The 101,150-nt window shown below is 41.9% G+C and overlaps 1 protein-coding gene, 1 non-coding gene and 2 pseudogenes across 2 annotated transcripts; 1 reads left to right on the top strand and 3 right to left on the bottom strand.

Moving 5' to 3' along the window:
- Positions 1-40,547: 40,547 nt before the first annotated feature.
- On the bottom strand, positions 40,548-41,513 carry LOC134371917 (olfactory receptor 6E1-like; annotated as a pseudogene).
- A 28,829-nt stretch (positions 41,514-70,342) lies between these two features.
- LOC134374181 (U6 spliceosomal RNA) lies at positions 70,343-70,445 on the top strand. Its single transcript, XR_010023056.1, has one exon. It is a non-coding gene; the product is annotated as a U6 spliceosomal RNA (small nuclear RNA).
- A 16,679-nt stretch (positions 70,446-87,124) lies between these two features.
- Positions 87,125-97,072, bottom strand: DPRX (divergent-paired related homeobox). Its single transcript, XM_063088750.1, has 3 exons — positions 97,045-97,072; positions 88,374-88,528; positions 87,125-87,442 (listed from the first exon to the last, which is right to left on the bottom strand). The coding sequence occupies exons 1-3, from the start codon at positions 97,070-97,072 to the stop codon at positions 87,125-87,127; spliced, it is 501 nt and encodes a 166-aa protein (XP_062944820.1).
- A 1,554-nt stretch (positions 97,073-98,626) lies between these two features.
- On the bottom strand, positions 98,627-100,797 carry LOC134371916 (large ribosomal subunit protein uL30-like; annotated as a pseudogene).
- Positions 100,798-101,150: the final 353 nt, after the last annotated feature.

Raw genomic sequence — 101,150 nt, 5'->3', positions numbered from 1 at the left:
ATATATATTTGCTAAAAATAGCAAAAAAAAAAAAAAAAAGAGGGCTGGCTGGGTAGCTCAGTTGGTTGGAGCACAGCCTTGTAACACCAAGGTCAAGGGTTCACCTGCCCTTACCGGCCAGCCGCCAAAAAAGCAATAAAAATGATAACAAAAATTTTATTTACTTTATTTATTTTTTACGATGACCGGTAAGGGGATCTTAACCCTTGACTTGGTGTTGTCAGCACCACGTTCACCCAGTGAGCAACCGGCCATCCCTATATAGGATCCGAACCCGGGGCCTTAGGTATTATCAGCACCGCACTCTCCCGAGTGAGCCACGGGCCAGCCCAAAATTTTATTTACTTTAGAAGCCCTAGGGATGGGAGTGGGAGGAATGGGACGTATTCCCATTCCCTGGATTTCCAAGGATGTACCAAGACAAACCTGTTTTTTTTTTTTAAATAAAATTTTTATTTTAAAATAGTTTCATTGGGCCGGCCCGTGGCTCACTCGGGAGAGTGCGGTGCTGATAACACCAAGGCCCCGGGTTCGGATCCCATATACGGATGGCCGGTTCGCTCACTGGCTGAGCGTGGTGCTCACAACACCAAGTCAAGGGTTAAGATCCCCTTACCGGTCATCTTTTAAAAAAAAAAAAAAAAAATAGTTTCATTTATTTATTTACTTATTTAGTGGCTGGCCAGTACAGGGATCCAAATCCTTGACCTTGTTGTTGTAACACTGTGCTGTAATCAGCTGAGCTAACCAGCCAGCCCTAACAACAGCTTTAGATCTACAGAAAAACTGCAAAGACAGTACAGAGAGTTCCCATATAAACTGCACCGGGTTCTCCTATTATTAACATCTTACATTAGTATGGTACCTGTGTTATGATCAATGAAGCAATACTGATACATTATTATTAGCTACAGTCCACAGTTTATTCCCATTTCTTTAGTTTTTATCTAATACTTCCTGTTCCCAGATCCTATTCAGGAATCCCACATTATATTTAATCATCATGCCTCCTTAAGCTCCACTTTGCTGTGAGTTTCTTAGTCTTTCCTTAGTTTTGATGATCTTGACAGTTTTTATTTTTATTTTATTTTTTTTTTAAAGATGACCGGTCAGGGGATCTTAACCCTTGACTTGGTGGTGTCAGCACCACGTTCAGCCAGTGAGCAAACCGGCCATCCCTATATGGGATCCGAACCTGCGGCCTTGGCGTTATCAGCACCGCACTCTCCCGAGTGAGCCACGGGCCGGCCCTGATCTTGACAGTTTTGAAGAGTACTGGTCAGGTATTGTGTAGGATATGAGAATGTGCCTCATTTGGGATTTGTTTAATGTTTTTCTTTTCTTTTCTTTCTTATGGGCAGCTGGCCGGTACAGGGATGAGACCCTGGACCTTGGTGTTGGCAGCTCCACACTAACCCACTAGGCTCACCGGCCAGCCCTCATGTCTCTCTGAGGACTACTCTGGGGTGTGGGTTTCTGGGAGGAGGACCACAGAGGTAAAGTGCCATTTTCTTCACAGCATTTTAAGGGCACCTACTGACAGAGACTCACTCCGTGACCACAGTTCAGTCCTCTCAGCCCATTTGACTAGTCCTTGACCTTGGGTCTCACCTTGTCTTTGGCCTGCCCAGCCCAGTTTTAACAAAATCATTATTACATCATCCCTCACCCTCTCGCTATCTGATCATCCTTGATATCTGATAAAGTTCATCTTCCACCTTTGATGGCCCTGCCTTCAGCAAGAATCCCATTAAGCCAGTAAAGCAAAACTCCCCTGGCCCTTGACATCTCCTCTGAGCAATTTTCCATCCAGTGACCATGTCTCTGATTGTTGGCTATGAATCCCCAGCGGTCTTGGCTGTATTTGGAACTGAGCACAATTTCTAGCTCCTATTGCAATAGTTATGACTAATCTCCCTTAACATTCTAACAAGTGCTGGAACAATTTTCTTTAATGGTACTATCTACATGACTTAGGACTGTTGAAAGGATGTGTGACTAGCCAAGGTACTGTTTGTCAGGTTTTTCCACTGTGAAGTCACTCTTTTTTTCCTCTTTTCCACCCTGTACTCTTTGGAAGGAGTAGGCACACAGCCCACACTTAAGTACTGGGGAGATCTATTCCACCTCCTACATAAGTCATTTGCAATTCTTTTCCTTTATATATTTTTTTTTTTTGATAGCTGGCTGGTACAGGGATCCAAAACCTTGACCTTTGTAATTCTTTTGCCTCCCAAATTTGTCTATTCTCCCCCATCCATTTATTCATTCAACAATTCATTCATTTATTTATTTATTTTTAAAGATGACCGGTAAGGGGATCTTAACCCTTGGCCTTGGTGTTGTCAGCACCACGCTCAGCCAGTGAGCGAACCGGCCATCCATATATGGGATCCGAACCCGGGGCCTTGGTGTTCTCAGCACCGCACTCTCCTGAGTGAGCCACGGGCCGGCCCCCAACAATTCATTTATATCAGAATGGATTCATGCACATTTATTTTATACTTTGGATTATAATCCAACTCTACTTTATCTCGTAGCTCAAATTGCTCCAAAGTTGGCCACTGGGAGCTCTTCCAGTTGCCGCTTGTGTCCCTTAGATTTACCCCCACAACTGTGGTTTTCTGTTTTTGTATTTTGAGCACTTCTTGCTTCCTGGCACTAGCAGATGCTGCAGGCTTATCTTTTATATTTTCTGTCCAATTCTAGAATCAACTATTTCTTCCAGGAGTCCCGATTCTTTTTATTGGAGAAGGGTATTAGAAAACAACATTGGGGGCCGGTCCGTGGCTCACTCGGGAGAGGGCGGTGCTGATAACACCAAGGCCACGGGTTCGGATCCCATATAGGGATGGCCGGTTAGCTCATTGGATGAGCGTGGTGCTGACAACACCAAATCAAGGATTAACATCCCCTTACCGAGGGCCGACCCTGTGGCACACTCGGGAGAGTGCGGCGCTGGGAGCTCAGCAGTGCTCCCGCCGCGGGTTTGGATCCTATATAGGGATGGTCGGTTCGCTCGCTGGCTGAGCGCGGTGCGGCTGGCCACAAAAAAAAAAAAAAAAAAAAAAAGATCCCCTTACCGGTCATCTTTTAAAAAAAAAAAAAAAGAAAGAAAAGATGATGTTTTTTTTTTTTTCCCTAAGCCAGTCAAATTTAGCAGTGGGGAGTTGTATATCAACTTTAGAGACACTTTGTTTAATAAGTTCTGATGACCCACGACCCTCAGACCAGCCACACTCATTTTTCCCCTTAGGGTTTCTACAGCATTTAGAAGAATTCACTATTGTTAACTGCTCTTTTGTCATTAAAAATCTTCCTTATACCAAAGTCATCAGAGCTTATTCTTTGGAATAAACACGCAACTGAAATTTATGTATGGATCTATATTTTTCTATGTGTAGATATAGATACATAACATTCGTGTATAAAATTTGTCTATATGTGGTCTGGCTGGTTAGCTCAGTTGGTTAGAGCGCGGCCTTATAACTCCAAGGTCAAGGGTTTGGATCCCCATACCAGCCAGCTGCCAAAAAAAAAAAAAAAAAAAAGAATGCCCACAAATAAGAAAAAGTCAAATATTCCTATCCAAAAAATGGGCAGGACACTCGAATAGAAACTTCCCAAAAGGTGACAGCAAAGCCAACAACCATAAGGAAAGGTGCTTACTCTTAGAGCAGGGTTTCTCTACCTTGGCATGATTGAGATCTGGGGCTGGATCATTCTTCGTTGTGGGCACTATGTATTATAGGATGTTTTGCAGCCTCCCTGGCCTCTATTCACTAGATTCCCCCTCCTACTTGTGACACCCCCAAATATCTCCAGATATTGCCAAATTGTCCCATGGAGGATAAATTGTCCCTGGTTTGGGACCACATTATTGGATTTTTCCTCTCGCCTTTCCCGTTAAATTCTCACCATCCAAGCCCCAGCCTCCCCATAGACGATTAAACCCTGCTTATAATTTAAAGCTCTGCCTGGTAAATGCTAAGTGCTCAAGAAATGTTAGCCATTTTACCCTCAATAAACAGCATAGATAAAAATAGTAACTAGCCTCTACTGAGAGTTTAATTTTCTAGGTCCTTCACATTAGATACTATATTTTTATTCAATGACTTCTCACACAAACTACCTATTAGCACTAGAGAGATTGATTGCCACAGAGGTTAAGAGGCAGATTCTTATAGCTATTTTGTTCTAGAGACTGCCTTGTCAAAAACTCAGAGACCTACGATTTATCTTAGGATTCCATGCTCAAAAGTGTTCTACTTATGGGGTGCCTATTATAAAAATTAGACAGCATGTGCCAAAGCAATGAAGGGATTGAAACAAGCAGAGGGAGAAGATGGGCCATTACGGGCTTTTCTTGTCTGCATTGGGAAACTAGTGTTGGAGTGAGCAGGACTGAAGCCATGTTGGGACCTGAAACCAAACCACATGGGCTGTAGGCAATCTTTTTTTGGGGGGGGGGGGTATGACTGTGTTCCAATGAAACTTTATTTTTTTAAAAAGGTGGCAGGCTAGATGGCTAGATATGGCCTTTGGGCCGTAGTCTGCTGACCCTTTTTTTTTTTTTTAATTGGAACATAGCTGATTGTACATATCTGTGGGTGTAGGCAAATTTTTTTTTTTTTTTAAAGATGACCGGTAAGGGGATCTTAACCCTTGACTTGGTGTTGTCAGCACCACGCTCACCCAGTGAGCGAACCAGTCATCCCTATATGGGATCCGAACCTGTGGCCTTAGTGTTATCAGCACCACACTCTCCCGAGTGAGCCACGGGCCGGCCTGCAAATTTTTAAGAGACATGGTTTTTTTCCTTGGTGTGCAATTTTCTGAGTTCCCTCTTTTCCCGTGGTGATTTAATATTTCAAACCATGGTTATGGGGCAAGATGACATTACTTACATGAATGTAAAGTTATTTTCCAGCCAGCCTGGAGCTGCAGACTTGCACGTACTATCCAGACACTGGGGAACTAAGAAGACATCAATAAAGCTGTGCTGATTCCACCCTCCAGCAGGACCCTGAGATAAGAGCAAAGACAGGAGCAAACACCAGACGGAGTCTTGGCAAGACTTTGCACCTGGCCCCTTCCATGTCCCCCTCCCTCCTGCTTTTCATTTCCCCACATTCCACTCCCTCAGCCCCCCTCTTTAAAACCCCTCAGTAAACCTGAGTCTTTGAGATGGCTTCAGCCTGGCCACTCTCCTTCAGGTTTACCAGAGAGATGGGTGAGCCTGACATCTCTCCTTGGGTCACTGGTATTCCTGAATAAAAGCTGACTTCCATTTTCACCAACATTTGACTTTTGTTTGTTTGTTTGTCTGAAGGCAGGCATCTGGACCTGTGAGTTTGGTAACAATTTTGGCAAGCCAAGCCAGGAGCTGAGTGTGCCCTGTAACACCAGGAGCTGGGTCACCTGGTATCACCAACATCTGAGTGATCTGAGTCATGTCGTATCCACTCTCATTTTTACTGTCTACACTGCACTGTCCACTATGGCAGCCACTAGCCACAGGGAGCACTTTAAACTCAAGTTATTTAAAATTAAATAAAATTAAGAATTCAGCAGCCTGGCTGGTTAGCTCATTTGTTTAGAGTGTGGTGTTGGTAACATCAAGGTCAAGAGTTTGGATCCACATACAAGCCCACTGCCAAATCCCCCCCCCCCATAATGAAAAATTCAGCCCCTCAATCTAGGGTAGCCAGGCGAAAGAGAGGATACCCAGTAAAATTTGAATTTCAGGTGAACAATGAATGAGTTTTTAGGTAAAAGCATGTCCCAAAGCGTGCGTATGCTGGGCTAGCCAGTTACTTCAGTTGGTTAGATACTTTTTATTTATTTATTTTTTTTAAAGATGACCGGTAAGGGGATCTTAACCCTTGGCTTGGTGTTGTGAGCACCACGCTCACCCAGTGAACGAACCGGCCATCCGTATATGGGATCCGAACCCGTGGCCTTGGTGTTCTCAGCACCACACTCTCCCGAGTGAGCCACGGGCCGGCCCTAGATACTTTTTATTTTTTGGCAACTGGCCGGCATGGGAAACTGAACCCTTCACCTTGGTGTTGCAAGGCTGTGCTTTAACCAGCTGAGCTAAGCAGCCAGGCAACCCGTTCAGATTGCTCGAGTGCAGTGTTGGTAACACCTAAGTGGGCGTGTATATGTGAAATTCACATTTAACTGGGTATTTTCTATTTTCATGCCCTAAATCTGGCAGATCTCTCTCAGCTGCAGGAGCTTCATTTCAAGTACTCGGTAGGCACCTGTGGCTAGTGGCTACCATATTAGACAGCACAGGTCTAGACATCTGTGTCCTCAGAGAAACTTCTACTGAACAGTGCCCATCTGGAAAATGGTCTCAATGAGAAGGCTGAGTCTGGGAGGGGTGTCACTGAAGGAACGAAAACTGAAGTGAGGGAAAGTTGTAGGGAAAAGGTCTAGAAAGTGTGACTAGATTCTAAGGTATGACCCACACAATTTGTAACTTCCAGAAAGTAGATTTCAGGGGGGTTTTTTGTTTGTTTGTTTTTTAAAAAGATGACAGGTAAGGGGACCTTAACCTTTGACTTAGTGTTGTCAGCACCACGCTCTCCCAAGTGAGCCACAGGCCGGCCCAGATTTCAGTTTTGATGAGCTTGACGCAAGAAATATTTTTTAAAAGATGACATTGTGCAGTCATAGATCTGTTAACAACAGGGCAATTCTTCCTCTAATTGCTGCAGAAACCCTAAGAAGGAAAGAGGTGGGGCATAATCACATTTTCTTTATCTGTTGAGGGGTTACAAGGTAGAACTTTTTTTTTTTCTTGGTGGCTGGCCTGTACAGGGATCGAAGGCCCTGGACCTCGGTGTTATCAGCACCACACCAACCGATTGAGCTAACCTGCCAGCTCAGCAGAACTATTGATTAGTTTCCAGAGCAGTCCTCTTTTAGTGGGCAATACTAAAGATCTTTGTGTAGAATTTAGGTGTTCAACAAGTATTCTTTAAAATCTACTATTGTCTGGGTCCTATCCCAGCCGTAAGGAAGGGAGATAGAATTCCTTACTTAGTGTTTGGAGACGATAGTCAGGAGAGCGAACTGGAAACAGGTAAGAACTATGGCGGGTGGGTGGAGGGGTCATAAACAACAGGACTTGAGATGACAGGAAAGACATTCTGAAGAACGCGTTGGGAGCAACTCTTTCTGCTTCCAACCCGAGTCCTCTAGTTGCCTGCAAATTGACTGACAAAAGACAAACAAAAGACAAGGTTTATTTCCAGGTGCCTGAGGGAGTTCTCATTACCTGAAAACTCCAGTGACAGCCTGAAGTAAAGGTTTATATGCATCAACTTAACAAAAGGGAGGGCTTGGTGGCTTCTTTTGGAAAGTTGGGAAGGGGAGCTTTTTGATGCTAATGGTGGGTGGTCTGTGTTCTTGGCAGCCGAATTCCTAGGAAACTCCCTGGAAGGAACTAATGCGAGCTGCGTTTTGGAGAGGCTCAGCTTTAGTCAAAGGAGGGAAATTCAAGTAAGATTTCTTTCTGTATCTTCTGTGGCTGGAATGTTATCACTTTCAAATAGTTTTATACCAACCCTGGGGGTCCAAGGGGGTTCCACAAAAGGGAACTCATGTCTGCCAGAGGCCAAAATAATGGGAAGAAGACAGCCAGGATTAGTGGGGGTGGGGGAGTGCATTGAAGATGCTGAGAGCACTTGAATTAGCAGGATAAAGGACTTGAGCTGAAAGGCTCTTGAATGCTTTTGAGAGGAGACCTTAATGGGGCTGAAGGATGGAATAGTTGGGCCTTTGAGTAGAGTTGAAGCTTGGAAGTCAGGAATCTGATCACTGAAATAAAAGCTCACGTCCTTTTTATCACTGGTGTCTTAAGTAATCATCTGTCTGGACGGTTACATTTGTGCTCAGTATTTGGTGAATTGGGCTGGATGGTTAGCTCATTTGGGGGACAGCATGGTGCTGATAACACCAAGGTCGAGAGTTCAGATCTCCATACAGGTCAGTTGCCAAAATAAAAATAAAATTTTTTATGAATCAATAAATGAGTAGTATCTTATTAACAGACTTGATTTTTTTTAATCTTGGCCAGTTGGGAGTCAATTAAGTATTTTAGGTTGGAGAGTGACCACAAAGTCTATCACTGTTCCCATTTCACAGATTGGCACAGGAGATACAGAGGGGACACGATCTTCTCAGCCGTCTGGAGACCCAGCTCTCAGTTCAACTGACTGGAAGGAGGAGGGTGTTTTGGGTGAATGTGGAGAAGGAAAAAAAGGGATTGAATACACTAGAAATGAGCTAGGAGAAAAAGGTGTAAATCCCCAGGAAGACAAATGTCTGCAATTACTCTGGAGTATCTTTTGGAGTGAGAAATTAATTAGTAGCTGAGATTTGCAACTCTACACAGAAGTTCCAGTGCTCAGACCACCCTGGGTCATGGCTGCTTTCCCCCTTGGACTGGGAGCTCCTCAAGGGCAAAGCATGAGCCAGACACATCTCTGGCCTCCTTTAGCTTAGGTGTTGGCCTGCAGAAGGCTTGTCGAGTGGACGGATGAACGGTTCAGTGAGCCCTAACACAGCAGAACCAGGGGAGAAGCAATGAGCCTTAAGATCTGCCAGGTAGTGCAATTAGCTATGGTTTATGTTTATTGAGCACTGACTGTTTACTAAACAGCATGCCAAGTGCTTAATGAGCATCCTTTTATTTATTTATCTCAGTAGTGAGGAAGTGCCATAGTTTCTGCTGTTTTCCTTATCGTGCATTTGAGAACTCAGAGTTGCCAAGCCATTTTCTCAAGGTCAAGGAGCTGGTACAAGCCAGGATCCTCACTCAGGCAGTCTGAGTTCCAGCTGTTATCTCATCCGTATTCTTAGACCCACCCTATGGAGGCCTCCTGTAATTCAGTCATGGACATCTTAAAGCATGGGGTCAAATAAAATCCAGGCAAAGCTCTATTTCTGCCAAGATCAGAACCAACGTCAATAGAGTGTTTGGGGGATTCTCCCTCAGAGAGAAAAGGGTGGCAGGGTAGGCCAGTGGTTATAGCAGAGGCTTCGAAGCTGGGAGTTCAAATAATTAGTACTTATTGTAAATAATAACAAAAGTAGGGGCCAGCCCGTGGCTCACCTGGGAGAGTGTGGTGCTGATAACACCAAGGGTTTGGATCCTATATAGGGATGGCCAGTTAGCTCACTGGGATAGCGTGGTGCTGACAACACCAAGTCAAGGGTTAAGATCCCCTTACCAGTCATCTTAAAAAACAAAAATAAATAAAAAAAATAATAATAATAACAAAAGTAAAAGTGATAAAAACAGTAAGACTTATTAGAAGTAATAGCTGTACTTATAAATAATAATATTAGTGGTAACTAATATTTATTACAATAATAATAGTAATAATTATATTATCTCCCAATTAATGAGAGCTTATAACAAGTAAGAAACCATGCCAATCACACTTCACATAAATGAGTTTTCCCCTGCTAAAATGGGATGTTAAAAATCCCTACTCCAAGGTGCATTGGGTTTGGATCCCTGTACTAGCCAGCCATCAAAAATTTAAAAAAATAAATCTCTACTTCCCTACTTCTTGGTGTCACAGTAAAGGTGAACAAGAGTGACATAAAATAAGTCAGCGTGTTTCAAATCAGTGTCCTGAGAACAGATATGACTGGGGTGCACCCAATATCTTTGGGAATCCATGTCCCCAAATGGGCAAAGAAAATGAACAAATATTTCATGGGAATAAAATTACAAATAGCCTTTCAATACACGAAAGGTCGCTCAACTTCATGATAAGATTAATGCAAAGATAAGACTTCTCTGAGATATCACTTGTTACCTACCAAAGCAAAAACATGCAACATTGTGAAAGCTCACCTTGGTGAAAAACCGGTGGAGAAACAGGCATGCTCAGACATCGGGAGAGTGCAAATTGGTAAGACAGTGGCCATGAATTGATAATCAAAATCACAAAAGCATAAACCATTTCTTGCTATTTATCCTACACATATAGTTGCAGTTGGGCAGAATTAAATGGTTTATTATTTGTAGCAGCAACATATTGGAAACAGCCATCAATAAGGTACTAAAATAATTTGAACGCATACACACACATTGGAATGGTATGCAACCCTACAAACAAAATGAGGAAGCTCTTTCTGATTCAGAAAGGTCTTCAGGATATGCTGTTGAATGAAAAAAAAAATTAAGGTGCAGGACAGTGCATACAAGTAGAAGATAATTTATGTGCATATGGGTGGTTTGTATGGGTGTATGGGTGTATTGGGGATGAAAAAGACAGGAGTGGGAGTGAACTTGGTCAATTTCTTTCTTTCTTTTTGGTGACTGGACAGTATGGGGATCCCAACCCTTGACTTTGGTGCTTGTTGTTATTGGTGCTTGTTGTTATGAGCAGGGCGCTGTAACTAAGCGAGTTAACTGGACAGCCCTAAAATTGTCAATTTCTACCTTTTAAAAATTATTTGGGGCCGGCCCGTGGCTCACTCGCGAGAGTGTGGGGCTGATAACACCAAGGCCACGGGTTCGGATCCCATATAGGGATGGCCGGTTCACTCACTGGCTGAGCGTGGTGCTGACAACACCAAGTCAAGGGTTAAGATCCCCTTACCAGTCATTTTTTAAAAAATAAATAAATAAAAATAAAAAATATATTTGGAAATTTTGAAACCAGGTGAATTTGATCAAACCTATCCACTTATTATTAAAAAGGAGGATACAAGAAAATAAATTAGGAAATGCTGGATCCTACACTGTCCTTAGAAATTCGCTGTGTGTCCTAAAGGGTCTGAGGGGAAGAAAAAAAAAATAATAATCAAACCGGTGTGACTCTGCATTTTCCAAATTTGGGGGAACTTTTGTTTTTGTCTTCCTGAAGGTCATTCCTCCTCCTACAGACATCAGTTTGGGGAGAGCAGCTTCATTAGCACAGGTCATCTGGTCGCCCTGGAGCCAGGACATGGGGCTATTTTAAGGTCATTGATGTTATAACAAAATGCTAATATTTACCCAACAGTTTTATTGGCTTCATTTTATAAAAGGAGAAAATGAAGCATAGAGATAGAATAGTAAAGACGTCCTGTAGCTGGCAAACGGGGGGCCGGGTTTTGAATCTGGGAATCTGTCACTGGAAGCTTTCTCATCTGCCACAAGGCACGGCCAGTGCAACCCTGGCTTTGTTCACCCGGGTCCCCCTACTGGCCAGGAAAGGAAATGTTTGCTGGAACAGCCTCCGCTTTGTCTGAGATGGCCTCTCTCCGAGCGCCACCTTGTGGCCTCCATAGAAAAGTGCGCCTCGTTAATGATATTTGAGTTTGGGAAGCTGCTCCCAGCGCTTGGGAGAGAACAATTTGGCTTACTGGTCTGCGTCTACATCTTTTCCATACACACCCTCTTCCATCTCTCCTACCATCTCAAGTCCGTTTAAACTCAGAGTCTTTGTGATTCCACCCTCCAAAATAATCCACAGTGCAAACATTTTGTATCTATACCCTCTCGCCTCTCCTTTGGTGACCGACATGTCTCCCGCAGATACCTAATCGTGCATGTGCTCATCCTATCTCCACTCTGGCCTCTTGGGGTACGTTCTGGACTGTTCTTCTCAAAACACAGGTAATTATCCTGACACGAACCCCAGTTAAGAAGAACTTAATTATAGCCGGTGTCCTTTATTTTCACCAGGGTTTGCAGGAGCCTACATGACCTTATTCCTATTTTTTAATCTTCATTCATTCATTCACTCATTCATTCATTCCTCCTTCCTTCCACCCTCCCTCAATTACATTTCAGCCACGACAGCACCGTCTTTCTGTTCAAATTGTAGGGGAGGAAAAACTTCCTACTACCTTCTTAGGTTCCATGGCTGGGCCTAAGACAGATTAACAGGAGAAAAACATACAAATTTTATTTAATACTTTTACGTGTACGTGGGAGTCTATAAAGGAAAATGTAGACCCGAGAAAGTTAGGCATAAAAGCTTGTATACCTTTTTACACAAAGAATGAATTGTGGAGATGTGACAAGACAAGGGGGACTGAGCTAGGGGCAGTAAATTGTGGGACCATAACTAGGGAATATAGGGGGGAAACTACAGGTCCGTTTGGCATCTACTCCCAGTCTCTGGAGATAAAAATCTTTTCTTGCTGCTGCAGGGAAGGCACCTATCTCATGAGAAATTTTATAACCTTCTTGAAGGTGGAAAGGGTCACACAGCCCTGCATCAGCTGTTTCTCAAGCGCCTTTAGCTCAAAAATAATCAATATGCCAAAGCAGTCAATTTTGGGGAGGCATGTTCTGAACCCCTTCAAAATATACCAATCCTTTCTGAGTGAGGGTAGTGAATGTACCTTTCTCTTTGCCTGTAATGCTTTGTTAGCCAAACCATCTGGCCAACTCCTGTGAATCCTTGTAAATTCAAATGCCACTTCCTCAGAAGAATTGTTCCCCACAAGACCAAATTCCCCTATTCTTTTGAATTTTTTTTTTCTTTTCGAAAAAGATGACCAGTAAGGGGATCTTAACCCTTGACTTGGTGTTGTCAGCACCATGCTCTCCTATTGAGCTAACCGGCCATCCCTATATTAGGATCTGAACCCGTGGCCTTGGTGTTATCAGCACTGAACTCTCCCAAGTGAGCCATGGGCCGGCTCGTTCTTCTGATTTTTTCTTTTGCAGCTGGCCGGTAAAGGGTTCAGAACCCTTGGCCTTGGTGTTATGTTGTGCTCTAACCAACTGGGTTAACTGGCCAACCACCCTATTCTATTTCACAACAGATCACAGATTATATTTTTATACTCAGAAGATTCCATTATGGGCCGAGCCCGTGGCGCACTCAGGAGAGTGCTGCACTGAGAGCGCGGCACCAAGCTCCCGCCGCGGGTTCGGATCCTTAGGAATGGCCGGTGCACTCACTGGCTGAGTGCCGGTCATGAAAAAGACCAAAAAAAAAAAGAAGATTCCATTATAGTTATGCTTTTTTATAGGGAATCAAATGTCACAAAATTAACAAGAATGTGCTGGGTATACTGAGTCCGGTCCAGTCCTGGATCCAGCTTCCAAATAGCAAGAAATACAGAAGACAGAGGAACAAGAAACGATTAGATGCACCATGAATGTACAACCAGCAAAATCCAGACTTTGGGACTCAAGTTCAAGAACACAGATCATAATGAAAATATTTAGGAGTCAGGGAGATGGAGAAGCATTGAAAGAGATGGGAATGTTATACCTGAATCACTTCTGTACTAGGTGTATATTCATCTCTATGTGATTATTTTATTCTTTGATGGGCAGCCCCTGTTCTGTGTCCTACTAGGTAGGATCCTAAGATCCTTGATCCTGGAGGGCAGGTGTCATTTCGTATCCCCCACCCACAGTGTAAAACAGCATTTGGCTCAGACTCTTACTCAACATTTTTCTCAATCAGGTCACTACAGAATGAAGAATCAACACCATCTGGCTACTCAGTTGGCCGGCAGCCAGTTCTGCCAGACAAGGGCACTCACAAACCACTTGGCAGCCAGCACTGGATTGCCATAGAAAATATAGGACACCAAATTAACTTTGAAATTCAGATAATCTTATGAGTGTCGCATTTATTATAAATAGTCCACTCAAAGTAACAAATCACTTTGTGTATTATGTCCCACATGCAATGTATGGGACACACTTATGCTAAATATTTCCATTGTATATCTAAAATGTAAATTTAACCAGGTGTCTTGTATTTTGCTGGCTCCAGGTGGTGGCCCTACCCTAGGAAGTCCCCTTTGGCAATTAGTCAAGTGTCTCCCCAGAAAGACTGCAACTTTTTTGGTTTTGGTGACTGACCGAAGATTGCAGTTTTATGAGTAACCAGAAATCTGAAAATTTCAGGAAAAGGGCTAGACTGCCAGGGACTTCCATGGACTTTCAGATCCCCTGCCCGATCTCCAACTTCTCACGATCCAGAGTCCAGGCGGGAATTTTCGTCATCAGATTCTTCAGCTGAGGGAAAATAGCAGGGAGGACAAAGGAGAAATCCCAGGAGGCCCGTTCTCCCGGAAAAGACAACCCCAAACTGACTTTAGAGGCATCTCCCCCAGTGCATCTGAGTGCAATGTCCTGATGGTTCCAGGCAGGATGGTTTGACACCTTTCACTGCCCCAGAAGGCCACCTGACTGTTCTGTTGGGAAAAGGGGATTAGTCACTCATCAGGGCCCCTCCCTTCCCAGGGGGCATATTCTACCCTACTCTCCTGGCTTCATGGTTCTCAATTCACACCAGTTACACAGTAAAACAGAACAAACCCATTATACTAAGTTAAAGTGGTCACAAGAGACCTGTTTAACAATTTATATGAAATGTCCAGAAGAAAATTCAAGGGCCAGCCCGTGGTGCTGACAACACCAAGTCAAGGGTTAAGATCCCCTTACCTGTCATCTTAAAAAAAAAAGCTGGGTGTGTTGAGCCCTCTATCGCATGACAGTTCCTGCACATTACACCTGTCACTAGGCTCCCCTTCTGGGGTCCAGAAAGTCCTTTGAGGAAATATATAAGGGCCCATCCATGGTACATGTTACCTTATCACTGGGTCTGAGATTCCTTTTATCACAAATTCGTTTCTGAATTTTTTTTTTTTTTTTTGATGACCATTAAGGGGATCTTAACCCTTGACCTGGTGTTGTCAGCAACACACTCTCCCAAGTGAGCCACGGGCTGGCCCTCGTTTCTGAATTCTTACACGTATTACTAGCAAGCCAACATTTGAGATCCTGCCAAGTACCTTGCAGTTTTACTTTTTGCCCATTTGATCTCCACCCTCAGTATGCACATATTTACCCATAGAAATGAGATTGGTATGAGTGGTAGAAGGGTTTGAATCAACTACACCCTTCTTGGGTGATGAAGCAGGTGTATTCCAAGATATGGTTGCAAGCTGTTGAAGAGGAAAAAATGTCACATGACAGGGAGGTCTGCATATTAAACTAACAAACGACAGATAATAAAGCACATAACTTTTATTATTTATACGCATTGGGATTAGAATTGAAGGTTAGATTCGGGGCATCTTAAGGAAAAATGATTTCGGTTGTTTAAGTTTACAGGAGTCCATTATTTTTAGACTAAGCAAATCAGAATTCAAACCAGAAGAGTTACTTGAGCTAGATGCCATGTAATCAGATTAGCAATGGGCCAGGTTTCCAAAACATCAGGGGAGTCACAGAAACACCTGAGCCAACACAGGGAAATCTCCTGTGTGTTAACCCTGAAAGGAAATAAACTTTGAAACACCAATTAAATCTTTAAATCTTGTCCATTTGTGTTTGAACAAACTTCACGTGACTAAGTAGGAAGTATGGAAATGCCTGGGAGAAGTAATAAGGGTTCCCGGTTCGCTCCGCTGGTTAGAGCAGAGCCTTTTCACACCAAGGTCACCTATTCAGAGAGAAGGGCTACCTTATTAAGGTATGATAACGCTTGCTTATCTTGCTGCTGGCACAGTCTTCAACGAGATCAGTGGCTCTTCTTTCCCTGGTATGAAGGGGGCATCTTCTTCAAAGGGCAATAGAGGGTGTAAAACTTTTCCCATCTGTTCAGTCTCTTTTTTTTTTTTTTTTTTTTTTAAAGATGACCGGTAAGGGGATCTTAACCCTTGACTTGGTGTTGTGAGCACCACGCTCAGCCAGTGAGCGAACCGGCCATCCGTATATGGGATCCGAACCCGGGGCCTTGATGTTCTCAGCACCGCACTCTCCCGAGTGAGCCACGGGCCGGCCCAAGTCTCAGTAGCTTTTAGCTCAAATTAACCCCTATGCCAACATAGCATATTTTGGAGTAGCACACTCTGATCCCTTTTGGAGCAAGCTCAGATAGGTGATAGAAGCAATGAATCTCAAACAATCAACAAGTTTGCTAATACACAAGTGTGATGAATACTATAAATATACTCTGGAAGTTTACTGTCGATATCAGCAGTGACTTAACGGTTGCTTTCTTCAAACAGTGACACTCAAGAAAGGAAGCACTTTCCCCCTTGTAGAAAACAGAAAATGCTTCCCACTTGAGGGTCACGGCAAGAGCAAATCTTGCTGCTGCAGTTCCAAGCTGGAAATTTCCTTGGATTCCACAAGCTTAAAGATAAAAGATTAAAAAGACAAAAATGCAGTCAAGCATTCATTAGACCACTTTGATGATTTTCTGAATTCAGAAATAAACTCATGACAGGAGGTCTTTTCAGAATCCCATAACCTTGTTACCCAAAAGGCAAAACTGCTGGTTTCACCCCATGAGTGAGAAAAAGCAATGTCATACTTTTTTTTAACCAAGAAAACTGGGCTGGTTTCTAGATAACAGTAGTAGATATTGCACTGATTCCAGTACATCATCTGTAGTTCAGGTGGGAGCATCCAAAATGGAATGTAAGATCTTAAAAAATATACATTCAAGTACACATTGAACATATTCTCCAGGATAGACCATATAATGGGCCAAAATGCTTCAATAAAATCGAAAGAAATGTGAAAGCATGTTTTCCAACAATGGAATGTAATTAGTAATCAATTTTACACACTCCTAAAAAACCTTCCATGAAGAGACATGACCAGGATGTGCATTTACTTTAAAAGATAACTGACTAGATGTATCGTCTTAGGTTAACAGCTAGAGTCAAGATGTAAACCTAAGAGTTTTCAGTCACCTGTGACTTTGATAAAACATTGCCAACTCCCCTGGATGGTTTGTCTCAAGTTGTGAAGTTCAAGCCTTGGAGGTGCTTTCCATTCAAAAGTTACAAAAAGCACCCCCCAGCTTGAAATCACAGCCTGAGTCACACTTGGTTACTTGAGGCAACCATATGCCTTTCCTCCAAAGGAACAGGAGAGTTTGTACTGTTCCCCTGAGGTTGCAGAACCATCCATGTGAAATCATAGAACATAAGATATCCCACAATAAAACCTAAGATATCCCACCTTCAATAATGCATAGAATTAGGCAGAAGAAATAAAAACCTGGAATAAGATTGTAAATCAACTACACTTATTGGACATCTATCTATTGAACATGACCAAACAGTCTTCAAGTACACATATAGCAGGGTACTCCAGGACAGACCATAAGCCATACAAACCTCAATTTTTTTTTTTTTTTTCAAAAGATGACCGGTAAGGGGATCTTAACCCTTGACTTGGTGTTGTCAGCACCACGCTCACCCAGTGAGCTAACCGGCCATCCCTATATGGGATCCGAACCCAGGGCCTTGGTGTTATCAGCACCACACTCTCCCGAGTGAGCCACGGGCCAGCCCCCAAACCTCAAATTTAAAACAATTTTGTTAACATTGAACTTCATAACTGCCATGGAATGAAATTAAAAATAAAAAACTGGAAAATTAACAATGGAAATTGAAATAACTCTTAAATCAATGGGTCAAATCAAAGGAAATCAGAAAATTTTGAGATGAAAATGATATAACATACCAAAAGTTATAGGATGCAGCAAAAGTTATGCCTAGAGAAATCAATCTCACCTCGACTTAACACACTAGAAAAGGGCCATACTAAAAGGAAAGCAACCAGATAGTAAAGAGTAAAGATTAGAGTGGAATGAAATAGAAAGTTAGAGGGGAAAAAAAAAAAAAAATTAAACCAAAAGCTAGTTATTTTGGGGGGTGGGGGCAACTGGTTGTTCCAGTGATCTGAACCCTTGACCCTTGACCTTGATGTTACAAAGTGGTGCTCTAACCAACTGAGCTAACCAGCCAGCCCAAAGTAAACTGGTTATTTCTGAAGAGCAAAATTGGTACAGTATATTGGTGAGAAGATCAAATTTACTAAAATAAGGATATCTCTACAAACCATACAGAAATAGAAATTAGGGTCGGCCCGTGGCTCACTTGGGAGAGCGTGGTGCTGACAACACCAAGTCAAGGGTTAAGATCCCCTTACCGGTCATCTTTTTAAAAAAAAAGAAATAGAAATTAGACGATGCCTGTGAAGATTCTAGCCTGCATAATTAAAAGTGTTTAGAAGAAATTAAAGCTCTCTGCTCTGCCATTTTCACAATGTGATACCCTGCTGTGACTGAAGATACCACCAAAGAAAGCCTGCATCAGATGCGTTCCCTGGACTTTGGACTTTTTACTCTGAATTTGTAAGCAATGAATTGTTTTTCTTTATTAAAAAAAAAAAAAAAAGGAAATGAATGATCTAAATTAATAAAATCCCATGTTCATGGATGAGAAGACTTTAGTGTTAATACTGAAGCTGTGCTATAGATTTAATGAAATTCCTACAAAATCCCATTTGGTTTCTTCGTAAAAAAAATAATTTCTAGGCTGATTCTAAGATATATGGAACTGCAAGGTTCTCAGAATATGCAAAACAATCTTGAAATACAAAGAGTTAACACTTCCCACTTTCAAAACAAAGTTATCAACCAGATTAAACTGGCTAAAGAAACAGAAATTAGAATCAATGAAACAGAATTTAGAATCTAGAAAAACCCATGTGTATATATAACCAGCTGATTTTTTTTACCAAGATGCCAACAAGATCCAATGGAGAGTTTCTAGAGCATAAGCCTTAGGAAATATGGAAGGTAATCTTAATTTGCAATTTGGTTATGGCTACAAAAACACAAGCACAAGATCAGACTAGTGCTTCAAAGAACACTATCGAGAATGTTCGGGCAACCCCCAGAAAAGATATTTGAATGCTATCTGTTAAGGAACTTGCACCTAGAATGTAAAGAATTCTTGCAACCCAAAAGACAACCCAATTAAAAATGGATAATCAAAATGTATTGGATGTGGAGCAATCTGAACCCTCATACACTGCTGGTAGGAATGTAAAATTGTGCAACCATTGGATAACAGTCTGGTATTCTCAGTTGCCAGGACACAGCAATTGCCCCATTTCTAGATATAAAACTTGTTCATGTAAAACCTTGTTTATCCTAGAGTATTTTCAATAGCAAAATGGCTATTAACAAAATGGGGCATCTCCACAATGCAATTCTTTCTTTCATCAATAAAATGTAATCAAGTATTAGTACATGATATGACATTATCTAAGTGAAAGCCAGTCACAAAATAGAATGTAGTTAAATTACATTTTTATGAAATGCCTGGCAACTTTAGACAAGATTAGTGACTCTTCAGGAGTTTGGCAAGGGTTGGTTGGGTTGATAGCTAACATGTAGGGGTGTTTCCTGTTAGTGGTAATGACATGTTCACAAGTTGTGATGGTTACACAATTTTTCATACACTAAAAACCATTGAATTGTACAATGTGAAATTACATGATGTGAATTCCCAAAGAAGCCAAGAAATTAAATATTTTTTAAAAAGCAAAGATATTCCAGTTTACTGCCTTGTCCAAAGGTCTAATTCTTCAGGTAAGCTATTTATATAGCTTGGATAAGCAACTCCTGTTCCAGAATTTTCTGATTTCCTAACTGGGATTTTGTGGATCTCATAAATGAGGATTACGTCAATGCCTACTTTAAGAATATCATTAAAATGTCCATCCTGGTTTGACCATCACATATTGTACACAATCACTGATAGTCAACTTTGTGCACCAGACATGTATAATCAGTTGTTAAAAAGCCCATCCAAATTGCAAAATTTGGTTTAAAGACTTGTGGTAGGGCCAGCCAGTGGCTCACTCAGGAGAGTGTGGTGCTGATAACACCAAGGCCACGGGTTCGGATCCCATATAGGGATGGCCGGTTAGCTCAATGGTGAGCGTGGTGCTGACAACACCAAGTCAAGGGTTAAGATCCCCTTTCTGGTCATCTTTTAAAAAAAAAAAAAACAAAAAAAAAGACTTGTGGTAGCTACCTGCAGGGAGACCTCCTATACTTTAGTGTCCATATCTCTAAAAGCCTATCCTATGCTATTCTGGTACATCCATAGAATAAAAATAAGTCTACCAGGCAAGAAATTTTCTAATGTCAAACCTATTTTTCTAGCAAAACATACACAAATGTAAAACATTTATAATTATTAAATTGTATCAATTATTAGTTTATCTCCTTTATATTTGATGTTGAATTTTTCTTTTTTTTAAAAGAGGACCGGTAAGGGGATCTTAACCCTTGACTTGGTGTTGTCAGCACCACGCTCACCAGTGAGCTAACTGGCCATCCCTATATGGGATCCGAACCCGTGGCCTTGGTGTTATCAGCACCACACTCTCCCAAGTGAGCCACGGGCCAGCCCCTGATGTTGAACTTTTCAATGTGAAAAGTTCTTTCAGGGGATTTGGGGTTAAGTAGACCTCAAGGTTTCTCCTTATAAATATACCATTTGTTGTTGTTGGTTTTTTTTTTTTTTTTTTGGTTTTTTTCGTGACCGGCACTCTGCCAGTGAGTGCACCGGCCATTGCTATATAGGATCCGAACCCGCGGCAGGAGCGTCGCTGCGCTCCCAGTGCCGCACTCTCCCAAGTGCGCCACGGGCTCGGCCCTAAATATACCATTTGTGATCTTCTGTCTGGGGCATGGAAGTTTGTGAATTAACTTTTTATCTACTATGTCATGGGTTCTTGAGGTAGAATCACACATATACAGATCCTATTGGCCTGTTCTTATGTATAGTATCCACAACAAACCGAAGTGCTAGAGCTCAGTTTTCCAGAAAAGTTGGGGTTCAGAGGAAGTTCACCTGGCCAGTTAAGACTTTCTCTTCACTTGACTTGCCTTTAAAAAAGGACATTCTCTTAAGCTGGCTGGTTAGCTAACTTGGTTAGAGCACCAGTGCTGATAACACTAAGGTCAAATGGTTCATATCGCCCTTACCAGCCAGCCGCCAAAGATATTCTCATCAGAAAATCTGTGGGTGGGTCACAACAATCTGCTTTACCAAGACTTCCAGATTTCTGTTTCAAGTTCGAGAACTCCTGGTACGTGATATCCTGGAGGATAACTTGTAGAAAAACTCGGGCATCTGCAAAATAGATGGACTGGGGGTGAGGAGGGAAGGTGTGAGAGCAAACATCTTCACAGAATGCATATACATTAATGTGCCAAATTACCAGGAATTCCTGGTGTCTGAGCAGTGTAACAAGAAAGAGGTTTTTACTCTAGATAGGGAATGACTCTAGGAAAGATCTTAGAAAAGGGTTAGTTGAGGCCAAGCCCGATATCTACATGCATGAAATGCAATGGGCTAGTGGATTTAAGGAAGGCGTTAGGAGTTTGCAAATTTCCCAATCATCTAGACATACTCCTGTATCGTGAGTTTTTCTCAAAACTGAGATACTCAAAATTTGGAGCACTTTCCGACCAGACCAGGGAGAATGCTATTTTAAGAAGCCCAGTCTGAGCATTCTTCCAATTTCAAGAAAACTCTACCTGTGTTTAGATTAGGGTTTGCCATTTTTCATCTTCTGCGTGGAGTATTCACATAAGCAGTCATGTCAGAATAAATGTTCAAGCCAGATCTTGAATAAAAAAAATTAACAAGATACTGTTACCTCAGTAGCAGAAATTTGGTTTATATGAAATCAGTTACAGGACTGATAGATTTATATAAAAGCGTAGACAAAGATTTATATAAAACGTATACAAAGATTTATATAATACTTATATAGATTTATATCAACTTAAATAGATTTATACACATGTAGAAGCTTTTGCAAGTTCTACCAGAATCAACCAAGGGCTGTAATTATAAATTTCTTAACAGCTCTCTGTTGTCAAAATAATAATTTGAGTGTCTTAAGTGTCACCTGCTGGTTTAGTTAACATAGGAACTGATGGCTCAATTTCATTTGCAATTGCTTAGCTTCCCGCAATCAATAGGAAAACAGCTACAGGATAAGTTACCCCAATAATTTTTTTCACACATCTAAGAATTGTCAATGTGATCTGGAAGGTAAGACCCATTGCATCCTGGGAAGGATCCACTTTCCAGAAATGGTTTTGTCTGGTTTACACAGACCTGTCTCCTTAATAATTTGTATTAGATAAGAGAACCACCCTTTATGTAGACTTCATAATCTCTATTCAGAATTCGTTTTGAGGTGTTTTACCAAATTTACTCAAATTTAAGCATAGTTATGAACAAGTGCCAAATCTTGGACAAAACATCAAACGGTTTGAAAAAGACTGCAGCAGAGGTTTAACTCAGTTGGTTAGAGCGCAGCCTTATACCCACGTCACAGGTTCGGATCCCTGTATCAGCCATCTGCCAAAACAAAACAAAACTGCACCGTCCAAATGTATAGTCACAGGTGGTCAGAGCACCAGTAAAGTAGTTCATAAGACTCATGATTAGGGCTAAAGTGTCAAAAACCTGGGAGCCAGAGGGTTACCTCAGTTGTTAGAGCTTGTGCCAGCCAGCCCACCAAAAGTAAGAAAGCCTACTTGGGCTGCATGGGATATAACGGGTTAACACTATTAATTTCACTTGTTTATATTTACTTACTAATAGGGCTACTTCCATTGGACAATGAGGCATCTTCAAAAAAGTTCATGCAAAATACATATTACCTTTTAATTCCATTTTTTCACAAACTTTTTTAAGTACCCTCTTATGTACAAGTCTAAAAGCTGTCTCCATGACTGGCTAGTTTCTTGTTCAACGAAGACATAACTTGTGGTTAGTCACACCAGACAACCTGGGAAACACATCCAAATTGCAGTTTTACTGAGAGCATAGTCTGGCCTGGCCTATGCCCTAGTGGCAGGATCATAGCTTCTGTGGAACCTGGACTCACTACCCAGATGGGTTATCTCCTTAACCGTGGAGTTCGTGTCCTAGCCCCGCTAGGGCAGTTGTACTAGTTGTTACCTGCAGCGACCACTGGGGAATGCTCCTTGGTGGTTTTCATCCGCTTGCCTCAGCCAATGGAACTCAATATGGCAGCACTTCCTGACTGACACCAGAAAGTGCCCCCAGGGCTGAGTTACACGGACTGAGGTTTTCCTTCATTGTATGCCTCCAGTATCTGGAAACTGCAAGCACATTTCTGATGTTTAAAGTTGCCTTGTAGGGTTTGGGTCTGGCGCAGGAAACTGCCTTCTAAATTTTGGCCATTACTGAATGATAGATCGGGGGCACAGAGAGGGTATTCTCTGCCATTTTCCCCAATAATGCAAATCGTAGTGACCCTAGGAGCACCCACTCTGGTTTTGCCATGGACTTGCTCCTCCACCCCTGCAGCACCTCCTCTCCACAACCTGTTAGGTTAATTTTTTTTTTTTTTTTTTTTTTTAAAGATGACCGGTAAGGGGATCTTAACCCTTGACTTGGTGTTGTCAGCACCACGCTCACCCAATGAGCCAACCGGCCATCCCTATATGGGATCCGAACCCGTGGCCTTGGTGTTATCAGCACCACACTCTCCCGAGTGAGCCACGGGCTGGCCCCCTGTTAGGTTAATTTAAACCTTTATCTGTTCCCCTGTACCCATCTCTTTAGAAAGTCCAACTTTCCTCTGGCCATTTATCTCGGTTAGAGCATGGTTGTGTTCTAACACCAAGGTCAAGGATTCAGATCCCCGGTGCTGGCCAGCCTCCAGCCCCCTTTCCCAAAGAGTAATTTTCCTAATAGTGTCTGTACAATTCCCTGCTGTATATAGGAGCATGAGCTTAATTTTTTTCAACGCATGAATTTAAAGGCTTGCTGTCTATGATATAATAGGAACACCTTTTAGATTACATAGATATCCACATATTCACACACTTGGGTTTGTAGATTATGTTACGCATATTGAGGAAATAAGAACTGATTGGACTGGACAGTATAGTAGAAAGAAGGAAAAAATAATGAGATAGTATCATCCTAAAGGAATTTTCATAATGGAGCCAATAATAGGAAAATATAATAATAAGACGTCAGAAAAAACCTAATAGAGGCTCTTTCATTACTCACTAGATAAAAAGCCCCACGTCAGGTTGTTGTGAAGATCACACCACAATCATATTAACCATATGGGGAAAATTATTTCTCCCCAGTAATCCCATACTGCTGTCCATTACTGCCTCTCATCCATCTACCTGCCCGAGTTTATTTCCCATGAATTTATCTGGAACCCCTAATATATGTAATCTAGTATCAGAGAACATTTTCATAAAGCATAGCCTGAGGTAGCTCTTTCCAAAGCCAGTACAAGAGCCGGCAAGAAGTAATTACAGCTCAGAGGAGATGCAGGGAATGCAGGGGCCTTCCCCAAGCATAGGTAAGAGGAAATAAAGTAAGCCCATGGCCGTAGTTGATCAATATTGGATGTCAGAATAACAAACCTAATTTAAGAGAATAAGGGCAATTTGGGACCCAGGAAAAGTCAAAGTAATTCAGTGAATCTTCAGTCACATAACCAGACCAGGCTACAGTTTGCAACCTGTGGGTGCCTGATGTCTGAGACCAGGAGAACAGACAGGTGGTGAAGGACAGTGGTAGCCTCACGGACAAGAGTTTGCAAGAGTTAGGGGCAGGAAATCATTGCTGAAGTTCAAGGCCAGAGAGAAAGAAGAACTACAAGTGTGAGAAAATATTTTAGATTTTAGAAGAGGAGAGATAGTTCTAAGCCCAAAGTTGAACTGAGAAAGGTTTCGATGGAATGAGGGAAGACCGAAGGAAAAGAAACACTTACTAGTGGATGAAGGGCCGCCCTCTCATCCTCAGGCAGAGAGAAAGGGGACGTGGCTGCTGAGCACTTATATATCCCCAAGGACCAGTCAGCGTTGCAAACGGTGAAAAGACTGAAGCGGGCCCCACCCGCTCCTTGCTCTCCGGCCTCTGCCTCTCTCTGAATTTCATTTTCCTGTGCTTCTGGGCCAGAAACACCTTCGCCTTTTCCACCTTCAGGTTTAAGTTCAAATTTGTCAGAGCAGTAGATCAGGAATTATGTAGACACCTTGATAAATACAGAAAAATGCAGGGAAGACAATGATGATCCCACCTCCTGGGATAATTGGTCCCATTCAACAAATACGCATGTGTGCAGGATGTACCAGGTGTGTTGACAGGAGGTTAGGAATATGAGGTGAACTACAAAGACTGTGTCCTCATCAAGTTTACAGTCTACAGGGTAGCTGGGGGGAAAAGACAAGAAACATGCATACAAATAAATAGCTAAACATGGTTCACATTTCCGCTTTACCTAATTTCTCAATCTTCTGTACAACTACATATGAACTGCACATATGCAGGCCTAGGAGATGACGCACTTAAAGCAACTAACTAAGGCTATATATAGGAAAATAGCAAAGAATGTGTTAGTGTCAGTTGATTTCCTAACATTGGGCTGGCTGATTAGCTCAATTGGTTGAAGTATGATGTTATAACACCGAGGTCAGTGGTTCAAGATCCCCTAACCAGCCAGCGGCCACAAAAACACAAACAAAAATAATAATTTTTAACATTCTCTAATGAAATGATGGCTCTTTCTTTGGAATCCCCACTTCCTTTTTTGTCTTCCTATTCCCCAGGCTTTCCATTCTTAACTGCCCTGGCCCATGGTCAGCCTCTCTGGAGAAAAAAAGTGATTTATATACATACTCTTCAGGATTTCCAGTCTTAGGGCCTGCAGATCCCTTAGGGGCTCATAAAGATGTTTAAATTCCTTTTAAAATCAGGAGAAAAAAATATTAACTTTTAGGTCAAAGGAAATGAGTTAATATTAGTACCATCAAAAAACATAATTTGGGGCTGACCCCGTGGCTCACTCGGGAGAGTGTGACGCTGGGAACGCAGCGGCGCTCCTGCCGCGGGTTCGGATCCTACATAGGGATGGCCGGTGCGCTCACTGGCTGAGCGCGGTCACAAAAAAAAAAAGGGCAACCCCCCCCCCATAATTTTTAGTTATATTTTTATGAAGGGGGTCAGGGGGGCAAAAATTCCTAGGGCCCACAAAAATCAAATTATAGCCTTCATGAAGCTCCTTCTTAATGCTCCTTAATCTAATGTGCATTTTATCTCTGATTAATTTAAACCAGTGGTCAGAAACTCAGATGCCTATAGTGCCCAAAGGAGATACCAAAGTAGTGCTGCAAGATGGATGCATGTTTTCCCCCCCCTGCAGCTGGCCAGTATGAAGATCCAAAACCTTGACCTTGGTGTTACAAGGTCACATTCTAACCAACTGAGCTAGCCAACCGGCCCTCATGGGTGTATTTCATTTAATTAAATAATTAATTAATTTGGGGGGTTGCCTGGCACTATGGGGAACCGAACCCTTGACCTTGGGGTTATAACATTTTGCTCTAATGGATGCATTTTAAAGTAATATTTAATTTTTTTTAAAAAAGATTCTTTAGGGCCGGCCCGTGGCTCACTCGGGTGAGTGTGGGACTGATAACGCCAAGGCCACAGGTTCGGATCCCATACAGGGATGGCCGGTTAGCTCTCTGGGTGAGCGTGGTGCTGACAACACCATGTCAAGGGTATACCCTTACCAGTCATCTTTAAAAAAAAAAAAAAAAAAAAGATTATTTACTAAGTAAAGCTTTGCTTTTTAATTAAAAAGAAAAAGCTTAAAGGTATAGCTGCTCCTTAGCATCCTTAGTAATTATGGGTGATGAAGTTTTGCTCTTAAAATTATGTGCATGTATTAGCTTTATCTTAACTCTTGCCCCAAACAAAGGGGAAGGCACACACCTAAGGGGTGTAATTAATTATTTATCACCTAAAGCTTTTCTTTTTAAAAAAAAAACCAACTTTTTTTGTTTGTTTGTTTGGCAGCTGGCTAGTAAAAGGGATTAAACTCTTGACCTTGGTGCCATCAACACCATGCATGCTCTAAACAACTGATCTTTAACCAGCCAGACAAAAGCTTTGCTTTTTAATTTCAAGAAATAAAAACTTAAAGGTAAAAAAAAATGCTGGTGTGATTTTATAAATTGATTTTCTTTTTTTTTTTTTTTGTCTTTTTGTGACCGGTGTACCCGGCTCAGCCAGTGAGTGCACTGGCCATCCCTATATAGGATCTGAACCCGCGGCAGGAGCACCGCTGTGCTCCCAGCGCCACACTCCCGAGTGCACCACGGGGTCGGCCCATAAATTGATTTTCTTTCTTTTTTTTTTTTTTTAAAAGATGACCGGTAAGGGGATCTTAACCCTTGACTTGGTGTGGTCAGCACCACGCTCACCCAGTGAGCGAACCGGCCATCCGTATATGGGATCCGAACCCGGGGCCTTGGTGTTATCAGCACCACACTCTCCCGAGTGAGCCACGGGCCGGCCCCATAAATTGATTTTCTGATCCACTAATAGCTCAAAGTGCTGTTTGAAAAAAATAACTGGGCCAGATGGGGCAGGATAGAATGAAATAGAACGGAATGGGATGGAAGAGACTAGACTAGACTAGAATTTCTCACTGACAAGGCTAAGTATTGTTAAAGGAAATGATGTTTAGGTATATTTGTTGGATATTATAATATTATCCGAATTCCAGACGGAATTCTGATTTCACCGGTTTTTCTTTTATGTCCTCTCTCTGTTCCAGGATGTAATAATACAGGACCTCACACTGCATTTTGTTGTCATGCCTACGGCCACCTACCTCATCCCTGTTGCCTTCTTTTATTTTATTAATACCAGCAGAAGGTGCTATTCGCAGTTATTTTAGGTGTTCACTCGTTTATTTTCTCGCTCCTGCCGGTCTGTAAGCTTCACACAGGCAGAGACTTGCTCAGTCTCCTGCAGATTTTGAGCTCCTCAGTTCCCAGAGCAGAGCTTGGCTTTTAACAAGGAATGTAGTGGGTCTGAAAATGCACACAAGTCAGCAAGACTTCAGGCCTAGGCTATAATTTCCAGAAGGGCAGAGACCCGGTCTCTCTTGCTCACCTCTGTATCCCCGATATTGACACACCAAACCTACCTTTGGAGCCAAGTAAATACTGTACACGAACAGTGTTCAGACCCTTTCACTAATAATTGTCTAGTTTCTTCTAATTACCAATCCCATTTGACACATGAGGAAACAGGCTCAGAGGGGTGGCCTGACTTGCTCCCAAGAAAACATGGTCTCTGAAGCATAGCTTAATTCCAACCACAAATCAGAGAGCTGTGTCTAGCCTCAGCTGGGGACACTTTCTACCTGTCTTACTTCATGCCAGATGTGCAGGTCCTTTGTTAATTACTATAATAGTCAATGTCATTTCCACTCTCAAATTTCTGTGTGTAGTATCCTCTCAACCACAAATACCCTTCCCCCTCTGCTCAAACTTCAGCTGGTCAGCTCGTTTATACTTCCAGTTGCAATTCTAAAAGCCACTTCTTCAGGAGGAAGCTGGTGTCCCCTTAACCAAGTGAAGATGCCATCACTGTATCCCGTAAATGTGCACACAGCAAGACTGATGGAGTCATCGTTTGTGAAAATTATTTGTATACTTCTTTGTTTAGTATTCGTCTCTCAAGATACAATGATGTATTAACACCCAAGCGCATCTGAAGGGCAATGATTTTGTCAGTCTGGCTGTGGTCTGGAACTTTGCCTGGCACAAGGTGAGTGTTCACAATTAACATTAATTGAAATATGGAAAGACAAGTAGATTAGGAAATCAGAATTGTTCCATTGCAGACTTGAGAGCTGGCGGAAGGTTGGGGAGACCGAAGACTAAAGGGGCCTTGAGTTATCAGGGATATTTCCTCAAGGAATCAGGGCCCTAATTTGCAAGTCACTGGACTTTACCTTTTTCTACTGTTGCCACACCCAAAGCTTGACCCACCCACTACAGTCACTCCTAAGTGCATGTGACTGCTCTCTGAACAGATTTCTTTGTGAGATCCTACTTAGTGTTTTAGAACCTTTCATATGCATTATTCACTTCCTAATCTCTCATCTTTTGGAGAGAGGTAGTGCTGATGATTGCAAAACAATGTGACTGTACTTACTACCACTGAATTGCACACTTAATAATGGTTAAAATAGTCAATTTTATGCTCTCTATATACCTTACCACAATTTTAAAAAATGAAAAACCAAATTTCTTTTTAACCTAAAAATTCCTGGCATGGAGATAGAAGGGGCGAGATTGCTGGGAGAGGCCCTTGGTAGTGTAGGGCAGCCAGTCTACCCCTTCCTAGCCAAAATGACGTGGAACTCCCAAGCTATTGAAGGGCCTGAACTGGACCACTTAAGAAGATCCAAGTGCAGTTGCAATGTGAAAAGACTAAGGAAACTTTTTTTTTTTTTTTGTCTTTTTCGTGACCGGCACTCAGCCAGTGAGTGCACCAGCCAGTCCTATATAGGATCCGAACCGGCGGCGGGAGCGTTGCTGCGCTCCCAGCCCCGCACTCTCCCGAGTGCGCCACAGGCTGGGCCCAGACTAAGGAAACTTTAACCAAGGAATCAAATGTGCAAAAGGCTAATTGTGATATTATCGTTTGTGGAGATGTTCATGGTGAATTCCATAATTTTAGGAACTCTAGATCTGTAGGAAAGTCATGAGATACAAATGTTATACTTAGGGGTACTACGTAGACAGAGGTTATGAGGCATCTTCAAAAAGTTCATGGAAAGATTCTACTATTTTTTATTCTGTTTCCAGAAACTTTTACAAGTGCCCTCCTATTATTCAGTAGCAACTGTGACTCTTGTTGAATTAAATGTGGGTTACTGTCCCGACCCGCGGGATATTCAACGCAGACCCTGGAGGGGGGAGTGGGAATTGGATGGGACAAGAGACGCGAGAAATGGAGACAAGATAGTATTCTGATCGTTTATTAGCCAGAAGGTCACAGCTTATATAGACAGCAGGAGGGAATCAGCAGATAAGGAAGTATGCAGATGTTTTCTGGGAGAAATCACAGGGCAAATCTTCCCAGGAAATGAAACATTTCTCAGCTATCTAAAGCAAAGCAGCGGTGATCTACGCCTAGGGCTGTGCAAGCAGTAAGAAGGAGAAAAAGGAGGAACGGTCACAGCATTTATAACTTTAGTGCCAGAGGGCTATTGGCAGGGCTTCATGACCCTGGGAAGGCTATGACCGGACTCTTTGGCCCCGGACAGGTCCCTTTTTTATTTTTTCAAGCCAAGAGAACCTCTCGGGAACTGTGCCTGTCTTAGGTTGGGGTAACCCATCCCGAGCACGGTACCCGTCATAGAAACGGGTTGCCATTAATGGCAGCCTTTTGTTTAGGGTGGTGCGGGGGACTTACCCTCTTACCCGTCTTTGGCTATCCAGTTCAGCTCACAGAGGCAGCATTTGTTGAGGTGAATGTGGTGGTATATAGGCACCACTTTGTTCTTGCATCTCAAGGCGTTGATAATGGACCTGTATAGGCCTTGCCTGAATAGCCTCAATTTGTTGTTTCACAAAGGCTGTGACTTTATTAAGTAAAAAGGGCCCCAGAGAAAGCAAAAGAAGCAAGCCCACAAGCGGCCCTAAAAAGGGTAAGAGATAAGGCAGGAATCCATTAAGCCCAGTCCAAAGGGGGTTTTCTGCCAGTTGTTTTCTTCTCTTTTCTAAGTCGTCTTGCAGTTGTTTGATACGGTCTCGAACTATCCCAGATTTGTTGGCATAGAAGCAGCATCTTTCCTTTAGGGCTAAACAAACACCTCCTTGTTCTGCAGTTAGTAAATCGAGACCTCTTCTGTTTTGTAAGACTACTTCTGCCTGGGAATCTAATTGGTCTTGGAGGTCCTGTATAGTTTGGGAAAGGGCTTGTACATCCGAAATCAGCTGGGTAGACAGTTTTGTATATTGAGATAGAGAATGGGTGAGACCGGCAGTTCCAGTAGCAACTGCTGCAGAAATTCCCAAACCAGCAAGTAAAGGAATAAGCTGTACAGCCCTTTTAGATCTTCCAGCTATATGCTCAAAAGTAGGGACAGGGACGGGTTCGCTCCCAGATATAACATCTACATCAGGCAGTAGGAGAGCCAAACACATAACCCTGTCCAATTAGTGGGTAATTGGGTATAAGCTTTATTGCTACCGCAGACAAAGACTGAACTGTTATGGGAACACAAGGAAGTAGAAATGTTGATAAACGACTGACAGTTTGCAAATGTAGCAAACCCAGCATCGACCTAAAAACTATTATTAACTGAGGGGGAAATGAAACAAGTAGCATTATAAAACTGTAAAGTTGTACCTGCAAAGGGAAAGTTAATGAACACTGATGACCATCAGAATAATTAAAAGACAAAGCGGGAAAAGCAACAGGGACAGGCTGTCCTACTATCAGACAGAGCCAACAATTTTGAGCAAGATCAGGATTGGTGGCATTAAGCAACTTATGAGTTGCATAAAGAATGTTGGAGGTCTGAGGATCAAGCCGTAAATCACCCCTGTTCTTGGGCAGGGCCAGGGGGTGATAGGTGAGTTGAGGAAACAAAATGTCATGCATTTCTTGAATTTTTGTTTCCACTTTAAGAATTCTAGTTTGGTCTTGAGGGCCTCCTCCATCAGATATGTGAACGAGGGGAGTGGTGGACCAACAAACAGGTTGACCTACTGAACCTGTACAAGAGGCTTGGGCATACTTATTCGAGGCAAGCCCAACAGCAGAAGGAGGACCTGAAAGATCCCCTCCAAAAGTCCCCACATAATTTTTAATCAGGGTGGCTGTGAAGTATGTTTGGTTTCCAGAAGTGCACAATTGGTATGAAGAATAACAAGTGCTATGCATAGATTCAGCAAACGTGCTGCAAGGACATGGCTTAAGGCTAACACCACTGCTAGCTATGAACTTAGGTTTTTCAACACAACTATAAGCAGGAGATGATGAGGACAAATAAGCTGAATGGGTGTCACAATCTACAACAGATATGTATGATGTAGGAGGACTAGAAACGGTCCCACCCTTGCAGTCACATGGTTTTCCATACTGTTTTTTCACCAATTGGCGAGCGAGTCCAGGATCTCCAAAGCCAGACTGGACCTTGGGCAGTTGATCAGACAAACCAACAATCAGGAAGAAAATGCTGACCCCTGTGGAAAAGAAAAGAAAAAGGCATTCTCAGGGATCTACTGAATCCCTGGCTGAGAGGTTATGATCAACTTGTTTAACCAGCCATTCTGGAAGCCATCTGGCCGAGTTATGAGTGCGAGAAAAAACACAGACTGAACCTCTACCCAAGATCAAAACTGGATCTGGGCCATTCCAGGAGTTATCTAGGGGGTCCTTCCATTTGACCATGGCAAATTGTGATTGGGACTTGGAATGCCAAAAACGGTCAGCTGCTGATTTGCTGTTGACATCAAGATTTAAAAAATTAAGGATGAAAAGGGCATGACTTAGTAAATTCCTGGGGGAGCCTCTTGTGGGGTACCATTCCTCCTTTTTTATTTTTTCAAGGCAAGTTTTTAGAGATAAGTGGGCTCTTTCGACAATTCCTTGGCCTTGAGGGTTATAGGGAAAATGCCTGTAATATGTTGAATCTGTAATCTAGCACAAAAATCTTGGAAAGCCTTGGAGGTATAGCCAGGGCCATTGTCCATTTTAATCTGTTTTGGGATTCCCAGGATTGAAAAACAATGTAGGAAATGAGCAATAACATGTTTGGTTGCTTCTCCTGTCTGTAAAGTGGCGAGCAAAAACCCACTGTAGGTGTCTATGGACACGTGAACATATTTTATTTTATTTTATTTTATTTTTTTTTATTATTTTTTTTTTTTTGTCTTTTTCGTGACCGGCACTCAGTCAGTGAGTGCACCGGCCATATATAGGATCCGAACCTGCGGCGGGAGCGTCGCCGCGCTGCTAGCGCAGCACGCTACCGAGTGCGCCACCGGCTCGGCCCATGAACATATTTTAGATTACCAAATTCTGATAAATGAGTAACATCCATTTGCCAAAGCATATTTGGGACAAGTCCTCGAGGATTAACTCCCAAATGCGGGACAGGCAAGAGTGTAACACAGGAAGGACACTGTTTAACTATCTGTCTAGCTTGTTCTCTAGTGATTTGAAACATTAACCTAAGTGTGTGAGCATTAATACGATGAAGGGAGTGAGTAGTTTGTGCCTGTGTAACAGGATCAGCGGTAATGGTGGCCACTGTTTTCGTGGCCGCACCAGCCAATTTGTTTCCCATGGCGAGAGGGCCTGGGAGGTTGGAATGTGCTCTAACATGACCTATAAAAAAGGGCAAATGTCTTTGTTGAATCAGTTTTTGGCATTGCAAAAAAAGCTCAGTGGCAGTGGAGGTATGTTTGATTTGGGGAACTGTTTCTAAGAGGGGGATAGAATTGGCTAAATAGGCACTATCAGTATAAAGATTGAGGGCCTGATTTGGGAAGGTTAAAAAAACCTGAATAACAGCTTGTAACTCCCCAAGTTGGGCAGAAGTATAACAAGTAGTAAAGCGGACTGTGTGATTATTTTTAAAAATTTTTTTTTAAAGATGACCAGTAAGGGGATCTCAACGCTTTACTTGGTGTTGTCAGCACCACGATCAACCAGTGAGCTAACCGGCCATCCCTATATAGGATCCGAACCGGTGGCCTTGGTGTTATCAGCACCGCACTCTGCTGAGTGATCCACAGGCCAGCCCTGGACTGTGTGATTATTAATGGTATAAGCTGCAGTCCCTGTGGATGAACCATCAGTAAAAACCAAAAGGGCATTAGTTACCGGCGAGTTACAAGTAACTCGGGGAAAAACAAAAATTTGTAAGTTACAAAACTGAATAAGTTTATTGGATGGATAATGATTGTCTATTGTGCCTTCATAAGAGGCACAAGCCACTACCCAAGTATCAGAATTTTGTAAAAGCCAGTGGACCTGTTGTTGGGTGTAGGGCTGGATTAATTTGTGTGGTTCGAGCCCAAAGTACTTTCTACTATTTTCTTGACCTAATATAATTAAATCTGCAACAGCATCAAAGTAAGGAAGCAAGGTTTTTTTTGGTGATGAGGGTAAGTGAACCCACATAATAGGGTTGTTCTGCCAAAATAGCCCAGTAGGGAAAGAGCCGTATTGAATATAATAAACGTTAAGGGTTGGGTAGAATCCAAGTAAGAGACAAATTGAGCTGCAACAGCATTTTCTACCTTTTGTAATGTAGTCAGTGCTTCTGGAGAGAGAGATCTGGAAGATTTAGGGTCAGGATTTCCTTTTAAAATATCAAATAAGGGCTTTAGGTCTCCAGTAGTAAGTTTTAAATATGGATGGAGCCAATTTATATTGCCTAAAAGTCTTTGAAAATCATTAAGAGTTTGTAATTGATCTGTGCGGATGGAAGCCTTCTGGTTAGTAATTTTGTGTCCCGTCATATGAAAACCCAAAAAGGTGTAGGGATCATGAAACTGTATCTTTTCTGGAGCTATTTGTAAACCTGGTAAAGCTAACTGCTTTTCAAGCTGGATAAAACATTGTAAAACCCTGTCTTTTGAATCGCCGGCAAGTAAAATGTCATCCATATAGTGGATAATGTACATATCTTTCCACAGATCTCTGATTGGTTGGATGACTGCAGCCACAAATTTTTGGCATAAGGTAGGACTATTGGCCATTCCCTGGGGCAGGACCCGCCATTGATATCGTTTCATGGGTTCCTTAAAATTTATGGAAGGGAGACTAAAAGCAAAACGTTTTTGGTCACTAGCATGTAGGGGAATTGTGAAAAAGCAATCTTTGAGATCTATAACAATTTTAAAAGAGCCTGAAGGAATTGCCACTGGGGATGGCAAACCTTGTTGTAAAGCACCCATAACCACCATTGTGGCATAAACAGCTCTTAGGTCCTGAAGCAGTCTCCATTTTCCAGATTTTTTTCTAATAACAAATATAGGAGTATTCCAGGGGGAGTTACTCTCAACAATGTGTCCTGCCAGTAAGAACAGGGCGACACATAATTTTTCCAAGGTTAATGGCCACTGATCAACCCAAATGGGCTCGCTTGACTTCCAAGTTATGGGGTCAGCATGCCTTTGGGGTACAGGCTTGTCAATGGCCGAAATCAAAAATTTCCAAAGCCCTGTTTATTAAGCTGGCCTGTTCCCTGAATGGGTTGGAAAATACCTTGTTCCTGTTTTCCTAAACCTTTGCCTGGACTAAATCCTTGAGCCAGCATTTGTGCTGTAACTATTTCATTAGGACTGCACATTATTATTTTCATTTGTGAGAGCAGATCCCTGCCCCAAAGATTGACAGGCAAGTAAGGGATGACATACGGTTGAATAAGACCTGAATTATTTTCCTTATCTGTCCATGTAAGAAATTTAGAACTCTGTTTAGGACTGCGGCTTTGTCCAATTCCCTTTAGATTGGTTAAGGTATCACAAAGGGGCCAAGTGGTGGGCCAGTCCTCTTGTCTAATGATTGTAACATCAGCCCCAGTATCTATTAGGCCAGTGAATTGTTTACCATCCAACCATAAGGTAAGAGAGGGTTTTTGATGTGAAATCTGTTGGATCCAGTAAGCATCTGAGGATCCAAAATTGCCTGCACCTCTCACAATATTGTGGGCTTTATTATTTGTTTTAACTAGGGGAAGTAGGATAAGCTGGGCTACTCTTTCTCCTTGTGGAATCGTGACAATGTCAGTAGTTGCTTTGGCCAGGAGCTTAATTTCTCCAGTAAAATCATTATCAATTACTTGAGGAAAAATTTGTAGCCCTTTGAATACTGAACAGCCGCGACCTAGGACAAGTCCAAAAGTACCAGGGGGCAATGGACCAAAGACCCCTGTATTTAAAATTTGAGGTCCCATTTCAGAAGTTAATACTGTATGGGATGTGGAACAGAGGTCCAGTCCTGCACTCTCTGGGGTTGCTCTAGTGAGGTTTGAAATGGATTGTTGTTGGCTGGGACAAACTTGATAGCCCCACTTTGGTTCAGGGCTTGGGGCTGGCCCCTTTTCCCATTTCCCTGAGGGGGTGGTAAGGGATTTCCCTGAGCATCAGTTTGGATCTACATTCATTTGCCCAATGTTTTCCTCTTTTACATTGTGGGCAAAGTCCAGGAGGCTTGGTGACTACGGCTTTTGTCTGGTTTTCCTGACAGTTTTTAGCAAAATGCCCAGGCTTGCCACATTTAAAGCAACCTTTATTATTTTGGCCTTTATTAGCTAAAAAATCCTTTACTGTTTGTCCACTGAGGGCTATGGCCATGGCTAGACCTTGCTGACAAGAGGAGCCAATGTCTGAGCAAAGACGAATATATCCTTGGAGGTCAGTTTTATTTTTGCAGGGCCTAATGGCCGCCTGGCATGCAGGATTAGCATTTTCAAAAGCCAATTGTTTTATATAATCAAGATTGGCATCCGCATTGCCTAATAACCTATCTGCTGTTGTCATTAGCCGGTTAACAAAACCTGAAAAAGGCTCTTCAGGCCCTTGTTTTACTCCTGTAAGCGAAGCGCTTGAATCCCCCTTAGCTGGGAGCCTTCTCCAAGCCTTTAAAGTGGCTGTTTGAATTTGGGTAAACAGACCTGGGTCATAGTTTTTTTGTTCCTCAATACTAGAATAGTCACCGGAGCCGGTCAACGTATCAAGACCCCAATCTTTATCAGCCTGAAGGTTTTTTCTAGCAATGTCTTTGCAGTTTTCAAAAAATTCGGACTTCCAGAAGACGTGATCACCCCCGAGAGTGTGGCTCTGACAAGGGTGTTCCAATCTATAGGAGTGAGCCAGCTTTCAGCCACAGATTCTAATATAGCAAGGGTATAAGGCGCTGTGGGCCCATATTGGGAAATGGCGCCTTTTAGCTCTTTGATAACATTAAATCCCAGCCTGTCATGTTTGCGGGTAATTCGTCCCACATTATCCACAGATTTGGATACTGGGAAGGCCTCAAGTTGGTCAAAAAGACTTTGATCTACATGAATGGGAGCTCTTTCTGGGGGGGGCTAACTTGTTGTTTAATGGAGGGCAATACCCAGTCGCTTTAGTTTGACATGTTGTATTCTTACGTTTTGTTTGTAATTCTTGCAGTTTGGTTGTTAAGACCTGGAGCTTTTCCTCTAAGAGAATTTGTTTTTCTAATTGTTGAACTTTTGACTCTAATTGTTTTTTAAAGGATCTGATACCGTCACCACCGCAGGAGCGGAGGGCAAATTGTAAGGGGGAGGGTGCGACAAGGGCTGAGCCAAGAATGCATCATCTGACGCGCCTCTGTGTCCAGATCGCCCCAATCCACCTCGGAGGGATCAGAATTTAGAGGTTTCTCTTTATTTTGAAATCTTAATACCGGATGTTTTTTGGGCATTTGGGTTTAACAGCAGGTGTCACGGCCTGTTCTGAATCGTCCTCCAGAGATATGAGATCTATGTTTTCCTCAGGAGCTGGGGAGGAAACTCGGACATCTGTTTTGGAACCTGCCTTTAATATTTGTTCAGTCTGGACCATAGTTTCAGAAACTTTGGGGAATTTATCTTTATCTTGGATCATATCTTTAATTAAATTCCAAAAAGAAAAGGCAGTTATAGGAACTTTTTCTGGCCCAAAAGTTTCAAAATATCTTGCAAGGCATCACCTACTCTAACCCAGTTTTTTATAATTAATAGTTCCTTCCTCCGAAAACCAGGGACAAAGGTCCTTCACAAAATCAAATGCAAATTATCTATATAGAATACTGTAAGGAAACATAACAGCATGTAAAGGTAATGTTCAAGTTGTCAGACAGAGATGATTTAGTTTTCTTCTTTTGAGTTTCAATTTACAAGACATAAAAGAACCTGGGAAATCTCAACATTCCCCACCTGATAAATAGTGAGCAAATATCAGCTATGTACTATATTCATTAAGACTATGATTCTTATAGGTATTATTTATTTTCACCCTTTTCTTCTTCCCTGCCAGTACAGTTAAGTGCTCTTAAAGAGCCAATATAGGGGCCGGCCCGTGGCTCACTTGGGAGAGTGTGGTGCTGATAACACCAAGGTCATGGGTTCGGATCCCTATGTAGGGATGGCTGGTTAGCTCACTTGGGAGAGTGTGGTGCTGACAACACCAAGTCAAGGGTTAAGATCCCCTTAATTATCCCAAAATAGTTATCCCCAAAATAACAACAACAAAAAAACAGGTCATTGGTTGGGATACTGGCCCACTGCCAAAAAAAAAAAAAATGTGATCTCTGTGTCCCCCAAAGCTTCCCACCTTTAACAGTTTAAAAGTTTTATTTGGACCTCCAGCTGAGATTTGGCCACAGGAAATTCAGTCCCATTCAAATTAATTGAGAAACTCGTGGGGTGGGGAAAGGTGCTTCTCTCTCCTGGTTATGACTTGTCAGCTCTTACAATTTCTTTTATCTGTCACATCATATCTCTAAGCTGCTCCATTTCTCTCTAGCCTATTGTCCTCCAAAAAGTATTACAGTCGGATACTAAGTTAATTGGTAAATAAAGCTTTGCCTAAGACAGGTGCAGGGAAACAGAGGATTACAGCAGAGAACAAGAGACAACTTAAGCCTGAATATCACACGTCATTGTTCATAAAACACATTGGAATTATCCCATTCCTTGGAGTCGCTCAATGGTTGCTGTCTCTCACCTTATACTCTCACCTGATACTTACTATGATGTTAGGGCCCATTTTTTTCCTGATCAAATCTGATCTCCTGTCTCCCGTCCTCAAGTTTCAGGATAACCAAACAACTGCTATCTCTGGGTTCCAGTCCATGTTGCAATGGAACAACCTTTCCACCCCAGAGAAGAACCTTATCACATTATTTTGCACAGGAGTAATGCTTCCTTTTGGGGGGGGGGGGGACATGGCTGGTAGGTATGGAGATCTGAACACTTGACCTTGGTGTTACAAGGCCCTGTAATGCTTCCTTTATCTCGACTTCCCCATTTCAAGCTATGCTGTGGACATTTTCTTTTATAGATATATTAGTGGAGAAAGTGATGCTAAGCTGCTGTAACAAAGAAACCTAAAGAAATAAAATAAAAAAAAATACAAAAATCACAGTGGCTAAATAAGATCAATCTTTCTTTTACCTCTCATGTAAGAAAAAGCACAAGAAGTGAAAAGCACATGGGTGGTCCAAGGCAAGCAGGGTCTCTATTCCACAAACATCCAGGGATCCAGGCTGACAGGATGTCACAGTCACCCTCAATAGGTTACTTCCACACCTTGTCCTAAGTTGGTTGGCACAGCTGTCACCATACTGCAGGCAGCAGGCAAATGAAATTTTAAAAATGAAGAGCAAGAAATTTTCTTATAGAACTATGATCCATAAATTACATAAATCATTCTATTTACACCCACATCCAAAACTTAGTTACATGACAAAGGTAGGTGCAAGGCAGGATGGGAAATTCCTCTCTAACTGGACCATCATGCCCAGATAAATTTCACAACATTCTATTATTAAAGTTCTCCATGCCCATGGCAAAAAAAAAAAAAAATAAATGAATAAATAAATAACAAAGTAAAGATTAGATAAGAAGAATGATTAACGAGCCTCCATCATTACTATCAACAGGTCATGCTTTCTTTCACAAAAGAGCAATTCACAGCATTTTCTATTCTAGGAGGCAGAAATAATCACAATTGTGGGGCAAACACACAGAGGAATCCAAGACCAGCGTCAGTGTTGTAGTTTTATAGCTCTTTATTTTAGTGTTGCAGCTCTTTGTTCATTGTTACAGCACCTCTTTTTGCTTGCAAGCAAGGAGAGCACTGGGGAGGAAGAACTCCTAAACCAGTAGCTCCCAGAACAAAGGAAAAGACCCCCTTATATAGCCTAAATTCCTGCCCTTTTCCCTCCCAGGTTCCCATTCAGGTCCTCTCATGTAAATGAGGGATGCTGGGCTGGCCCAGCCGGTGGCTCACCCGGGAGTGTGTGTCATGCATGTCAGCTTAATTTAAATAAGTTATTGATATTGATCATACCTAGACAATATGTTCGTGTCTCTAATTTGAGTTTTTGTATTGAAGCTAGATAGCAAAATAATAAGAAAAGGATCCTTACTGGCCAGCCACCAAAAAAAGAAAAAGAAAACAAAATAATGCTCTCAGCTTAACTAGGAGACAGAAAATGCTTAAACTTCAAATTACATGTTGGGCCGGTCCATGGCTCACTTGGGAGAGCGTGGGGCTGACAACACCAAGTCAAGGGTTAAGATCCCCTTACCCGTCATCTATTTAAAATAAATAAATAAATAAATAAATGAGGGATGCTGTCCTGCTAGTTTGGATTGGCTGATTGTGGGACACAGTCCCGTTGGTCACTTTAGGAGACTAATTTGCCTCTGGCCCATGCTGGGGGGCGAGGGTGGGGGGCGGTGTGAGGCTGCTGTTATCTCATAGAGGGCGGGCCCAAGAAGCAAGCAGGGCAAATGGCAGGGGCCAGAGTTTGCCGTGGAGCATAGAGTTTCTAAAACAGTTTCTCAAGTGGAAAAGGGAAAGGCTCAACAATTAAAAATGCTTAGGGTTCCCTGCAACACAGTCAGCTATTTTTTTTTAATAATGTCTTTTATTTGTTTGTTTTGTTTTTGGCCACGGGCCAGTACAGGAAACCCTGGACCTTGGTGTTCTCAGCACTCTACTCTAACCAGGTGAGCTAACCAGCAGGCCCACACAAACAGCTTTCAAACTAGCATCCCCCACCCCCTTTCTACTGAAGTGGAAAAAAATTGCATTCATTGAAAAACAAGCAAACAAATGAAATGAATAACAAGAAGCCTGCTCTAAGGCTTACACCCCCGATTTCTCAGAAGAAAGCCCTCTCCCCTTGCCCACTTTGTGGACCAGCTCGTTCCTAAGGCAGTAGACGACGGGGTTCAGCAGGGGCGACACGGTGGTTTTGAAGAAAGCCACGCCTTTGTTGAGGTGCAGCCGCCCGGCCTGCGTGGGGCTGAAGGACATGAGGACGCAGCTCCCGTAGCTGAGCGAGGCCACCAGGATGCGGGAGGAGCAGGTAGACAGGGCCTTGCGGCGGCCCCAGGGAGGGCAGGCGCAGCACAGCGCAGATGATGCAGCCGTAGGACAGGGCGGTCACCAGCACGGCGCTGACCCACGTGCACACGGCCACCAGGAAGGAGACCAGCGGCGGCAGCCCGGTGTCCGCACACGCCAGCTCCAGCCAGGGGGCGCTGTCGCAGAAGCAGTGATCGAGGACGCGGGGGCCGCAGAAAGGAAGTGAGGACGTGCAGACGCAGCGCCCGCCGAGCAAGAGGAGGCCGCGGCCCAGCAGCCAGCGCGAGCAGCAGGCGGGCGGGGGCCGTCCTGAGAGCGGGGTGCCGCGGCGGGTGGCAGACGGCCAGTAGCGGTCCGCGGACGCGACCGCCGGCAGCAAGGTCTCCCGGTGCCCAGGATGAAGTGGAGCCCCGTCTGGGCGAAGCACCCGGCCCGTGAGATGGTCCCACGTCCGCTGAGGAGCTGGACCAGGACCTGCGGAGGGACGGCGGAGGTGAAGCCCACCTGCAGCAGGGAGACGTGCGCAGGAAGCAGTACATGGGGGTGCAGGCGGTGCTCAGCCAACGTCCAGGTGACCATGAGCAGGTTCCCCAGGAGCGACAGCACGTACGTGGTGAGGAGCACGGCGAAGAGAAGGAGCTGGAGGCCCCGCACGTCGGTGACCCCCAAAAGCACAAAGTCCAGGGTGGCTGAGCGGTTGGCCACGGGGCCTGGCCCAGGAGGTCCCATCTGCAAAGGCAGCATGGCCCGCCCGTGGTTCAATGCGCGCGCTGAGAAGCCCTGTCACCTGCGTGTCATCCTGGTCTGTCGCTCAAACTCTCCGGGTCCCAGTGGCTTCTCAATAATCCAAGGACAACAACAGTATCTGTCTCACAGGGTTGTTGTGAAGCATAAATGCATGAAAATTTAGAACCGCACTTGGCACATAAACACTGCACGAATGTTTGTAGCTCTTCTCAGGGTACAATGATAAGAAAGTATTATTATCTTCAATCAGAAGATTTTGCTTCCTTTTTATTTTTTAAAAGATGACCGGTAAGGGGATCTTAACCCTTGACTTAGTGTTGTCAGCAGCACACTCCCAAGTGAGCCACAGCCCGCTTCCTGAGATTTTGCTTCCTGATCCTCTCAAAAGCTTGCTATTTGCTGAGTGAATATTTGATAATCCACTTGGGGGTGAGATCTGTTACTCACAGGGATCTTAACTATCTATGGACTAGATACAGAACTAGAATGCCTCCTTTGTCCTCATCTGAAATTCCATATTCATTACAGACCAGCATCGTCTAGTAGAAATATGTGAGACACAAATGTAATTTTTAATTTTTTTTTTTTTTTTTTTAAAGATGACCGGTAAGGGGATCTCAACCCTTGACTTGGTGTTGTCAGCACCACGCTCAGCCACTGAGCAAACCGGCCATCCCTATATAGGATCCGAACCCGTGGCCTTGGTGTTATCAGCACCGCACTCTACTGAGTGAGCCACAGGCCGGCCCAGTAATTTTTAATTTTTAAGAGCCACATTAAAAGAGTAATTAGGGCTGGCCCGTGGCTCACTCGGTAGAGTGTGATGGTGATAACACCAAGGCCACGGGTTCAGATCCCATATAGGGATGGCCAGTTAGTTCACTGGGTGAGCGTGGTGCTGACAACACCAAGTCAAGGGTTAAGATCCTCTTACCGGTCATCTTTAAAAAAAAAAAGAGAGAGAGAGAGAAATTAGGTTGGCCAGTTAACGCAGTTGGTTAGAGCGCAGCCTTAAAACACCAAGGTTACAGGCCAGCCCGTGGCTCACTCGGGAGAGTGCGGTGCTGGTAACAGCAAGGCCACGGGTTCGGATCCTATATAGGGATGGCCGGTTTGCTCACTGGCTGAGCGTGGTGCTGACAACACCAAGCCAAGGGTTGAGATCCCCTTACCGGTCATCTTTAAAAAAAAAAAAAAACACCAAGGTTACAGGTTCAGATGTCCAGACTGGCTGGCCACCAAAATAAATAAATAAATAAATAAATAAATAAATAAAGTAAAAAGAAACAGGTGCAATTAAATTTTTTTTAAAAAAATTTAAATTAACATAGCCAGGCCTGTTGCCAAAAACGGGGGGGGGGGGGGGTTGTCTGGTTAGTTTAGTTGGTTACAGTGCAGTGCTGATAAAATTAATGTATCCAAATTTTATCATCTCAACATGCAATCAATATGAAGAAATTATTCATGAGTTGCTTTACATACTTTTTTTTATTACATCTTCAAAATCTGGTGCATGTTTTACACTGACAACATATCTCAAACAGATGAGCCACACTTCAGTTCTCAATAGCCACACGTGCCTCAGGGCTCCATACTGGACAGCTGAGGTCTAGAACACGACTCCACTTCCCTGGTCACCTCGTATCTATTGTTGTGCCCTCTGTTGAATCTTCTACATCAACCTCAGCTCTCTCTAGATCTCTCTAGAGAGAGATCCCTCACCTAGATCTCTCTAGCACTCAGGGCTGACTCTGTCCCTCCTCTGCTCTGAATCCTCCCATGGCTCCCCATTGCTCTCAGAATAAAGTCCCAGCTCCTCAGCTTGACATTTATTAAGGCCCTTCTTGATGGGGCCCTAAATGACCTGTACAAACTAACTGAAGGATAAATCTCCCAGGCTCCGATACTTTAGATCCCCAGAACTCTATGATATGACCCACTCCATTCCCTTCAATTAAAAACAAAAACAAAATAAAAACACTGTTGTACAGCAAAAAGAACGCTTCCTTAACCGGGGGGGTTAGACAAACCTGGATTTGAACCTTGGTGGTTCACTATGTATGTATATGGCTGTGAGGAAGAGGCTTCCTCTTTATTAGCCTTAGTTTTTTTCCAGAAGGAGACTAGTACCTGCTCTGCCTTTTCCATCAATGTTCTGGGGGACCCAAACAAAATCATTAATATGAAATTTCATAACTATAACATGTGATACAAACATGCGGCTTATTAAAATAATCATGTTCCCTTGATCTGTTGGCATTTTTACTCCTATGGGTTCTATCCAGCTAAACATTTATCATCCAAATCTGATGCTGGGGATTTGCTGTGACCCTGTTCCTGCAGGTTATCAGGTTGCCCTCCCCCAACTCTTCAGGCCAGGACAACTGAGGGAATCTCATGGCCTCAAAATCCATCCAAGGAAAGAACCACCATCCATCCCCTCCTATCCTCAGTCCTATTTTATTTCTATTAGAATCGGGGGGGTGGGGTGGGGTGGCTGGTTAGCTCAGCTAGTTAGACTGTGGTGTTGGTAATACCGAGGTCAAGGATTTGGATCACCTTACCAGCCAACCATCAAAAAAATAAAGGCGGAGGGGAAATCAGGGCAGTCTCCCCCCAACTCAATTCCTCCTTCTACATCGTCAGCAATTTCCTTTTGCTCTGCCCCCAGCCTCCTAGAAAGTAGCCTCCACAGAACAGGTAACAAAATGATTTTACCTGGAATTTATACATTCTCCTTTATCATGAAGGATCAAGTTCTGATTCTGGATTTTTTTCAGATAGACATATAGCATGAAACAGAGACAAAAGGAATAGTAGTCAACCAAACCAACCCAAGTGACTGAGACAAGAGGCACTGGAGAAGAAAAGAGACAGACACACAAAGACAAACAAATAGACATGGAAAGAAAAGAGACTAGCAGCGGCTGGCCGGTTAGCTCAGTTGGTTAGTGCGTGGTGTTATAACAAGGTCAAGGGTTTGGATCCCCACACTGGCCAGCCACCAAAAAACAACCGAAAAAGAGAGACTCGCAGGGAAAACAAAGGCATAAGCTGGGGAAGAGAGGCAGATAAAGAGAAATAAAGAGACAAAGCAAGAGCCGGAGAACTGGAGACAAAGGGAAAGAAACAGAAGAAAGGCAGATAAAGCAAGAAAGATAAGCTGAAGAGAGACAAATAGAAAAATAATAAGAGAGAAAATTAGAGATCAGAGAGCTCATGAGCAAACAAGGAGAGAGAAATAAATTGAGGTCTTTGAGACCCTTGCTAAGAGCGGAGCTCTCTTGCTCTCCAGATTATTCCAGACATGAAGTCGCTCTGCAAATGGGAAGATGGGGAATCCTTTCCCTCTTCCAACTCCCCCAATACCTCCTGCTCCAGGAGGTCCCAAGGGAGAGGTGGATGAAGCCTGAGGGGCCCAGAAAACTTTTAAAACTTCTAATCATTGGGCCGGCCCCGTGGCGCACTCAGGAGAGTGCAGCGCTTGGGAGCACAGCGGTGCTCCCGCGGCGGGAATGTCCAGTGCAGGAGCGCGGTGCGGGCGATACCACGCCAAGGGTTGCGATCCCCTTACCGGTCACAAAAAAAAAAAAAAAAAAACCTTCTAATCATTCTTATGGGACTGATTAACTCAACTTTTTTCAAACTTTGCTCCGGGGAACTTGTTTGGGGGCTAAAGTTTTTGTAGAAGTTCCTTTTTCTTTCCCTCTTTGTTTTTCCCCAAGAATGGAATATGGCCAGGCTGGATTCAGTGCATTTTCTATTCTTCCTCTTGCTTTTCAGCAGAGTAGTGAGTCAATACCATTGGACTAATGGGATTGATAATTCTCCATTCTTCTGGGTCTCTAAGATTTAGCCTTGTCATCATAATGACTACCAATTTTTAAATATCTGCCACAGTGAGTGTATGTAAGTTATTTTACTGTCATGAAACACCTCCTTTTTCTAACATTTCAAACAGCATTTTGGGGAACTGACCTTTCTCAATATGTGAGAGACTCAGTTATTCTTTCTTTACTATTCTCTTCTAGAACATTCTGTTTCAGCTGGGGAGAGACATGGCTACCCAGACAAAAGACTACACTTACCAGTCCCCTTTGTGGGTATGTCTGGACACATGACCAAGTTCTATCCAACTAGATGTGGACAGTAGTAAAGTAGTGTAAAAGTTTACAATTTCCACATCAAGCCCTAAAATGGAAATAATGACCCATCCTCTTCCTTTTATTTTTTTATTTTTATTTTTTATTTTTTGGTGGCTGGCCAGTAAGCTCTTCCTTTTTCCTACTTCCTCCACCTTGTTGATTGGAATGTGGTCACTGGTGCTGAGTCACCATGGATTATGCTTACTTATATCACATTTAGAACCCAGTGGATGGTTATCTGGTAAGAAATCAAAATTATGGGCCAGCCCATAGCTCACTTGGGAGAGTGTGGTGCTGACAACACCAAGGCCATGGGTTTGGATCCCTATATAGGGATGGCTGGTTAGCTCACTTGGGAGAGCGTGGTGCTGACAACACCAGGTCAAGGGTTAAGATCCCCTTACCAGTCATCTTTAAAAAAAAAAGAAAAGAAATAAAAATTATAAGTGTAAGGCAAAATTGTAAAAGACTTTGACAATGGACCAAAAATATCACTGCATATCTTCAGTAAGAAACAAGTACACCCTTGGCTATCTGATTCTATGGGGTTTTATTTCAAAGGTCCCCATGGGATTTTAATTTATGGAGATGACTGAGTGATAAAATGGAAAGGTCAATGTTGTTGAAAGATTTTTGTTACTTACATTTCACAAGGGGAGGGCCACACCATGCAGGGCCACAGGGCGCCAAGTTTGGTCAGGAGACAGGAGTGCGGGGAAAGTATGGCCCAAATCCTTTATTGGGTTTTCTGTGGGAAAGGGAAGGGAAACAGGTTAGCATTGGCTAGTTTGAATAATTCTTGCAGGCTCTGGGCTATTGAGGTGGCCTCTAGTTGTCTCACTCTGGGTCATTTAGGTCAGAAGGGAACATTGGCTATTATTGGGAAATAGAGATAAAGGATATAGTTCAGGGAACAGAGTCGGGATTGGTTGGAGGGTTTCTAACATATTTGCTATTTATTATTTATTTATTTATTGGTTTCGAACATATTTGAAGGAGAGCTTACCATGGTCAGGCCCATTTTAATGCACTTTATATTTTTTTTCACATTTTTTTTGGTGGGGGGAGGCTGGCCACTATGGGGATGTGAACCCTTGACATTGGTGCTACAAGGTGGCACTCTAACCAACTGAGCAAACTGGCCAGCCCTGTTATTTTCACATTTAATATCCATAATAATAACAGCTCACACTTCCATACTGCTTACTAGGTACTGTACTAATTTTAACTACATGTTTTAACTCTATTAATTTTCAAAATGTGAACATAGATACCATTTTTACTTTTTTATTATTTTTTTAAAGATGACCAGCAAGGGGATCTTTAACACTTGACTTGGTGTTGTCAGCACCACACTCTCCCAAGTGAGCCACGGGCTGGCTCCATTACTCTCATTTTTATAGCTGACAAAACGGAGGCAGATAATTTTAGCAAACTTCCCTAGGTCACAGAATATTCTTGATCCAGAGCCCATGAGAAATTTATGCATAAATATATATAGATTTGGTTGCCTGCAGAAGAAAACATTTTTTTTTTTTTTAAAGATGACCGGTAAGGGGATCTCCACCCTTGGATTGGTGTTGTCAGCACCATGCTCAGCCAGTGAGCCAACTGGCCATCCATATATAGGATCCGAACCTGTGTCCTTGTTGTTATCAGCACCGCACTCTCCCGCGGGAGCCACAGACCGCCCCATGAAGAAAACATTTTCATTGACAAGGAAGTCTGATCAATTTATTCAGTGGGACCTGGAATAAAGAACAGGAAGTCAGGAATCTGGGACTTGAGCTATAAGACAAGGTATTTGCATGGTGCGTTCAAAGGCTCTGATTGGCCCACTTTTTCCCCCCCTCTCCATTATAGGACTTTGGTGATCTAGGGAAAGGCAGGAGGGTTGAGCAGCACCGAGGAAGCTGAAGGTGAAGGGAAGGGTGAAGGAGGAGCTTAACAATGGAGGTAAGAGTCTCACAATTCCCCTTTCAGCCCTAAGAACAAGTCCTAAGAGGAGCTGTCTACACCAAACAATTTTTTTTTTTTAAACTTGGCTGTGTAAGTGCCTATACGACAGAGGATTTTAGTGACCAAAGGCCACTTGAAGAGACATTTGTGCACCATCGTTCACAGCAGCATTCACAGTAGCCAAAGGTGGAAGCAACCCAAGTATCCATCGAGGCATGAATGGAAAAACAACATGTGGTATATACATGCCACTGAATATTATTCAGCCTCAAAAAGCAGAAAATTTTATTTATTTATTTATTTTACTATTATTATTTTTTTTATAAAAAGGTGACCGGTAAGGGGATCTCAACCCTTGGCTTGGTGTTGTCAACACCACGCTCAGCTAGTGAGCAACCGGCCATCCCAATATGGGATCCGAACCCGTGGCCTTGGTGTTATCAGCACCGCACTCTACCGAGTGAGCCACGGGCCGGCCCAAAAAGGAGGAAATTTTAGGCTGGCTGGTTAGCTCAGTTGGTTAGAGTGTGGTGTTATAACACCAAGGTCAAGTGTTTGGATCCCCATACCAGCTAGTCACCAAAAAAAAAAAGGAAATTCTGACACATGCTACGACATGGATGAAACTTGAGGATATTATGCCAGGTAAAATAAGTCTGTCACAAAAGGACAACTATTGTATAATTCCACTCACATGAGGTACTAGAGCTGTCAAATTTATAGACAGAAAGAAGAATGGGGGTTGCCAGGGGGTATTGGGAACTGTTGTTTTAGATTTGTAAGATGAAATTTTCATGGATGGATGAATGGATTGTGACAGTTGCACAACAATGTGATTTAACACTACTGAACTGTACTAAAATGGTTAAGATGGTAAATGGAAAGAAGGAATAAATTTTAGTGTTTTGTAGCTTCGTAGGGTGACTGCAGCTAACAACAATTGATCGTACAATTTCAAATACCTAGGAGAGAGGATGTTGAATGTTCCCAACACAAACAAATGACAAATGATTAAGGTGATAGATATGCTAATTACTTTGATTTGATCACTGCATATTATATACATGTACCCAAATATCACATTGTGCCCCATATATATGCATGATTATTATGTGTCAATTAAAAATAAAATTAACAAAAATAAATGTTGTTAAATCCAAAAAAAAGATGATAAATTTTGTTATGTGTACTATACCACAACAAAAATTTTTAAAAATTTTTATTGAATCATAATTGATTATACATATTTTTAGGGTTCAACATTGACATGTTGATCAAATCAATATTACTAGCATGTATATTGTTACAAATCGTACTTCTTCTTTATGCTCCTTGTCCAATATCTCCCCCGCCCCTAATTACCCTAGATTTCTTCTCTCCTTCTGAAAGAATAATGGTTACTCTGTTGATTTGTTGCCTAGATGATCTGTTCAATGCTGAGAGGTATGATCAAGTCCCCCCACAACAACTAAATTTTAAAAAAGAAGAGAAAAAGAACAAAAAAAGGCAGATATAGAGGTAGGGACTGGATTACTGTGCACGAGCTCCAAAGACTGCAGGGATCTTAGTTTATTCATTTCTGTAATTTCCAGGATTTAGAAGCATACCTGGCATGTAGTAGTCGCCCATTCGATATTTGTTAAGTGAATGACTAAATGAATAAAAGAATGATAGTTGGCCCTGTCTTTAAGACCTCTGAAGCACTGTTGAATGGTTTTGAAGCAGGGAGAGGCTTAGAAAACATTTCTACTGTCCTTGTTTTACAGACAGGCATATGAGGTCTAGGCGAAGTCAACAGGCAGAACAGAAAACCCCAGCTATCCATATGCCCAGCTGGATTGAGAGGCAAGATACAATGACGAAAAATATTGGTGAAGAAAGAAGGGACCAGGGGAAAAACTAGGAATAAACTAATGTGAGAAGAATACGTGAATCATCCAAGAATTTCCTTCTGGACACGTGTTGGAGTGAGACCACATTCACTGAACACATGGCACTTAGGTGTTTTCTAAAGTCTTGGTCTATTGACCTGCGCTGCTTCCATCTCTGACTCCCCAACAGTTCGGCAGCACTTTGGGGACAGAATTCTGAGTCTTTAGTGTTATACAGTATAACTTCTGTCACTTAGGAAAACCCAACGATGCTCATTAAATGATTAAATCTATAAATGAGACTCGAAACAAGGAAGCCAGGGGAGATTGAGACCTGGATTTAACTCAAAATTAGAATAATAATATTCAAATAATAAGTTAACATTTACTAGACATTTAATATTGATCAATCGGTTTCTCTGTATGATTGATTGCATTTGACCTTCACATCAACCCTGAGGAGCTGTTGATACTTTTTCTGTCATTTACAGATGAGAAACCTGAAGGTTAGAGACTGACTGCAAAGCCTGCTCAATAGACCAAGTGACAACCCAGGCGGTGTAACTCCAGAACTTCAGTGCTTAGTCTCTACTTATATGGCCCTCCTGTTCTTCATTCTTACCCATCTTGCACCCCCCAGTGCCCAGATGATGCCTAACAGCCCATAAGCCCCCTAGACAAATGTTGACTGGGAAGAAGTGCCAGGATTCATGACTTTACGGATGTAAATTTCCCTTACAAAAGAGTAACTTCTTTTTTTTTTTTTTTTAAGATGACCAGTAAGGGGATCTCAACCCTTGGCTTGGTGTTGTCAGCACCACGCTCAGCCAGTGAGCCAACCGGCCATCCCTATATAGGATCTGAACCCGTGGCCTTGGTGTTATCAGCACCGCACTCTCCCGAGTGAGCCACGGGCCAGTCCCAAAAGAGTAACTTCTATTCTGTTTTCAGAGTTTCTTCTGTGTCTGCAGTTTCTCAAAATAATCAGCTAGCAAAATAATTCTCTTTCCAACTAGGCATATTTAGGGGTGTCACATTCCAGTCTCCTGCAGTCATATATCGGGGTGGCATATTTTGGTCTCCTACAAAGATATGACCAAAAAAAACACAAAAAATCAAGAAACTATTCATTTGATGAGACATTTGAATAAAAACCCAAAAGATTTTTTATTAAAAAAAAAATGAAATATTAAAATGAAATCTTAGGATAAAACAAAGAGCAGATTAAACACAGTTGAGGAGAAAATAATGCGCTAGAACAGAGCTGAAGAAATGATACATAAGGGCCGGCCCGTGGCTCACTGGGGAGAGCGTGGTGCTGACAACACCAAGTCAAGGGTTCAGATCCCCTTACCAGTCATCTTTAAAAAAAAAAAAAAAAAGAAATGATACGTAATACAATTTAAAGAGATAAACAGATAGCCGATAAGAAACAAAGGTTAAGAGATATGGTGGATGTGTGAGAGGGCCCTACGTACACCTACTCAAGGTACTATGAAGTAATATGTCATTTTTTCCTCAAGATTTAATGAAAGACATCAATATTCATAATCAAGAAGCCCAGTGAGTCCCAAGCAGAATAAAAAAAACCCCACACTTAGAACATACCGTAATAAAACTGTAGAGCACCAAAGATGAGAACAGAATCTTAAAATCAGCCAGAGAGAAATCAGTATCCACAGTCGCATTTAGACTGATGACTGACCTCTCAATAGCAACAATCAGGGGCTGGCCGGTTAGCTCACTTGGTTGGAGCCTGGTGCTGATAACACAAAGGTCAAGGGTTCAGATCCCCTGACTGTCCAGCTACTCCCCCCCTCCAAAATAGCAACAATTAGCCAGATAATTATATAAAAAAATAGTTTCCAAGTACAAAAAGTGGCTATCATCCAGCAATTTTACTTCTGGGTATATATCCAGAAAAATTAAAAGCAGGGTTTCAAGGAGATATTTGTACACTCATGTTCATGGTAGCATTATTCACATTAGCCGAAAGATGCAAGCAACCCAAACGTCCATCAATGGGTGGATGTATAAACAAAATGTGATATATATATATATACACACAATGGAATATTATTCATCCTTAAAAAGGAAGCATTCTGACACCTGTTATAACATGGATCAACCTTGAGGACTTTATTCTAAAAGAAATAAGACAGTCATAAAAAGACAAATGCTATTTAATTCTACTTACATGAGGTACCTAGAGAAGCCAAATTCATAGAGACAGAAAGTAGAATAGTAGTTGCCAGGAGCTGGGAGGAGAGGGGAATGGGGCATAGTTTGATGGGCACAGAATTTCAGTTTTGCAAAGCGAAAATGGTTAGAGCCTGGTCTTATAACACCAAGGTCAAGGGTTTGGATTCCCTTACCAAAAAAAAAAAAAAAAAAAAGTTCTAGAGATGAATGGTGTTTATAACTACACAATATGGATGTACTTAAAACTACTGAACCGTGGGACTACACTCAAAAATGGTTAAGATGGTGAATTTTATGTTCTGTGTATTTCACTGCAATTAATTTTGGGTTTTGCTTGGTGGCTGGCTACTGCGGGGATCCAAACACGTGACCAGCACCACGCTCTCCCAAGTGAGCTAATCAGCCAGCCCCTGCAATTAAAAATTTAACAACTCTGGGCCAGCCCATGGCTCACTCGGGAGAGTGCGGTGCTGATAACACCAAGGCCATGGATTTTTTTTTTTTTTTTTTTTTTTTTTTTTTTTTTTTTCCGTGACCGGCGCTCAGCCAGTGAGTGCACCGGTCATCCCCACATAGGATCCGAACCCGCGGCGGCGGGAGCGACGCCGCGCTGCCAGCGCAGCACGCTACCGAGTGCGCCACGGGCTCAGCCCAAGGCCATGGATTTGGATCCCATATAGGGATGGCCGGTTAGCTCACTGGGTGAGTGTGGTGCTGACAACACCAAGTCAAGGGTTAAGATCCCCTTACTGGTCATCTTTCAAAATAAAAAAATTAACAATTTAGCTGTCAATTTAAAACTGTATATGCAGTGAAATTCTTTTTCAATAATAATGTCAAGGTAAAGATACTTTCAGACAAAAACTGAGAAAATGGACTACCACGTGACCTTCATAAAAGAACTTGTAAAGTATTGCTTCTCAACCTGTGCTATGTCCTGGATTCACACAGGAAATGATGTTTCTGTTCCAGTGCAGTTACTCTAATTGGTCCAGGGTTGGGATTTCTTTGGTTTGCTTGTTTTTGGGTAGCTGGCCGGTAAGAGGATCTGAACCCTTGGATGTTGGTGTTATAACACTACGCTGTAGCCAACTGAGCCAACTGGCCAGACACTGGGGTTTGGACTTTAATAAAAGTCCTTCCAAGTGATTTGAATGTGTAGCTAAGATTAATGATGGGGGCACCAAGGACTTCATTAGGTTTAGGGTCAACTCTTCCACCATGAATACTTCACATATGGGGCTCTGAATTTCAAACTGCATCCCATAAGGAGATATCTAATTTTCTATTCTGCCACTTTTAATGGTTAATTTTGGGGGGATGAGAGGAGACAAAGTAATAGAAGAAGGATGCAAAGAAGGGGGTCTTTGGGGTGGGATGTAGCGGCTGCTTTAATGGGTATGTTCTGTTTGTGGTAATTAACTTAGCTGCACCCTGTAATTTGTCCTCTTTTACCTATTTATGGTACACTTGAATACAAATTAACTTTAAATGGGTCTGCACTAGTAATATTTCGAGGTGCTTAGAAGAAACAAACCAAGACTGATGAAGATGAAAAGAGGCCAGGAAAGGAGGATAAAAGAATCACAGTGGCTCCATTTTATGAATTTAATTAATTTGCTTCTAGCCCAAGAAACTGACCTTCCATTAGAATTCATTGCCTGACCAAAAAAACTCTTTACAGGGAATTTGTTATCACTAAAACAGCTATATGTATTTGGGTCTGTTAGTAAACACAAAAAAAAGAAACTCTTTGAGAAAATACGTGTTTCTAGAAACTATGAAATATCGATTCATAAGATGTTGGTATGAGACAATTTAAAATGGATTACTTTTTAGGTTTTAACCTTTAAGATTACTAAACAGTAAAAATCCTAATATATGTAATTAAAACTACTAAAAATAGGGAAACAATTCTGTATGCAAAATGTACAAGAAAATAAAGTGTGTTGTTAAAAAGGAGTAATGTTATCTAAATTCAAAGATTATTTCAAAAAGTAAATTTAAAAGTAAAATTAAAATAAGATAGAAAGGAACCAGTCGGTAAGAGAGAAAGTTATAAAGAAAGACACGGGTATAAAGATGTATTTTTGGTAAGGATGGTTAAAAGGAAAAGAGAGTAATTTTGTATAAAAGATTATTGTATAGAAAATTTTTGTCCTGAAGTAAAATGGCTGGTTATTTAAAAAAGAGATGGACGGCTGCCAAAAACAAAGAACTCAAAAAGAAAGACAAAATATAGGACCGACAGCGAGTCTAAGTGCGTCATGGAAATGTCTGAGTCACAATAATGGCTTGCAAAGGGTACATTTATGAAAGACATTAGAAAAATTGAGTAAAATTAGAAGGCAATTATTCATAAGTTTAAAAAAAATTGAGAATTGATGTCAAAAGTACACTGATAGAAGACTAGAGTTTTTTCCCCTGTGTTGGAACAATAGGGTTTTCTTGAAGCACTGAACTGCCCATAATAGAAAATTGTGAGAGGTTTTCATCATTTAGGTAATTGGCCTAGGAGACAGATTTCGTGTTTTATCAAGACAATTTCTTATGCTTTGGGCCTTTGAAATCTTTTGTCACTCTGGTTTTATTTTATAATAATTTATGATCCTATTTAATTGTTTTAAGCCTTTGTTATTTGACAAACTTCCCAAAATCAAATTCTAAAAAAATTAAGTCTTTTTGACTTGAACTAACTTTGAGATGTTCCAAGGGCCCTGGAACATCTCAAAGGATCTATATGAGAAAGATATTAAAACTAACTGGGCTTATCTGATGGGCTAGATTATATTAAAAACATTGCCAAAACATGAAGTGATGTTTTACCTTCTTTGAGTGAAATAGATGTTATTATGTATTCCAAACTGTGAAAGATTTTTAGAAATCTGATGCACCATGGTATAAATGCTATCAGTCATAATTTTGGTTATTTAAAATTGTTGTATACCACAGAAATAACCAAATTTTCAGTTGCTCAACTCTTATAAGATGTTTTGGCCATTTTAAGTCTTGTCGTCCACAGTTAATTGCTTTATTCTGATGCCTTTTCTCCAAGCTCTTTGTAAGCAATTATAGTTTTAATATGTCGTGTCATCAAGAAGACTCATGTAAAAAATAAAAAGAACTCTGACAAATACAGGTTTCTAATAATTTTGAGTTCATACTGTTGGACTGAATTTCCAAGATTCTAATCAAACAACTGATGGGTTTGTGAAACTGCTAAACTAGACCAGACAGAGCAAGAATTAATTACATGAGACTAAATTGGTAAAGAATTATGAGTTTTATGGCTTTTTTGTTTGGAAACATTGCTGGTTCTTTTTTATGTTTTCCAGATTTAATAAAAAAAATTTAAGCTATTTATAGCTTGCAGCAATTCTGTAAGATATACTTTTGTAAACAGAAATTGAAACATTGTGTTTCCTCTCTACCTGATCCCTCCAAACTTTGGACACAATTGGTGAGTATTCTTATTTTTATGGCAATATGGTTATTTACATAAGTTCAATAAGAATCTGTTCTACTTAACAGGATATAATCACAAACACTGGTTATATTATTCCTGCTGGTTTTATGTAAATAACCAGGCAAATTGGTCATACCTTAATTAGTTTTGGTAAAAATAGAGGTGACTGTAGAAAGAGAAAAAATTTTGTCTCAAAAGAAAACTATAATACACCTGTTATTAGACTGTAGCCCTGTTTACTGTTTTTGAGTTTTATTATCTACCTGTAGGCTGAACTGGATTCTGAATTCTTCTAGTTTTCTCTATTACCTGGCTATAATTCTCTTAAGAACAGGAAATACTCTGTTCCTGAAGCCCTGTAAGCTGAAGCTGGACAACTTGATGTAAATTTCAAGGGACAAGTTTTATGCCTGATGTGTGGGCCACACCAAGAGTTCACAGAAAATGCCTGATGCCATAACCAGAGACATTCAAACTGCAAACCAGGATGAGAAGTTGCCGGCTTTGTGCTGTGGACAGATTTTTTCCCCATCGAGACTGTCAGTAAAATCTTCCTGTCATTATGAGACTCTTACCCCTCTTAATTTTTCCTTACTTATGTTATCCTCTTTCACTTAAAAGGATTATAGTAGACAAATTCCTTGTCCTCCCCTAATTTTTAATCCTTGTTTCACAGCTAATGCTTGCTTGTAAGGAATATCTAAAGGTTATGTAAAGGGTTAACAGCTAAATGCATTTCTGAGTTCTGTGACTCTGCAGTTTGTCTACTTGTCAGCAATTCCTGTGTGGGTGAGAGACTGGGTTGCTCTGTAGCTCAGGCTGCAGAAAGCCCCTGAACCGCATCCCCATCTCTGTGACCTGATTTTGCCCACCTGGTGAAGCCCTTTACCCAAAGCCCCTTACCCACCTTTAACCACCTGGTAAAGACCCCAATTTGGGGACTCTGCCTAGATACCGACAGAGTCAATAGAAAAGCTTGCTTGCTTGCTCAAGAAAGGTATATAACTCCAGTTCTCCCTGCATTCGGGGCCCAGGTTTTTGGAACGTGAGTTCACCTGGGGACTGCTAGCATCATAAATCATCTGACTTCTCCGTTTCTCTGAGTGTCTACGTTTCTTTGGTGACTTCTGCTGTAACAGGATGATGATGTATTTAAAATGTCAAAGTCAGTAGCTTTGGTGGGTACTCTGCAAATTGTCACTCCCTACTTTGACACAGTCATAGATACTAGATTACCTACTAACTAATGGGGAGTCTTTGCATATCATGAAGCTACACTTGAAAATCTGACTACTACTTTGGAAGGACTATCTTGAAGCACTGCACATGTTCTGAGTTACAATCTTCTCTAGACAGCTTAGCCTCTATGTTGATAAATAATAAAAGAGCCCAGACTATCTCTTAGCTGGACAAGAATAAGTATTTGCTACTATAAACACGTCTGGCTGGTTAGCACATTTGTTTAGAGTGCAGCCTTATAACACCAACGTCACAGGATTAGATCCCTGTACCAGCCAGCCACCAAAAAAAGAAAAGAAAAGAAAAAATATGTAAACACTACCTGTTGTACCTGGACTAATACCTCTAGTCTAGTAAAACTAGATATTAACTGTTACATTAGTCCATTTCTGTTGCTTATAACAAAATACCTGGAACAGGGTAATTTGTAAGAAGATGAAATTTATTTTATTTTTTTTTATTTTTTATTTTTTTAAAGATGACCAGTAAGGGGATCTTAACCCTTGACTTGGTGTTGTCAGCACCACGCTCAGCCAGTGAGCGAACCGGCCATCCGTATATGGGATCCAAACCCGGGGCCTTGGTGTTATCAGCACCGTACTCTCCCGAGTGAGCCACGGGCCGGCCCAAGAAGATGAAATTTATTCCTCACAGTTTCAGAGGCTGGGAAGTTCAAAGTCCAGGGGATACATCTAGTGAGGGTCTTGGTGGTGGTGACAGGGACCCAGGGGTCTCACATGGCAGAAAATGGCAGAGCAGAGAGAGACAGACTCTCATGCTTTTTAAAAAAAATCCCTGAGAACCATGTCCCTGACCACCATTATTAATCCATTAACTACAGCTTGGTCCTATAGTCTAATCACCTCTTCAAGGCCCCACCTTTCATTAACATAAAAGAATTTCCAACCCTCAACAGTTAACAGTGGGAATTAAGACTCAGTGAGGTTGGTGGAAGGTATCCAACCTACATCAACTGAATTTATGAAAAAGCATCTCGGTTACATAAATTTAATAATCCTACCACTCAACAAATTTGGGATTCCACTAAAACTCTTATGTCCTCTAAGAATGTGTTTTCCTGGCTATCTGATGAAATAGAGGCCGTATCTGAGACAATATTACAATATGACTTATTAATGTTATTGGTCATTTTGCTCTGTTTTATAGGCTACAAAGTTATACTGCTATGCATTACTAAATGCTTGACTCCTGAGAAGAGATCCCTTACCATGATGATGGTAAATCAACATGCGTGTACTCTCTTCCTGAAACCTCCTCTGAGGAACTGCATGGACCCCAGGCCACAGCCGGCCAACTGGTCATCGAGGGACTTGATTAATAATGTCATTCCCCAAAACTGATCAATAGGGATGCCTTGCCATGCCATTGATCTAAAGGGGGGAATTGAGGAAGAAGAAAAGAGGCCAGGAAAGGAGAATAAAAGAACCACACTGACTCCAGTGATTCTAGGCCCAAATGACACCAACAGTTATTTCTACTAAATATTGAAGAAAAAAATCATTTCAGGGCTCCAGAAACAGTTCCAAAAGAAAAGAAAAAAAAAATAGAATTTTTGCCCTCTGGAAATGGAGGCTGGGAGACAGGGGGTCGGAGCTGGCAAATTGATCTTTGCAATATTTGTTAACTTTGACTCATTTTGATTTTTTCTTTTTCTTTTTTTTATTGAGGTTTTTCTTTTTTTTTATTGAGGAGAGGTAGCATTTAGTACATTCAAAATACTGTGGAACCACCACCTCTATGGTGGTTTAGTTCCAAAACATTTTCATCACCCCAAAAGGAAACCCTGTGACCATTAAGCAGTCGCTCCCTGTTCCTCCCTCCTCCCTGGCAACCACAATCTGTCTCTATTTCTGGGTATGTCGTATAAATGGAATAACACGATATGTGACCAGTTGTCTCTGGCTTCTTTCACTTAACATAATGTTTTTGAGGATCATGCATGTTGTATGCATCAATACTTCATTCCTTCTTATATTTCTTTGTACGGATGTACTGTGATTTGTTTATCCATTCACTTGATGATGGACATTTGGGCTATTTCCACATTTTGGCTACTGTGAATAGTGCTGCTATGAACATGAGTGTGCATGAATTTGAGTACCTGTTTTTGATGCTTTGGAGGATGTGCTTAGTAGAGGATATATATGCACACATGGGTTTTTCTTACATATAAGTGAGACCATGCAGTATTGTCTTTCTGTGCTTGGCTTATTTCACTAAGCCTAACATCCTCCAGTTCCATCCATGTTGTTGCAAATGACAGAATTTCCTTCTTTTTAAAAGCTGTATTCCATTTGTGTATATATGTATTTTTTGCCGTTGTTTTTGTTTTTATTTTTTGTTTTGTTTTGGTGGCTGGCTGGTATGGGGACGCGAACCTATGACCTTGGTGGTATAAGGGTGAGCTTACCATTTTTGTATATTTATATATAACACATTGGTCAAAGGGTATAAAGTTTCTTTTCTTTTCTTTTTTTTTTTGCATCAGTATGCACGTTCTCTCTCTGCGGGCTGTCAGCGTGTTGCAGCTGGAGCACAGGAGAGCATGAGACAATGCCTTTTATTTAGATTTTTCTCTGCAGGGGGTTTTTGGGTATCATTTTTATTCCATCAGCAAGCTTGAATTAATAATTTAAAAAGGACAAGGGAAGCCAGTTTTTTTTCCCTTCATTAGCACGTCTCAGGTGATTAGCTCGTGCTTCCTTCTTTTGGTATCAGGTTATCTATCAGATTGGGACCATCTTCTCATTGTCCTGAAGTTAACCTGTGACCTCTTCCGGTTGGCAAGCTGTGGTTAATATCTACCCTATTAACGGGGTGGGACTATTGCAGTTACAAAGTAATAGACAGTACTATCATATGACCTATGTCTATTGCTAAATGTTAAGTACAAATTTGCTAAAAGGAACAATGCTAACATTTAAATTCTAATGGGGGTGTAATGATCTTATGTTCTAATGGAATGAACCTACTGTTGATATGGAAAAAGAACAGTGGATATTTGAGCAGCATTATCATGCACATCTTGAGGTTATGCATTCGCTGTGGCCCTATAATCTTGATCTAAATGTCAAAGTGTCCTTGTGCACAGCACCGTCCCTCACAAAACCAGTTACATTTGCCTCTTAGGTCTAATTTTGCAGGTTTAATAATTTTACAGCATATATTTTTATCCCAGCACCTGATTCTTAATGGTTTATTTAAAACTGGATACCACCAAGTAAAGGGGGTTCTACAGTTTCGTTCCCATATCCTTAATTTGTCCCAATCATATAATTTCTCATGAATGCCAACCGTTCTCTTGCCATGAATATAACCTCCAGTAAATGATGTTTGCCAACTTACATTAGGCTGCAGCTCATATTTAGTCATGAGCGGTGCTTTTGGAACATATGTTGCTGTGGTCAATTTACCATAAGGGGATGATTTTGAATTGTCCAACTGACTCGGATCCTCTGTGGGAATGTTTAGTTCAATGACTGTATAATTATTTGTGTTTTTTTATAATCTTTTGGGAATTCAGAGAACTGCCACCCTAACTAAAATATCGAAAGAGAAGGCAAAAGCCACAAAGCCGAGGCAGGAACCCTGATGGGTTGTAGCAAGGGCTCGTAGCTGCGGCCTGGCCAGCAGCTCTCCCTCCAGCGGCCTTGCCAACTCGGAGAGGGCAGCCCAAGCTGACTCCTTTAGGATCCTGCCACGGCGTGGACCACGCCAGCTCCCCCTTTTTTACTTTGGAATTTGAAGGCGAGGAGTTCTCCTTGTGTTGTCTTTATTGCGGATCCGAGGTATCTGATGAGGACCTAATTCGAGCCCCGCGTTGGTGTCATTTTGCCAGAGAGCAGCTCCAGTCAAGTTTGCGGGTCCTTGAAAGAGGCACGAGGAAGCCGGCGAAAATAAAAACCACAGACAGAGACCTCAGTGCATCAGTCTGCACGTTCTCTCTCTGCGGGCTGTCAGCGTGTTGCAGCTGGAGCCAAAGGGTATAAAGTTTGTTAGGAGAAATAAGTTTTAGTAATCTATTGCATAGCATGATGACTATATAGTTAATAATAATGTACTGTGTATTTCAAAATTGCTGAAAGAGTACATTTTATTTATTTTTTATTGGTGGCTGGCCAGTACTGAGATGCGAACCCTTGACCTTAGTGTTATAACACCATGTTCTAACCCACTGAGCTAACCAGCCAGCCAAGAGCAGATTTTAAATGTTCCCACCATGCAAAAATGGCACGTAGGTGAGGTGATGGGTATGTTAATTAACTGGATTTAGAAATTCCACAATGTATACATACGTGGAAACATCACATTGTACCCCATAAATATATACAATTATTATTTGTCAATTAAAAATAAGATAAAATAACAGTTTTTACCCTGGGCATAGTTTATCTTTTTGAAAGCAGCAGCAACATTAAAATCCCAAGAAACTAAACAAAACCAAACAGCTGCCATGACCTCTAGGATCTCAGGATGAAGGCATAATTATTTAATACCTGGAAAGTATGGTCCTAGCCAACCCCTCAGCTTCTCCAAGCATTGAACATGCTATTTTCTGGGTCTAGAATAGTCCTCTTCCCCTCCCTGCCTCTCTTTTAATTTGACAAACTCCTAATTACTGTTCAGGTCTCAGTGTAAATGTCTCTTGTTTGGAAAATTCTTTCCAGACCTTTTCATCTAAATGGGTCCCTTTCCACACCACCACCATATTCTCTCGTAAGCTTGGTCCTGCCCTCAAAGACACAGTCCATTTTACAAAACCAGCACGGGGACAAGAGCATGGTGCAGATAACACCAAGGTCAAAGGTTCTGATCCCTATACCAGCCAGCTGCCAAAACAAACAAACAAAAAGAAACCGCAGGGACACAAAATAGATCAGTTGTTGCCGATGGCTGAGGGTAGCGAGGGCATTAACTGCAAAGGGACATGTGGAGCTTTTTGGGGTGAAGGAAATGTTCTATATCATGATTGTGATGGTTATATGACTCTATACTTTTGCCAAAACTTATGGCATTTAAAAAGGGTGTCTTTTATTGAATGGAAATTACATCTTAATAAAAAACTGTTTTGGGCCGGCCCCGTGGCTCACTCGGGAGAGTGTGGCCCTGGTAGCACCGAGGCTGTGGGTTCGGATCCTATATAGGGATGGCAGGTGCACTCATTGGCTGAGTGTGGTGTAGAGCACACCTTGCCGAGGGTTGCGATCCCCTTACCAGTCAAAAAAAAAACTTTTGTTTTGTTTTTTTTTTAGTGGCTGGCCAGTATGGGGATCCAAACCCTTGACCTTGGTGTTATAACACCGTGCTCTAACCAGCTGAACTAACCGGCCAGCCCAAAATGTTTTAAAATGTAGTTCATTGTAAAGGTTACCTGTTGTTGTTTGCCCGCTTACTTGCCTATTTTCCCAAATCTGTGAGCTCTTCGAGGGCCGGACCATGGTCTGTGTTGGTCATCCTTGAGCGCCCAGTACAAAGCTTGGTGCACAGTAAGCAGTTAATAAATATTCCAAAGGCAAGTGAATGAATGCATGGATAGCACTTATGCCAGCCTCCAGCTCCCTGTTTTACCTGACTACCTTCCCCCTGAAATTTCACCTAGTTTATCCCCAACACTTTTTTTTTTTTTTTTTTAAAGATGACCAGTAAGGGGATCTTAACCCTCGACTTAGTGTTGTCAGCACCACTCTCTCCCAAGTGAGCTAACCGGCCATCACTATATAGGGATCTGAACTCGTGGCCTTGGTGTTCTCACCACCACACTCTCCTGAGTGAGACACGGGCCGGCCCTTAGGATCCCTTTCTGAAATACTCCTTTAGTGGGTCCATTGAAGAGGCTTCCAAAGATGATTCTATCAGGCTAGACTCTAATACCCTGTTCAACAGAGCCCCAGCTCTTTCTCTCTCCTGCAGACTATTCTGCGGTATATAAAAATCCATCTCCTTTCTCCTGCTCTGGTCTGAGTCCTATCTTGTTGCCTTCTTTCTTTTCCCCTTGCACCCTTGGCCTCCTGGAATCCTTGGGCCTTGGACAGGTGGGAAGATTTTCCACCCCTGCCTGAGATACAGGAGCAGGAGGAGGCGTGAATCTGCCTCTCATCGCCTAGAAGCAGCCTCATTCCAGGGGAAGATGCATGAGCATTATCGCGGGTTCCTTTCCCATTCACACTCCCTCCCATTTCTCTTCTTTACTACCCAGGTTTGATTCAAGAACCACTGAGTTAAATGGAGAAAGAGTGGGCAGAGAGAGCAAGATGCAGAACTTCAAGCCCAGGCCTACCCAGCCACGAGAAAGCAAGTCCCAGCACTCAGATACTTCACCAGCGGAGGCCTTGTTCTCCCAAGGCTTTTGGATCTCCAGCGCGCACCTCTGCCTGTCCTTGAGAAGCCTGCCTTGGTGACCCAAACTAAACTTCTCAACTGGATGACTGTGAGCTAAACAGGTTGGTGGCCACAGTCCTTGTCTTGCCCTCAGATCCTTATGATGTAGCCCAAGTCACAGAAGCATATGGACATTTTCAAGAGGAGGAGAGTCCCAATGCCTTCAGTCGCCTTTATCAATATCTCTCCCTGTCTGACAGCCGGCTGGAGAGAGAGAGTTCTGCCACCGATCCAGTCCTGGGCATCTCTGGCCAGCTAAGTTTTTGTAATACGTCGATGAAGGAAAATAAATACTCCCATAGAAGGTTTATATATATATATATATATATATATATATATATATATGTATGAGTGGTGACTGATGTGATTTAATTAATTAATTTTGGGTTTTAAATATTTGCATTAAAGTATTATTCATCTTTTTTTTTTTTTTTTTTTTAAAGATGACCAGTAAGGGGGTCTTAACCCTTGACTTGATGTTGTCAGCACCATGCTCAGCCAGTGAGCGAACCGGTCATCCCTATATGGGATCCGAACCCGTGGCCTTGGTGTTATCAGCACCTCACTCTCCCAAGTGAGCCACGGGCCGGCCCCTTATTCATCTTTTTTAAAAAAAATTTTTTACGGGGTGGCTGACTGGTACGGGTAAAATATTGTTTATCCATGGGCCGACCTGTGGCTCACTCGGGAGAGTGTGGTGCTGATAACACCAAGGCCACAGGTTCGGATCCCATATAGGGATGTGGGTTAGCTCACTGAGTGAGCATGGTGCTGACAACACCAAGTCAAGGGTTAAGATCCCCTTACTGGTCATCTTTTTAAAAATATATATATATATTGTTTATCCCTTTTTTTTTTTTTAGTGTGGCTGGCCAGGACAGGGATCCAAACCCTTCACCCTTGTGACACTGTGCTCTAACCAACTGAGCTAGTCGGCTAGCCCCTGTTTATCTTGATTGCTTGAGTTTGTTTGTTTGTTTTTTTCTCCAGCTTTATTGAGGTATAATTGACAAATAAAAATTGTTATATTCAGGCTGGTTGCTTAGCTCACTCAGCTAGTTAGAGCATGGTCTTGATAACACCAAGGTCCTGGGTTCTATCCCTATACTGGCCAGCTGCCAAGAAAAAAATTGTATGCATTCAAGGTATACAACATAACATGATATGATTTATATATCCAAGTGGTTACCACAATCAAGCTAATTAACATATCCATACCTTACATAGTTAGCTTTTCTGTATGTGTGTGCACTGAGAATACCTAAGATCTAGTTTCTTAGATTGCTGAGCTTTTTGGTGACCCCTTAAATTTTGCACCTGGAGTAAACACCTGACTTACCTTACCCTAGTCCTGGCCCTGTGGCTCAACAAATGTCTCTTTGCTCCAGCCTTTTTGGGCCTCAGTTTGCCCACCATTTCATGTTCTTTGGGCCACTGTTATTTTCCTGAGGGATGAGAAGGTGCCCTCTCCCTATCATTCTTGCCTCAGTTTGCCCTCAATGAAAATCAGCAAATAATAGCATTCAATAATGTTTTTTGAGCACTACCATTCCGATCAGCTTCCTAAGCACTTGACATATCATCTCATTTAACCTACTCAGCAAACTCATGAGTTAGGTCACATTGTGATCTTTTTGTTCAGATAAGGAAATTGAGGCAGAGGGACTAAGGAACAAAGGTCCTTCCTTGCAAGCTCTCTGAGATTTTCCAGATTGTCAGAAAATGAATTTCTTGTTTAAATCTCTTGTGAGATTAAAGTGTGCTTCTTCCATAGAGATACTGGGCTTCAACACCGTAGCAATGTGAACAACTCTCTTTCTGGGGGAGAACAGCAGGCTCCCCAAGATAAGGATACTGGGATGAAGGGAGGGCGTGGCAGCAGAGTAGGCAGTACTTCTGCCAAGAATCTGTGGCTTCTGATGTTGGGTTCATCTTGGGGTCCATAGAGTTGAAGGTAAGTGGAGTTACCATAATGGCAGTGTACAAACAAGGTGGGTATCCTTAAGAATGTTGGATAGAATGAGAAGTAGCCTGTAAGACAGAAGGGCTATTGATTTGGTCCCTCATTTGTTAGCTCATTAATTCTCTCATTCATGGAGAGAGCTTCAGGAATTGTACCCCCCTGGTTCTTATTCTTGATTAGCTGCTTATTATGTTTGTGTCCATAGATAAAAAATGTCACTTTCCTGAGAAAACTCTTCTTTTTTGGGGGGGGCGGCTGGCCAGCACAGGGATAGAACCCTGGACCTTGGTGTTATCAGCACCACACTCTAACCAACTGAGCTAACCGACCGTGTGTGTGTGTGTGTGTGTGTGTGTGTGTGTGATGTGTTCCATATGTTTAGGCGACACTAGAGCTTTTTTATTTATAAAATGTTATTTATTAATATTCTTTTAACCTGACATACTTATCATTCACTTATGGTGAGAACACTTAAAAATCTGTTTTCGCAATTTTCAAGTATACAATACATTGTTATAAACTATAACCACCATGTTGTACAGTAGGTCTCTTGAACTTATCGCTCCTAACTGAAATTTTGTATTCTTTGACCAATATCATACCAACTCTCTCTCCCCTCAGCCCCTGGTAACCACCGTTCTATTTTCTGCTTCTTTGAGTTTGACTTTTTTAGATTCCACATGTAAGTGAGATCATGGGTGTGTTTTTTCTTTTTTTTTTAAAGATGACTGGTAAGAGGATCTTAATCCTTGACTTGGTGTTGTCAGCACCACGCTCACCCAGTGAGCCACGGGCCATCCCTATATAGGGATCCGAACCTGTGGCCTTGGTGTTATCAGCACCGCACTCTCCCAAATGAGCCACGGGCCATCCCTATATAGGGATCCGAATCCGTGGCCTTGGTATTATCAGCACCACACTCTCCCAAGTGAGCCACGGGCCGGCCCCATGGGTATTATTTTAAAATTGTGGTTATAGGCCGGCCCGTGGCTCACTCGGTAGAGTGCGGTGCTGATAACACCAAGGCCACGGGTTCGGATCCTGTATAGGGATGGCCGGTTTGCTCACTGGCTGAGCGTGGTGCTGACAACATCAAGCCAAGGGTTGAGATCCCCTTACCGGTCATCTTTTTAAAAAAAAAAAATAAAAAAAATAAAATTGTGGTTATATATACATAAAACATAAAGTTAACCATTTTAACCACTTTTAAGTGTATAGTTCAGTGGCATTAAGTACATTCACAAGGGGCTGCCGGGTAGCTCACTTGGGAGAGGAGCATGGTGCTGACAACACCAAGGTCAAGGGTTTGGAACCCCATGTCAGCCAGCCGACCAAAAAAAAAAAAAAGAAAAGGAAATTCACACTGTTGTGCAACCATCACCACCGTCCAGAAGTTCTCTTCTTGTGTGGGCAAGTTAGCTCAGTCAGTTAGAGCAAGGGTTCAGATCCCCATACGGGCCAGCTGAAAAACCTCTAAAAACTACAAGTTCCCTTCTTTTATAAAATGGGAATAATAATCTCCACTTGAAGATACTACATTTAATGTGCTATTTCTGCAGTCTGCTCTGATCTCTGACTGAATGGCCTCTCCCAATAGAGAACACTATCCCCATTCATCAGATGAGAAAAACAAGCCCATGGAATTATGTCAGGATGCATGCCCAGCATTGGGTTTTCCAAGAGTTCCCAGCACTCTGGGCTATGCAGGTGTCCAGCACCAACCCAGCCCCCGGCTCTGTTTCACAAACTCACACCCACTGTCGCAGGCTCCAGACCTCAGCCTCCTCCACCCTGGGAACTTCCTCTAAGAATTTCTCCTTTTCGCCTGCTATAGAAAAAGTGAATAGTGTTTTGGTTGCTTCAGACTTTGCTTGCACCTCCTGGGTTTTAACCTGTGTTTAAATACAATTTTTTAGGGCCAGACTGTGGCTCACTTGGGAGAGCGTGGTGTTGACAACACCAAGTCAAGGGTTAAGATCCCCTTACTGGTCATTTGTTTAAAAAAATAAAATAAATACAAGTTTTTGCTGAGAGACGCCTTTTTTTTGGTTTTTTTTTTTAAAGATGACTGGTAAGGGGATCTTAACCCTTGACTTGGTATTGTCAGCACCACGATCTCCCAAGTGAGCTAACCGGCCATCCCTATATGGGATCTGAACCTGGGGCCTTGGTGTTCTCAGCACTGCACTCTCCCAAGTGAGCCATGGGCCGGCCCTAGAGATGCCTCTTTCTGAACACCCTTGATGGGGTTCAGGACATGCTACCTCAAAATATGGCACCTTTGGCATTTGAGGAAACAGTAAAAGCAGGAAGGACTCTCTGACCTTCTCCTGCCCTCCTCTGAAGCAGGCCATAAAAGAATTCTCGGACCTTCCTTTCTGAAGAGGTTAAAGAACCCTCCTTCCAGAAGTACCCTCCCTATACCCAGAGGAAAGAAACATCCTTACCCTCAAAGATGCAGAGAAGAATCTGAACAAACAGGCCTCGCTAAATTCTCCCCATTTTATTACCCTTAGATTATACCTTTTGGTTCTCCAATCAAACTACTGCATAACTATGTATAAAAATACACAGCTTGGGCCAGCCCGTGGCTCACTGGGGAGAGTGCGGTGCTGACAACACCAAGTCAAGGGTTAAGATCCCCTTACCGGTCATCTTTAAATAAAAAATAAATAAATAAAATAAAAAAATAAATAAAAATAAATAAAAAATAAAAATAAAAATACACAGCTTTTTCTGTTTCTTGTGAAGTCTCCTGAGCCATGTAGTTTACATTAAATACATTTGTAGGCTTTTCTCTTGTGAATTTGTCTTCCATTATAAGAGTCTCAGCCATGATTCTTTTGTTTTGTTTTGTTTTGTTTTTGGCAGCTGGTGAAGGGTTCAGAAACCTGGACCTTCATGTTATCAGCACCAGGCTGTAACCAAGTGAGCTAACCAGCCAGCCATGATTTTTGCAATGGGTGAGAAAAAGATAATTTCTTCTCCTCTACACCCCGTACTCCTTCCAGGGCCTTGCTTTTTTTTTTTTTTTTTTTTCAAGATGACCGGTAAGGGGATCTTAACCCTTGACTTGGTGTTGTCAGCACCACACTCAGCCAGTGAGCGAACCGGCCATCCGTATATGGGATCCGAACCCGTGGCCTTGGTGTTATCAGCACTGCACTCTCCCGAGTGAGCCACAGGCCGGCCCCTCACATACTTATTTTTTTGTGGTGAGAACTATTAAAATGTACTCTCTCTGCAATTTTCGAGAATACATTGTTATTGACTACAGTCACCATGTTGTACAATAAGGGAGTTATTTAATGAATACAGCATTTCAGTTTTGCAAGATGAAAAGAGCTGTGGAGGTGGACGGTGGGTGAAGGTTGTACAACACTGGGACTGTGCTTAATACCACTGAACTGCACATTTAAATGGTCAAGATTGTAAATTTGATATACCTTATCACAATTAAAAATTAAAACAGGGCTGGCCGCTTAGCTCACTGGGTAGAGTGCGGTGCTGATAACACCAAGGTCAGGGGTTCAGGAACCCCTACAGGCCAGCTGCCAAAAATAAATAAATAAATAAATAAATAAAATAGATAAATTTAAATAGGAGGAAAGGAACTTAGTTTGATTGTAAAACAAAATGAAAAACTGTATGACTGTGTTGTTTCCTATCCATATCTGATCATAATCACTGCTCCAGTGGCTGTCGCTATATATCTTCTCTGCATTTCTCTCACTGAGAATTTGTGGAATCTGTGCATGAACAAGCTTTCCCAGGTGTTTCTTATGATCTGGTAGTTTGGGAGATACTCGGTTGGGGGATGGTAGTAAAAGTGCAAATAAAAACTAAAAATATGAAGCTTATCACTTGGTCAGAGCATGGTGTTGGTAACACCAAGGTCAAGGGTTCAGATCCTGATATTGGCCAGCTGCCAAAAAAAAAAAAAAAAAAAAAAAAACAAATGAAGCTTAATTTTTTTTTTTTTTTTTTTTTTTTTGTCCTTTTCGTGACCGGCACTCGGCCAGTCCCATATAGGATCCGAACCCGCGGCGGGAGCGTCGCAGCGCTCCCAGCGCCGCACTCTACCAAGTGCGCCACGGGCTCGGCCCAAATGAAGCTTAATTCTCCTTGTCAAATATAAAAGAAGAAATGTCTTAGAGCATTTAGAAAATTTTTAATTGTAAGTTTTTTGTCTGTCTCTTTGAAATGTGTGTAAATCTTTGAAAAGCCAAATACACCTCTTGTGAGTTTTACAACTCAGAAGTGTCTTTCTCTTTGAAATGTGACCATTAGGGAAGATAAAGGCCCTATGTCCTGGTTTCTGTAGGAAGGTAGAAGCCTAACTGCAGCAGGCACCTTGCTCCTATTGTAAAGGGATGAGAAATTGATTTTTCTTTTGTGTGAAACCAATTAAATAACCCAGATGGTCACCCTAATTACCAAGTGAACTTAGGATGAACTTTATATGACAATGACATTTTTCACAAAAATAGAAAAAAGAATCCTAAAATTTGTAGATAATCACTAAAGACCCAGAATAGCCAAAGCAATCTTGAGCAAAAAGACCAAAGCTGGTGGCATGACACTCCCTGATCTCAAAATCTACTACAAAACTACTACAAAACAACATGAGACTGGTGCAAAAACAGATAAAAAGACCAACGGAACATTACCAGCCAGCCACCAAAAGCAAAGACCAGTGGAACAGAATAGAAAGCCTAGAAACAAATCCATCCATCTGTGGTCAACTGATCTTTGACAAAGTTGCCAAGAACACACAATAAAAACAGTCTCTTCAATAAATGGTGTTGAGAAAACTAATATCCACATGCAGAAGGATAAAATTGCATCCTTATCTCACCACATATACAAAAATCAACTCAAAATAAAGAATTTTGTTTTTAATTATATTTCCCCAACAGTAGGAAGGAGAGAGGGGCTGAATGCAATGTAGAAAGGTGGTCCAGGGAGTTATCAGGCAGGAGTTTTGACATCATGCTGGGGACTTTGGAGTTGATACTAAGGTATCAACTCCATTTGATCCCCCATTTATTTATATGAAAACAGTGTTTGGAAACCCAATTTATTTATATGAATCCCCCATTTATTTATATGAAAACAGTGCTTGGAAACCCAATTTGGGACAAGAGATGTTCTAGGCACTGAGGCTAGAGTAGAAAATAGAAAAAGTCTAAGCTCTCACGAGGCTAATATCACAGGTAATAGATAAGTACAACTCATATGTTGAAAATATAAAATTTTAATAATTCTAGGCCAGCCCGTGGCTCACTCGGGAGAGTGCGGTGCTGATAACACCAAGGCCACGGGTTCGGATCCTATATAGGGATGGCTGGTTTGCTCACTGGCTGAGTGTGGTGCTGACAACACCAAGCCAAGGGTTAAGATCCCCTTACCAGTCATCTTTAAAAAAAAAAAAAAAAAAAATTTTAATAATTCCACTGATACTTGGAAAAAAGCAAAAACCAAAACAAAACCCTCCTTTGTCATCTTTGAAAGAAGCAACACAGATTCTGTACTGTGAAAATTAACAGCTAAAGTGAACTACTTAAGATTTTCTCCTATGGTCGCTTCAGCAGCACATATACTAAAATTGGAGTGATACAGAGAAGATTAGCATGGCTCCTGTGCAAGGATGACACACAAATTCGTGAAGCGTTCCATATGTTGGGGGGATAATTGGGTGGGAGACACGGGGTACAAATGCAATTTGTGGTAATGGGTATGCTGCCAGTATGAATCTGGCCCTCACATCGTGGGCATGAGGGGTGACAATTAGCTTTGTATCTCATGAATATTCATATTTTTTTTAAAAAGATTTTCTCCTATAAGCAGCCAGCCACCACAAAAAAAAGATTTTCTCCTAGCTTTTCTAGAGAAATTGCATGACATTAGCCCTAGTGATAAGAACCCAATTAATAGATGTGGAATAAAATAGAGCCAGAAAATAACAATTTGCAACCCCAAATGCAGTGGTTTTCAACTGGGAGTGATGTTGTGTTCTCACCTCCTAGGAGACACTGGGCAATATCCAGAGACATTTTTGGTCGTCACAGTTTGGCAGAAGGGGACTGGCTGGGTAGCTCAGGTGGTTAGAGCATGATGCTGATTACACCAAGGTCCAGGGTTAGATCCCTGTACCAGCCAGCCAGCCAGCCACAAAAAAACAAAAACAACTTGGCAGAAGGGGGTTAGTAGCACTGAGTGGTCAGAAATGCTGCTAAACATTCTGCAATGCATAGGACAGCCTCCTACTGCAAAGAATCATCCAGTCCTGAATGTCAGTGGTGTGAGGTCAAGAAACCCTGCCCAAATGAACTAAATGACACAAACAACAATCTATAATGAATGAACAACTCGGAGAAAGTTTGATGGGAAACTTTGCAATAAAGAAATCTTATTATCACCATCGGAACCCAGGGACAATCTTAGAGTCACTAAAAGTAGGAAAACCAGACAATATTTGCTTCCTAATGGTAAAAATTATGAAGTATGCAGTTCTGTTTATGACTTATTCTAGCTGGAAAAGTTAAAGTATATTCAAGCCTTTATAGCAGTGATTTTTTAACCTTGGTTGCACATTAGAATCACCTGGGGAACTTTTAAAAATCCTCATACTCAGACCACACCACAGACACAATAAGTCAGAATGTCTGGAAGTGGGACCCAGGAGTCTGAACGTTTAAATCGCTCTGGTGATTTCCAATGTGCCATGGAAGTTGAGGGCCACTGCCGGAACATTCACTTCACTTTCAGAAAATAAAGCGGACACAGGAAGAGATTAAATGACACCACTGAGGAACCAACAAATCCTCAACACAGAACACAGAGATATTCTCCATATGGAAAACATTTGACTCATTTTCTTCAAGAAGTCAACTGCATGAAAACAATATCAATGGCATGAAAATACTATCTGAGAAGAGACTCTTTTAGATTAAATGAGACTTAAAAGTCTGTCAGCTAAGGGCCAGCCCGTGGCTCACTCGGGAGAGTGCGGTGCTGATAACACCAAGGCCCCGGGTTCGGATCCTATATAGGGATGGCCGGTTGGCTCACTTGGGAGAGCGTGGTGCTGACAACACCAAGTCAAGGGTTAAGATCCCCTTACCGGTCATCTTTAAAAAAAAAAAAAAAAAATTTGAAAAACAGGGGCTGGCCTGTTAGCTCAGTTGGTTAGAGCATGCTGTTATAACACCAAGGTCAAGGATTCAGATCCCTGGACCAGCCAGCTGCCAAAAAGGAAAGGAAAATATTTGAAAAACAAAACAACAATGTAACAATAAAAAATAATGCAAATAAAAACCCATACAGTCTAACAACAATTTACATAGCATTTACATTGTATTAGGTATTAGGAGTAATGCAGAGATGATTTGAAGCATACAGGAGGATGTGCATAGATTACACGCAAATACTATGCCGTTTGAGTTATTTTATTTTTTGTTTGTTTTTTGGCCGGTGAGTTATTTTATTATTTTTGTTTTGGGCTGGTACAGGGATCCAAACCCTTATGCCATTTTATATCAGGGACTTGAGCATAATGGAATTTTGGTATCTGCAGGGGTCCTAGAACTGAGCCCCCTCAGATACCGAGGAACAACTGTATACATGTTTAAAAACATCGTGTTGTATATACCATACGTCAGTACGGTTTTTGTCAGTTAAAGCAATATGAAAAAAAAAAAAATCTTCCCATTGTGTCTTAGGAAACAAGGAATGGGGGAGGACAGTGAGATGTTTAACTGATACAAAATTACAGCTAAATAAGAAGAATAAGACCTAGTGTTCTATAGTAGTGCAGGGTGACTATAATTAACAACAATTTTGTATGTTCAATTTCAATTATCTAGAAGAGAGGATTTTGAATGTTCCCAGCACAAAGAAATGAAAAATGTTTGAGGTAATGAAAAAAAAAAAAAAAAATCAGTGGTTGTCAGGGTTTCAGGGGAGAAAGGAGGCAGGAATGAATAGGTGGAACACAAAAGACTTGTAGGGCAGTGAAATTATTCTGTGTGATACTGTCATGGTGAAGACATGACATTATGCATTTTGCGGAACCCATAGAAATGTGCAACAAAAAGAGGGTACCCCAATGCAAGACCGAGTTAATAATAATGTATCAATACTGATTCATAATTGTAACAAAGGCACCACAGTAATCTCAGATATTAGTAACGGAAGACACTGTGGAGGGACATGCTGATTATCTGTACTTCCTGCTCAATTTTTCTGTAAACCTAAAATTGCTATAAAAATAAAGGCCATTACTAAAAAAAAAAAAAAAAAAAAAAAAAAAAAGCAAGGAATAAAATAAATACAAACTTGTAGACATAAGAGGATTAAGCAATTTTTGGAAGCTGGAAGTGCTGTCTGTGGTGGGGAAGGAAATAAGAGAGGCTAAGGAAACGAAAGGGAGTAAGAAAAGAAAATAATTTAGATGGAGTCAGTCTCAGCAGAATGATAGCTAAATAGGAGGCGATTTGTCTGAAGAGCAATCACGGGCAGATGCCAAAAGTGGGATGGGGAAGACGCCCACTTCAGTTTTTGGGGAGCTGGATGTATTAGAGATGCCCTCATGCACACTGTGCAGAATTCTGGAATTCCACAGAGGGTTTTAATGGACAGGGTGATTTATGTCTAACTGAGAGCAATGCAGTGTTAAGCCCAGGCAAGTGCACGCCATTCTCGCTTACTGCTATGGACAACAGAGGAAATAACCCACCGCGTTTCGTTTAATTCACCACAAGACCTTCTCAGGGGGAGAAGTCCCAGAGGGTAAGGCTGCACCGAGGCAGAGTAAACTGAGGATTAAGAGGCCTGAAACTTCTTGCTTCCCCTGTTGGAAGAACTTAGGCAGCCTGAACACTCACTGGGGCGGGGGTAGGGGACAAAAAGAGGGGCGTGAAGAGAAGGGGCAACCAACTCTGATCTCACCGGTTGATAAGGACTAGCACGTCTGGTGGGTTCCAGAATTCCGGGCTGGATCGAAGGCTGCGGAGCTTCACGACGGAGGGGGGATATCAAGGCAGGGGGTGGAGGGGAAACCAGTTCATGAGCAGGGTATGGAGAGGGCCTGAGGGGCAAAGCTCAAACCTTCCATCTGTGCATTGCACGTAGGGGAAAGGCACTGATGTGCAGGGCCAGGAGGTGATCGCACAGCCAGAAGCACTGACTTCTGCGGTCTGCATAGACAAGGCAGAAAAATTCAAAGTTAGGCCATATTCCAATTAAACAAGTTCCGACCTCCCGAGAGGAAACAAAGCTCTAGGTTCCATGCACCAAGGACAAGTTTCCCTGGGGTGGTGTATGCAGACCAGCAGACCCGGGTGGCGGCCGTGGCCGGGGCATGGGGACTGGCGAGGGACCCTGCGTCGCTCAGGACGGCCCAGGGAAACTGACTGGCAGACCTGCGTCATGCGCACCGCACCGCACGCGCAGACTGGAGAGGGGACTTCCCTCCAGGGCGTGGCGGGACTTAGGGGTGGGGAGATCGGTGACGTCGCGGGGCGTGGAAACCCACCGAGACCCGGGTGGAGGGATTAGTTAGCTAGGAGGTGTGCAAAGAGCTGCGTCTCAGACAGGGAGACAGGAGACAAGCCTGGCGTCGCAGGCACCAGGGGCACGTGGACGGACGAGGAGGCCTGGGTCGCAGGCCCTGCAGGTAAGAAGATCGGCCTTGAGGGACTTGGGGTGTGGAGACTGGGAGAGCCCACCTGTGTCTCGGGTGTTGCAGGTAGGGAGACATAAAGACAAGGGGAAGAGACCAGTTTCTCGGGCATGGTGTTGGTGGTGGCATGCATGTGGAGGGGGGAAATGGGAATGAGAGAGGCGACCTGCAGCGCGAGGGTCCCAGGCGTTCTGGGAGTGGAGACAGGCAAAGGTATTTGTGTCACAGGCTTGGAGACAGGAGAGGACATTGCTGATGTTTGCTGTTCTTGAACCAAAACTGGGGGAAAAGAAACTGTGCATCAGGGTGAATGAATGGGGAAAAGGCCCTCGGGACAGGCCCCCATCTTTCCCAGGACAGAAGCTGCAGCATAAAGAGGAGCAGCGTTCCCATCTCTTTTTTCTACTTAGTTAGCAGACTAGCTCCCTAACTCCTGCCTTCATTTATGTTCTAGGAGGGAGGGATGGAAAAGGGGTGAAACGATGAAGTGCAAAAGTCCACTAAGGCTCAGGGATGTCATAACGTGGTTGGGGGCAGCACAGAAAGCCTGGAATTCAGAGCTCTCTCTTCCTGTAAGAAGCTCTGTGGGGAGAGAACTTGCTTGGATCTAGGCAGAAAGATCCTGACTTAGAATGCAAGTGACTGACCTAGGGGCTCTTTCAATTTGCAAGGGTTTCTGGGAATATAAATAAAAATCTGAGCAAGATAGAATAGCCTCGGCCAACCTAAATAATGTGATCACACAAAAGAAGTTTTCCTTTTTTGGGGGGGCCACTGGCAGGTATAGGGACTGAACCCTGGACTGTGGTGTTATCAGCTATCAGCACCAAGCTTTAACCAGCTGAGCTAACCAGCACCAGCCAGTCCACACATTTTTTTTTTTTTTTTTTTTTATAAAGGTGACCGGTAAGGGGATCGGTGTCAGCACCACGCTCAGCCAGTGAGCGAACCGGCCATCCCTATATAGGATCCGAACCCACGGCCTTGGTGTTATCAGCACCGCACTCTCCCTAGTGAGCCACGGGCCCGCCCTCACAGAATAAGTTTTAAGGGCAGTTCCTTAAATTGGGAATTTGTTAGGTACTGAATCTTACTGAACACTAATTCTTTTAGCTGTTGGTCTTAGGTAAAAACTGTTTTTGGCTGGTGCTGCAGCTTTTGCTGTGGTTAAAAAGGAGTGAAGCGGTAAATGAACCATGAAAAATTCATGATCTATCTTGTCTTTTTCTTGGGGTCTAAGATCAGGACACCCTAGTATGAGACACTAATTGTGCAATGCACAGCTAAATCACTGTCTGCCCGCTTTTCTTCCTCTGAGCCACTGAAAGTGTCCTCTGGAATAAAGTCATATCCTTACCCAATCTATCCAGCCTCAGTTTGCCCTCAATTCAAATGAAAAATAAATTAGAGTACTAGCTAGCATTTTTTTTTTTTTTTTTTTTTACAAAAAAAGATGATTGGTAAGGGGATTTTAACCCTTGACTTGGTGTTGTCAGCACCACACTCTCCCAAGTGAGCTAACTGGTCATCCCTATATAGGGATCTGAATCCGTGGCCTTGGTGTTATCAGCACCACACTCTCCCGAGTAAGCCACAGGCCAGCCCCTAGCTAGCATTTTTTGAATCTTTACCACATCTAGGCACCATCCTGTACCCTCCCATACATTATCTCATTTAAACTATTGTAACAAATTTATGGAGTAGACTATTATTTCTAATTTCTTCCAAAAAACATTTTTTTAAAAAATTTTTTGGCAGCTGGTGGGTACAGGGATCCAATCCTAGACCTTGGTGGTGTCAGCACCATGCTCTGACCAACTGAGCTAACTTGCCAGCCCCTCCCCCTGACCCCAATTTCAAATTAGGAAATTGAGGCAGAAGTGACATATCAGGGATTCTTTCATACTTGGTTAGACGCCCAACCCGAAGGTAAATTCTCTTATCTCTTCTAGATAGCATAACCAGCTCATCCTGGTTTGGGACTTTCTCCACTTTAGCACAGAAAGGACTGCACCTAGGAAAACCTCTCAGGCCTGGGCAAACTGGAACAGTTAGTCAAATCGTTACATTTTTTTTTTTTTGTGACCGGTAAGGGGATTGCAACCCTTGGCTTGGTGTCGGCCGCACTGCACTCAGCCAGTGAGCGCACTGGCCATCCCTATATTGGATCCGAACCTGCGGCCTCTGACACTCCCAGCGCCGCTGCGCTCCCAGCACCGCACTCTCCCGAGTGAGCCACGGGTTCGGCCCGAAATCATTATAATTTTATTTTAAAAAAGAGACAGGACAGTGAGGAAGACAGGACACAGAGGGATACACGAGGAACTTGTAGGGTGGCATTAGCAGTGAGCATTGGGTGGCAGGAAGGTGGGCGAAAATATGTGGCACCATGATTATACCATGATTATACCTGGCAGAGAAAGCTTAAAATTTTCACACTCTGGCTTTTTTTTTTTTTTGGTGGCTAGCTGGTACAGGGAACCAAACCTATGACCTTGGGGTTATATGGCTGTGCTCTACAGAAAATGTGTGCCTGTATTTTCCCACCTGAGCAAATCGGCCAGCCCCCTCTGGAACTTTCCATAACATGTTTGTCATTGATGCTGTAGACTCTGGAGGTTAAAATTTAAGCCCCACTTATAATGCTGGAAGTATCCACTATTTCTGGGAAGTTTGAGGAGGCTCCCAAGGATAAGGGTTCCTGACCAAGGAGAGGGCAGAACAGGGGCCAGGGCAGTTCATACTTACCGGAAGAATGCAAGAACTTGGATGTTGGGTTCATCCTGGGAACCACAGAACCAAAGGTATTAGTGGGTTCACCATGATGGGTGTCCATGGACAAGGTAGATGGGTGTCATCAACAACTGTGGATGGCATGAGAATGCCCTGTGGGTCAGACACCACAGAGAGCCATTTACCAGTTAGCTATTTACCGGTTCTTTTCCTGAGCCTCAGGCTCACTCTTGTTTATGATAATAACCATTTCTCATCGAGCGTCTGTACTGTAAGAGTACTTGATGTTTATTCAGGTGCCCAGGATTGACTCCCCCAGCCTGAGGTTCACAGTTCACACCTGCCCTGTCTAGTCCAGCCCTCAGATATGTCCAGTTCCTTAATCATCCTTAATCCTCACGGACTTCCTCTAGGAATTTCTCTTTTTCATTTGCTCCAAGAAGAGTACTTCTGTGGAGGTGTCATGCTGGGCTTGTGCTCTGACCCCACATTAGATGCAGTCCTCAAGTCATGCCGCTCCTCCACCTCACACTCCTGCTAGGCCCAAATCTTCCATCAGACACAGCTTGGTGCTTTGTCTTGGAGATTCCACCAGAACAAGAGAGACACACTCTACGAGTTCTAGGACTCAGTCTGACATGAGATGGTCAGTGGCCCAGTGAACACCCTGTGAAAATAATTACTGTGCCGTGAGGGAAATGAGGCGTGGATCTTGATAGTCTGGAAGTGGGAAGACAGAATCTATGCAGAATGGGAAGGAAAGTCTTCTCTTAGCAGCCACTGTTTCTACTGTACGCATAGAAAGGAGGGGAAGAGCAAGGAGGAAAGAATTTTGGGCAGCGGGGACAGAATGAGTGGGGACATTTAGGTGGGACAGAGCTTGGCATGTTAGTAAAACTAAATGAAAATATGTGCCTATATTTTCCCAAATGCTTCTGATATTTCCTATCACCTGTTTGACGTGTGTCTATTTGTATTGGTATGTGTGTCTCTGTCTCTCTGTCTTTATCCATCACATACATATGAGTGTACTTCAGAAAGTTCGTGGAAAAATAAAATTAAAAGGTAATATGAATCATCCCATGAACTTCTTGAAGTAGCATACACTGAGTCCCTCTGCAGGTAAGAGATCCTAGAATCTGGTTTAAGAAGCTCTGCAGGTGTTTTTTATCATCAGTCAATTTGGGAAAATACTAATTAGGAGGTGGTGGGAGGGGATGAAGCAGGATTTAATGCCGAAAGGGCTCCTATTCTGAGGACGCTAGAAAGTCATTTCCTTCTTCCTTCTTTTTTTCTTACTCTTTCAAGAATATTTTTGGAAAGCCTCCTTTGTGACTGACATTGTTCCAGGGAACTGGAGATAAAGTGGGAACAAGACAGACAGAGTCCCTGAGCCTGGGAAGCTTCGGTCCCAGGCCATAAATATTCCACACTCTTTGAAAAATTAAACTCTGGGTATTCCAAATAATACTAAAAAACAAAACAAAACAAAACTCATTGTGTCCTTATTTATTCCAATGGGGACCAAAGAAAATAATAAATTTTTATCTTTCCTGTATGAATTTATTTCCTCATCAATTATTCTATTGGTGATAGTTGATGAGGAAAAGTTCTTACAAGCAGAAGATATTTAATTGTGGAAGGAATGATTGGCTTAGGTAACATGCATTCGTATGCCCTAATGTGATGATATTACTTGGATTTAAGCAACCAACTTTAAGAAAGTAATTTGGAGACCATCAGAGAAATTTGAATATCACCTGATATTATGTTATTTCAAGGCCTTTAAAAATTTTTAACATTTTATTTATCTTGGTGGCTGGGCAGTATGGGGATCCGAAGAGCTCTAAACACTGTAACATGAATGAATCTCACCAATGAAACAATAAATGAAGGAAGGCAGAAACAAGAGTTCATGTTATGATTCAAATTCTCCAGCTTAAGAACAGGCAAAACTAATCAATGGTGACAAGACAAAATGATTCCTTCTAAAGAGCTATAGTGGCATATGTGAACACACATTTTATAAGAATACGTACAACAGAGAGAGAAAATCCTCACAGTGGGGACCATCACCCCCAATCACCAGGTGAGGAAATCAGGACCCAGGGGGTGGGGGTGGGGCGGCTTAAGCCTGCAGCTCCCAGGGCTAGGAGGCGGGATGCAAGCCCTGCTTTGCTTCCCCAAGCATTCCTACCCCTCTGGGCTATGAATGGTGCCCAGCATTGAGCCCCCAGCTTCCGGTGCACAGACTTACACACACACTCAGCCTTCTCCACACCCTGAACCTTTCCCCTCCAGCTTACCCTGGGAACTTCGTTTGGGATTTTCTCCTTTTTATCTTCTCTAAGAAGTATATCTCTCTGGATGATTTAGACCTTGGTTGTGCCTCTTGGACTTTGACCTTTGTTAAATAGGACCCACGGTAAATTCATGCTCCCTTCTTGAAAATACACCTCTCTCCAGTCCTGGTATATCTGGGTCATCAGACCCTGGACCTCAGTGTTATCAGTGCTACACTCTAAGCAACCAGCCAGCAGAATCTGGGTTTTAACAATTCCCCAGGTGATTCTTATCAGCAGCAAGTTTCGGAAATAGGGAACTAGTAGATGGTGAGCAGGGAGGAGACAGATTTGGATGTAAGTGAGGCTATTAGCCTAAGGCACTAGGAAGCTATTCACTGGGTCAACCTCTCCCTCTGCCTCTCTCTCTCTGCCTGCTCTGTCTCCCTCTCTCCCTTTCCTCTCCCCTTCTCTTCTCCCTCTGCCTCTCTCCCCTCTCCTTCTCTCTCTCTCTCTTTCACTTTTTTCTTTCTTTCAGAAATATATTTTGAAAACATACCTTGAGGCAGGCCTTGTTCTGGGAACTGGGATAGAGTGGGGAAGAAGAGAATTTCCTGCCCCCATTAAGGAGTGAGTCTCTAGGCAGTCAGTAAATACTCTGCACTCAGGGCTAGCTAGTTAGCTCCGCTGGTTGGAGTGTGGTGCTATAACACGCAGGCCATGGGTTCGGATCCTATATAGGGATGGCTGGTTAGCTCACTGGCTGAGCGTGGTGCTGACAACACCAAGTCAAGGGCTAAGATCCCCTTACTGGTCATCTTTTTTTTTTAAATAATGATAAATGTTTGCAGTAATGGATATGGTAATGAGCCTGATTTGCTCATCACGTAGTGTATACACATATAGAAGCATTACTCTGTACCTCATGAATAAGTACAATTATTGCATGTCAATTAAAAAACAAAAAACAAAACAGCCCGCAGCCTCACAAGTCTAGGAGCTCTTGGTGATCAGGAGGACAGGGTTATGGGCACTACCTGCCCAAGAATGCCACACCCAGGTCTAACATGGAGCTGGTGATGCCAAAGAAGTATAATTTGGTGTGTCATTCTGGTCTCTTACCATCATTTTGGGGTGGTGTGTCCTGAGCCCCAACATGCCAAACATCCCCCCTCCTTGGCTAAATGATGGCTTGATTCTTGCTCTAGTCTGCCCTCCTGTAGCTAAAATTTATTGAGATAATCATAGAATCTGTCCCCGCTTTCTGACACCACCCAATCCAGACCTCCCTCTTCCTTTGACCCTGCTGGAAATTAGCCAAATCCAAATCCTATGATAGGTTCCTTCTAACACCCTCTTCCCGAGAGGCCCCACAATTCTTCATGGCATATTTACTTCCTCACCACAAGGAGGAATAAACCTACGTTACTGGACCACAAGTGGTCTCAGGGTAAAGTGCATTGACAGAGGACAGAGTTTCAAGGGGATGGGAACAATCTGATGTTTGCTAAAACATCAGCCTCCAGGGCATCTGGGTACAGATGGGGAGGTCTAGGAGGGCTCACTTTTACTGAGGATTTTCTAGAACCTTAGGGAGATTTTTGGAATCCAACTTACTCATCCAGCAGTGAGGGGAGGCTTCAGGTTCTCATCAGGGTGTGTCGCCCACCTGGAGGCTTTGAGAAAGGGTTTGAGCTGATTCAAATGGCTCTGCAGACCTGAACTACATGCTGGGGCAGTTTTAAGGCCATTTTTTTTTTTTTTTTTTTGTCGTTTTTTCGTGACCGGCACTCAGCCAGTGAGTGCACTGGTCAGTCCTATATAGGATCCGAACCCGCGGCGGGAGCGTTGCCGCGCTCCCAGCGCAGCACTCTACCAAGTGGGCCACCGGCTCGGCCCAAGGCCATTTTTTGATATTGGTGAATTGTTGGGTAATCATTCTTTTCTTTTTTTTTGAGGCTGGCCAGTACAGGGATCTGAACCCTTGACCTTGGTGTTACAATTCTGCGCTCTAACCAACTGAGCTAACCGGCCAATCTGGGTAGTCATTCTTTTTTTTTAAAGTTGACCGGTAAGGGGATCTTAACCCTTGGCTTGGTGTTGTCAGCAAGTGAGCAAACCAGCCATTCCTATATAGGATCCGAACCCGTGGCCTTGCTGTTACCAGCACCGCACTCTCCCGAGTGAGCCACGGGCTGGCCCCCTGGCTAATCATTCTTATCAAGTACATCTTCCAAATATTCTAGCCAGTCCTGTCAGAGTGCTTTCCGATGGGGGATTGCTCATCTGGTGGGTTGGGAAAGAAAAGAAACACTGGCAAGAATCCAGAACCCACCCCAAACTCCTAATCCTTTCCCTGGGGCCTGAGGCTAACGTTTTGCTTGGTTTAAGTAAGTGACTGTTCTCTGTAGGTCTCAGTTTCCACACCCTGGGGAAAAAAAGCTGTCTTATCTCTCTCCTCTGGGCCATCTCTTTATCCAATCTCTTGGGCTTTAGATGACCTTTATTAGAAATTGGGAAAATATTCTCGATTCTTCATCCTCTCAAAAAGGTGGGGGGAACAAATAAAAGCAATTATAACATTTATTGAGCAGTCACCATCAGCCCACAATCAGCCTACATTAGGTATTTTAATCCTCTGAGTAAACCTGCAGGTCAGGGACAGTTTCAGATGGGGAAATTGGGGCAGATACTCCATAGCAATATTTTTTCCCTAAATTCTCCACCTTTTGTCAGACCCCAGAAAAGGAGTTTCCTCTGTGACTTTTCTCTTAATGATAAAAAACAATGCTTTTCTTGCCTAGATTACAGTTGCCACACATTATGATGTTAATAGCCTGTTTGTGGGGAGATAAAGGGATATTTTAAGTACCAGACTGCAAGTGGGAAGACCCCGAGCTGGAGCAGGCTTTACCCTGTGGGCTAGTCTGGGGTTGCCAGAGGCATGGGGTGAGGAGAGTGGGTGGGATGGAGGTCCATGGAAGGATAGGTGTATATATCTTCAGGAATGTGGTAACGAGGGACTGTTAGATTGGCTTTCATTTAACCAAGGCCAGGTGGAGAGAGTTTATAAATCCAGCATCTCCTGATTTTTTTTCCTCCCAGGTCAGCCAATACACTGTGGGTCTTTGCACAATTGAGTTTACTCTTCTGAGCCCCAGTTTCCCTCTTCTGTGAAAAGAGGATTATAATGATCCCTATTTGATGAGATAATGCATTAAACTAGTTCCTTGCAAAGAGGGTGCTGCTTTGTTTTTTCTAAGACAATCCCTCCCACAAAGAATTATTATCCCCATTCAGTAGGTAACAAAGTCAGGGCCAAGTGGGCTTAAATCAACAGTTTACCAAGGGAGGAGTCAGGATCCGAGCCCAACTTTGCTTCTCCAAGTGTTCCCAGCCCTCCAGGCTATTTAAGATGATCAGTACTGAGCCCCCCAGCCTTAGGCTCATGATCTCACTCCCACCCTGCCTGTCTCCTGCCCCGGGCCTCCTCCATACCCTTAACCCTTCTCTTGCTCACTCTGGTTGACTTACTCTAGGGTTTTTGGGGTTTTTTTTTACCTCCTGCAAAAAGGGTGAGTATCTTTCTGGATGCTTTAACCTTTATTCTCTCTCTTTTTTTTTTTTTGCATGTTCAAATATACTCCTGGGCACACCCCTTCTGAATATCTCAGGTCCCCTCCAGTGTCTTAATTCTCTTCTCATGCCAGGCGATTCCAAAGAAACAAGACAAAGTTTCCGAGCTCCTGTGACTCACAGTCTCATGTGAGAGACAGACTCATTATTTGGAAACTTACCTTTTCAGCCTGGTGGAAGTGCCAAGAAGTAAATTAACAGTGTTTGCAGAAAAAATGGAGCACAGACCTTAAATATTATGGTCAGGGAAGGCCTATCTTTTTTTATTTTTTATTTTATTTTTTCCTCTTTAGGGAAAACCTGTCTTAAACAGGGTTCTTTCATTTAAAAGGGTTGAGATGATGGAAGCAAAATTGTGGAGAGAATTTAGGCAATGGCAAAGTGGTCTGGGTGGAATAAGTCTTCATGTATTTGTAACACTCAGTGAAAACTTATATGGAGTCATTTTTTCTCCACCTTGTGTGATCACAATCATCTCATGAGTGCTTTGAGAAATACACATTTTCTCGGGGTCCTTCTGAAACTGAGTTGTGAAAATTTGTATTTTCAAAAGCTCCCTATTTGAGTCTCATGAGCTGCAGATTTGGGAACAGTGGGTTTGTAGTGGTTAGTGAGTGATCAAATTGAGCACAACTTGATGTTATAAAGAGCTCTTGTATTAAGGGCCTGAGGAATCCATTCATTCATTGACTCTCCATTCACAAACATTTATTGGAAACCTATGTTGTCATAGAGATGCAAACATAGTTCCTGCTTAGGTGTGAGGTGACGGATGATAAACAAATACTCTTGGCCCATTGAATATATAAAAATCCATGAATTTCAAATAATATTTTTTTAAAAAGGAAGAAAAAGAGAAACTTATTTGTCAGTAGCGGGATGAACAGTGTCACTAACTTTCTCTGATTAGGTGTGAAAATTATCAACGGATGCAAATGTTCCGTGACTATTTCAACAGAAATTTACAATGAAGGACTCACTCTACTCCTGTTTGCACCCACTGATCAGTCTTTGCCTCACTAAGCGTAGGAGAAAGAAACACACGTGCCTCTTGGTGTACTGCAATGTGAAGGACATGGCACCATCTATGAAGCAGTCACACCAGAAAAGCGATTGAAACTTACCCCAATAGAACTTTCTGGGATGATGAAAATGTTCTATAGCTGTGCAGTCCAGTAAGTCACTTGCCACAAATAGCTATTGAGCACTTGTGATATGGCTATTGTGATCCAGGAGCTGAATCAAAAATTTTGTTTTTGTTTTTGTTTTTGTGGCTGACCAGGATGGGGATCTAAACCCTGACCTTGGTGTTATCGGCACCATGCTCAAACCAAGTGAGCTAACCAGCCAGTCCTGAATTTTAAATTTTGTTATTTTTAATGAATTTAAAAATTTATTTTTATTTAAATAGTCATATGTGGTTAGCGGCTACTGTTTTGGACTGCTCCACAACTCAACTGCAACTGCACGTTATAATCACCTGGTGATATTTGAAATATACCAATGTGAAGGCCACATTTACAACCAATTAAATCAGAATTTTTAGGGATGAATCGCAGAACTTAAGGCTTCCCAAGTGATTCCAAGTTGCAGCCAAGGTTGATAACTTCTGCTTTAATACCAACTCAACTTTGCAGGGAAAAACAGTGTCAGGAAAAAGAAAAAAAAAAAAAACACAGTGGCAAGAAAAATTAAATGACATCTCTGGGAGGCAATAAAAAATGTGGGTTATTCTAGATATATAACAACTTACCCAGTTTCTGCAATAAATTAATGTCTGAAAAGTGGGAAGGGAAGACTGCTTCAAATGACAGGAAATTTAAAGGACCTGTCGACCAAATGCAATATGTGGACCTTGTTTAAATATAGATTCAGTGCAACTGTAATAATGTATTTGGGGGACAATCAGGGAGGCTTGAATATGGCCTAGGTATCATGTGATACAAATAAATTATTATGAATTACGTTAGAAATGTTAATGGTCTTGTTATCTAAGAAAATGAAATTTTGAATTTTTGTACAGGGACATAGTGAAAAACATAAACGTGACATACCAAGTCTGGGGGTTGAATTCTAATACTTAAAAAAAATAAAAATAGAATCTAAATTTTAAAAAGCGAGGAAGGGGAATAGGTGAAGTATCTTCACACAATTCTGATAACATTAAATCTGAGTGATAAGTATGTGGGATTTCATTATATTATTTTATAATCTATTTATATTTTAAATATATATAATGTAAAAATATCTTTATTATATATATATATATTGTACATACACACATTTCATGTAACTGGTAAATGCCACAAACAAGTTAATGGGATGGTGGCTTTATATATATAGGAAGTTCACAAAACACCTTTTTGAGGAATGCAAACCTAAATAATGAATAGCCATGGAAGGATTTTTTAAATTGTATACATGATGTTTCTATATATGTATATAATGTGGAATTGCAATTAACATGTCCTTAACCTCACGTACTTTTTTTTTCTGTGGCAAGAATAATTAAATCTACCCTCAGCAATTTTCAAGATACAGTGCATTAACTATAGTCACCATGCTATATAGTAGATCTCCAGAACTTATTTCATAGAAGGATTTTAAGCGGAAGAATGATGCAAAATTTTTAAAGTAATGATGGGATTATTTGTAAAACATTGGGGGAAGCCACAGTGAATAGAGGACTCGATCGTGAGGTCTTTCAGGTAACCAGCGCAAATAGAATGATGGTTGGCTGTCAAGCAGAGTCCTACAGATTATAAGCAAGAATTTTTTTTTTTTTTTTAAAGATCACTGGTAAGGGGATCTTAACCCTTGACTTGGTGGTGTCAGCACCATACTCTCCCAAGTGAGTCACAGGCTGGCCCTAAAAAAGCAAGACTTTTTTAAAAAGTAAAATGATGGTTGTGGAGGTGACAAAAGAATAGAAAGTAGAAATACGTCAACTATCCACTTATTGACACTGACTAAATCTTTTTTTTAATTGAAACAAAATTGATTGTACATATCTGGGAAGTACAGCATTGACTATCGATACCTGTGTGCAATATATGATGCTCTAATCAGGATAATTATTATATTCAACATTACACAATTTTATACTTTCGTGGCCCTTTGCCAATTTCTTGCTAAAGTTCCCTCTTCTCTCTTTCCCATCTCTGGTGGCCTCAGTTATGTTCTCTCCTTTTGAAAGTTCAACAAATTATTGTGTTTGTTGTATCTTTCTTTTATTTATTTTTGTAGCTCCCACTTATGAGTGTGGACATGTGGTATTTCTCTTTCTGAGACACTGATTAAATTTTATTAGCTGAACAAATGGAATCCAAGAAACCAAAACAGGGCTGGCCAGTTAGCTCAGAGCCCTGTGTTGTGACACTGAGGTCTGGAGTTTGGATTCCTGTACCGGCCATCTGCCGAAAAAAAAAAGGTCAAAACAAAGGAGGAAAATAACTGTCCTTACTATTCCATTTATATATTTATTTTTTATTGAGGTATAATTTATGTAAAATAAAATGCACAGATTTTAGATATACAGTTCTATGTTTTGATGAATTTATACACCCAGGTAACTGGCACCCTGATTAAGATATGAAACATTTCTATTACTCCAATCAATTTGTTTCTTTCTGTGGCCTGGCCATTTCTAGAATCTGAACCTGTGAGTTGGTGTTACAAGGCTGCACTCTAAATAGATCTGTTTTGTGCCTCTTTCTATTCAGTTCTTTCCACCACACGGGCAGCCACTAATCTTTTTGCTGCTATAGTTTTTTTCTGATCTAGGAATTCATATACATAGAATCATACATAGGTAGCCTTTTGTGTCTTTTTTTTCTTCACTTAATGTTTTCAAAGTTTATCCATGTTGTTGTGTATATCTCTAGTTCATTCCTTAATTGCTGAAAAATATTCTCTTATATGGGAATTATGACAGATTTTTACAGTGCGGCCTTTCATGTCTAGCTTCTCTCTCTACTTTGCATGGATGAAGAGCCAAAAGAATCAGAATTGAAGCTTGGAGAACAAATTCAGGATTCCAAAATGGGATAGAGGCAGTATACATTAGGGTCTTGGCAGCAGCCAAAATGGACTATTTTGTGGCTGGAGTGGTCTGTGGGGACCTTAAAATTGGGGCATACACTGAGCTGGAATGAGGGTACCAGATGGTCTCTATAAACTAGGGCTGTGGGATAGGCACCACTAGGGGGTCTGGGTAGTGTGTGCATATTTCTCTGGGAAGGACTGGTCTTGACTTTATCCTCAGGTAATTGCTGTGATTGAGAGTCTTCTTGAACAGGCCTGCATCTTGCTTTCCTGAGTTTTGCTCTGTGGTTCTTGAACCAAACCTGAGGGGAAAAGAGAGAACAGCAATGGTTTGATAAATGGGCTGAGATTCCACCAGAGTTTTCACTTTCCTCACTAATATGGGGACTTCTAGGTGAGAACAGCTAGCTCCACACCTCAGCCACATGTATACGATTTGTGGAACCCCTCCCAGCCTAGTTCCAGGAAGGAGCGAAAATGAGAGGTTGTGGGGACAGAAAGTGAAGCCGGGATCAGAAAACCCAGAACAGGGGATAGGGGAGCAAAGGGGTCAGTTCCAGGGGATGTTCTAGGGCTGAGGTCAACAAATGAAGGCCGGTGGGCCAAATCTGACTCACCACCTGTTTTCGTATGGCCCAGGAGCTAAACATAGGTTTTACATTTTTAAGTGGTTGAAAAAGCAAAACATAATACTATTTTGAGGGGCTGGCCCGTGGCTCACTCAGGAGAGTGCGGTGCTGATAGCACCAAGGCCACAGGTTTGGATCCCTATATAGGGATGGCCAGTTAGCTCACTTGGGAGAGCGTGGTGCTGACGACACCAAGTCAAGGGTTAAGATCCCCTTACTGGTCATCTTCTTTTAAAAAAGTATTTTGTGATATGAAAATTATATCAACTTCAAATTTGGGTCCATAAAGTTTAACAGGAATGCAAAAACCACCCATATTGTCTATGGCTGTTTTCACGCTGTGATGGCAGACTTGAACGGTCTCAACAGAGACAGCATGACCCACAATGCCTAAAACACGGTATTTACTACCTGGTTCTTTACAGAAAAAGTTTACCTTTTCTTGCTCTACAGGTTTGGAGAGAGGATTGCGGGTTATGAGTAGGAGCGTCTGGGTCTTTGGAATATTGGGGATTGGTGTGGTATCAGGAATTATCCGAGAGGGTCTCTGAGTTTAGGATAGGCCAGGGAGGTAGCTTAGTGAGATGGGGCATTATTTCCCAACCTGCAGTACTGTTGGATGTATGTTCATTTTTGAAGCCATTTCTTTCTTAAGGCTGGGGTCTGGATATGGGTTCTTATTGAACAGGAGGTTCAAATCTTGCAGTTGTTTCTCAGTGAACATAGTCCGTCTTCTTTGTGAATGCTTCTCGTGCTTGCCTTGCAAGGAAAGAAGGACACACATGAGAGATGCTAACAATTCTATTCTCAAAACCCCGAACCCTTCCTCTCCACCAAGGTCAAGGCTGGCAATCAGGTGACTGAAGTTCCCAGATATTGACACAGCACGTATGTCTTTTCTGCTAGTTTTCCTAAGCCTTGTTTTGTCACAGTTGCTCCTCCACATACTCACTATAGAAAAGAGGGCTGGCTGGTTGGCTCAGCTGGTTAGAGCGCAGTCTTGTAACACCAAAATCACGAGTTTGGATCCCCATACTGGCTAGCCACCAAAAAAAAAAAAAAAAGAGAGAGAGAGAGAGAATAGAAAAAGGTTGTTCATTTCCCACTTTTTTTTTTTTTTTTGGTCCTTTATCTATTATAATTTAAATATGAGATCCCCACAAAGATTGATTAAGTTTTATAAACATGAGTATACTAATTATCCTGATATGATCACCACATATTGTACACACGTATTGATATTCCATTCTGTACCCCACAAATATATATAATCAGTTACCTTTTGATAAAAAACCATCAAAAAAACCAAATGCCAGTACTGCACATTATTAGTAACTTTAGCAGGGGCTGATCTACTCCATCACTGCCCAAAATAGCCAAGAGTGCGGGTACTAGGGTAGGCAGCCAGAACAGAGTAGACTAGAGATTTGTGACAAGGACAGAGATTTCTCCAAATCCATAAACGTTCTTTTCTCTTCACTCCATCACTAACATTAGCAGTCTCTCTCTCTCTTTTTCTTTTTTAAATATGAGATCCCTTGTACTTCAACACTTAGATTCTGTTACTTTTGGATAGATAATAGGCAACTCAGCCCAAGGTGAATGGATGTGGTTTTATCCTTATTATTCATTCAGAGTTTGTTGAGTACCATGATCCTTTTAGGAATACAGCAAGGAAACAGAAAAATAAAACCACTGCTCTCATGGATATCACATTCTATTTTATTTTGTTTTTAAAGATGACCGGTAAGGGGATCTTAGCCCTTGACTTGGTGTTGTCAGCACCATGCTCTCCCAAGTGAGCTAACCGGCCATCCCTATATAGGGATCCGAACCCATGGCCTTGGTGTTATCAGCACCACACTCTCCCAAGCGAGCCATGGGCCGGCCCTCATGGGTATCACATTTTAATGGAGAGACACACACAAAGTAAAAGTGTTAAAATACACATTAAGTTAGATAATGTTAAGTACTGTACGAGGGTACTTCAAAAAGTTCATAGAAAAATAGAATTAAAACATAATATGAATCTTTCCAAACTCTTGACCTTGGTGTTATAACACCATGCTTTAACAAACTGAGCTAATTGGCCAGCCCTTTCTATGAACTTTATGATGACCTCTCACATAGAAAAAAAAAGAGGGATGAGGAGAGGGAATTTGCGTTCTAATGCCCTTTGTTTTTTTTGTTTTTTGTTTTTTTTTTTAAAAAGATGACCGGTAAGGGGATCTTAACCCTTGACTTGGTGTTGTCAGCACCACGCTCACCCAGTGAGCAACCGGCCATCCCTATATGGGATCCGAACCCGTGGCCTTGGTGTTATCAGCACCACACTCTCCTGAGTGAGCCACGGGCCGGCCCGTTCTAATGCCCTTTGAATCATTGAAGCCTGCCCAGGAGGCAAGGGATTGAATCATGTGCATATTTTCAGGAAGGGAATTTTAGACAGAGGGAACAAGTATGAAATCCCTGAGGGACGATAAAGAAATGAGTATGGTTGGAGTAGAGAAAGTGAGAGAGAGGTATTAAGAAAATAAGTCACTGTTGGGGGCTGTGGGGAAATCATGTAGGGCCCTGTCAAGGAGGTAGGCAGAGAGCTCTGTATTTATTTACATGGGTCAGCTGAGCATTAAGCCCTTATGGGTTCTCCCAAGCTCAAAGGTTATCAGAACAGACAATCATCAGGGGTCATTGGGTCTCCAGAGTCTGGAGTCACAGTTCTGTAAGACAATAGATTTGCAATGAGGTCATCCAGTGATAGACAATGTGATAGGAGACAGACAGGCCCCAAGGGCTGGCTTTGACTCTCAGCAGTGTAATTGACGTTTAATACATCATTTGCCTCCTTAGGTTTCAGAGATCTCATGTGGTTGATGATGATTCTAGTCCCTTTCTTAACAGGTAACTGAGGATACAATTAAGTTGTGAGTCTGCAAAGAATGACACTGACCCCCAGACATGCACTTGCATGCACACTTATATATCTGACCATGACATTCTCCAAAGCATATGGTGCCTTCAAGAGACACTCAGTGTTAACACTTTTGCGTAGTCGCTAGTCCCATCCAAAACGGTACAAGGGTTGGTCTGTGTGGCCAATACAGTACAGCAAAAAAGGATGGGATGTCACTTCTGAGCTTAGTTTATAAAAGACATCATGCCTTCTGTCTCAGACACTTTGTCTTGGCTCACCTGCTCTAGGGGAAGCAGTGTTGAGCAGCCCTGTGTGGCAAGGCCCTCTTGGCAAGGAACTGAGGTCTCTTGATAGAAGTTAGTGAGGAACTAAAGCTTCTTGCTGACAAACTTGTAAATGGCCATCTTAGAAGTGATGACTTTAGTCCTTGTTGACAGTTTGACTGCAACCTCATGAGAGATCCTGAACTGAACTCCACTGTGTACTTAGTTTTATTGAGATATAGTTGACATATAGTAAACTGCACATATTTAAAATGTGCAATCTAGTTTTTGATATATATATACACTCATGTAACCATCTCCATAATCAAGATAATGTATAACATCTTCCCTCAAATTTTACTCATATCCCTTTTAAGTCATCCACCTGATATTCTGAAACTAATGTCACTTTGACTCCATAAGCAGTTAAGGGCAATAAAAAAGTAAAATAGGCCAATTTCACTTTGAAAAGTATTTCAAAGTCCTTAAAATACACTAACTGAACCAAACACTGTATTTTTTTTAATACATCAAGATAAAATAAGTTTTATCTCAGGAATGAAAGGATACTTTAATATCAGAAAGAAATCTATCAGTGTAATTCACCATATTAATAAATTAAAGTATAAATAATTAATTGTTGTGATCAACACATACTTTTTAAAAAAATTCATTATCTTTATGATTTTAGAAAGTTTAGTGGAAGAAGGTATATGAAGAAACTTTGGGGGAGATGGACATATACATTATCTTGATTGCAGAGGTGGTTTTGTGAGTATATACATATCAGAACTTATCGGATTGTATTCTTTAAATATGTGTAGTTTAAATATATGTCAACTGTGCCTCAATAAAACTGCTAAAAATGCATAGTGGAGTTCAGCCTCTAGCTGTATTAAAGTAAGCTGTACTGGATTTGTCCCACCATGATAAACACCTAAAAATTGTACAAAATACATGAAACAACTATTTTCAGATACTGGATATCAGGTAGTATAGGGCTGTGATCTCTGAGATAAGGGAAATCTCAGAGATTGTTATGAAAATCTTATGAGCCAGCTTGATTATTTATATAAAGGTACTTCAAAAAGTTCATGGAAAAATAGAATTAAAAGATAATATGAATCTTTCCATGAACTTTTTGAAGTGCCCTTATATTTATAAGACACTACACTCAATGATGGCAGAAATTACATATACTTCTCCAGGGCATATGAAAGCTTCATCAGGTTAGAGTGTTTTGTAAACCAAATCTCAAAAACAATTCAAGGATTTAAATCATACAAAGTGTTCTTTGAATGCAATGGAGTTAAAATAGAAATATGTAATGAAAACATCTGAACCCCTTCCCCCAATAATTGGAAATTAAACAAGACATTTCAAAATAATCCATAGGACAAAGAGGAAATCAAATGGTTTTGGATCAGCTGGATATCCATGTAAACAAACAAACAAACAAACAAATAAAACTTTACTGTTACCTTAAAACCATACACAAAAATGAACTAGAAACAGATTAGACATAAATATTAAACCTAAATCTATAAAACTTCTAGAAGAAAACATATGACAAAACCTTGGAGACCTGGGGTCTCATTACATAGAACACAAAAAGCACAAAGTATAAAAGTAAAAAATTGATGAATTGGGCTTTATCAATTAAAACTTTTGCTCTTTGAAAGACAGCATTGAGAAAAAGAAACAAAAAAAGAAGAGGAAAACAAACAAAAAAGTAATGAAAGATAGCATTAAAAAATAGAAGAGACCAAATTTTAAAAAAATTTTTAAAAAAGAAATAAAAGAAGACGGCTGGCTGGTTAGCTCAGTTGGTTGTAGAGCAGAGTCACAACACCAGAGTCAAGGGTCTGGATCCCAGTACCAGCCAGCCGCCAAAAGAAAAAAAAAAAAAGAAATAAAAGAGGCATCACTGTACTCATCAGGTTGCATACATTAAATATGTACAGATTTTTATATGTCAATCATACCTCAGTAAAGTTAAAAAACACAAAACAATAAACAGGCTAGCCATAGACTGAAAGAAAATACTCAAACACATATATTAGAAAACTCAAAAAAAGATAAGCTAATAAAAAAATGGTCAAAATACTTGATGAGATACTTCACAGGAAGATACAGGAAAGGCCAATAAACTCATGAAGAGATTCTCAATATCATTGGTCTTCAGAGAAATTCAGGTTACAAGACAATATCACTACTCATTCATTAGAATGGCTAACATTAAAAAGACTGACAATACCAAGTGTTGGTGAGAATGTGGAGCAACTGGAATTCTGGGGATTGCTGGTGAAAATGCAAAATGGTCCAGAAACTTAGGAAAGCAGTTTGATAGTTGCTTATGAAATTAAACATATACTTACCGCATGACCTAACAATTCTCCTCCCAGATATGTACCCAAGAGAAATGAGAACATGTTCATGAAAAGGCTTGTGTGTGAATGTTTATAACAGCTTTATTCATAGTTGTCAAAAGTTGGTGAAGAAACCTAAATGTTCACCAGCAAGTGATGGCCAAATTGGGTTGTATTCATAGAACAGAATAGCACTCAGCTATAAAAAAAAAAAAAAAGAATGAACTACTGATACAACACAAGCGCATCCTGAAAACATTATGCTGAGCAAAAGATGTCAGACCCAAAATCCTGTATATATTGATTTATATGCAATACTGGACAGACAAGACTCACCCGTAGAGTGAGAAAGCAGATCAGAAGGAGCCTGGTGGTGGTGTGCTGTATGTTGTGTGTTGGAGGGGGGAATGATGACCACAATGGAACACGAGAGAACTTTTTAAGGTGATGGGAATGTTCTACATTTTGATTGGTGTGGTGTTTCACAGGCATATAGATTTGTCAAAACATATGGAAATGTACACATAAAATGGGTGGACATTATTGTAAATAAATTATACATCAAAAGTTTTTTTTTTTCTTTTTTTTTTTTTAAAGATGACCAGTAAGGGGATCTTAACCCTTGACTTGGTGTTGTCAGCACCACGCTCTCCCAACGAGCTAACCGGTCATCCCTATATGGGATTCGAACCTGTGGCCTTGGTGTTATCAGCACCACACTCTCCTCAGTGAGCCACGGGCTGGCCCAAAAGTTTTTTTTTTTTTTTAATGAAAAAGAAAATACTACCAAATTAGAAAATAAAGTATCCTTTGGTTAGAGTGTGGTGCTGATAACACCGAGGTCCAGGTTTCGATCCCTGTACTGGCCAGCTGTACCCCCACCCCCCCAAAAAAGAAAGTAAAGTATCTCGCCTTACTTTTTGAAAGTCGTATGCCAAAACCCTCCAGGAAACATACTTAATAAAAAAAAACTATGTGTATTTCCTTTAACATCAGGAACATAGAAAAGATATTGAAAAGCACAGTTAAACAGTTTAACCTAGTACTGCTATGAGAAAGAAAACTGTAAAAGTGGAACAGAAGAGATAAAACTGATTACTGGTAGATAATATGATTATCTACTAGAAAAGCCAGCAGAATCAACAAGAGGGCTATCAGAACTATTAAGAAGAAAGAGTTAAGCAACCTGACTAGTTAAAAGATCTATGAGAGAGCTGGCTGGTTAGTTAGCTCAGTTGTTATAACACCAAGGTCAAGGGTTTGGATCCCTTTACTGGCCAGCCACCCCATCCCCCCCAAAAATCTATAACAAAAAAATAAAAATTGAAAAAGATCTATGACCTTTCTCTACCCCAGCCACGTTCAACTAGAAGTAAAACTGAAGGAAAAAAAAATTGACAAAAGCAACTGAAACTCCAAGATGTCTGCAGATTAAATTAACCAGGAGTACATTAGACCTAAAATGGGAACTTAAAATGAAGAAGGCAAAACATAAAAACTATTAGAAGACAACTCTGGAGAATATCTTTGTGACTTCTGAATAGGGAAGGATTTGACATTATACACTAAATGAGCTAACCATTATAGAAAAAAGATGGATGAATTTGACTACATTATAATTAAGAAATGCTGTTCAAAGACTCCACAAGAGAGTGAAAAAACTAGCAACAAACTGGGAGAATATATGCAATGCATAGAACTAACAAAGCGATCTTAGTGGTGGCATTTGAAGGAAACTATGAAATTTGAGAATCAACAAGAAAAAGCAACCATCTGTAAAAGAAGATTTTATATACTTCTTATTTCACCATTGCAAAGTAAAGTTTTATGTAGTCATTTCTCTACAGTAGCTAATAAAATTAGGATCTGCAGGCCTGCATGTTACTTTTATCGCTAGTTGAATTCCACAGGATCAGCCCTGTCCTCCTGGGCAACCTGTGGTCTCTGAGTGGTTGTCTTCTTCCTTTTTTTTGGTAGCTGGCAGGTATGAACCCTTGACGTGGTTGTCTTTCTTGATAACTGTTTGACCTGGTAATAATATTTTTTATATGTATATACATACACACAGAGTCATGTGTCACATAACAATGTTTCAGTCATCCAGACTGCATATAACATATTATTCGCATAAGATTGCAATGGCTATAGCATACAGCCCAGGTGTGTAGCAAGGCTATACCATCTAGGTTTGTGTAGGATCACTCTAAGATGTTCACACAATGACGAAATCACACTTCACAGAACGTATTACCATCAAGTGTTGCATGACTGTGTGTGGATATATATATATGTGTGTGTGTGTGTATATATATATATATATGTTTTATATTTTGATAGCTCACTGCATTTGTTGTTACCTGATTTGAATATCTATCGCTCCTCCTAAACTATAAGTTCTTTTTTTTTTTTTTTAAGATGGCCAGTAGGGGCCGGCCCGTGGCTCACTCGGGAGAGTGTGGTGCTGATAACACCAAGGCCACGGATTCGGATCCTATATAGGGATGGCCGGTTATCTCACTTGGGAGAGCGTGGTGCTGACAACACCAAGTCAAGGGTTACGATCCCCTTACCGGTCATCTTTAAAAAAAAAAAAAAGATAAGTGGTAAGGGGATCCCAAACCTTGACTTTGTGTTGCCAGCACCACGCTCTCCCAAATGAGCTAACCGGCCATCCCTATATAGGGATTATAGGGATCCCAACGCGTGGCCTTGGTGCCACAGCACCACACTCTACCGAGTGAACCATGGGAGGGCCCTCTAAACTATAAGTTCTAAACTAACGTTTTGGGAGAGCAGGGACAAGATCTAACCCCTTTTATTTAACCAAAGCCAAACTGCACCAGGCACTGTTCTAAGTACTTTGCAAACATTAGCTCATGCAATTCTCATTAATCCCTATGTGGTAGGTACAGGTGGGGAAACCGAGGTACTGGGTGATTAGGTGATACATTTGAGGCTAGGCTGGGTTCTGTCTCTGGAGAACCAGTGACCAATGCTTTCAGCAGTGTGGGAGTTTATTGAACTCGGCTTTGGTAACAGGGAGTCCCAGTACTCTGGCTTGTTTGCTGTATAAACCTTGACCACACATTTCATCTCTCTTAAGTCTTAATGACTTAATCTAATTGAGACTTCTAACTGTAACAGCTTTAAAAGATTTTTAATGGTTCAATCAGATCGTGCCTGAAAATGGTTTGGCCCAATTCCTAGAATCTAGTACAAGCTCAATAAAATGATGAGATTTCCAGACTCGCTATGTGTATATGTGTGTATTGTATATATATACACGCACATATATATATATATATATATGTTTCTTTTTTTTTGCAGCTGGCTGATAAGGGGATCCGAACCCTTGACCTTGATGTTATCAGCTCCATGCTCTAACCAACTGAGGTAACTGGCCAGCCCCTGGTTAAACCTATATTCCTTGACTTAATCACCCTAATAGGGACCAGGGTCCCCATTACTCAAGAACGAATAACAAGGATCAGAGGGGGGAAAAAAAAGGTCAGAGGAATTATGACATAATTAACAAGGGGGAAGATTTGGAATTCAGAGAATTGGGCTTCCCTCGGCTTACTCTCAGATGACAGCAGTCAAGCAAAGTTCCTACCACCCATGTTGACAAGCATGGGCTTCTGTGATATCATCTCTGCCCGAATCCCACAGAGTCCGCTGCTCTCAACTTCGTCCCACATCTTTTCTATCATTCTCATCCCTCCAGCTTACCTTTAGAGAGGTCCTGTGAGACTGACATCTTCTCATCTAGATGTGCTCCTACGTGCAGGTCCCGTGATGGATGAGAACTGGCAAAAATAGCATCAGGACTTAAATAGATCTGTTGACAGCCACGCCTGTGTTCCACCCCTTCCACCCATTTCTTCCCCACCTACCAATCTGATCCCTGGATCTTCCAGAGCCCCTTGATTTCTCCCAATTCTGTCATTTATCTAATATTTATTGAGCACAGACTCATCTCACTACTCAAAGTGGGAGTCCACAAACCAGTCCCATTGGCATCTCCTGGGAGCTTGTTAAGATGCAAAATCTTGGTCCACCGCAGACCTACTGAGTCTGAATCTGCATTTTAACAAAGAGTCCTGGTCATTCGGAGTACATGGTGAAGACTGAGAAACACTGCTGTACAGCAGTGAGTCTCAAAGTTCAAGGTATGCTAGAATCACCTGGAAGGCTTATTAAAACAGAGATTGCTAAAATGCGCACCGCGACCCCCCTCCCCCCATCAAAGTTTCTGATTCAATAGGTCTGGGGGTGGGGCCTTAGGATTTACATACCTGAGTTCCCAGGTAATGATGCTCAGCGATGGGGACTGGGAATATTATTGTCAGTAATAAATCCAGGATTATGCCCTGTAGGTAAATTACATATTCTTTAGTGTCTAGCATATGACTGGCATTGTTCCAAGCACCTGCATATCCTAATTTATTTAATCCACTCAACAATCTTCTTTCATAGAGGAGGACACTGATGTTTTTTAATTTTTTTAATTTTTATTTATTTATTTATTTACTGATTTTTTTTTTTTAAAGGGAGTTTAATTGACTTTGGCGATGTTCAGCAACAGTTTAGGTTTTTTTTTTGTTTTTGTTTTTGGTCACTGGCTGGTAAGGTTAGTGTTCTTGGTCTTGGTCTAGCAAGCTCCAGTTTTAATCACCGAGGTACTATTGCCCCTAAGACCAGTTGGGAAGCCAGAGAGCCCAGAAGTAAGCAAACAAAACAGTGACTTAAGTGGATCACTGCAATACAAGAAACAAATATTCCAAGGTAAAGGGGGCTAAAGATACTTTATTTTATTTTCAATTTGAAGGCAGTCACCAAACTGACCAGGCTGGCCAGTTAGCTCAGTTTGTTAGTGCTCAGTAACACCAGGGTCAAGGGTGTGGGTCCCCATACTGGCTAGCCTTCAAAAAAATGTTTACAAAATTTGTAGCTATATATTTTTATTGAGTATACATATTCACGGGGCACAGAGTGACCATCGGCACCTGTGTCCAAGCTGTGATGACCAAATCAATACTATCATCGTGCCCACCACCACCAACCGCAGTTATTCACGGTGTCTTCCACCAACGTCTCCCCAACCTCCCTTCCCCCAGCAACCCTAGGTCTTTTCTCTCCCTCTGCAAGTCCTACACTCCACTGTGGTCTTTCTTTCCTTCCTCTTTCTCTCTTAGCTCCCACTTATGAGTGAGGACATGTATTTTTCTCTCTGTGCCTGATTTTTTTTAAAATTAAAAAATAAAATAAAAAACTGACCAGATTACAAAGAAAACCGTGGTAGACTTTTAGTTCATCCTTCTATAAGGCTGTTGATCTGGTCTTCCCTGTCACCAGCATTTTTACAAAATGGGTGGTCTTTTTCTTCATTCCATTTCATGGAATAGATCATTTGAAGGGCCACAGGAAGTGGTTTGCTTCTTTGAAGCATTTTGCAACAGTACAGATCTCATGAATCAGATTCTCCATGCAGATAATGCCATATTTACCAAGAGATTGAGTACTCAAAGTGTTATCTGGTTATCTGTCAGGGCAATTGACTTCTTATTGAATTTGCCATAATCACACCTGTAGATTAGTTCATTTACTGACTTCAGGTTCAGGTACTCCTGTGCAATATATCATTCCACAACCCTCAGCATGTTTACTGAAGACTTGCTGAGCTTAACAAAAGTGCAGTTGAAGATCTGGCTAAAGTGGAGAATCTGCCACACCTTTCAGACCCTCAGGCTCACACCACTGATACCTCTGATCCTGATGAAAGGCTAACTTGGGCTCTGCAGCTACATAGAAGTTGCCAGTTTTTCTTATCATCCTAGATATTTGAATATCAGTTCTGTACATCTGCCTATTTTCCTTGTGATAGTGTTGGAGTGAGTGGGACTGAAGTCATGTTGGATCTAAAAGCACATGGGTGCTAAAAGATTTTAAAAGGCCATGTTTTTTTTCTTGGCATGCATTTCTCTGAGTTCCCTTTCTTCCCATGGTTGCTTGATATGTTGAACGTTGGTTACAAGGCAAAATGACATTATTTACATAAATGTAAAGTTGTTTTCCAGGCAGCCTGGAGCTGCAGACTTGCAGTCAGGCTCATACTATCCAGACTCTGAGAAACCAAGGAAGACATCAATAAAGCTATGATGATTGCACCCCTCCAGCAGGATCCTGAAATAACAGCAAGGATGGGAACAGAAAATAGATGAGCCTTGGTGAGACCTTGCACCTGGCTCCTTGCAAGGAACCCCCACAGCTCACACCCCCCTCCCTCCTTTTCATTTCCCATGTTCCATTCCCTTAACTTTCTCTGTCTCCTCTCTCTCTTTCTTTCTTTTTTTCTTCCTTCCTTTCGTCCTTCTTTCCTTCCTTCTCTTTCTTTTTCTGATAACTAAATAGCATACACTGACATTTTCCAGTGGTCCATGCCCCATAAACCCATAAATTTCAGGTTTGTTTACTATAAGCCATCTAGAAAGAACAGGTATACCCTGGACTGGCCGGTTAGCTCAGTTGGTTAGAACGCAGTGTTATGGCACCAAGGTCAAGTGTTCAGATCCCTCTAATGACCAGCTGCCAAAAAAAAAAAAAAAAAAAAAAAAACCCAAACAGGCATATCTTGCTAAAAGCATTTTATAGATAAGAGTTATGTTATTTTCTTCTAATAAATATCATGAAGTCTGATTAGCATGTTTATAGAGAGATTTGACCTAGTGATTTCTCCTCAGGCATCACCAGTATAGGAAGAATGGATTATAGACTAGTTAGCCCTTTCCCTCCTAGCAACCTAGGATTCAAGCCTCTTGGAAATGAAGGCCCAGGGCTGTCCCATTAGCACAGTTGGTTAGCATAAGGTGTTATAACAACACCAAGCTCAAGGGTTTAGATCCCCTTACCAGCCAGCTGACAAAAAAAAAAAAAAAGAAAGAAAGAAAGAAGGAAACGAAGCCCTGAGCCACCCCATTAGGCAAATAACTTAGACAAAGTGAAGTGCTGGTCCATTATAAGGACATCTAGAAGACATGGTAGAAAAGAGAGATGAATATAAGTCATGGTCTTGGGACCAAGTAGCAATAGGGATTGGCTGGATTCTTCCTTAAGGACTCAGTGACTAAGTGGACTTCGTATAGGGATACACACATTTAAAAAGTGCAAGGATTGGGCCGAGCCTGTGGCGCACTTGGTAGAGTGCTGCGCTGGCAGTGCGGCGACGCTCCCGCCGCGGGTTCGGATCCTATATAGGACTGACCGGTGCACTCACTGGCTGAGTGCCGGTCACGAAAAAACGACAAAAAAAAAAAAAAAAATAAATAAATAAAAAATAAAAAGTGCAAGGATTGTGCAGTAGCAGATGTCCATATCACATTCGTCATATGAATTGGTACACCTCCAATTTCAATCTGAGCTTCAGTGTTCAGTCACATGCAAACGTAGACTCACCTTATTCTGCCATAATCTCATCTCAGGCATGTGCCATGCATCCTTTTGTATTCTGTCCCAGGGTCTTTTCTGATATTCTTTATTTACACCATAGAAAGTAATAGCCCATATTTTTTTGTTGTTGTTGGCAGCTGGCTGGTAAGAGGATCTGAACCCCTTGACCTTGGTGTTACAGCCCCACACTCTACCCGACTGAGCTACCAGTAGCTACCAACCGGCCAGCCAAACAGCCCGTACTTAATGTCACTGAATTGTACACTTAAAAACTCATTAATTGGGATTTCAAAAAAAGAGGATAAAAACCTCATTCATTAGAGCTCAGTGTTAGAACACTAAGGTCAGGGGTTTGGATCACCTTACGGTCCAGCAGCCAAAAAAGAAAA

The sequence above is a fragment of the Cynocephalus volans genome, chromosome 3 (genome assembly GCF_027409185.1).
Source record: "Cynocephalus volans isolate mCynVol1 chromosome 3, mCynVol1.pri, whole genome shotgun sequence".
Classification (NCBI taxonomy): domain Eukaryota; kingdom Metazoa; phylum Chordata; class Mammalia; order Dermoptera; family Cynocephalidae; genus Cynocephalus; species Cynocephalus volans.
Note: the sequence above shows the minus strand (reverse complement) of the source record. Positions and strands in the feature narration are given on the sequence as shown.

Coding starts and splice junctions, on each gene's coding strand:
- DPRX (XM_063088750.1), bottom strand. CDS start 97,072: ATGTCAGTCTCACAGGACCTCTCTAAAG. Junction 88,529..97,044: donor CTCACAGGACCTCTCTAAAG/GTAAGCTGGAGG, acceptor TTTCCTTGCAAG/GCAAGCACGAGAAGCATTCA. Junction 87,443..88,373: donor TACATCCAACAGTACTGCAG/GTTGGGAAATAA, acceptor TTTTCCCCTCAG/GTTTGGTTCAAGAACCACAG.